General features: G+C 42.0%; 2 protein-coding genes across 2 annotated transcripts; both read right to left on the reverse strand.

Annotated features, from left to right (window-relative positions):
- Positions 1–6867: 6867 nt before the first annotated feature.
- Positions 6868–34124, reverse strand: EDEM1 (ER degradation enhancing alpha-mannosidase like protein 1). Its single transcript, XM_065933254.1, has 12 exons — positions 33454–34124; positions 28016–28088; positions 24793–24896; positions 23455–23626; positions 22238–22421; positions 20999–21173; positions 18933–19053; positions 18302–18472; positions 16183–16256; positions 15233–15329; positions 12929–13132; positions 6868–10635 (listed from the first exon to the last, which is right to left on the reverse strand). Exons 1-12 carry the CDS (start codon positions 33963–33965, stop codon positions 10546–10548), a joined length of 1977 nt encoding a protein of 658 aa, XP_065789326.1. The 5' UTR covers positions 33966–34124; the 3' UTR covers positions 6868–10545.
- A 7618-nt stretch (positions 34125–41742) lies between these two features.
- Positions 41743–96053, reverse strand: ARL8B (ADP ribosylation factor like GTPase 8B). The gene is made up of 7 exons (XM_065933255.1): positions 95728–96053; positions 58508–58588; positions 57107–57180; positions 56404–56497; positions 49759–49826; positions 49385–49455; positions 41743–44276 (listed from the first exon to the last, which is right to left on the reverse strand). The coding sequence occupies exons 1-7, from the start codon at positions 95848–95850 to the stop codon at positions 44227–44229; spliced, it is 561 nt and encodes a 186-aa protein (XP_065789327.1). The 5' UTR covers positions 95851–96053; the 3' UTR covers positions 41743–44226.
- Between the last annotated feature and the right edge of the window lie 48126 nt (positions 96054–144179).

Here is a 144179-nt window from a genome sequence, read left to right on the forward strand (position 1 = left end):
ACAAAAACCACTACAATATTGTAAAGTAATTAGCCTCCAACTAATAAAAATAAATGAAAAAAAAATTCAAAAAAAATAAAAAGAAAAAAAATATTCCTTTGTACCAATCGACTCCTTTTGATGAACGTTTGGGTTGTTTCCCATGTTTTCCATTTTAGCACACAAAGCTGCTGAGAACAGTCTCACTGTTGTTTAGTCATCAAGTCTTATCTGACTCTTTTGTGACCCCATGGACTATAGCCCACCAGGCTCCTCTGTCCATGGGGTTTCCCAGGAAAGATACTGCAGTGGGTTCCCATTTCTTTCTCTGGGGATCTTCCCGACCCAGGGATGGAACTCGCATCTCCTGCACTGGCAGGCAGGTTCTTCACCACTGAGCCAGCAGGGAAGCCCAAGAGTGCCATACATCGCCTGCTTCCCATAGGCAAGAGATCCTCCAGACTGGAAGTTGGGCACATGTTTTCTATAAATGGGAAGATAGAAAATATTTGGAACTTTACAAGCCAGACAGTCCCTGTCTCTCCCAGCTGCCCAACTCTGCCATTGTATCATAAAAGCACCCACGGCCAGATGTCAACAAATAACATGACTGTCTGCAAAACTTGAAACAGCAGCAGATGGCAGGCTGGATGTGGGCTATAGTCCCGTAGTCTGCTGACTTCTGCTAAGGACGGCCTGCTGAGGAGTGGAAACGTTGGGGCCATCCCATCGCACAGCTCCATGGCAACCAGAGAGCTCACTGCACATCCTGCTGGAGCCCAGGCTGCTGAGCCAAGGGTGTGGGCACCCACCCGACTCTGCCGCCTGAGGCCAACGCTTTTGCAAGTTTGCATTCCCACCAGCGGAGAAAGATGCCCCCTTCACTCACGTTCCCACCATCCTTGGTATCAGTCATTTTTGGTGAATTTACAGGTAATACGGTAGTTTGGGTTTGCATTTCACTAGTGAGTGGCTGAGTCCTAATTTCATGCACTTCTGACAGCCACCTTACTCCTCTGTAAACTGAAGATATGTCCTTTTTCCTTGGGCACTTGAGTGACAGAAGTCCTGTGCTGCTGTATCTCCCTCCGTCCCTGTGCCCAAACCAGGCTTACACATTGCAGAGGCAACGATGTCGATAATTCAAATGGCATCTTAGAAGTTTGAAGCTTTCCTACTGAGGAGAGACAGGTGACCAGGACTGGTGGTTGAGGAACTTCCGTGGTGGTTCAGTGGCTAAGACTCCCAGCTCCCAGTGCAGGGGGCTTGGGTTTGCTCTCTGGTCAGAGAACCAGATCCTGCATGCTGCAACTAAGACCTGGCACAGCCAAATAAATTAATTTAAAAAAAAATACTGGTGGTTGAGATTGAGGCCATTTGGTGGGGGGAAGGGACCAAGACAGATCATATTAGAACCCTGAACCCTACTACTGAAGAAGGCAGCATAAGCAGCTGTCTAAGTGGTTTCCAGGGGACCCTGGATCTTACAAAACTGGCCTGGCTGTGGGACATGGAAAGTTAGGGTATATGTGCAAGTGGAGAGAGTCCCTATTACCATGCCTCCTTCACCAAAGCTACAAGTTCTGGGTTGTTTGTCTGTATGTGGGTTCATCTGTTTATAAGTTCAATCACTGTATCATATATTATTTTAAAAGAATTTATAAGCTCATGTAAAAGACTATAGACCATTACTCAATATTTGTCAACTTACAGAAAGTCAATCTGAGAAACATCCTCCCAATGAATACACAATCATCCCTTGGTATCTGCAGGAGACTGGTTATACAAAACCTGAGGATGCTCAAGTCCCTTCTATAACTATTCATAATGAAGTTGTCCCTCCATATCCGTGGATGCAGAACACCAACTGGTATGATGTAGCTAGGGTTTAAGATCTTGGTGCCAAGACCACCCGCTGACCTTGGGCTGATGTTCCACCTCTCTGAAACTATTTCCTAATGTGAAGAATGGGAGCAATGACCGGCCTTCTCTCATTGGCTTAGTCTCAGTGTTAAACGAGATAATACATGGGAAAAGCCAGCTATGTTTCAGGGAAAAAGTAAAAGAGGTAAGGGCAGGCTGGTACTGTCTTAGTAGTTTTTTTTAAATGCAATCAGAAATATAGTGGAATATCCCTTAAATAAATCCATGTAAACTCTTCTGCCTCAGGACTTGTCTTCTATTGAAGTACACTTGGCTTGGTTTGATAGAGAGGCCAAGAGCCCAGCGATTTGCCCTCTTTGCTCTGGCTGCCAGGAAGTTGAGATTCCGTAACCAGAGAGTAGGGGGGATGTGTTAGGGTGTACTCACATGAATGTAAGCCACAAAATGTACACATTAAAGTGAAAGTGAAAGTCATTCAGTCATGTCTGACTCTTTGAGACCCCATGGACTATATAGTCCATGGAATTCTCCAGGCCAGGATCCTGGAGTGGGTAGCCACTCCCTTCTCTAGCGGATCTTCCCGACCCAGGAATCAAACTGGGGTCGTCTACATTGCAGGCGGATTCTTTAACACCTGAGCTACCAAGGAAGCCCCATGCACATTATTAATGTAAGTGTAAATACCAACAGTACTCAAAGAATATGTAACCAAAATATGTATGAATGAAAGAGATGAATCAGGTGACTTTAATTAAAACATTATTTTATGGATTTTGTTATTAGTTTTTAATAGTTGTGATTTGCTGTGATGTCTTTTCTCATCCTAAATACATATTTACCTTTAGATTCACTTTTATAATTTTATGTTCTTCTTCTTAAAGGGGTGCCTCTAGAACTTGAATTAACCCCTGCAAGACATGGAAAAGTTGACAGTGTCCTTCCTACTAGGAAGATTCTCCAAGGGACACAGCTGTAGGGAAAGCTCTCAAGCTGTGGTCCCTACATTGGCAGCATCAGTCTTACCTGGAAACTTGTCAGCAATGGAGATTCTCAGGTCTCACCCCAGGCCTAATGAATTCTACACTGAGGTGCAGCCCAGTGACCTGTGTTTTCACAGACACTCCAGGTTAACTGGAGGCACTCGGAAGCCTGCAACCCATTTACTCCAAGGGAATCAATTTCCAGTTCCTCAAGGTAAAAACACACATTTGTTCTTTTACCTAAAATGGATCAGCTTGAGACCTGACCTATTGTTATGCCCGATGTCCGAATCCCCGAGCGGGAAGAGAGAAGGCTTCCAAGGCAATGCAACTCGCAAAAAAAGGGAAGTTTATTACTGACTCGAGCCAGGGCCTTCTGCCTCACCCATCACAGTGGTGCAGGGTCAGAAAAGCCCTGAGCCCAAGCTGTTACACAAATTTATAAGATATGCATAATCAATTAGTAGCTGGCTTAAGCGGATTGGTTACATGTTTGCAAAGCAATTCTATTGGTACAGACTTTCTCGGGCTTTTTCAAACCTAGGCTTTCGCGGGCTTTCTCAAACCTGGGCGTTCGCGGGCTTTTCAGCTCTCCCTTTGTTTCTTACTGGGCGCATATTGATTGGCTGGCTCCAGGTTACCTGATGGGGGTAGGGAATCTTACCATTTCGGGGAAAGCTAAAACTTAGGTCCAGGCTGCCTGTCATGAAATTAACCCTGGCAGCCTCACACTATGATCTACCAACTCTCAACACCCACAGTTCCGTCTCCTACCTTATCAGAGGGCAGGCCTCTCACAAACCCAGAATCCACTACTCTGGATGCACAGCCATGTTATGTTTTTATTCTGGGGCATCAAAGGGTCCCTTTCTTGGGCTTCCCTGATAGCTCAGTTGGTAAAGAATCTGCCTGCGATGCAGGAGACCCTGGTTCGATTCCTAGGTCAGGAAGATCTGCTGGAGAAGGGATAGGCTACCCACTCCAGTATTCTTGGGCATTCCTGGTGGCTCAGCTGGCAAAGAATCTCCCTGCCATGCAGGAAACCTGGGTTCGATCCCAGATCCTCTGGAGAAGGGAAAGGCTACCCAACCCACTCCGGTATTCTGGCCTAGAGAATTCCATGAACTATATAGTCCATGGGGGTCACAAAAAGTTGGACATGACTGAGTGACTTTCACTTCCAAGGGTCCAGGTGAAATATTTTTCATGTAGCAACCTGCCTTTTCCCCTCCTCCTTGTTGGCAAACAATGCCTTGCTCCAGAGGTTGTCTCCATGCATTTCATTCCCGCAACAAACTAGAGCACAATCTCCTGCCAGCATTTCTCCACCTTAGAACCCGGAGGGGAGATGACTATTACTGGACATGCATTACCACATCTATTAGGACTGAAAAATGAAGTCAGACTTTTCCGGTGAGCAAATAAGCCACAGTGCCAATTAGCTTGAAAACAAGGATCGACTTAGCCAATTAGATTAAATGATGCATATATTTTCCTAAATTGGATGTGTTAAGCCTGCAGCTTCAAGGTTCTGATGCAAACATATTTAAGGGAGGTCATAAGATAAAGGCACTTATTCTTAAAAATGTATTATCAGAGGTATGTTGCATTGAATATTATTTCTAAATTTCCCAGCACTCCTGAGTATTTCAGGTTATACTAAGTGCCTCTAAATTGAAAAATAACAGATACAAAGAATAATCATTTGATAAATCTTGGAATACCTTTCTGAAATACATACCACAAAGTGCAAAAGTAAATGACTCTTAACAACTGAACAAAGCTTTTTGCAAGTCAGTGGTTTCCAATTCTCTGCTTACAACAAGATATCTATATCCACAGATATTTATATTTAATAGCTATAAAATTTCTTTGTATTCCTATCCACTTATTTCTGTGAAGGAGGTTACATCTATGAAAATAAGGAAAACGATGATAATTGATACTGAACTTCATCTCATTCTGTGGTGATGTTCCAGTGGTGTTCATCCAGATACATGCAATTCAACTAGAGAAGGGGAAAAAAAAAAAAATTGTTATGTAATCAAAGGAAATTTTTTCAACAAAATATTACCTTTTCAATAATTATCAAAACACATATTTATGCCATTCATGTAGTAATTGTAAAGCTAGCTCAATCCTGAAAAAAAAAGTTTTTTTGATACTTAAGAGCTTTATGATCACAGAAGATGTATTGAACCTTCTATTTAGCAAACTATATTTTGTGGCATACTTTGTATGCACAGAAAAACTTATAAATGACTGAAATATGTTCAATCAGCATAAAATTCTGTGGTGGAAAAGGAATAAAGAACATGTTTAAATGTACTTTTATTTATTTTCAAATATTTTGGCCACACAGCACAGCATGTGGGATCTTAGTTCCCTGACCAGGGATTGAACCTGCATCCCCTGCAGTAGAATGGTAGGCAACAAACTTCAATGGTCTTTAGATTTAAATAAATATATTTAAAAGAATAACTTTCAGTGTTGTTTTAAAACATCCCTAAAAAATCAGTTTACGGTGGCTCAGATAGGCTTTCCAAGGACAGAAGCCAGATCTTGGCTTCCATTTGGTCTTCTCGCTAAGCAGGTGTCAGGCTTTGCAAACAAGCGGGAAGTTTCCTTCAAGAATTTGACCAGCCTGCCGTGGAAGCTGCCCTTAGCCCTGCTCAACTCACAGCCGGGATTCCTCAGTGTTTCCCGTGATGCAAGAAACCCGAGCCTTGGAAAGGAGGGTACTTGAGGAAGACCAAGCTCTTCCAGGAGAGCATTTCTGTCATGTGGAGGCAGTACAGACCCAGAAGTGGCCACACCGCCTCCTCACACATCGCCTGCTCAGGCACAGAGGTTATTCTGAGCTGTGGGGAAAGACTCTCCAGAGGAAAATGAGGAAAACATACTCCTCCCCGGGATCCCTGTTTAAAGGCTGGAGGACTGATCCTTGGAACCAGGCCTGATTTGGACGATTATAATGAACATGCACACAGAGGCTGCCGCGCGCCAGGTGGCGCACCTTGCACGTAATAACCCACTCAGTCCACCCTATGCACATGGATTCTTCTTACCATCCCGTGTCAAGGATGGGAAAACTGAAACAAGATGGTATAACTTGCGTAACTTGGCACAAACCTCATCAGTGGTAGAGCTAGGACTTACCTCAAATGGTGTGGATCTGAGGTCCAAACCTCACCCTGATGCTCTGCAGGGGCATCCACATAGGATGCTCTAGTCCACTCACCCCGCGGCGGGCCGAGGACTCAGGCTCCCAGGGCTCAGCCTCTTGGAGAGTGAAGGCGGGGCCGAGGCGGGATCCACGGCTCTTCGGCTGTCCGCAGGTGTACTGGGCCGGCCTCGGCTTGTCAGGCAGACTAGCCCATGGGACTTCACAAACACCCAACCTGCCTTACAGGAGCATGCGTTCTGGTACCAGCAGGCACTTCCCATCTCGAGACTACCCTTCACCCTGTAGCAATTCATGATTTTTATAAAGGCCCATCGATATTGCCAGGACACAGAACTGGCACGGCAGGATCTCACAGGGGCCAAATCAGCAGCCTCCTTCTAGACACGGTCATGACTCGGGCAGCAGTAGGCACGGTGGCCACCCCTCCGAAAGCTTCCTGGCTCGTGATGCCTCTGGACTGTGAATCCCATCTTAACCTGTAAGAAGCTGGGAGAAAGGAACTGCTCTGCTTAAGATAACAGAGAGAACTGCTTCCAGGCTCTAGAGAGACTTGGATAAATGGCACCAAGAATTGCGAGTGAATCAGTGCCTGGGAGAAAGAGGCCAAGGTGAAGAGGGCAGGGACAGGACAAAGGTCATCAGAAGTGGCTCTGACCCACATGTGAAGGACGGGTAAATCACGGCGTGGCAGACAAACTGCAGTGGTATTACTCAGGGCTGAGCTGTAAAAAAACAACATAAAGTTTTTATTCATCCAGTTTTATGTTTCCCTTAAAGACTGTGCTCCATATAATGTGCGTATGTGAGTACATAAAACAGAAACAAAATGACAACTCAAAAAAAAAAAAAGAATTCTTTTAATAAAAATTACTCATAAAAATTCTAATAAATTTCCAAGAGCAAGATATTTCTTAGTACATTTATAAGAGAACATTTGGTCCTTTTACAAAAAGCTCCCTTTTAATTTAAATACATTTCTTATTTACAGGTTACACATAAAATATCATCTATAGTTGCAAAGCATATTGCACATTACAGACAGAAGCATTTGTGTATTTCAATAGGTTTTCCCAGAGTTTCCAACTCTAGATTTTTTTCCTTTTGTAAAAACAGATTTACCTTTCTTGGGCATAATAAATAAATACAGCTTGTGTTTTGCTATTTAAAACTAAAAATATCTTTCAAAATATTATTTCTCTGCCTCTCAGGAAGAGGGAAGGGGGTAATGAATCGGGAAGGTCCACAGGTACTCGACATTCTTGCCAGATTCACATCCAGATTCAAGTTGGGAACGCAACCCTGAGCCCTATAAAACCTGGAGACACAGCCCAGAGACCCCCCCTTCTCACTTTCACAAGAGTTCCTGCCCTGCAGGAACAGGCACTAGAGAAGGAGCTGGATGTCTGGGAATGCAAAAGAAAAGAAAGATCAAGATATTTTTTCCCCTAAAGTTCCTGCTCAGCCACTGAGGGGCTAGGGCAATCATCCAGCCCGACCTGTTAACCAGCATTAAATTTGAAATCAGCAAAAGAGAAAGACCTCTGGAAAAAAGGAATGTCTGATACTGCGTCTGTGAAATCCAAAGCAAAGGATGACAGTTTGCAATCATTCAATCAAGTGAGCTAAGAAAATGGCTGAGAGGTGTTTTTCTTTGGTGGGGGACACAGTGTGGAGGTGAGAGAGGAATTCAGCTGAGACCCTCAGACTGCACCACCGCACTTATCCAGCCAGGGAGTTAGAGACGAACTTCCATCTGCACAGACACCATCCTGGAGCATAAATACCTAGAAAATTACTGAAGTGTGTGCTCTTGCCCTATGACCCAGGACAGCCTCAGAACCAGGGGATGCAGAAGCTCTCAAGGACAGACTTGAACATAGAAACTGATTTTCACCCAGGCCAGGACAATCAGAGAGCTAGCAAACACTTCCTTCATCACCTCCTCCTCCTCCAGGAAACGGAATCCCTCAGTTACACCATCTCAACCCGCAAAGCCTGCCCTGGAACGATTTAAAACCCTGTGGGGGTAGATTTCAACTAAACCCACAAACGTAAGGTAACTTCCCATAAAGGTTTGGCAAAACCATTTTCATTGGGTCAACTAAAGAGGAGTCTTTAGACACTAGCTGCACATGGGAATGCAAGGATGGTTTGGACTGTTCCAAAGCACGGAATGTTTGGGATCAGGGTGTTCCCAGGGTAAGCCACAGAGCAAGGAACTTCCCCTGACACTCCTGTCTTCAGCCCTCCCCTCCCTAATCTCTTCCAACACAGAATAGAAAGAACAGCAAAATCCCTACAGGATATATCACAGTTGTCGACATTCTGATCTTCAAAAAGAAAGCAAGTTTTGAACGTGGCTCAGAGAACCTTCTCTTGTAACTAGCAAGAGATGGCATTCTGGCATCCAGTCACTGATAGCAATCTGAAAGCTTGGCAACCAGGGTGAGAATGAGCCCCTCACCCTCGGACTCACAACTGGTACAAGCCCAGGGCCTGGAAGCTGGGAGAGAACATGCCTCCCATCAACCTGTAGCCCTGAGGTGCTTCTGCAACACTCAGGCCCTGGCCCCTGGTCCAGAGCGGGAAGGGCGATGGGATGCCTGAGCCCACAGGAGGGGGTCTTGGGGGTGTGATCACACAACAGTGTGATCACAGAGGGCCCACTTTCTTCCCTGAGGTGCCCCATTCTCCCAAGAGGCTCACTGATAGTCCCACCTTGGTTTACCTGGAAAAAAGGTGCAGGGACACTTGTGTATGTGTATGTATTTAAAATGGGATATTTTGGTTTCAATGAAGCAATGAAAACATTGAAAAAATATAGGATATCCTCAAAGAAAATTTCCTATTCAGTAGATGAGACAGTGTTGATAAATAGAATGCTTCTAAAATGAAGAAAAAATGTAAAATAAGAAGCATTTGATGTGTTTTTTCCTTTAAAACAATTTGCACAGTAAATGTTAAAAAGACAGGCATTTATTACTGTGACATTTATTACTGAAAATCCCTTTTCTAGAAATCTCAAAGAACTGAATTATATATCCATTTTAAAAAACAGTAACACAAGTTTTCAAGAAGAATAAAACTCCTCTCTTTTGATAGGAAATGCAATGGCTTATGCAGCACTCTCTTCTAGTTTTAAAAAAACTAAAAATCATTTGAAGTGTGCCAGCAGTAATGGGGGCACCACACACGACCGGTGAAGTTGGAGGTTTTGAAGAGACTTCCTACCCTCTCTGCGGAGATTCATTTCAACCTCCGACGCTACAGGGAAGCCAAGCTCAGGGTTCAAGCCCACCTCTGCTTTCTCTGAGCGCTCTGCACAAGTTGAAAGAGACACAGGCCATTCTCGCTAAGGAAATAATGACAACAAAGAAAAGAGGCGCTTTAGCACGACTTCCTTTGTATATATGCTTGCTTAAAATAGCAGGCTGAAAGGCAAGGACGGGCCAAGAAGTTTTCCCAATCTGTCTACCTGATTCCCCATCCATCCCCCTTTCACTGTGGTCTCAGCAAGGAGCAATGTGAAACCAGCCTGCTAAAACCACAGCAGCAGCTGTGACACCCAGTGGCCCAAACAAAAACATAAGGCACTAATCGAAAGCCTGTATTACACAAAAACGGCTCAAGGACGCCAGGAAGTCATCTGGTCATTTCTTTCTCCCGGACTTGGCTAATTGGCACTAGACACAGGAAATGAAAACAAAACAATCCCAACCCAAACACGGTCAGAACTGAGAATCCTTGGTGAGTAGATACAAGACTCAGGTGATCATAGGTATTTTCTCTCCCTAAAAGGCACCTGGTTCTGAAAGTGGGGGAGATCCTCAGGTAAGCTCATGAGAAACAGAGACCACCGCCTGGAAGACCGACCTGCTAAGCTCTTATCCGGTGATGTGACAACCTAAGAGACTGCCTGTTAGAACTTGGCTCCCTTCGTGAGCAGGTAATCTTGTCACTGTGGCAATCACACAGGGGGCACAGATGCATAACGGGATTCTCCCCCACGTGACTGACAGTCATGGGTGGAGACCTGGGAGGGAGCCCAGTGATCCAGAGAGAGGGTAACAAAATACAATAAACAGGGTGGCCAGGGGAGCCACAGGACCTGCTGCACAGAAATTCATTCACCATCCTCCGGTGGAGAGGCAGTCAGGCTGCAGTCACACGAGCGCAGGCAGAGGGACTTGACTCGACAGACCCCGAAGTAGGAAGCTCTGAGGATCCAGCCAGAGACAGCCCGTCCATGGGGCACGTCGTAAGAGGCCAGCTTCTACGTACCTTTCCACTTCAAAGTATATCCTTAAGACAAACCGGGGATTTTATTGAACAGAAGAGAAACACTAAAGTGTGCGAGGATCTACCAGATGTGCGCGGGGAGCTGGAAAGAAATTCCTACACCATCGTGGATGGCCAGACTTCCGTCCTCCTCCACTTCGGATCGGGTCTTGGCCTGGCCCGGGATTCAGCTGTTTGGGGTCTGGTTTCAGATGAGACCACACGGAGGAGGGCAGATCAAATCAAGCCAACCATCTGGTCAATCTGTCGCATGTAGATGCTCTTTAGGGGCAGGGCGTATCGCCTCTCATCAGGAACCCGATTGCACTGGAAAGAAAATCAATGAGGTGCCATCTGAATGAGTTAAAACCCTGTGTGCTAATCCCTCAGAAGGGGTGACCAGATGACCTCCCCTGGGGTTTCTCATCCTGGCACTTATCTTTGGGCCTATCCTGGGTACTGCAGGATGGCCAACAGCATCCCTGGGCCTCTCCACCTATATGCCCCTCACCCCCAACCCCCAGCTGTGACAACCAACGTCCCCCGACACTGCCTGAAGTCCTTTGAGGAGCACAGGTACCTCCAGTTTAAGACCACTGATGTAAGTTACAGATGAAGATGTAGAGACCCAGGGAAACTAAAGACATGCACCCAGGGACTTCCCTGGAGGTTAGGACTCCACACTGTAGGGGGCACAGGTTCCATCCCTGCTCGGAAAACTAAGATCCCACATGCCACAAGGTGTGGCCAAAAAAATAGAGACATACACGCAAGCAAGTACAGATGGTCTGGACTAAAAGCTGTATCCCTTGGGTGTTTAATCGACCCAGAATTGCAAAAAGAAAAAAAACTTTGGCTATTCGAAAACTGTTGCTTTTCTGAATTTATATGCTTAAGAGTGCTAAGCTTTCTTCTCCTCTCTCTCAGAGGGGACCTAAGTTTAAAAACCAAACGTGTTCTGTGGAAGCAGTCTCCACACACATTCATGCCCCTCCTCAGAGAAACACATTCCTGCTGCTCTTACTAGAACTTGCTAGACCGGGGCCTCATCTCTGCAAGATAAGACTGACAGGTCCGTCAGCTGGTGCCCACCCTCCCTCCCAGCTCCTGCTTTTTGTAGGAGCTGTGCCTTCTGCCTGTCCCTCTGGAACCTCCCCCTCATCATTCCAGTAGCGACTGAGACGCACGCTCCCGAGTGAAGCCCTCCTTGTCTTGCCAGCAGGCTAATTTCTCCGTCTTCCATGTCCCTACAGCGCTTCACATGGCCTCCTACTGACGAGCACTCGGGGGAGCAGATCTCCGTCCACACCGGACGCTGAGCCCAAGCAGCACCAGGACCACAGGGACTGGCCCACATCCCCGGCGCTGGCACGATGGGATCTGGTCTGTGAGGGGAGCATCTCCTTCAGTCCGAGTCAGGGCTCCACCGTGCGCTCCGCCGTGTGACCGGACCCTTTCAGGGCCTCCCTGTTTCCATCTATGAAACGGACACACCGACTACCTACCCCTCCCCGGGCTGCTCTGAGAACTTCACATACTTAATTTCAGCACTTAGACTGGTGCTCAGCACATGTGAGCTCCATAAACGCTGAGATGGTTACTTTTCCTTCTGCCCTTCCCTTTCCTTCTCAGTTGTGTTTTATTCATTTAATCTACACTCCATGGCCTAATGGAAATTTCAAGGACTGTGCTCTGCTCTGGCCTGTCGATTTAGTTCAGAGACTGATAATAAAGACTTTCAATGAGACACGAAGGGAAAAACTACAGTCTGGGAGGAGAGGGCATGCCCTAACCCAGGTAGCCTGGGGGGAGGTGGCAGGACTCTGGGCAATGGAGGCTTCTCCTGAGGAGGGAGCTGGCGTACAATGCAGTGTGAGATCGTGAGGTTCGCTCTACCACCGGATGCAGAACCCACGGCCAGACCTTCCTGCTGGGCTCAAACCAACACAACTACCTTTGGCTAAGAGGAAGGACTCGAGCACTTGTTTCCAAACCCTCCCCATTGCTCCCGGGACAGTCCAGGCGTGCCCAGTTGAGACCCCCTTTAAATGGGGCCAGATGCATCTCGCACTTTTAAAATTCTTCGGCTACACCGTATGGCATGTGGGATCTTAGTTCCCTGACAGCTGATCAAGCATGCACCCCCTGCATTGGGAGAGCAGAGTCTTAACCACTGGACCTCCAGGGACATCCTGACCCGAGGGATGCTATGCACAGGCTCCCTGGCCCTCGGGCTCCTGGCAGGGCTGGCCCACGAGAAGCTCCAGCAGATGGGAAGCGCTGTGTTCCCTTTGCCAGCCCCTTTCCCACAGTCACAGAAGCCCACCCAGGGCAGCGGCTCCTGCCCAGGGGCCGCCCCTGGCACAGGCCTCTCTGCATCAGGGTTCCCGTGACCACCCTGCCCACTGGCCCCTCAGCCCGTAGCACTGACGGGCTGCTGGCCCCACGGTGTCCTTAACACCCGATGGCACCTACAGAAACGGCCCCTTGCTGAAACTCTTCTCAAATTATCCAAGCTGCGGGTCCAGGAATATTCTGTCAGGACCCCTGGATGACAACGTGATGAGGAGTGTTTTCTCTTCCTCCACAGACAAATCACCCCCCGGAGATAGCAACTTACGTTGGAGCTGGAGTTGATGACTTTCAGCTCCTGAGGTTTAGGCCTATGCCCAGACTTTCCCACTTGGTCCGGCCCTCCTTCTTCAGAGAAGAACTCCTTCCAGGGTGACTCCCGGAGATGTTCGTCCACAGATATAATGTGTCCCTCAGTTGTAAACATGTATCTGGTTCCAGATTTGTGTACTGGGTTCTCCTCATCAAAGAGCTAGTGGGGGAAAAAAAAAACAGATACAATTGTAGCATGTTTGGAACTAATTCATAGGGGTGAGTCCAGACTACTTACAGATAGGAACTTGCTAAGCTCTCAGACCAACCCAGGCTGTGAGGTGTGCATGCTAAGTGGCTTCAGCCAGTCTGACTCTTTGTGACCCTATGACTGGTGGCCTGCCCCACTCCTCTGTCCATGGGATTTTCCAGCCAAGAATACTGGCCTCCAGGAGATCTTCTTGACTCAGCGATCAAACCCGCGTCTCTTATGTCTCCTGCATTGGCAGGCAGATTCTTTATCACTAGAAGCACCTGGGAAGCCCGTGGGGCAGAATCAGCAGTTATGTTTAAGTTCAGATGTCTGAACCTCCCTGACCCCACCTAGACCTAGAGGTTAGAAAGCCCAGGGCTAAGACCCCGGTGACACTAGCCTGTACAGGCCCCGGATGGTGCTCCTCGCCCCACTCCCCTGAGAGTTCAAGCGCTGGGGTTCAGGAACTGGCCCCCACCTCAGCCCTAAACTGTAAAAACTCCAGAGGGAAGGAGGTACATGGCTTATTCTTCCCTGGACCCCCAGGGTCTGGCCCTGACACATTCCTGCACGGGCCCTGTGGGAGCAGGGCACCCAAGGCAGCCCCTTCCTTCAGCAGTGGACGTGGGGGTGAAGGGTGCAGCGAGGGCATCTAGAAAGAAGACCTACCTAGCAGAATAGGGACAGGCCAGAGTGGGAGAAGGCAGGTGTGCAAAAAATGACAAACAAGGCAAAATGTAGAAACAGATCTCTTCAAGATGGGAAAAATCCTTACAGGCATCTCAAGTATTTTACAAATGAGAAAAAAAACACTCAGCGGGGCTGGTCTGTGTGTACACAGCTCGAAGGAGAAGAACATGGTCAGTCCAGGTTCTCCACCTTCCCCCATGACCGGATCGAGTTCTTTCCCTTCAAACACCCTAGGGGTCTCCTTCATTCACTCACTCCAGGATTTGCTCCGTGAACATCCCAGGTGCCAAGGCTGTGGGACAGGATGTCTGGAAGAACCACCTGAGTCACTTGGCAGAATGACAGACTCCTGTGCCTGCTTCTGAAGCTTCCAACTCAACATGGCTCTAATCTTAACAGGGTGACTCCAATCCAGCTGCCTCCCAGGCTTGGAAACCACTGAACCAGATACAGCAAACCTATCACCACTGATGGCTATCTCCGGATCTTGGCCTAAACACCATGCTGTTTCCCACCAGGAAGTCCCGACCTCTGGAGCCTTGAGAGGAGAAAAGCAGCTTCATGCCCTGGTGCAAATGCCTCACACGTCCATGGCTGAGCAGTCGAGTGGAAAGAGCACTGGACAAGGTATCAGGGCCAGTGCTCAAGCCTCAGCTCTGCCACGTCAACATCCCCAGAACCCAAGGCAAGTGCCCTGACCTCCCTCCAGAGATGGCAGATCCCAAGGGGAAGAATGAACACCGACCAGATGATCCCAAAGGTTTCTTCCAGATCCAAAAGTTCAGTTTCTACCCAAACTGGTGAGCATGTGTGTCTGGATAGGGAGCTGGCCGGGCTGTGGGTCTCACAAGAACACACAAGTCAGGGAAATGAGATCTGAGACCCTGCTCTTTTCCTCAGAGAAGCCTTCCGACCCCCAGGCTCACAAGGGTCCTCTAGGAACTGCTGTCTGCACTCCACACACTGTGTGACGCTAGGTCTCTGTGTGTGTGTGTCCTCGGCAGTACTTCCTCCATGAGGCCAGGAACCACGGGGGACACAGCAACGTGCTTTTGTTCTGACATGGTGGCACCCCTGGGCCAGCGAGACGCCCAGCACAGAGCAGTGCCTGCCCGTGTATGACAGATGGAAGCAAAAGGCACGCTTGCTTGCTGCATAGCACAGGGCCATGCTCTGAGATGACCTACAGGCGTGGGATGGGGTGGGGAGGTGGGAGACTCCAGAGCGACGGGACATGTGCATACTTACGGCTCATTCATGCTGTCATACGGCAGAAACCAACACAACATTGTAAAGCAATTATCCACCCACTAAAAAAAAGGCACGCTTGCTTTCAGCAGAATGAAAAGCTCTGGGTGAATCTCACAGCACACGTACCAGATACAGGTATTTACAGGTCTCGCTGAGGAAGAAGCTCTCCATCCGGTCCTCCTTGGACTTGTCAATGACATGATGCAGCGTAGCATAGCCGCACCTAGGAGACAATCGTCCGGTCAGCCCCACAGTGCTCCCTCCCACCTGCTCGTTCATTTAAGAGGCAGAAGCAATCTATTAACAGAATAACCAAACGATCAAACACCACAGGGAATACAAAATAGGGTGAGTTTAAAGGCTACCTTTTTTTTTAGCCTCAACTGACTGTCTGCAAATTCATTAAAAAGTGGTCTGGCAGCCAAATCACCAGGTGAATGGTTGGGAAAGGGTTATGAGGGTGGTGGAGAATGTTTACCAAAAGCAAGACAAGACACCAAGAAAAATGCCTGGCAGCAAATTCTAAAGGACTGATTTACATTTCATGTCCCAATACTTGTAGACTGACTTCTCATTTGGATGGTCTAAAACAGTATTTTGTAAGAAAATATTTATATTACTACTAGGTTAAGAAAAGCGGGTCACAAAATTTAGTTTTTATACATATATACACACATTACAGACATACATAAATGTATAAAAAAGAGTGTAAGACTATACTTAAATGCTAATGGTAGTTATCTCTGCATATGGAGATCACAGTGATAATATTCTACCTCTATATTTTCTATACTCCCTAAACTTTTTAGTATATGTATTATTTGTATAATAGGGAATTAAGTTACTTAAAAAGAGCCCATAGAGTCTGCTGGAACTCTACAGGAATAAAGGTGAAAAAAATTTTAATTCACACTATAATGGGCAGGTTCTACTACACAAAAAGTAAGGAATCTCCCTGTAAAATTAACATTAAGAGTCTGTTCTAAAAAGTAAAACACAAAATAGAATATTATTACCCCAGAATGACTCAAAATAAAAGTGGTCAACAGGAGAAGGAAGGAACTTAGGAAACTAACTTGACTTTTGTGTACTTTTCCAGACTCTGCAGAATGTCCATTCCTACATGGAGGTAGAAGGGATTCTTGGTTGCCTAGAGAGAACATGAGAGAATGTGATCCAGGGGGCCTGGGAGACATGCCATCCATACACACTGCGCTGCCTGCAGGGCTTTCCCAAGGAGGCGCGGTCACTTTATCCTGCAGGGTCTTGAAGGTTAAAGGACTAAGGTGTGCTGTGAATTCTGGTCAAAGTGCACCTCCAACCTGCTTAACGCGAATGTGGGGGTGGGGACGGCAAGAAGGCTTGGTTCCAGGGCAGATCAATCCCCGCCTTTGGCTCTCCTGATCCCCATCACGACAGGCCCGCATCTAAGGACAAATCCAGTTTCTGTATTGCCTCAGAATTCTTCAGAAACGTCAGCCGCGAGCACAGGGAAACAGGACTTTGCCTCCATTCCACGCACAGTGCTGGGAAGAATTGCCTGGGGATAAGATTTCTGAAGCATCTGCAGGGGCCTCCACACTATGTTCTCTAATCGCTCCCACAACGCAGACCTGGGGCTGCTTTCTCTTCTGTCACAGGCTCATAGATGGTTTTGTGAGGGGAAGAAAAATTCTCTGGGAGGACAAGACTTTCCTCCCAAAACTAGTTTAAAAGTTGGGGATCATCTACAATCCATTCCCAGTGCCAACCCCGCAGCAGCAGCAGAAGCAAACGACCACAAAGTCACTGTCTCTGGATTAGGAGAATGCAGGGAGCAGCTTCAGAGGGCAAGGCGTAAAGCCGAAGATTTCTTTGGCTTCTAAGAAGTCAATGTGAGGAAGAAGCTGCAAGAGGAAAGACAGTGACAGAAGCCAAGAGCCTAAACCCAAGGGCAACAGACCTCAGCTTAAGGGGAGGCCTCAGATGGTGCCCTCATGCACCCTCGGAGTGTGAGTGGCCTGACTTGGCCCTGAGTTCAGGGAGGCAGAATCAGAGTCTGGCTTGTCCTGACAGGTTACCTACAGCTCACGAGGTCTCTCTACCTATGAGGTCAATTACCAGCTGCACAGGATTTCTCCCTCTTTTAGATGTAAATGGCAAGGGTTTGGTGTTTGTTTGTTTTTTTATAATTTTTGAAAAAATTAAATTTTGGAAAAAATTAAAAAATTAAATTTTTGAAAAAATCTAAACTACAACACTGGGAATTCTTCAGTGGTCCAGTGGTTAAGAATTCGCCTTACAATGCAGGGGACACGGGTCTGATCCTGGGTCAGAGAACTAAGATCCCACATGCCGTGGGGTAACTAAGTCCATGTGCCACAATCACTGAGCCTACACACTCGGGAGTCTGTGCTCTGCAACGAGAGAAGCCCACGCACAAAGAAGACCCAGTGCAGTCAAAATGAAAAAAAAAAATAAACTACAGCACTAATCCTGCTAGCAGAACTCATAAGATCTCCTTGCAAGGGCCTGCCCACTACACACGTCATTATATGGCTGCTGAACGCACAGAGGGCCAGCTTCTCAGAAAGTGAGCAGCTCTGGTGCTATATTTGCGAATGGCTGACAGCTCCCGGTGTGTATATATGCATGGCGTGCACAGAGATACAAATATCTGCCTTAAACTGTGGGGGAAAAGAGTCTTCACAGTTAAAGTGACATTTCCTCTGGCATTCAAGTAATTTCACAAAAGAGAAGACTATTTTTTTTTTAAGGATTAAACAAAAATAGGTATTCAGATGAACCCCAGGTGATTCCCTTTCCAGATAAGAAAGAGACTTTGTTCATCTGAATAATTTACACAGCCCAGGGTTCCACAGTACATGAGGACAGAAATGCGTCCCTCCAGGAGAGTTCTTTGGTCCAATATATTTGGAAAGCAGTGAGTGCCAAATCTGCCTCTTGATTGTTTTAAGGATGGGAGAAACAAGTCCTGGAGTGAAGCCATGAGCCAGCTTTGCAGAATGTGGGTCACACGTGTACGTGTACGTGACCGCAAGCGCTTTCCCTGTCCTGTGGAACCACAGCTGACGCTCCGTGCTCACCAGGCTCTGGGCTGGCGGTCACCCCAACAGTCACTGTGAAGGAACTGGTTCTCCACCTGACAGCAAGCACTCCCTGGGAACCGACTGCTCCGGGTCCTCCCAGCAGTACCTGGTAGAGGAGGTACGTGGACTCCACCAGCTCGGGCCTCAGTGGGTAGAAGAGCACGTCGGGGGCCTGCAGCTGCCAGTTGTACCTCTCGGGGAGGGCCCCGTAGCGCTTCCAGATGGCGTAGTAGAAGGCATGCAGGCAGATGGCGTCTTCCACGTCCCCTATCAGAACCTGCGGGAAAGACGCGGGTCCCCAGGCTAGGATGGGGCTCTCACAGTGGCAGGACAGGACACACGGGCCCTGGGCTCCCCCTCTACCCACTGGCTATCTGATCCACACACATAGCCGGACACAGACCCAACCAAAAAGCTGCCTGTGGGACAGACGCCACCCCCATCTGGCCAACAGCGCCATATCCCCGAAGACTGCAGAGGACAAGAGGCTAACTCCTCATGAGCAAAGCATCGACTGTTGAGAGATGGACCAGAAATCTCACACCCTTTACTTTTCAGGCATGGCTTTGCGCTGATTCAGAGGGGAGTAATTTTCAAAGAGAATAATGGACACACACTGTGCCGTGAACTGCCCAATCTGAAGGAGCCAGAGAACGTTTCGGAACCATAAAAAGAAAAGAGGGGACGGAGCCCTTTCCAATGACTTCTTTCACTGAGCAAACCCAACTGTGACATACCTGCAGCCCAGGGAAGAAGGCCTGCAGAGAGTCGATCCACGTGTTCATGAGCTGCCCGCTGAACATGTTCACGTTGACGTAGAGGGGCGGATCCCCTTCCCCCTCGTTACAGGCTTCCCGGCTGAGGAGCAAGCAGAACGGTCAGAGAGGGGAGAGACACGGCTCTAGCCCTGCTCCTCCGTCAGCCCCTGCAGCTTCACTTCGGTGGAATCAACATCAACCTCTGCTCCCAACACATTCTTTAAACCTTTGGAGACAGACCGCCTCTCCCTGTCAATACAGTACTCTAGCATGAGATGACACCTACTGTAAGACAAAAGTTCTGAAGCTGGCCATCGTAACACGTTGACTTGTCACTGCACTTTGCAGAAAGCACTTTGACATGCAGGTTTGAGTAACATTTCCATGTAATTTGGTATATTTCCCAGCCAATGCAAAAGCATTTCCGTACAGGGCTTCCCTCTTGGCTCAGTTGGTAAAGAATCTGCCTACAATGCAGGAGACCCCTATTCGATTCCTCAGGCGTGAAGATCCGCTGAAGAAGGGATTAGGCTACCCACTCCAGTATTCTTGAGATTCCCTTATGGCTCAGCTCGTAAAGAATCCGCCTGCGATGTGGGAGACCTGGGTTCAATCCCTGGGTTGGGAAGATCCCCTGGAGTAGGGAAAGGCTACCCACTCCAGTATTCTGGCCTGGAGAATTCCATGGATTGTATAGTCCATGGGGACGCAAAATCCGACACAACTGAGCAACTTTCACTTTCAATTTGGTATAAAGAGTGAGTCAGTTCTGACCTGAGTGGGGAATCCTAGTTCTTTCTGCACAAGAGTCTCATCTCTAATAGACTCCTGCACCACGGGGCCTGGGCCTGGAGGAGCATATCAGAGCAAGGAGCTCAGGGATTGCCACTCCATTTAGTAGATGCAGGGGCTTTAAAAAGCAAAAAGGACTGAACTCTGGCCAAACAGCCCATCACCTAAACACAGCACTCGCATGTTCGTACAACAGCTAGAGTGGAAATACGTCCAAGAAAATCCTACCAAGTAGGCAACTCAGTAGCTGTCACTTGCACTGGCCACTAACAGACGCCAAGTGCACAGGGGAAGAGCCAGGAAGAGAGAGGAGGCAGAGGGTAGAAGCTGCTGCAGCTTCAAATGGCACTTCTCGGCCATCCTGAACGCACAGCTGACAAGCAGCCAACAGTATTGTTTTTAACAAATACGTCATTTTGCTGTATAATAAAAACTAATGCAACACTGTAAACCAACTATACTCCAATAAAAATTAATTTTAAAAAATAAAGAATAATTACTAAGAAAACAAACACAGAGGGGAAAAAATGTGGTAACTGTCCTTGCTCTCATCAAGTATAACGACCGAACCTAACTTCTCTGGAAAGTGAACCAAAACAACCGTGCTACAAGACAGCTCTGTGTACAGTTAGAGCCGGAGAAAGCCAGGGACGTGTCACTCCTTGTGGCAGCCATCCCCCAAGGAGCCCCCAGCGACCCCTCTCACACCTCTGTGCTGCCCCTCACACACTGCATCCACCTTGGTGCGCGTGAACAAGAGTCCAGCAGACGTGCTGGCTGTCATTCCCAGATTAGGGCGTGAAAGCACAGGGTGGTTTCTGGTGGTTCTGTCTCTCTCAGATCTCTCATTCTGGGCCAGCCGGCTGCCATGAGCTGCCTGTGGAGAGGTCCATGTGGCAAGGAACTGAGGCCTCCGGCCACAGCCAGGGAGCAACTGAAGCCTGGGAGGGAGCCCTCCTGCCTGGCCCGAGCCGTGACATGGCTGCAGCCCCCACCAAGAGCTTGTGGGCGACCTCGTGAGAATTGGTGACAGAACACTCGCTGCTTAAGCCACAAGGTTTCAGAGTAATTTGTTACACAGCCGTAAAGAGCCAACATACCTCTTCAGCCCCAAATGACCAGCAAACAACTAGGAGGCAGTAAAATGAGGACAGAGACCAGAGACCGTGAATTACGTGGAAAAGAAAATGAATACTTCACGATACATTCTACCTGCTCAATGAAACAAGAAGAGAGACGGTGAGGAGACATACCCTCTTCTTAAGTAGTTCTGAATACTCTGATATGCAGCATTAAACATTTCTAGGTCTTCTTTTTCTCCAAAGAGAATGTAAGATTTCAAGAGGTATTCATAGAAGGAGTCCAGTCCGGCACCCAAGCCACTCTGCTTGCCCACCCAGTGGCCCGTCTGGATGTTCACAACGTTGCCTGTGAAAATACGTGGAGCTCGTCAGGACCCAGGCTGGGGGACAGGGGCCTCCTACCTCAGCCCCGTGGCCCCTGAGTACCTTCATCCCGCACAGGAAAGAGGAGGCAAGGTGCAAGGCCTCTTGCGTGATTTGACAAATGTAAGCAAGACTGAAAATATCTATATTAGAATTTTAAACTGCTGTGTACAGAAGTTTCATGTGACAGGCTGCAAGGACTTATGGAAAATTTTAAAGATGACAGTTTGGGGTGACACTGGGTGACAAATGGGGCAATTATTTTATTTCTCCTGTTGTTAATACAACAAATTTGTGAGAACCTAAGAAATAATCAAAAAACACTTTTAAATGTCAGTGCTTTCGCAATGACACTCTAGGCTCCAGGATCCCCAATCCAATTCCCTCCCAGTGGCAAGAAGAAAATATTTCTCAAAACAAGACAGTTATGAAGCAACAATCTATTTTAAGATAACATCTTGAGGTACTAAAATACTAATAATTATTGAAGATAAATAATGAAGTACATAGGGGCTCATGACCCTTTTTCCTACTTCAGTAGGAAATTGAATTTTTCAGTATGTTTGAAATAATTTCTTAATAACATCTTGACCAAAATTCTGGAGGAAAAAAAGAAAAATCTAATACTGGTTTAATCTGGCTTTCAACCTACTATCACATGGCGAGATTTCTTTAAAGGAGAAAGTCACTCTACCAGTTAACTCTAAATTCCTATATTTGGAACCTCGTACTGAAGCAACATCATTTGCCTCCGAGGCAGCTCTTTTTATAGCATTCCCATTAACAATTATTTTCAAGCGGAATATGCCAAGGGACTCGAATCAGAAGGGAGCCCGCAGATAGGAGAAGCATGACTCCATGCCATCAAACCTTCCAGCCTCCCTCTAAGAGAAAAGTCACATGCAAGAACACTGAGGGCCCCCTCTCTGAGTTGCCAATTTTCAGGTTCCCCGGCACAAGGAAAAAGGAGTGGCGAGGAGGGAGGGCCCCAAGGAGGAAAGGAAAGGGGGTGACGCTCTCGGCGCCAAGACCTGACAGGTCCCGCACCTAACAATCCCGTGTCGCTGCTCCGCAAGCTCCAAAGGGCTTTCACGGCGCGCCTGGCCACCCACTCAAACGTGGAATCCCCCAGCAGTCGGCTTAGGATCCCAAATTCCACCAGGAGGGAACCGGCACCGGCCGTGCACGTCTCATTATTGCTGTCTGGAGGAACGCCTGTCTTTAGATTCACCTGGGGATAGGAAGAGACAAAGGATTTGTGGCAAGAGTGAAGGAACTCAAGTGGCCAGGAGCCCAGTCGCAGCGACCACACTCCACGAGGGAACCAGGCTCACTGCAGGCAAGTCAGCCCCTGCCTCCCACTCTACATCCGAGACAAACACGGGGACGAGTTTAAGACACACACACACAAGATGATACCAACACCAGGGCCCTGTGTCATTCATAAGAGCCAGTTTGGGGGGAATCACAATAACGATATTCACTAATATGCCTCTTTTCAGCAGATGTCCAGGTTCTCTTCAAGGTTAGGCAGCACCAGGCTTTGGTACAGGGGACAAAGGCAAGCTGTAGAATCATGCAGAAATTTTAACTGAGCTGTTATGAAGCCAGTCCTGCTCAGTAAACATTAACAAATCTCGGGCTGGGAGAGAAAGGGCACCCAGCAAGAACGTGACAGCCTGTTCCATCATGGAGGCTCCTGAGGTCTGGCAGCTCTCCACTGGTTACCCAGAGGTTGACTCAATTCCCAGAGGAGTTCTGGGCTCAGCAAATCAGATGCCACAAAGATAGAATCTTCTTCCAGATCTTGCATTTAAATCAGCAGCTAACTTACTGGTCTGTACAGGCTTTATTTGAAAGATCCACGTGAAATGTTCAAAACAACATACACTGAACTCCTATGGTATACATGTGAAGGTGTCTGGGGAAATGGACCCAGGTCAGAAATGAAGACAAATTCCCCTCACTGTTTTGTTGTAGCACAGGATACAAACCCCACCTGTAAAAGGGGTTAAGAAGACTGAGAGGAGGAACGTAACTCCCTTAAGAGGAAGGATAAGTCAGATATGTCCTATGCCCAGCACACAATAGGTGTTCAGTAAATGCTGAGTGAGTTAAAACCTATGTCTATCATATTTAGGACTAAATTCTCTTAAGGACACGGATTTCCTCTCCCACATCAGCCCCACTCCTCCCCACAAATAAATTCATCAACAAAGAGTGTTCATTCAGGCAGGAAGTGAGTATGGAAACTGTCCACCTACCCGAGGGTAGGGGATCCCAGTCTTGGTGTTTTCAAAGGCAGGGAGGAGCCTTACGGCCAGGTCATGAGCCATGTGCAACAGCTCGTTGTCGTAATCCTTAATCGTCATGTCGCCAAAGGGCTGCTTGGAGTCGGTTATTATTCTGTGGGCAGAGAGAAGGCTCCCCAGGACCCTAAGGACAGGAAGAACAAAAGAATAAAAACCATGTTGGCTGTACAATCCGGTTCAGAATGACAGCAGCAAGCTCAAATCCTCTATGGACTTAGCACTGCCTGAATGAGAGGGGCTGAACTTACTGGCCCCCTGACATTCCTTCTGGCCCCGGACAGGGAACAATCAATTGCTAGCTAAGCACACTATTGAAAGGGAGAAGGCGATCCATCCATCTGAGTCCACTAAGAATAATCCACTTCTAGTGATAACCGTGTTTGGTCATCGTCATCATCTTATCACAAGGGAGCAGCCTCATCATATCACTTTTTAGTGCTAATAAACTACTCTTGGTTTCTCTCACTTGGGGGAGAAAAGAGAAAAGAGCAAGATAACAAATACCAAGTAACTTTTGTAGCTCTGGCTGCCAAACAACATGAAATTCTCCAACTTCTGGTGCAGAGGCAAGGAGGGGAAGAGGAAGAGGAGAGGAGAGAATGACCCACCGAGAGGCGGAGGCCACCAGCTTACATCCCCAGCCCTCAGGGGCCATGAGTTCACGTCCTCTCCAATGAGTTGAAGTGGACTGTGACATCTTTCAGAACTTTAAATAAATGCTACATCTGGAATGTTATGCAATGATACAATTTTCAAAGTTTCAGTGGACTAGGAAAGCCGGCACAGTCTATCAAACTAAAAAGGTGAGATATAAAACATGAGCCAATACATTAGAGTGAGAGATGGAGGAAGTTAAGTGGGTAGAGAGGAAAGGAGGGAGAGAGAAAGATACACAGGGAGCAAAGTGACCCACAAGGTCAGCAGTGGTTTTCTGCAGGTGGTAGGTGAGATGAGAAACTCTGATTTCTTCAGAAGTACACAGGGGTTTTCCTAGGACACAGTGAAGGGAATGAGACCAGACCTAAGGTAAAATCATGAAAAACTCTTTTAAAGGAACACCTATCTAAAATCCACATTAAAGTGTCTTTCTATTTAGCTCCAAATGGAATTACCTTGAAATGGCAATTGTTTCTGTTTGATCCATCCAAAAGAGATGAAAAAGGGACAGTGAGCCCGCGAGGTCTACATGGACTCCCTAGCTGGACCCCATGGCCTGTGCACTCTCAGAGTGATATTCCCCTCACTCACACACACAAGAGCGGCTTTCAGCCTGTTTGACGATCCTTTTACCTGATTGTGGCCTCGAAGACTTGGACGGTAGAATCTTTGTCAAAGGAAACTGTGTTGATCACTAACTTGACTGCTTTCTGGAACTCGGATGAATTTCCCATAATCTTTAAAAAGAGGAACACAAGCCATTATGATGGCATGAAATGACGCTGAGGTTACATGATCGCAGGAGCTGGGCCACATCATCTGAACATCTGTACGTGCTGTGGTTTTGCCACTCATGGGAGTAGAAACAGAAAACCCCAGTTATCTCTTAGAACACATTCTGGGACAGACGGCAAGCCCATTTTCACCAAACTCAAGAACCAGACGGCAAAACTTTGACAATAACTCCTCATAAAATCATTAGCAGCCCTCATCTCCCCTTCCCATCCTCCCTCAGCTTCACTCTGATCTTATTTAGCAAGGCAGGCATTACAGTTCCTGAAGTTCCTGAAATGAGTAAAAACCAATTCCAAAATTAAAGAAACAAAAAACATGATATTCCCTCTGTTCCTCAAATAATTCAACAGCTTGGGCGCTTGGCTCCCAGGAGGCTAAAACATCTGGGAAATTGACTCCTTGCTTGTTACCCAGATGTCTGAACACGTTGAGAAATAGTGGTATTATCTTTGGGAGGACAGCATAAGGCTAATGGCATTCAAAACCAACACAACATGCAAGTAACTAGCCCTACGTCCTCTGTAAAAAGTATTCTAGAATTATGATTCCTATTTTTGGGTGGGTGGAGATGGTATCACTCCAAGCTTCTCTCTCTTATGTGAAGTGCAAATTGAGCATAAAATATGATAAATTAACCTGAACTGAAATGTTTTCATGCTGTTCAAAATTTTATGACCATCCTGGGACTATAATGACAACATAAGGACACATCCAAAAGAAAAAGAAAGAAAAAACAAATGATGTCATTGAGACACTACTATTTCAAGTGTGTCTTATCTCCTAGGATTTATTGATCTAGTGCATCTTTTTTCTCTTTCTCCCCCTCACTGTTATTTTGCTGTTCCATGCAGAAAAAATACAGTTTCTTTTCTGGCTTTTAGTTTTGTTTTTCGTTTTTTAACAAGATTATGCAATCCTGCTGCAAGTTGCATCAAGTAGTCAAGGGACTGCTATTGTCTGAGTGTTTCCCAAATACACCTGTTACAGTTTGTTTAAAATGTTAGCAAAAGCAAAGGGAAACCTCAACAGAAGTAACATCTGAAGAAGAAGGTTACAGTGTACATCAAAGGCCGGGTATTTCTACCTTGAAAACCACAGAATGGGTCTGTTTCCCTGCAGGTGTTCACCAGCAGCCCAATCTGTTAGCAGCTGCAGATGCTGATATGAGCTCGGAGCACCAGCAAGACAGAGGAGGAAGGTTTCAGTGACATATTGTAATTTACCATTTTAGAAGCTACAGAACAGAGTAATGATGCTTTGAAATCGCTCACTCGGGCTTAAGAAAAGCTGGGTTGGACAGAAGCATTACACAGGCTTCTTTACAGCAGAACTTCTCACAGCCCTGAATAGGCTGCTGTGCACTGTGGCTTTCCAAGAGTGGGCAGACTGGGAGATTTCTCAAGTTCGTTTGGGAACAGAATTCCTTTGCGGGAGCACACCCTTGGAATCTGTGTTGGGAAATGTCAAGATTCGTCAAAATTCATTTTCTTAACACCTACTGGTACTCCCACCACGTATCGGACACCATGAGGTGTGGACAGAGCGCAGTGATGAACAGAGGCGAGGTCTCTGTACTTCACAAGCACGGCAGAGAGAGAAAAAGATACAATGGAACCAAAAGAGAGGGCTCAGGGAGAAAAGGCGGCCTTTCATAAGCTATATATATATGCATATGTCTTGGGATTTTTTTTTTAAAGCAATACTTGTAGGCTGAGTCAGCCTCTGGTATCTTCAATGAGTTAACTCTAATTAAGGTGAACATACTAGTCTGGGCGGCTTCCTGGGTGGGTTCAACGGTAAAGAATCTGCTTGCCAATGCAGGAGACGCCAGGTTTGACCCCTGGTTTGGGAAGATCCCCTGGAGAAGGAAATGGCAACCCACTCCAGTATTCTTGCCTGGAAAAATCTCACAGACAGAGGAGCCTGGCGGGCTACAGTCCACGGGGTGGCAAAGAGCTGGACACGACAGAGTGACTAAACAACGCCACCAGTCTGGGCCCATTCTGACGAGTGACGGTAGATACTGACAGGCAGCAGCCGTCACTTGAGAAGGAGAAATTAAAGTGAGAAGGGAAACTAAACTGCTGCGTAACTACAGCCTGGCAGCACGCAGCCCTGGACTTCCTGCAGACCGTGAGCCGAGGGGAACACACAAAGACCGCTCAAGCTTTCCCCAAGTTCTCGTAATTCTGCTGCTCGCCAAGACCTAGGACAGCTGTAATGCAAACTTGGCTAGCGTTACCAATTCTAACTCCCGACACTTTTAAACTCTTTTAAGGACAGTTAAAATGCAGGATTGGGAATCGGCTACAGTAAAAATTTTCTAATGGTAAAAGTATGCTGAAACAATGAAGAAGAGCCAAGAGGTAGTAAAACCAGGTGTATAAGGAAATTTTTTTACATTCTGCTGGAATACAGGCCCTCGCCGTGAAGCAGAGCATACGCACAGGGCAGCCTGGTGATAAGAACCGTGCATGGGGCCTGCCTGTTCTCCATGTGCAAATGTGTGCAGAGGTCTCCAGCTGAGGGAAACCGATAAGGGCTCAGAAGGTAAAGGCAGTCTCCAAGTTGGCAGCCCAAGTCTGGAGTTGGCAGTGTACACACGCAACTCAGAAAGCAAAGAACACAAGAGTGTTCACACAGACGGTCTCTTGCAGAGGCTGGGACAGGGCTTGGACCTGCTCTCAGGGAGTCAGGAGGTGTGGGTCCTTTCAGGGGATCTTATCCCCTGGAGATCTTGACTTTCACTTCAGAAATCTTAACTCCAGTAACTGTAAGCTGGTTCCTTTAAGGAATAAAATAGTGGGAAACTGGGACAAAAATAGGTTTCCCCAAAATAATCACACTGCCCTCTTCACATTTTTAGGGGGATCACATTTCCCCTCATTTTACCTTCAGTGTTTTTCTTGCTCTCCATGTTAAGTTCGTTAAAATAACAATGACTATGAATACATTCTGAGTATCACATTTCCTGCAATTCTCATCCCTGGGGGGAAGCAAAAGTATTAACTCCAAAATATCTTAATTAACTTCAAAAAAAATAATAAGACTGAACACTTACTGCAAGGGTATCCAATGCATCAACCAGAGTAAGGGAATAATTCCCTAGCACATCATTGATATTCAGATTTGAACTGAAAAAGAAATGAAATGAAAATTACACAAAGGTACTTTAAAAGAGGGGGAAAAAAAAAACAATAAAACTAAACACTCATCAGAAACTAAAATTGCTGGAAGCTTTTATTTATTCAGGGACTATTGTGGATGGATCAGTTGGGCAATGGTCCTTCTGCCACACAAGGGACAACCTCTACAGTGTCACAAGCGAGCAGAGATGCATGCATTTATACTATGGTATAAAAGAAGGGCATGAAACAGGAAGCAAGGAAATGGAAAACAAGTCGTTGCTCTGAGATCCAGTTTTATCGCCACAGATGATCTCTCTGTCTAGCTTCAAAAAGCTCTGATTTTGAAATCGTTAGGAATGAAAAAGGAGAGGCCCTGTCACATTAACTGTAACTAAAACTTAAATCCAGAAATCAGACACTGTGGCAGATTACACACACAAAGCAGCAAATAAATACCTCAACTACAGTCCCCATCTCACTCATCTGTCCTTTGGGTGGGGGAATAAATTAACTGCTTTCTACATTGTTTCACTAACATCTCACCCAAAGAACCCCACCCTTCCACCCCAGCTCCATCCATCTTGAGGAGGTTTAACAGGATGGAACTTTAACAGAAACAAAGGCAGGGCTTCTCGTAAGGAGAGCTGTGTGAATGCTTCTGCCACACACCTCCTGCCCCACAATCAACACCCATTCTGAAATCATCTTCAGATGCCAACTTCAGGACCGCAGCGAGGTTAACTGACAAGTTCTTTGTAACGCTAAAAAAGCAACCAACACAACAATAATTTATCTGGGAAAGGTGGGGATGGAAAAAGAGTGCAAGTCATAAAGTCAGTTTGACAAATTCTAGGGGGCTTAGTTATTCCCATCCCATCCCCGCAGACCCAGGAAGTACTAATAACTGCAGAAGCTTGAAAACATTTGGAACTGAGGAGAGAAATGAAAAAGATGTAAGTAAGGAGGGAAACAGGATGACTGTTAAAGGTTATGAGTATGAAAGACCACAGTGAAAAAGCCATAGTTTTGTTTTCAGCAACGGATGCACCGATATTATGACATCTTCCATCCAATCCCCAGACCACATTACCGACTCCTTGGGTGTCTCTAAAGGGTCCTGTCCCACACCCCTGGGGACAGCAAGCATCTCTGTGTTCCTGATGCTTGCTCTGCCTCTCAGAGGCCTCCTGTGTGCCTTAGCTGGGGCGAAGCAGGCCCCATGTGGCGCAGGTGCAAACAGCTCCAACACTTCACATCTTCTCTTACCTGAACGTTAGTTTTATGTTGCTTATGCCACTTAGCCTAAGGCAAAGAACATATATCTAAACTTTAGCTACATTTTATGCAGCAGGCTATCTAGAAGGGGCTGTCTAGGAACCCGGGCAAACCTGTGTCTCACAGCCATGAAGCCAGCACACCGCACGGCTGAAAAACTGCACCTGCTGCTTCCGTCTGTTGATTCTTTCTAAACACACGTACACAATCGTAAAAGGTCCTCTCAAGACACAAGCTGTGGGTTCAAATCTGCACTTCCAGGGCAGTGCCAGCCAGAAAGAGTATAGGAAGGATTAAAAGCTGGAGGAGAAGGGCAAAGGAGACAGAGAGATCCTCAATTCAGCCAACTCCAGATCATTCTGCTGGACTTAAATATTTACCTCCCTTGCTTTGCTGTTCAGAAACAAAGAGCTGGCTCCAAACACCCATCTCAGCAGAAAATGGGGCCCCTCATCACTTAGCCTCCAGGCTAGATGCTGGGTGAACCGTGTGTGACCACCTTCCCGAGCAATACCCTCTTCTGTGGCATTTGTCGCCCTCTCCACTGGCCCCGGCCCCTGGAAGGAGTGACTGGTCTGGAGCCCTGAACTCTGTCCCATGTTTTACTGTGTTTTTGCTTTTAGGACATAGCTAAAAGGGACTCAGGTTTAAATACTTCTCAACAGAACACCCTCACAGTCACTGACAAAGAACCGGTACAAGAGCTGTCACGGGAAAAACTGTATTTGTGATACTGGTACTTCCTTCTCTCCATTCAGTCAGACAAATCCACTCAAAAGATCTAAGGCGTTCATTAAAACACCTTTAAATTATTTTCTACCAGATCAGGGTTCGCTGGTGGTTCAGCTGGTAAAGAATCCGCCTGCAATGCAGGAGACCTGGGTTCGATCCCTGGGTTGGAAGATCCCCTGAAGAAGGGAAAGGCTACCCACTCCATTATTCTGGCCTGGAGAATTCCATGGACTGTATAGTCCATGGGGTCACAAAGAGTCAGACATGACTGAGTGACTTTCACTTTCTTTTCACCAGATCACTGATACACACTCTTTTCAAATGTGCCAAGAGAGAAAAATAGAAAAATGGAGAGGGGAAGGAAGGAAAAAATAAACATCACAAAAGCCTCTGGGCCTAACAGCACCAAACTCTCATGATTCCATTCAGGCCAGCCCACCGTGCAGTTAAGACTGTGGACCTGTTCTGTAGAGATCTTCTTGATCACCATCCAGCCTGGCCAGGAACTCAAACTTCTGGTACAGGAACGAGTACTCAAGAATTGGTAACAGGCTGGGCTCAAAAATGCTCGTCTTTCCACATAAGTGGCTGCCAAACCACGACGGCACCCCACTTAATTCATCACGTATGGCTCTTCATGACCCTCATCCCACTCTGAAGTTTTAAGGTTCTTCTCAACCCAGAACAGAGAAGATGGAGAGAACGTTGGCCTTTCATAGGAAATTTCTGGTAACGGTCACACAGAGTGTTCAAAATTAAAGGTATGTGTTAAAAAGAAAAAAAAATTCCCACATAAACTTAACCTGTTCAGAAAGCTACCTGGTGCTGGGTAGGCACAGAGGTAATATAACAAACAGTCCCTGTTTTCCAGGGATTTGATATTCTGGGGAGACAAGACAAAGGAACAGGAAGGTGAACTCACAACAGTATTCAACTGTCGTGTGATATTAAAATGTGGAACGGCAGCTTCAAGGAGAGGACCTAAAAGGAGAACTGAGTAGATCAAGGACAGTCATCTTCAAACAGTTCAACGACGTCATGGAAAAAAAGACTTGCGCCTGATTCTGAACAGGCCAGGATCTCAGGAAGGAAGAGCAATGTGGAGGAGCCATCCTAAACGAGAGGTGCCTAGGAACCAGTCCATGTGGGAACCAGTATAGGCTTGGTTTGATTTGCTTTCTTGTTTGAACTGCAATAGCGTTGGGCAGAAAGCAAAGAAGGGTCACATACCCAAGGTCTGAAATAACATTGTTGGTTCATGAGATTGCAAATTTTTAATATCCAGATTGACTTGAAGGAACCTGAATTTGGATCCTCCAACCCAAACTGGGGATGTGAGAGGAAGTGAGTTTGCATAGTGATCTGTAGCTGGACAGAAACAGTTGCTATTTTTAAACAGTGTTCCGGTTTTATTTATTTCATGTCAATACTCCTCACCCTATCTCCAGTCAAACAAGACAGGCAAGTTAAGCCTTAAGTAAATGTGACTACAAAGAAAAGACACATATGTTTAGCACTTGCATTTCGTTTCTGTACTTTTTACATATTATTCCAATAGTTATTTTATTTTTAACATGAATCATGAGAATTCACTTGACAACAATTATAAGAATACATCTGCTTAAAATAAATATCTGGAGTATATTTATTACTGGCCATTTATTTCAGAGGTATAAATGTGGCCTACTGCTTCCTCAAAGATACTAAAGTCTGAGAGTAGCTATGTTAAAGGAAAAGGAGAAAGAAAAATTAACTTTTCACTTTACAAGTGGCCAGGGTCTATTCAAGGCTGCCATAATCGCAGAGCTCTTTCATCTCCTCAAAGACATCAAGGCTGACTAGCCAAAGGGTTTATTATTAACCCATGGGCACAACTCTCCTCATACAGTATCCCTTCGGTATTTCTAACTCCGTTTTTCCAACAGTAACATATTCATCTGTCTCAAAGCGAGCTGACCCCAACTTATCCAGACTGTCACTGAACAGTCAAATCAAACCACTCATCAGCATATGTCATCAGGAAGCAAACAAAGTCAGTTAAGCAAAACAACTCAATTTCCCCCAATCTGGAAAAGCCCAGTAATATTTTTAAAATTTTTTAATTAAAAATTTTCTCCAAAAAAAAATGAGATAGAAAATACACTTCTGTGTATAAAGCCTGATACAGTGAAACATGAAAAAATAACTCATCAGTTTCCTACAATTCTAGAAAGGCCCGGTCCTTTTCAGTTAATCCAGGATGTGCCCATGGCTTCATGAAAAATCATTCTCTCCAAATGCAATTTAAGACAAGAATTTGTAGATAATCAAACCATTTTTAAAACTCTTCAATTCTCTTTAGTGTATGAGTTCCTTTTTAGGACCTAAGGACTGAACTTGGCTGCTTCTCATCAGGTGAAGGAAATCACAAGCCTCAAATGTCCAAAGGGACCAGCAGCTCAACTCCTCCAGTCCCACCCTAGGGGAGCGAGCCACAGAAAGACAGTCACCTATCCAGTCTAACAGGGTTAGTGTCAAGGCACACTGGTTCCCTCCAACTAGGAGTCCTCAGCTGGGAGTGCTGCCCTCTTGGACTCCGAGGTCAACAGCGGTGACCCTTGAGCTCAGCCTCTGCAAACACGGTTGACAGAAGGGGAGGGCTGGCAGATTTTTCCTCACAGCTCTGCCACCAGAGTGAGGGAGGTTACGGGACAGACCCTACAGGGCAAGGAAGGTCACCCCGAGTGTCAGGACCCTAAACCTGGACCACTCAACCTCTCTCTCCCCCTTCCACCTAACCATCCTCAGCCTAAGGAGCAGCCCCTGTCAATCAAGCAGAAAGAGTGTAGCCCTGTTCTGCCTCAAACTCACTGCATGGCTTTCAAAGTCCCTTCTCAGGATCAACTCCTGAATTTTCATATTTTTATACAGTTAAGTTGAAGTTGGCTAGAAGCCGGGAGGTAAGAGCTGGTCTTGAAGCTGCGTTTCAGTTTGATTTGACGCTCACCTGGAGAAAGGGTTGGAGATGGATGTTCAAGCGCCCCCTTCCACCCCCGGCCCCCAGCCCAAGCCACTCCTCGGCAGTGCCACTGTCCCTTCAGCTCTCTGGGCCTCAGTTTCCCCATCTGTAAAAGGGCTCAGCTGTCCAGTAACTCAGAGATTCCAGGAGAATCAAGAAGACAGCCACCGACCCATCCACGCACCCTCCTGGCCCAGGCCGACCTCAAAGCGGGTGAGCCGAGGCGCCGGGCGCTGCCCCCGGGACACTAAACACCCGGGCACCGCCGGGGGAACCCGGAGGACCTAAGAATGCACCCGCCCGGAGGACGGAAGGAAGCGCGTGCGGCGCGCGGTCCGGGGCGTCGGGCCGGCGCGGGCTACTCACGGGTCCCCGCGGTCGGGTCCTCGGCCGCGGCAGTGGATGGGGTTGAGCTCGTCCTGAGGAAAGGCGTGCGCCATGTAGTTGTCGTAGCCGAACACGAACATGCCCCGCGCCAGGTCGCGCATCTGGGCGCGCAGCTGCGGTGGGAAGGCGCTGCTGTAGCGCTTCTCATACTCGTCCCGGCCGCGGCCCCGGCCGCCCAGCACGTAGCCCCAGTGGGCCGGACCGCACACGCCCTGCCCGGGCCGCCGCGGAGCCCGCCGCCGCCTCCCCTCTGCCTCCCCGGGGGCCGGCGGCTGCAGCCACGACGGCCCCGACTGCCCCCCGGGCCGGTCCGCTGGCCCCGAGGCGGGAGACGCGGGGCCGTCGGGACCCCTCAGGCGCTGGAAGCCAAAGCTGAGCGGGAAGCGCTGGTAGAAGCCCATGCTGGGCCCCAGCCCGAAAACGAGCCACAGCACTCCGTGGAGGCCAAGCCGAAGGAGTACCAGCCCCAGGACGAGCGCTCGCCATTGCATGGTCGCGAGGGCGCCGCGGGCATTATTTTGAAACGCGGGGGGCCTTCCCCGCCGACCACCGCACCCCACGTCCGCCCCGCAGCTCCGCTCACTTCCCCTTTAAGGAACTCCCTCGTGACGCACCAGGAACTGGCCCATTGTCCCCCCACCCCTAGCACCTCGGGCCCGGCAGGCCAGTCCCGGCATTCGCCCGCCCAGTCGCCCGGATTGGCCCGGCCCCGCCCGGCCTCGCAGGGAGCGGCCCGGGACTCCCTACCGCGCGATAGGCCGCCCGGACGTCCTCAGAGCCGCGAGGCCCCGCCCCTCCCTTCGCCCCGCCCCCGGCCCGGCGTCCGGCCCCGCCCCCTGGGCAGTCGGAGTCGGACCGGCTGGCGTGGCGAGTAGGGGCCGCTCCGGCTCGGGACACGGCAACTTCCAGCCAATGGGAGCGCGGCACGGGAGCAGCCAGCTGCGGGACAAGGACGTGGCCACGGGCCCGCCGGGTTCCGTGTAGAGCCTGCTTCCCGCGGACCTGGGACGGAAGAAAACCACTCCAGCTCTAGGTTAGGGATGGTGACAGATAAAAGACGTAAGGAACGAGGAGGAAAAAGGACACTTCTGTAGGACAGGGCTTTTCATTTGTCTCTTAAATGGTAGGAGTGATGACCCTACCGTTTAGCTGAAGACTGCACAAAACGGTGTCCTGATTTCTTTTTGTTAATACATCCTACTTTGCACCTTTAACACTTTATTAAAACACGCTAACTTGTCAGAATCTCTCACGGAGATTGTAAAACCCATATTCCCAGCTCCTGTCCACCGAGTTCCAAAGGTCCCGAGAATGTATGTATGATTGCTCAAGCGCTCTTGAGCAATTCTTAGCAACCGGCAATCTCAGGAAATACTGAGGTAGGTTATATTGCCTTTGTCAAGTAAAGAATCTTTCTTAAAAGGATCAGGAGTCGGGGGGAAGAGTCAAGGCTGCCTATGCCACTACCAAATTATTTTTACGATATCTATTTGTGGCTCAGCTGGTAAAGAATCCGCCTGAAGTGCGGGAGACCTGGGTTCGATCCCTGGGTGGGGAGGATCCCCTGGAGAAGGGAAAGGCTACCCACTCCCGTATTCTGGCCTGGAGAAGTCCATAGACTGTATAGTCCACGGGGTCACAAAGAGTCAGACACGACTGACCGACTTTCACTTTTCACTTTTTCATTTAACCATGTCGCTTCTTGCCCCTCCCACTGCGACCATCTCTCCCTTACACTGTAGTAGTAACCTAACCTTCGGGGTGTGGGAAAGATTCCAGGTCAAATCCTTACCCTTCTGAATCTGCTTCCCATGGGCTTCTGTGGTGGATCAGCGGTAAAAAAGAGACTGCAATGCAGGAGATACAGGTTTGATCCCTGGGTGGGGAAGATACCCTGGAGAGTGCGGCGCGCGGTCCGGGGCGTCGGGCCGCGCGGTCTACAAACGGGTCCCCGCGGTCGTGAAAGGCAACCCTCTGCAGTATTCTTGCATGGAGAATCCCATGGACAGAGAAGCCTGGAGGGCTACAGTCCATGAGATCACAAAGAGTCGGACATTACTGAGCAACTACACCACCACCGGGAGAAGGCAATGGCAACCCACTCCAGTACTCTTGCCTGGAAAATCCCATGGGTGGAGGAGCCTGGTAGGCTACAGTCTATGGGGTTGCGAAGAGTTGGACACGACTGAGCGACTTCACTTTCACTTTTCACTTTCATGCATTGGAGAAGGAAATGGCAACCCGCTCCAGTGTTCTTGCCTGGACAATCCCAGGGACAGCAGAGCCTGGTTGGCTGCCGTCTATGGGGTCGCAGAGTCAGACAAAACTGAAGCAACTTAGCAGCAGCAGCAGCATACCACCACCACCATCTTTACATAATTAGTAAGGTAGCAAATGTCAGCTTCAAAGTGATGTCAACTTTCATGTGATAACAACAGTTTAAGGCCTTGTTTTTTTTTTTTTTCTTTTGTTTCCTGCACTGGAAATGTCTGCTAAGTTTGGCCCTCCATAAGTTTAAACCATGTGGCTGTTGTACCAGAGGTTCCTGAAAAGTTTGAGAAGCAAGGCCTGATGGTTAGCTCAAATCAGATTGGCCGAGGGACCAGGGGAGTGATTAAGAGGATGACAAAGCTGTCACGTGGCATACTCATCACATTCTCAGGGTCAGGGGATTTTTAGGAACACAGAGGAGGTATAATGGGGACTAAGAAGGAACCCGAAGAAACATCTGATTATAATACAAGGTAGCTGGCACATTAGTAAGGCCTTTTTTGTTGACGGAGTCTTATTCTTGTCCAAAATCCTGCCTGCCCAAGCGTTGAAAAGAATGTAAAAAGAGTTGGATCCTGGATCTTTCGCCTATAGATTCTTCTCTGTGAAAGGCACCTAGGGACTCTGCTGAAAGTCCAACTTCAGGTCTTGACCCTCTTTCAGGTCTGCCTCCTCCAGAACTTGCAAAGTAAATAAGAATATTAAGGACCATGTCGTATGTTTCCCAACTTATTTTATTGCAAATTTGAACTCATGGTCAACTACAGACCACATTGGTAATAACTCCTATCTTCACATTAGATACAAGTTCTAACAAAGACCAGGACCCCCCTGGTGGCACAGACAGTAAAGAATCTGCCTGCAATGCAGGAGACTCGGGTTCGATCTCTAGGTCAGGGAAGGTTCCCTGCTGAAACGAATGGCTACCTACTCCAGTATTCTTGCCCAGAGAACTCCATTCTTGCCTGGAAATTTTGGATGGGTTCATGGGGTCGCAAAGAATTGGGCACGACTGAGCAACTAACAAAAACAAATCTTTTTTCATAACCAGAGAAAAACCGTTTGAATTCTGAAAGATGCTTTTCATGGTCAAACTGACAACAGCTGCCAGTTGTATATGTTGAGCGAGTTTCAAAATAATTTCACGTGTTCTCATTTAATCTTTGCAGAAAACCTTGTAAGGTCTGTTCCATACGCCATAAAGGGAAATAGTCAGGTTGAGGGGGGAGGAGGGGGGTCAAGTTCTCCAAGCTAGTTGACTCCAGGCAGAAAGAATTATTGCCCTGGTTTCTTACACTTTAGTCCCAGAAACCTCACTGTAACTGGCTGGCCCTCAAAGAAAAACAGAAGAAATCGGTCCTTCCCTAGTGTCCTGCACAGCCTAAGATTTAGGGGTCAGACTCACAAAGTGTTTCCTTCTCCAATTAAACTGAACAGTAACAACAAAAACTTTGTGCTAGCCTTTTAGACTAGACTCCCCTCAAGGTAAATGTAGCTAAGACTGGAACAACACCCAGATTTAACAAGAAAACCCAATCTTAAAAATCAACTCCGTAAGTAACTTGTCTTGTGATAGCTTTTCCCATACATACCTAATCTCACAAAAGCATCAGGGGACTGATTAAGGGACACTGAATTAAATGCACTATGGGAAAAATGGGTCACACCAGAGATAACAGCTAAGAACCCAGACTCAGAAGTCCAACTGCCAGGTCTTCAGATCTTAGCACTGCCCTCTGAGCAACTTTGGGAAGTTATTTTCCAGGACCTGTCCTCTCATCTGTAAAATGAGGGTGGTAAGACAGTACTTACCACATACAGTTTTGAGAATTAGATTTATTGTATATAGTATACCTACAACAGTGTCACATACATGGTAAGCCCTATCATTGCTGTTGTTTAGTTGCCAAGTCACGTCAGAATCTTTTGTGACCCCACGGACTGTAGGCAGGCTCCTCTGTCCATGGAATTTCCCAGGCAAGAATACTGGAGTGGGTAGCCATTTCCTTCTCCAGGAGATCCTCCCAACCCAGGGATCAGACCTGTGTGTCCTGAGTGCAGGCGGATTCTTGACCAATGATCCACCTAGGCAGCTTGAGCTTTATTATTACGACACATGAACTCTGTGTTAAGACCTGCATCTAGTAGAAGTACCTGGAACATAAACAGCTGAGGTCTGCTGGATGAATTATATAAATAACCCCTATTATCAAAGCATTATTTTAGGAGGAAAAAAATATGTCCAAGGAAACCGAGTATAAAATAGGACAAGGGCTAAAACTCGCCATAGTCTAAGAAACAGTTGAAAAAGCTTTGAATCAAGTCTAATTCCAGCTCTATTTAACTCAACCTGGTCCAGCTTCCACACATCAGAATCCATTCAATCTCCATCCGACTTTGATAGTTGAAGATGACTGCTTACATCTATTTCAGTTCCTTCAGAGATATCCTCTACTTTAAACAGACATTAGTTTTGGGGACCAGTTTTATAAGGCTGCATGGGTGAATCAATGCACTAGCCTCTAAAACTGCAATGCCAGAAAAAAACCTCTGGCCTTTTGATGACCCTAAAGAGTAGTCCCAGAACTTCCTATGTAAAATATCAGGACTAAAAGAGTCTATCAAAAGGAAGGATTTTTCTACTCCAAGAAGTTACAAGTGATTACCCAAAACAATGTGAAAAAAAGAAGTGATGATGATGACTTTCAAAACTCTGACTACTGCTTCTTTCTGAAGCAATATATACTTGCTTTATAAAGGTGGGGGTAAGGGAGAATAAACAAACAATAAAGAGTGGGGGGGTGGGGGGATACCTGTAACCCCATGATTGACTTGGTAAAGATCCAACTCCATAATTCAGTAATACTGTTTCCTTAGCTAGGTAAGAAAAGCTAAATTTTCCATTTGTTTTAAAACTGGACAGTAGAGAACTAGTATTCGTACCTGTTTTAAGGGCATTAGTCCCAAAGTCTGTCAACACACTAGGTTGGAAAGACACAGGGGACAGAGACTAGTGGAAATAAAAACTAGTACATCCCCTGAGGGGGCAAAGTGGCAATTCCCAGAGTAACTGCAAAGGCATTTGCCCTTTGACCCAGTCATGTTTCTGTGAATTGCTGCACGTGGACATAATGATCCATTGGAGTAACGTTCATAAAAGCAAAAAGTTTATACTTCTGTTTTTTTCAATAAGAAAACACAATAAAAGATAAGAAATTGATATTAAGAGTGATGATAGTAGAAGAGTGGTAACTCAGTCATGGGTGAATAATGGAGCTTACATATGAAAAAAATCAAATTATTGGGAAAATAAATGGAATTTAGAAAAAACGTGCTGAGCTTCCTTGCCCACATGTTCTAACTGCTACACTGCTAAATCAAACACAGTAAGTTTCCAACAAAAATAATTTTCATCACCACCATTCATGCCACATGCCCAAGCCCTTAAGTTATTGATGCATCCAGAAAAAGTAGGAATGATACAGATTTTTAACTCTTAAGGGTGAGAACTAGCAATTTCATAAATTGGCTACTGGTAAGACGATTTCTTTTTCCTTAGTGGATTATACAAGTAGAAAAAGGAGTCATCTAATTCATGTATTGGGTAATAGTAGAAAAGATGGACTCACTTAAAACATAGAAACAAGATAGTACATTATGTAATACAGACTGTACAAAACTGAAGGCTGTAGATTATGTAAGAGCTGGTTGGAGACATACTATAATTAGCAATCTGTTGATGTTCTACTCCCCCAGCTCAAAAGGGAGCAAAAGTTTTGTTGGGGGAGTTCCCCCTCCCTTACTATTTTAAAGGAAGTATTTTCTAACTGCCCCAGGTTTCTCCAAGCTCTAGATAAATTCCAGCAGAACCCTAGCAACACAGGAGTTATCAAATATTAAAAATTCACTCTAAACGTGCACCCCCAAATTGGTAGTATATATATATGGTTTACATTTTTCCACATTGTATACCAGAATATATTTTTTTGCAGCCTGGGAGAAATGCTTGAAAATTTTTAATGGCTTTCAAAGCCCATGTGGCTACAGCATTTCCTTCAAACAAAATATGTTATTACGCCATTCTGTAAAATGTCTGTGATCTCTAGCCCTTAACTATGTTAAAATTAAAGTTACAAAATGTAAACATTTCTGTGGTTTTAAGATTAAGAGGAACACACAACACTAACATAATCACTGGATCACTAGGACCAGCGGGCATTTTCGTCTCTTTCCTGCCTTCTGTCTCACCACCATCCAGATCTCTAGGCTGCTAGAACCAGAGCTTGTTAGTGGGAGAAATGATATTAAGAAATCCTCTACTCTTCATAAGGGAAAACTGCAGAGCCAAAGGGGGTTCAGCAACTCACCAGTCACACAAAACAAAGAATTCATTCTCTTAAACACCCATCCAGCACATGGAACCAAGCTCAGGAAGCATTTTAAGGTGACAATTTTTTCCCACCACAATCCTTTGACGAATACAAGACCTGCAAGTCCCAGTAAAATGAGGTTAAGGTATCCCCTCCTTCCCAATTCCTTCCAGGAAATCTACATTACCTAAATCACCGGCTACCTTGGGATTTTAAAACAGAATTACCTTACGGAGAGAGCTTGTTAATGAAATGGAATAATGAATGACTTTGGCTGTTGTTCAGATTAAGGAACTTTCCATTGAGTCTGTCTAGTACCTCAATGACTCGTTTTCCTAAGAACATTCAAGAGGCAGCCATTACAAAAGTAACCTATTTTTTATTAATAGCTGAATTTTAAACAGAAATTGTATGGAAGATATTTACTAATCAACAGGAAGCACCTGCCATGGGTTGCATTATTTGTAGAACCGCAAACTGAAGGGAAATCAGGCAAGCCTAGTGTTTGCTTTAACTGTCTTCCTTTTCAAGTATCTTCACTGATGTACATGTTACTGAAGGTACAACCTTTAAAGTTTGGAACAAAATGAAAATATTTCACATACTGAACATAGTGGTTCCCCCAATGACACATTTCTAGAGAAAAGCATTCAGCCAATTGGGCTTTCCAGGTGGCGCTGGTGGTAAAGAACCCACCTGCCACTGCAGGTAGAGCTAATAGATGTGGGTTCGATCTCTGGATCCGGAAGATCCCCTGGAGGAGGGCAAGACAACCCACTGCAGTATTCTTGCGTGGAGAATCCCAGGGACAGAGGAGCCTGGTGGGCTACAGTCCATAGGATAGCACAGAGTCGGACACGACTGAGGCGACTTAGCACACATGCACACACATTCAGCCAACTGGATGTTACAGATATGGTTCCAACTACAGTAAAATTCATGCTCCAGTTCTCAATCCTCCAGTACCTGAAAAGGTTGAATGATAATACCAAAGCAACATTTCAATGTAACTGGATCCTACAGGAAAAGAATACACAAGGCAATTAGTTCCTTAGTCAAAAACAATAAACACAAAAGCAGACACAGTCCAATTCATCCAATTTACTTGACAGCATCAAAGGGACTAATTTTAGAAGTCTCAACTTTTGAAAGCAAATACAGACTTAGAACAGAGGGTAAAGTAAGCTAAATTTATATCCTCTCCCCACCCTGCTCCTAGAACACTCCTCCTTCAAAATACCACTTTAGTAGGAAGCTGCTGAGGACCAGATTGATAGCTTGACTATGGCTCCACCAATTCAACTGAAAACTTAAAGCTGATAGCCAGTTACTTCTATCCTAGAAACATAAAAACACACACGTCACTGACCAACACTGTATGGTTGTACAGAGTGACAGTGTAGATATGGAAGAAAAGCCAAGTTGAACTTCTCTGAAAAAAATACATAAAATCATTTCCCCAATAGCTTTGATGGAATAAATGCTCACGTTCACGGTGTGAAAGATAACACACTAAACAAAACAGATCAAATGTTTTACTTTAGAAGTGTGCCTCTTTGCGAAAACCACCATGTTTGATACTTTAATTAAATCTTTTCATTCTGGAACTGAAGTCAGTAAGGAGACATGTCTTGTAATTTCAGTTTATTAATAGTTTTGTTATGATTTTAAAAACTGGATTACAAAATGTTTAACTAGCTCTTGCCACTTATTTTCAAAAAGTCCTAAATTTGGTGTATTATGACAGTTTACAAGATCTTCTCGACTTAGGGACCAAACCTAAGTCTCCGCATTGGGAGTGGATTCTTTACCACTGAGCCACCAGGGAAGCCCAGTACAAGTGATACCATTGCCTCCATCCCACCCCACAAATCGCAGTGTCAGTCCTGTGAATACTTAAGTGCTTATTTCAATTTTAACTGGCCCCCAGACCCACTTCTTTGAGAGCTGAGCTGATTTCCTTCTAGCACATGGTCTATAGACTGTGTTCATGGTACCTTTCCAACCCCTTTCCAATGTGTCAGCACCTTCCATCATAATGCATATTTTAAGTTCAAACTGTCAATACAACCCTCAAAATGCAAGTTTATTGAATAAAGCTGAGAAGAGCAGTAAACAGACAAAAAAATGCATCCACCTAAATTAAAAAAATTCACGTATTTACAAAGTTCGGTAACTGTTAGGTTTCACATGCAGAAGTTAATGCACAGGAAAATGTTGGTAGTAGTGTCTGGATGTCTTGAAATGCTGGAAGCAATGAAGAGACACACAAACACATTACGGTTCGGCTGTAGGTCAATTAAACGAACCTATGCGGTCCCCGCAAAGTCATACATTCGAGTTCTGGTTCCTCCTTTTAGGCACAAGCAAGTTGCCACATTCTTGGTAATGGTTCACAGTGACCATTAATGGTGTTGAGATACAGTAGCAAGTTTACATATCCCTTTGTTTACAGAACCATCCATCCCATCAGGGAAGTATGCAACATGCATCAAAGAGTAAGAACAGAATTTTAAAAGCTGAGGTTCTACTCATAAAACGTGAGTGGAGGAAAGCAAGTAGTGTCTGTGCAACATGGTGCAGTGTTTTGTACAGAATATTTTTAAGGCCATGGCAGTCTGTAAAGGAAAACTGCTATCATTAAAAGAACTGATGGCTGACTGCACTCTGAGTGCTCAACATGTTTGGAAATGCACTGTCTACATGAGTGCTGCTTAACAAAAGAAACAAAATCACACACAATGTGAGGCAACACATAAGCAGGTGTACCACAGACTTTTAGCTACTACAGAGGGCTACGTAAGTAACGATTCACAAGTGATCCAGTTTTCATATGTCCCTTTATGTGTATGGAGATCACTAAGCTACAAAACATGTTCATGGAAGTCTGTACACATCTCTGTAGCACAGAAGCAAGCAACAGACAGCACTGGTTCCTCCGCTCTCTCTGTGATTATTCAACAACCTGCGGACTGGGCATGATGACATCAGAGAAAGCAGGCAGGTCTAGAGTTGTCACAATAGTCAGGATGTCCAAGGGCACCGGACAGAACAGTGCCAAAGCTTGTGTCGGTAAGAGAGAAAAATAAGACTTTCTATTTATCTCTAAGTATCTATTGTGCTGAAAGTCAACTTTATGACTGAATATAAAAAGTCAAGAGTTAGAGTGTCATGCAGCAACACTGGTTTAATAACTGGACAGAGAAAGAACAAACAGGTGTGTGAACAGTCTGACATTCTTAACACGTTTTATTATATTGGCTGGAATGCTCTAAATTCATGAAAGCTTTTGAGAAAATCTTCAGTTCCCAACCCCTTAAAAAAGTGTGTTGAACCAGGAGAAAAAAAAGGAGAAAAAATACAGAAGTAATGATCTGGACAGATACAAAACAGCATGCCTCAGTTCCTCCCGTACCCCCAACTGCTTTCTGGAGATGAAGAATTCTCACAGAGCAGAATGTGTTTAAAATTCATTGCCTAAGATCTTCCCAGTGTAAAGAACCAATAACAATATTGATCTGGTGCCTCTGCTCACTCTTTGCAGACCATTTTTAAAAATTCCTAAGGTGTAATTACACATTTCACATGCATTTGTGAGATATATAAACATTATGTTTCTACCCCACATGAGTCAAGCTAAAGGTTTGCTAAATACTGTGTGTGGCACTAGAAACATCATGCTGTATTAAGTCAGTATCAGTATTAAGCTACTGGACTCTATAATGAAATATCATAGATAGACATTTACTGAAAACGAATAGAAAAACCTGGCCCAGAAAGACCAGAACAGAAGTATGCAATTTTTCTTGATTTAAGATGGTCAAAAGTGTGTTTGTTTGTTTGTTTTTTTAAAAAAAAAAAAGCTCTACACACTGTTAAAGACAAGTATATAGGAAGTCTTTTTGTGTGTGTTGACTTTATCATGACAACTCTAGCTGATTCTTTATGAGGATTAGGGATATACATCTTCAGCAGTGCACATGAGAAATAAACTCTGAAAAAGGCAATTTCTTGGGTTTAGGAAGGACCGTATTCTGGGAAGTACTTCAGAGGAACGGACAATAATTCTAGGATTAGAGCCAGGAAGGACTGGAAGACTTCAGGAGATGCTTCAGCTTCTTCTAGATTTTGAATGTTGAATAAGCCACTGAAGTGTGATATCTAAAGATGGAGGGAAAAAAAGTGAAGATGTTAAGACATCAAAGTGAAGAAACTAGGTATCAGAGATATTTAAAATGCAGCTATTTCAAAGCATATGTCAGGCCTGCCCTCTTCTTTTCTGCCTCTCTACTACTATAATACATAGGGTATCTGTACCTGTACTACCATTCTTCATTACCTGACCTTTGAGAGGTTAATCTGGAAACTCGAGGAACTGAGCAGTCTCCAATTTGAAAGTTAAATTGTGTACAGAACAGCATGTGCCTTTCTTTATTCATTCAAAAGTTTAATGATTGCCTGTAAGATCAGGTATTGTATGTGAAGTACCAGAAATGCAAAGAGATGGGAGAACCCCTCTCTACTTTCAAAGGTCTTTAGCATATAATAGTTGGAAAATACGCAAATATCATTTGGATTTGGAGGATGGCCCTCACAGAATTCCAGGCACAAGAAAGTGCAAAAGAATAAACAAAGGCAGAAAACCGTGTAGAGCTCTAGATGGATGACAACTGGTAAGACGTAGTTGAAGCGCAGGGATGGGGAAGGGATGCCGCTCACTGCTAAGGCTAGAGCAGGGGTTCTCAAGCTCACCCTGACATTGGGCGCTGGATATTCTTTGCTAGGAAGGTGGAGGAGAGAGTCTTTCCTGTGTATAGTAGAATATTTTGCAACATCTATAACCCTGACCACAAGATGCCATTATTACCACCCCCCACCCTCAGCTGTGAAAACAAGTCATGTCTCCAGGGATCTCCAAACAGCCCCTGTGGAGCACAGCTGGCTTCAGTTGAGCACCACAGGCCTAGAGAGAGCCAGACACCCTTATGTGCCATTCTAAGAGGCTCAGAAGTTGGGACTTTATTCTCAAGTCAATAGGAAGTCATTGGAGAATTTTAAGCAGGGAAGCTATACTGTTTATGGTAAACTGTAAGTTCACTGTAGCAAGTTCAACAATGGCAACGGAGGAGGGCGCCTGGGAGGGCTGCCAGTACAGAGACTGATCATTCACAACGGGAACAGGAAGGGGACGAAGGCCTGAAGCAGACTCGGTGTTGTAAGAACAGAGGAATAAAATGGAAAGCATATTTAAAATACAGAACTAACAGGACTGACCAAATGCAGTGGGTGAGAAAGAATCTTTTCCCCTGAGTAAGTGTGTGTTTATCATGGAGCTGCTGACTAACCCAGTGGCTAAAGGAAGAACAGATTTGGGAAAGAAAAAGACTGAGAATTCGGCAGTGAGCACATGAGGTTTGAGGCACAGAAGGGTAACACGTGGAGACGTTCAGCAGGTACTTTCACCTGTACAGATCTGAGGAAGAAATGGAGATACCATTGTGGAGGTGGCAACTGAAGCTACAGTGCCTGAGAAGAGTCAGGAAAAGCACTTTTGACAGAAGGCAGCTAAATCAAAACACTGAATTACTATCCCTTGAGTTCTTTAAAATGTGTTACCCACATAAAGGATACGTGAGCATCTACTAGAAGCAGCGCTCTCTTCTCCAAGCCTGGAGAATGTTCAACCTCCCAATTTTCCAGCTAACATTCATTACAGAAACTGTAAGCCAAACACTGTATATAAAGAAGAACCTAGAGCTGAGATCTGAACAGACACAACCTGTTCAGAGTTGGGGAAACAATGTTAAGCGGGTAATTTGCACTTCAAGAGGAGGACAGCAGTGTGTAATTCAAGCAAAGCCACAATCACTGCAACTGAAAGGGGGGAAAGGGAAATGTGAAAGTGAAATGACTAGGTTTAAATATTTAAGAAGCACTCTGTAAAAACAAACAAAACCCTGAGGAGTCCGGTGGAGAGGGAGGTGGGAGGGGGGATCGGGATTGGGAATACGTGTAACTCTATGGCTGATTCATGTCAAAACCCACTGAAATGTTGTGAAGTGATTGGCCTCCAACTAATAAAATAATATTTAAAAAAAAAGAAAAGAAAAAATTTTTGAGATAAAAAAAAATTAAAAAAAATAAAAAAAAACTACGGACATTGGACTTACGTCGTACCCTAAAGACAGATGAATCCTTAAGACCAGACTAAAAGGCAAAAAGTAAGATATTCAGATGAAGGAGTAGTTACCTCTATGATAAAAAAGGCCACAGGTATCAACCATCTTCGAAAAGACCATCTTCCCTGAAATAATCTACGCTACACGTAGTCTGAGGACATATTACTAATGAAACTAAGGGACCTCATGTTCCCCATTAGAAACCTGCAAGTATGACATACAACCCAACCCATGTGCAATGAATACTTTGGGGAGCAATTTAGAAAATTGGTAAATTTGGTACTAAAATATATTACAAAAGCTGAAATTAAGGAGAGTACTCTGAGATTTTTTACTCAAAAAGCTTGACTTGGCTGTTGCACTTCTCGCTCCAAATAAACAGGCCTTACAAACTAATTTTGAATCTAGTTAACAGTGCGGGTCAGTTTCCTTAAGCTTGATAATAATATGAAATGAACTGTCAAGATTAGGCTTAAGAAGGTCTCACCAGTTCTCCTGCATTTCCTTCATAAATGAGCAAAGTTATCTGACTAGTTTGTCACAGCAGAAAATAAGGGTTTTTTTCCCTACTCCTTCCAACACTTTCCCCTCCCCCATGTCGGAAAACTCCACAGGAAATTTAAGGGAGTCATGGATTTACAGAATAGCACAATGAACTAAAAATCATGGTTAGTATAGAACAGCGTTTCTCAATCTTGCAACTACTGACATTTTAGGCTGAACAATTCTCAGCTCTGGCGGTGACAGAATGTTTAGGACCACCCTGGTCTCCACCCACCTGATGCCAGCATCGTTCTCCTCACTAAGACAAGTGAGCGAGTCTCCGGGGGGAAAATGCCAAGTGTCTCGGGGGGGAAAATAATCCCTCCGTGAAAACTTCTGCTGTGTAAGTAAATGCTCTCGTGGGGGCACAACTTAAAACTTAACAAGAGTTCCCCTCAACATAGGAAAAACATTTTAAATAAACTTGAAGTAACCCTAAGTGCTGGAATAGTCTGTTCTCAAATGAGCTAGATGATCCCAAACAAGTCACTTATTCTATCTAATTAACAGAGGAGAGTCTGTGTCCATCAGCAATGTAGGCTCAGACTGCTCTGGGTAGTCTTTAAAGGAAGCCCAGAACCAGTGAGAAAAACCATCAGTACTATAAGCTAATTAGAGCAGGTCTGAGGGGAAAAGGGCAGGAGCTGAGATACAGACTGGAAATGACTGGGGGAAAAAAGTTAAGTATGGTGAGAAACAATACATATTGAATAAAGGCTAAAGAAAAAGTGTCAAAAAACTCTTTAAACACACTGTTTTGGCACTACTGATTTATTACATTTTATTCTGATCTACTTTGTTAATTGGTGAAATGCCTATGGAAGAATGGTGAGCGAGAGAGAATTTGAAGATGGGGAAGGAGCCATGAGCCAAGAGAACAGGCAGTCTCTAAAAGCGGAAAAGGACCAAGTAATGGATTCTGCCCTCTACAGTCTCCAGAAGGAGCTCGCCTGTAATTTTAGTCCTAGACCTTAGCTCAGTGAGGTCAGTGACAGGCTTCTTCTGACTGACAGCAGCAAGAGAAAACGAATACACTCCTGTGATGTCCGCCACGAGTTAAACACTGCAATTCATTTTTTTACTCACTCCTGTAAGAGAGTTTTGAAGTTGCTGCCACCATCCTCATGTTACAGATGAGTACAACGCAGAAATCAGGGAGTTTCAGTGCTCTGTCCAAGGCCAGTGAGAAAGTAACAGGACCAGGTGCTCCACGCTGAGGCTGCCTTACTCCAAAGCCCACGCTATTTCTAGCCACTCTGCAGCCCTGATGGAGAGCCTCTTTTTCTAGAGTGACCCACTGAGAGAAACTTTTTCACCAGTAACCACCAACTGGGAGAAGTGAAGGAGCCATGGAAATCCCTTGGTTCCTACCCATCTGCTTCAAGGCACCCGTATCAAACTCTCCTTTCAGACTTCAGTGGAGTCTGTCATGCCAGACAAGACGGCTTAAGAAGCTTGTGTCACAAAGTTATCTTTTACTAGGGAGCATTTTTTATTGTACTGTTACTGGTCTTTTCACTTGAGCAGCTGTCTAACACTGAAAAGCCTTTCATCTTGTCAAATACTTCTCTTTCTTTTCTTTTTTTAACCTTCTGATCTTCTCTATGCCAATACACTTTAATTAAACAATCCCTCACCAAATTAACAGACCGAAGTTGAGTCAGACATATTTATTCTTTACGGATACCGTGCTGGATTGAATGGTGACCCCTAAAAATTCACATCCACCCGGAACCTCAGAATTTATTTGGAAATTGGGTCTTTGCAGACATAGGATGAAGTAATTCTGGATTAGGGTTGGCCCTAATCCAGTAACACGTGTCCTTGGTAAGAAGAGAAAACAGACACTCAGACATACACACAGAGGAGAAAGCCATGTTGAAGCAGAGAAAGAGGGTGGAGATACAAAGCTTCCACCAAGGAAGGTCAAAGACGGCCGGCAGCCACACGCCAGGGAAGGGCAGGGAGAGACCCTCCCCTAGAGCCATCAGAGAGAGCACGGCCCTGCTGACACAGACACCAAACTTCTACCCTCCTAAACCTGAGAGAATAAATTTCTGCTCTTTCTAAGCCACCCCGTTTGTGCTACTTTGCAGTCCTAGGAAATTAATACAGAACATTAAGTAGGTAAAGGGTTATTTTTGGCTTATACTTGCGAGTGCTAACAAACTGCAGTAATATACTGGTTTGAGAAATGAAAAATCCTTACAATGCCTGTAAACCAACCTCTGTTAAGTCTTATTTCAAGAACATCATTCTATTATAAAGCACAGTTAAGACACTAGCTCTGCAAAAATACAATAAGCTGATAGCACATAATTAATTTCATGTCTTTATTTCATTTACTTCTTTAAGTAGCATAGAGCAGATTCAGGATGCTGTATTTGTTGCTAAAAGGTATAATGCCTACTCTTTTTCCTGAGGCAAAAGCAATTGTACTTTATAGGAGAAATCAAGTAAACAGAAATAAAGGTAACAAACAGTAAAAAGAATGAGACATCCCTTCTATTGATATCAACTTCTCCCCAAATATCAGTTATTTCTTACCTATATTATCCTTTTCTTTGCAAGAAATTGAATAGCAGCAAATTTCTCTATCCTGAATAGCAGACAGATTCCTGTAAGAAGCAGAATTAGGAAAGTTTTAAGTCTGGGCTTTTAAAACAATTGCCATCTTATCAATCTAAGCTCAATTTTACTTGTTCTTTTAAATAATTATACTGAAGAAATGTTATTACTAATAAAATTTTATGGGTTTACTTCTCTAGTATGTCAAGTTTACCTACCCCAAAACAGGGCTATGATCATTACTAAATAATGGAGCAAAGCTAAACAAAACAGTGGGCAAAACAGTATATCTTATGGGCAAAACAGAACCAGTTTTTTTTAAAAAAAACCCATCATTCATTCTTAAGACATACATTTTTTCAATTAGCTGTTTCTCATCCAACGCATTAGGAAGATCTCTCTTGTTTCCAAGTACTAGCACCTTTAAAAAGAAAAGTCACTGAGTAAATTTTATGTAAGAAAACATCACAGAAGCATATTCACATGTGTACACAGTAAAATTAGGTTACCTCATGCCATAGTATTAAAAGCATATTTACATGACCAGTGGCCTATCTCATTTCACTCCATAATTCAAATAAGCATTTACTCTAACTTCGATTAATGCCATGCAGTTGTCTAATTCACTATGTGGCTACCAACTTCTGTTTAACACAGACGCGTGGCCAAGAGGAGCTACCCCTCGCCCAAGGTCAGGGGCGGCGACCAAGAGCACCAGGCTGCAACTGCGCAGAAGCAGTCGAGAGGAGCTACCCCACGCTGGAGGTCAGGGGCAGAGGTCGAGACAAGCTACCCCACGCCCGAGGTCAGGGGCAGAGGCCGAGACAAGCTACCCCACGCCCGAGGTCAGGGGCAGAGGCCGAGACAAGCTACCCCATGCCAGAGGTCAGGGGCGGCAGCCAAGAGGAGCAATCCCATGTCCAAGGAGCGGCGGCTGTGCAGGCGCAGGAGGGCCGAGAGGAGCTACTCCACGTTCAAGGTCAGGAGGGGCCGCCGTGAAGAGATACCCCTCATCCAAGGCAAGGAGCAGCAGCTTCGCTTTGCTGGAGCAGCCGTGAAGAGATACCCCACGTTCAAGGTAAGAGAAACCCAAGTAAGACGGTAGGTGTTGTGAGAGGGCATCAGAGGGCAGACACACTAAAACCATAATCACAGAAAACTAGCCAATCTGATCACAGGACCACAGTCCTGTCTAACTCAGTGAAATGAAGCCATGCCGTGTGGGGCCACCCAAGATGGACAGGTCGTTGTGGAGAGGTCTGACACAACATGGTCCACTGGAGAAGGGAATGGCAAACCACTTCAGTATTCTTGCCTTGAGAACCCCATAACAGTATAAAAAGGCAAAATGACAGGATACTGAAAGAGGAACTCCCCAGGTTGGAAGGTGCCCAATATGCTACTGGAGATCAGTGGAGAAATAACTCCAGAAAGAATGAAGGGATGGAGCCAAAGCAAAAACAATACCCAGTTGTGGATGGGACTAGTGATATAAGCAAGGTCCAATGCTATACATAGCAATATTGCATAGGAACCTGGAATGTTAGGTCCATGAATCAAGGCAAATTGGAACTGGTCAAACAGGAGATGGCAAGAGTGAACGTCAACATTCTAGGAGGAATCAGCAAACTAAAATGGACTGGAATGGGTGAATTTAACTCAGATGACCATTATATCTACTACTGTGGGCAGGAATCCCTTAGAAGAAATGGAGTAGCCATCATGGTCAACAAAAGAGTCCAAAATGCAGTACTTGGATGCAATCTCAAAAATGACAGAATGATCTCTATTCATTTCCAAGGCAAACCATTCAATATCACGGTAATCCAAGCCTATGCCCCAACCAGTAATGCTGAAGAAGCTGAAGTTGAATGGTTCTATGAAGACCTACAAGACCTTTTAGAACTAACATCCAAAAAAGATGTCCTTTTCATTATAGGGGACTGGGATGCAAAAGTAGCAAGTCAAGAAACACCTGGAGTAACAGGCAAATTTGGCCTTGGAGTACGGAATGAAGCAGGGCAAAGGCTAATAGAGTTTTTCCAAGAGAACACACTAGTCATAGCAAACACCCTCTTCCAACAACATGAGAAGACTCTACACCTGGACATCACCAGATGGGCAACACCGAAATCAGATTGATTATATTCTTTGCAGCCAAAGATGGAGAAGCTCTATAGAGTGAGCAAAAAACAAGACTGGAAGCTGACTGTGGCTCAGATCATGAACTCCTTATTGCCAAATTCAGACTTAAATTGAAGAAAGTAGGGAAAACCACTAGACCATTCAGGTAGGACCTAAATCAAATCCCTTATGACTATGCAGTAGAAGTGAGAAATAGATTTAAGGGACTAGATCTGATAGAGTGCCTGATGAACCATGGACGGAGGTTCGTGACATTGTGCAGGAGACAGGGATCAAGACCATCCCTGTGGAAAAGAAATGCAAAAAGGCAAAATGGCTCTCTGAGGAGGCCTTACAAATAGCTGTGAAAAGAAGAGAAGCAAAAAGCAAAGGAGAAAAGGAAAGATATACCCATTTGAATGCAGAGTTCCAAAGAATAGCCAGGAGAGATAAGAAAGCCTTCCTCAGTGATCAACGGAAAGAAATAAGAGGAAAACAGCAAAATGGGAAAGACTAGAGATCTCTTCAAGAAAATTAGAGATACCAAGGGAACATTTCATTCAAAGATGGTTTCGATAAAGGACAGAAATGGTATGGACCTAACAGAAGCAGAAGATATTAAGAAGAGGTGGCAAGAATACATAGAAGAACTATACAAAAAAGATCTTCACAACTCAGATAATCACGATGGTTTGATCACTCACCTAGAGCCAGACATCCTGGAATGTGAAGTCAAGTGGGCCTTAGAAAGCATCACTACGAACAAAGCTAGTGGAGGTGATGGAATTCCAGTTGAGCTATTTCAAATCCTGAAAGATGATGCTGTGAAAGTGCTGCACTCAATATTCCAGCAAATTTGGAAAACTCAGCAGTGGCCACAGGACTGGAAAAGGCCAGTTTTCATTCCAATCCCAAAGAAAAGCAATCTCAAAGAATGCTCAAACTACCGCACAATTGCACTCATCTCACACGCTAGTAAAGTAATGCTCAAAATTCTCCAAGCCAGGCTTCAGCAATACGTGAACCATGAAATTCCAGATGTTCAAGCAGTTTTAGAAAAGGTAGAGGAACCAGAGATCAAATTGCCAACATTCGCTGAATCGCTGAAAATGCAAGAGAGTTCCAGAAAAACATCTATTTCTGCTTTACTGACTATGCCAAAGCCTTTGACTGTGTGGATTACAATAAACTGTGGAAAATTCTGAAAGAGATGGGAATACCAGACCACCTGACCTCTTGAGAAACCTATATGCAGGTCAGGAAGCAACAGTTAGAACTGGACACGGAACAACAGACCGGTTCCAAATAGGAAAAGGAGTAAGTCACGGCTGTATATTGTCACCCTGCTTATTTAACTTCTATGCACAGTACATCATGAGAAACGCTGGGCTGGAAGAAGCACAAGCTGGAATCAAGATTGCTGGGAGAAATATCAATAACCTCAGATATGCAGATGACATCACCTTATGGCAGAAAGTGAAGAGGAACCAAAAGCCTCTTGATGAAAGTGAAAGAGGAGAGTGAAAAAGTTGGCTTAAAGCTCAACATTCAGAAAACTAAGATCATGGCATCTGTTCCCATCACTTCACGACTGAGTGACTGAACTGAACTGAACTGAAGTCTATGGTATGCATTCTGTTATTTCTTAACAAATCTTTACCAAAATGTGAATATGATCTTAACTGCCGAGGGTGGAGGCATGATTTTCAACCACTGTTATCTGTTAGGCATTAATCTAACAGTAAACATGTAAATAACACTTTAAAATTCTACATCCATCCTATAAAGTATCATGTATAAATATTAAGACAATGGGTAAGTTTGGGAATCAGGATAAATACAGTAGCCATCAACTCTGAGAACAAACGTGTCATGTGATTACTCAATGTGCTTTGAAAAAAGAGGAAAGTGGAGAGGGGCATCCCCAAACCATTCTGCCTTTCCCAGGTATCTCCTTTCTGCCTTACAAAAAGCAAAAACTATGAGTACACACAATGTATCTGATACCGTCCTTACTCTGAGTCAATGCTCTCCAAGAACTTGTATCTCTGACCAAGCCTGAGAGAGTGCACACCATGTCTACCTGGCCGGCTCATCAAACACGTGTCAAAGCTACATCTTTCACTTAATACAGGTCCCGCCCCCACCCTCAACTCCAGACACTGTGACTGATTCTACTCACAGGCCCTAGACTCATTCTCAGAAAGAGGAAAGAGCCAAGAATAGACCCACAGAATGCAAGGAGCACCACGAGCTCTCCAAAGAATGCTAAAATCAAAGGGGTCAGGGAGTCAAAAGCCAATCTCAGCACCCTTGGGCAGCCTGTCCGCCCTTCTCTCATTCCTACCCCTCTCGAAACTCTGGTGGCTCAGAAGGTAAAGAATCCATCTGCAATGCAAGTACCAGGTTCTGATCCCTATGTTGGGAAGACCTCCTGGAGAAGGGAATGGCAACCCACTCCAGTATTCTGGTCTGGAGAATCCTGTGGACAGAGGAGCCTCGCAGCTACAGTCCATGGGGTCACAAAGAGTCAGACACGACTGAGTGACTAACCCTTTCACTAGGTCTTACTAAGTCACCCAGGTTCTCAACCTGGATCTATGTGAGTTTAAATAAAAAAATACATCCTGGTCATTTGTGATCAGTTCTCAGTTTGGGGATTGCCTGGCATCTTAGTCCTCTTCCTACATTTAAGTAGTCTTTCAAAGAAAAAAACAAACAGAGAAATCTCCCACCTTATGACTCTGTCTCCCAATAAAGCTACTTGCTTCTGTAGATAATTTCTTTTCCAGCCTTCTTTTCTGCTAGAGAATGGACATACAATCTACAATCAACCAAAACTCTGAATGCAGAGCCAGTTTTACAAGAAAGCAGGAATACTGAACCCATTCTGCTATGGAAGGGGCATCAACTAAATGACCTTCCAACTGGAGCAATTGAGTCTGGTGTTCACAAACCGCATGGGCTCACCAGACTGACTATATGATGTCAATTTGGATGTGATCCTGGCAGCTGCTCAGCTTTCCCTTGTTCCAGTGTTTTCTCAACACAGTTATGGGCAGCCTTCTCAAGACTCTGTAAACTACTCAATATTGTTTCAATGAATTCCTCTCTACTTAAACAGCTTTCTATTGTTTGCTACTAAAAACTCTCATGGGGAACAAGATTTCTTTTATTTTTTTACTTATGGTATGCAATATTTTGGTCATCTGATGCGAACAGCTGACTCACTGGAAAAAGTCCCTGATGCTGGGAAAGACTGAGGGCAGAAGGAAAAGAGGGTGTCAGAGGATGAGATGGCTTGATGGCATCACCAATGCAATGGATATGAATTTGCGCAAACTTCAGGAGATGGTGAGGGACAGAGAGGCCTGGCATGCTGCAGTCCATGGGGTAACAAAAAGTCAGACATGACTAGGCGACTGAACAACAACACATGCAGAACTAGTTAATACAAAAGAAAAAGGACAGGCCTTGAAGTCAGAAATAAATAGATTCAAAACCTGGTTGTGCAATGCACTTAGTCGCCATGTGATCCTGCTCAAATAACAACTGTCACCAGGAGGGATCACACCATCACCCTCAGCACACTGTGATGATTACCTGAGATAACATACTTCAGGGATCTGACACTCACGACCTCGTCATGAGGGTAAAGTCGGGGCCTTTTCCAGCTTCTTTCACTCAACAAATGGCACCATCTTCCATCCAACCACATTAGCCAGGAACTAGGAATTGTCCTGTTTATCTTCCTTTCTCAGTCTGGTGGACGGTCTTCCTAAATAGCCTCCACATATATTTCCTTCTCACAACCTTGTCTATGACCACCCCAATCCATGGTACTCTATTCTGCCAAGAGAAGTTCAAAACTGTCTTGAATTTGAAAACTGTTTCAACAGCTTCCTAAAACTGTCCTCCTTATGCTAAGCTGCTTCAGTCGTGTCTGACTCTTTCCCACTTCATGGACTGTAGCCTGCCAAGCTCCTCTGTCCATGGGATTCTCCAGGCAAGAATACTGGAGTGGGTAGCCATGCCCTTCTCCAGGGAATCTTCTCAACCCAGGGATCGAACCCGCCTGTCTCCTACGTCTTCTGCACTGGCAGGTGGGTTCTTTACCACTAGCGCCACCTGGGAATAGTCCCCATGCAATCCATTTTTAAACTGAAATAACAATGATTTAGATAATAAGTCTGAGCATTTAAAATACTCAGTCCCACCCAGCACAGCCTCCTGAAGTACCCCTGCTGTCAGAGGCTCACAATGCTCTACCCGCCCACTCGGCTCAGCACTCTAGAGACACCAGCCTCCTCTCAAACCCTACTTCCTCCTACCTAAGAGCCTCTGCCTGCAATTCTCTTTCCCTCCAACTGTCACATCCCTCACATACCTACACATCCCTCACATCTCAGCTCAAGTAGCACTTCTTGGGGAATCTTTCCTTCTTCCCTCAAACTATACCAAATCTGCCCTGTAACTTACAACTCCATAAGCCCCTTGTATCTCTCCTTCATAGCACTTATCAGAGCTGCATTATTCAAGCCATTTTCATATCATCTACCTAGTTTCCTACTAAACCATAAGCTCCATGATGGCAGGAAGCATCTACTTCTATCTACTTCTCTTCACTACTATTTCCCCAGGACTAAGCGCTGCTTCTACTACATACAGTTCACTAACCAGCTTGTTAAGAAATGACTAAATAGCACACTGCCCAGCATGTGATGGATACTCAGTAAATATAAGCTGTCCAGACTTTAAAACAAATAAAGACACTCTACTGATTTCAAACATAATTAACAAAAATGCATAATTAAACTTTTAATAATATAACTACAAATATTATAATCATATAATGTGAAATTAACCACACTTACTGGAATTCCTTGTAACTGCGGTTTATCTAGAAGATTATGTAGTTCATTTCGAGAGGCTTCTATCTTTTCACGATCTGCAGCATCTATCATGTAACTTAAAAAAAAAAAGTGATCTCAAAATGCCTCCATCATATTCTTTGATGATCACAATGAACAAATTTTTAATTTTCTTAATTTATACTACTGAAACTGTTGATCAAAATTAAGTCCTAGATTTTAAAAGGCTGTCACCTCAAAATACTTTTTAATAGACTGTCCTACAAACTACTATATACAGAATCAGATAAGCTTCAAGGATATATTATGCAACACAGGAAATTATACCCATTATCTTTCAATAATCCATAATGGAATATAACCTGCAAAAATACTGAATCTCTATGCTGCACACCTAAAACTCATCCTGTTAATCAACTGAACACCAATAAAATAAGCAGAGAGACAGACTGTTCTTTAGGGGGTAAAACATGTATATCTATTAGCAACATAGAGAAAAAAACAAAACTCCCATTTGATGATTAATTTTTTAAAGTCTGATGTTAATGGGAAATTATACTAAGAAAATACCTAAAAAAGATTTTACTGCCAGAAATAAAAATTAAGCCTTTAAAAGTATGAAAAATGCCTTATTTCCTTGAAACCTAAACTGATTATAAGGGGGAATGGGGGACAGGGTGGTGGGGGTGGAAGGGAGGCAGCTTACACAATAGCATTGACTCCTCTGCAGTACCGTTCCCACATGCTCCGGAAGCGGGGTTGTCCTCCTATGTCCCAAATCTTCAAATCAAGACAGACAAATCTTAATAATAATATTTCAAATAACACAGTGAAGAAAAAAGCAGCAGATGGAAGGAAAAAAAGAAGCAGATATGCTCAGCTCCACAATGTTAGAGCCAAACTGCTTTGGAAAAATCCAAGCTCAAACAAGTTCTTGTCCTGGAAGTTCTTGGGGCCATTTCTGAACTTGAAGTTTGTATTTAACACATTTACATTAGATCTAATAGGTGCTGCCTGAGCAAAGATTTCATTTTGGGGCAATACTTTCTTTGCCTATTAACCAATAGATTTCCAATACTGAAAACTTATTTTTAAAAAAATAGTAACTCTTAGAATCTGCATGATCACACATCATCCACATTTGAAGTCCAAGAGAAAAAAAAAACTCTTCATTCAGAATCTATTAGTTTAATTGTCTGATCGGGTATATATATTAGAATGTAATCATTTTAAATTATTCTGTATATAACATAGAAAATATTCCTACCTAGGTGCTTTTCTTATATAAAGTTATTTTATCCATATGAAAGCCACCAACTACAGTTATTGCACTATTATGGCTACTCTGTAGGGCTATGTAAAGGTCTTAAGTCATGATGCTTATCTTCAAAAGGCTTCCAATTTAGCTACAGACAATGGACGCATGCAGAATGACATACACGAGACATTAGAAGCTTCATTAGAAAAGCTACAGAAAGAATTTAGCAAACAGCTTCTGGGAGCCACAAGAACTGGGTAAAATGGCCATAAGGGTTCAGGCTATCAAAGCAAAACTTCGCACATGAACAAAGGAGCTAAAAATAATAAAAATAAATTAAAAACCGGTCCAACCGTCCACAACGCAAACCTATCAAACTTATTCTAGAAACAAAATTATGTTAAACTAGTTAATTTTTACTGTTTTATAGTTTTAATTTTAGGGCTGAGTAGCAAAGAAAGGGAAAACTGGGTGACCGTATTTGCTACCATAAATACAATACTAAATTACTAATATTATAAACAGTCTCTTTCAACATAAATTATTCATGAAATATATGCAATATTACATTCCAAACACTCTGAAGATGGGATTTTTATTTCCGAGGAACATCTAAATCCCAAATATTACTTCTGTCAACCCATATGCAAAGTTTTTTATGGGACTTAACATTTCAACACTTAAACATTTTTATCTATTAGAGAAAGAAGGAAAAAAATTTACACTCGTTTGGAGCATGCCCAATTAAGAACTGCCAATACTCATGTAAAAACCAAAGAAACAAACAGAAAAATTCCTAATTTGTATGTGCTAACAATTTATATCAAGTATGGCAAGCAGCTGACGTACCTTTATTGTGACGTTACCTTTAGTTACTTTTCTCATGTTGAAGCCCACTGTAGGTATCATATCTTCACTGAACTGACCTGACTGAATGAAAGAAAACATTCGAAGTTAGATTAATTGTTACTTATTAAAACTGCAACAATGTATAACCTTTCACATCAACATTACTTCTGTACCCATATTAGCAAATAACTAATTTTTTAGTGATGGTAACCTTAAGAAAAATACTCCTGATAGCCATAGATTTTGAAGAGATGCATTTTTTTCATTCACAGACATTCTCCTTTTAAAGATATTTTTAAAACTAATGCAAATTTTATCTATTTTTAAGTTTAAGAAAAATACTGTACAACTACTTAAGAAATCTGTTATGTAAATTTCCTCCACCTATACATACATTTTTGTATACAGGGTAGAAGTAAATCAGAAGTAAATGGTTAAAGTTTTCTATTTGTACCACTGAAATTATATTGACAATACTGTTAAAATTCACTGTTGCTCTTCTGAGTCAGCTTTTTAATAATGCTTATAAAATGTTTTTTTCATAAAGATGATCCTTTTATGTAGGATTCTATTCTATTCTATTCCATTCTCTTTTTGGTTTATAACCTTGCTGTCAGAGACCAAAATTAAGTATCTTCTAATACTATTTATACTTTTAAATGTTTATCCATCTGGAATTTGATTACACAGTGTAACAAAGGTCCATTTTACAAATGGATCTATAAATCCACACTTTCCTGACTAGATTGATGTGAAATGGCAAATTTCACATAGCAGCAGCTCTATATCTGAGTTCTCAATTCTTTTCCATTAGGCTGGTTTTTTCCAATTGGAAATAAATTAGGATTACACAAATTACTGTAGCTTATCTATATATTATTCTAAATAGCAGATCAAGAATTTGGAATGTTTAGAAATGTGGTTGATCTCTCACATTTGAAATAAACTTTAGAAAGTAATTGTTTCTGTTACAATACTGGCTGCCTTTTGTCAACTCTTGACAGTGAACAAAGTCTCTCCACCCAAGCACGTATGTCTGTCCACTCAAACGTTCCTTATATCCTCCAGTGAAGTACACCTAATGAGTCACATTAATGCTGATTTTATATATTATGTATTTTGCGAAATGTTTCTCAAATGATCTGACTTGGGACCAAGAAATATATCAACACGGGGCTCATTAAACAAATGGGACTATTTTAAAGGCCCTAACATCGGCCAATTGTTAGCCACACATTCACTTCAAAATGTCTACAAGTACTGAGCACAATGAATTCCAATTTCACAAGCTAATTTCTTCTACATAACCCCAAAAGTGTTCTACTTCTTTTTCTTTTCCTCTACTGTTCAGTGGCGTTTGGGCTAATCTCAGAAAAAATGTTAACACAACCATAATCACTATTTTATTTATACCTGTCAAACAGTATAATTTTCAGAACTTTCACATATGTGATTTATATGTGAAGATTTAGTTGTGATATTAAAACTACATATATCAAAACTAGCCATAACAAAAGAATAAAAAAATGTAACCTGATTAAAACATGCACAGAGGTAACATCAAAGGCATGCTCTATAAAGCAAATAATAAGCTAACTTTATTAAACATTTCTGCTCTGCAAAAGACAATGTCAAGAGACTCAAAACAAGCCACAGAGTAGGGGGAAAATATTTGCAAAAGACATGTGATAAAAGACTATTACTGGAAATATAAAATGAACTGTTAAAACTCAACAATATGAAAACAATCCAATTAAAATATGAGCCAAAGATCTTACCAAAGGAGATATACAGATGGCAAAGAAGCACACGGAAAGACTCACCACATCATACGTCACCATGAAAATGCAATTCAGGACAATGAGATACCACTGCAAACCATTAGAGTGGCCCAAATCTGGTATTTTTTGATAACACCAAACGCTGATGAGGATGTGGAGTAAGAGGAACTCTCAGTCACTGCTGATAGGTTTGTAGAAAGGTGCAGCCACTTTGGCAGACAGCTGACAGTATTTTACAAATCCAAACACACTCTTACCATACCACCCAGCAATCACACTCCTTGGTATTTACCAAAAGGGCTTGAAAACTTAAGTCCACACAAAAAGCCACACATTAAATGATTACAGCATCATTATTTATAATTGCTAAAACCTAAAACAACCAAGGTGCCCTTCAGTAAGTGAACAGATAAGACCGGTACATCCAGACAATACAGTATTATTCAGTACTAAAAAGAAATGCAAGTCACAAAGGACATGGAGGAATCTTAAATGTATATTTAATGAAAGACCCCATGTGGCAAGACTACATACTGCATGATTCCAACAATATGATATTATGAAAAAAAGAAAACAGTAAATAAAAAGATCAGTGGTTGTCAGGGGTGGGAGAATGAAAACAACATGGCAGTTCCTCAAAACACTAAAAATAGAATTACCACATGATCCAGCAATTCCAGTTCTGAGTATATACCCAAAATAACTGAAAGTAGGAATTTGAGATATTTATACAACCGTGTTCACAGTATTATTGACAACAACCAAAATGTGGAAGCTACCTAGAGTCCATCTGATGATAAACAAAGTGTGGTCTACCCCTACAATGTAATACTATTCAGCCTTAAAACCTCATTCATGCTCCACCATGGAGGAACCGTGAGGACATTACGTTAAGTGAAACAAGCCAGGCACAAACAAAGATAAATACTTCATGATTCTATTTATATGAGAAACCTACAGCAGTTAAATTCATAAAGACAGAAAGTAGAATGGTAGTTGCCAAAGGCTAGAGCGGTGGAAACAGGGAGTTAATGCTTAGTGGGTATGGGATTTCAGGTTGGGTAGATTAAAGGTCCTATCGATGGAGAGTGGTGATGGCTACACAGAAATGTGAATGCACTTATTAGTACTGAATTATACACTTAATAGTTAAGAACAGGAAATATGGAACAGGAACAGTTATGGAACAGGAAATAAATTCCCCAAGTCACACTGCTCGACAATGGTTATTTTTCTTAAAGTTCACCACTGTGAATCATAATAGGCTATAATTAATTAATACCTAAGGAGAGGTCTGAGATAATGCCTCATTTATTTGGTATCATTAGGAAAAGAAGCTATACATAATGAGGCAGGCAGAAATCGTAGATGAAGTTTTTAGGTACCAAAACTTCTAAAACAGCTTGCACACAAAGCTTTCTAAAGTGCAGTACATACTTGTCTGACTTTTCACAATCCTTGGAATATGACTGAATATGTTCTTGGTGTTTCAGGGTCATTTTACAAATTGTAAAACAGGAAAACTAAACTCCATAATCCTCAAGGGCCCTTCTGGCAGTAAAATTTTATGATTATGATCATGATGTAGGGGCTGCAGTATACTCAGATGACCCTGAACTGTCTTAGTTGTTCATCTCTTTCTTCACTGCTACTTCTCGCTGCTGGCAGATGTTAACCATAGTTTTCCCTCATTCACCTGCCACTGATAATCTGCAAAGGCTGAAAATTAGGCAATCATATCTTTGGGTTTTTAATTCCAAATGTCCTGAGTACAGCACAATGTTCAAAAAACATTTGTTGGCTTTGATGAATGGATTTTGTGGAATAACAACTTTACAGAATTGGAAGCATTTTCTACTTCTTTCTTAGTGTCAAATCTTAATTGTCACTTTTCAAAGCTTGTGTTGAATGACTAAACCACTCAGTTGGCAATTGTGCTCTAAATAACAGAATTTATTTCTATGCTGTCAAAATGCCACTAAACTGAGACTAGCAATTTAGGAAACAAGTAGATGTTTGGAAAATACTACTTAATTGTGTATCACGCTCTTTATTTTAACAAATACTTAAATAGCATGAAGTACTGTTCTAAATACTCAGTAAATATTAATCAATATTAACTTACTTAATCCTAATAACAACCCTATGAAGTATGTAGCAATATCCTCATTTTTCAGATGAGAAAACCAAGGCAATGACAGGTTAAGCCATTTGCTCGAAGTCACATTATTTTTAAGATCTGTAAAGAGAGATAAAAATATGCTTTCATACCTGTCTTCCTAAATAGCATATCAAATATAAACTGACCTTCACTTAACACAAATTCAAGATCATGAGTGGCACTCACAGTGATTTTGTGACAGTGGATGAAACTGCAGCTGTTACGCACACCTAGAGTCACAAGGCTGTATCTCTGGAATTTGTTTGGTGGGACAAAATAAATTTGAAGCAAAATAAGACGGTAAAAAGAAAAATACCTTCAAGATCAAGGAATCTTATTACCAGTTACACACACAAGTCATCTTACCTTCAGGATTAAGCTATCTTACTAGAAGAAAAGGAAACTGGAAGACTATCTCCAAAGTCACTTACAGCTCTAGCATTTATGGTTTTATGTTTATTCATCAGTTCAATTCAGTTCAGTTAGTTGCTCGGTTTTATCCAACACTTTGCGACCCCATGGAATGCAGCACGCCAGACGGCCCTGACCATCACCAACTCCCACAGTTTGCTCAAACTCATGTCCATCAAGGTGGTGATGCCATCCAACCATCTGATCCTCTGTCGTCCCCTTCTTCTGCCTTCAATCTTTGCCAGCATCAGTCTTTTCCAATGAATCAGTTCTTTGCATCAGGTAGCCAAAGTACTGGAGCTTCAGCTTAAGCATCAGTCCCTCCAATGAATATTCAGGGTTGATAATCTTGAGGGTTAACTGGTTTGATCTCCTTGCAGTCCAAGGGACTCCAAAGAGTCTTCTCCAGCACCACAGTTCTAAAGTATCAATTTTTTGGCACTCAGCCTTCTTTATGGTCCAACTCTCACATCCATACACGACTACTGGAAAAATCATAACTTTGACTAGAAGGACCTCTGTCGGCAAAGTAATGTCTTTGCTTTTTATTTTATGCTTATTCACAGGCCCCTCATTTAAAATATACTGCTATATTTAAAGTGGATAGCCAACAAAGACCTATTGTACAGCACACGGATCTCTCCTCAGTGTTATGTACCAGCCTGGATTGGAGGGGTTTTGAAGGAGAATGGATACATGTACATAGTCCCTTCACTGTTCAACTGAAGCTACTACAACACTGTGAATCAGTTATAACCCAATACAAAATGTTCTTGGTGTTAAAAAAAAAAATTAAAATTGAATAAAATATAGTTAAGTGATGAATGCCATCAAGAGTAGGAAAAATGTGACTCCCCCTCCCCCAAATCATTAGTATACCAAAGGCTAAAAGCAGACCTTGTCCCATAAAGTTCTATCTGTGTCAACTCCAGTACACAGAGCTTACCTACATTTATTACTGCGGATCACAGGAGCAAGGCAAAATGAAAAAGGAACGGAAAGAGAAGAGCCAAGGTCACAGTTAACCCCAGGAAGGCAGAAAACCTGAAGGAGAGGACCTGTACTAGTGAAAGGACACTCCACTGACCACACTCAGTAAAAATGGGGAAGATGTTCATTCTTTGTAACCAGGTTACGGTAGAAATGCACCATGCAAGCACTGGCTGCTCATATACAATGGTATCTGACACGTGTGAGAACACAGTGAAATACCCATACATCTCAGTGCTGTGAAACAGATTCCAAATGCAACAGATTAGATTTTACAACTGCTCTCATAAATGAACAAAGGCAGAAATCACGCTATGAACAACACGGGAGAAGCTTCTCTTTGCTTGATCTGTTTCTCTTTAGTAGCAGTCCGATCCAATTCAATAAACTTTAAACACAAGTGGAAAAATACCTGCTTTGACAAATCTCTCACAGGTTTTTCTCTAAGAAACTTTTTATTTTTTAAGGTTTTAGTTATCAAGATACTTTGTAGACAGAATGAAAGAAGGAGCAAAAACAAGACTCAGATTGCATTTCTCCTCTCAGCGAGAAGAAATTACTTTCCCATGCTAAGCAGAGCTGTCTTCTCTCATTTTAAACGACATACACTATGACTCAAATCATTTAAATCGCCAAAATTTACACATTTGACAAGTGAGAGGATAAAGCAAATAAATATACAAGTAATTCACTTTTCTTTCCAAGAACGTTTAATTCAATCAGAAAACTATTACTAATACCCATTTTCCTAGTGTGTATCATTACTATGGTTCTTATATTTCACTAATAAGTGAAATTACTGCTAATATTACTCTTACGTTTCAAATTACAATAGTAAAAAAAAAAAAAAGGATGGCAACCTACTTTTGCTGGAATTATTTAAAATGAAAGGCAGATCTAGGAGAAAATTTTGATGAGGAAATAAGGTATTTCCATTCCTTAAATGGTCTTAAAGTACACCTCACAAACCACTTATCAGCTGCAGAGGGAAAAACAAGTAATTATACAATGAAGAAATCAAGACAAAATCTTGGCTTCATGTGGAATTCTCAAATGGACCTCATGTGCCCACAGAAGTATTACCATGAGAACACAACATCCCTCCGTGTATTTCAACTGAGAAGGCGTAAACTAAATCTAATCATGAAGAAACATCAGACTGACCCAAAACAGAGGAACAGTCTATTTAAAAGGCAGGTGGAGAGGAGGAGTTTCAAAGATGCCAATGTCATAAAAGATCAAAACTCTAAAACTTTAGACAGAAGATGCTAAAGAGACATGATGTCTAAATGCAGTACCTGACCCTAGACTGGATCCTCTATCGGGGAGCAAAAAACTATCAACAATATTAGGTCAACTGACAAAACAGGAATAGATAACACCTATGAGATATCAAGTTTTTTAAACATAATAAAGTTGGCAACTAAATTAGTCAGATAAGAGAATATTCCTAAACTCAGAAACTACAAATGTAAACGTTTAGAAACAACAGGCATGGCACACAGATCTTACTTATATAGGGTGAGAGAAACACAGTACACGAAAGATACAGCAAATGAGGTAAAATGTCTGACCTCAACAAAGGGTATATAAATGTTTTTTGGAGTGCTTTCATTCCTGCAAATTTTCTGTAAATTTGAAATTGTTTCCAAAGAAAGATTTCTTAAACAAGATAATCAAATACCATCTTCTTGTGTATCGTATCTAGGACACATCTAGAATTAAAAAAATTAATTTTCTACTATAATATTCGTGAAACTCATGAAGAGATTCAATCTTAAGAAATTATGACAACTAACTCAGGAACAAATCATTGCTAATCTAGTTTGGTCCTTCAATGTTCAAAAAGGATATTGACTTACAAATGTCTTCTAATAGAAAAATCCATATTTTATCATTTCTGTATAAAGGAAAAGCCTCTAGGCTTTGAAATTGGCATTTTAAAATCTACTATGATTTTCTATATCTTAATATTTATGTATAAGCTGGGAAGTGAATTAAACACAGTGTGCTCTCCCAAGTCTAAGTTCCTCTTAGTCTGGGTGAAAACTATCCCACTTAATACATACTCTACACTCTTCTTTCTCAGCACTTCATAGAGTAGTTTCCACTGTGAACACATATATCATATCTGAGACTCTCTTTTTTTAAAGGGCTAGAAAAGGTATAATCATTCACTACAGCAGTATTTCAAAGATCATATCATGTTCATTTTCTATGTTAGAAATCTTTGGATAATTTTCCTTAATTTCCAAAAAAACTGTAACTTGTTATCAGTTTTAAATGCAAACCCAGAATTACTTCCAACTACAGACATAATTCCTCCCCACAGGACATCAGTTTAAAAGACATATTTAAGCTTCGCTTGAGAGTTAAATCTTACTAACCAAAAAACAACATCTCTCAAAATCCCAGTGGGTTTCGACTTTAGTTTGTTTTAAGATGGAGGGATTCTCCTCAGTCCTTATCAAACAAAATTAAGTAGCACGCGAAATCTTCAAATTTCAGGTTTCTTAGAGGCATGGTCAATTAAGGCCTCTCATCTTCAAATGGCCCAAATTCTGAAAAACAGCTATCACTCCAAATAAACTAAATTCCTAAGTTATTTTTCTGAAGCAAATCAAGTAAGAAAAACCTTCAACAAAATCATAAATTTTTAATATTATCCTTCAAAAAGGGACAAAATTTGCACTAATAGTCAAAAAAGTTTCTAACTGTTCAAAAACAGTAGCCAAAAAGATAAAACGCATCCTCAGGATCTGGCATGGACAGGCGCCCTGTGTAGACTCTGCTCTAGAAGTCAGTATTTTCCATCTGCTCTGCCAACTCCACCTGACTGGCAGCGGCTTCCCCCTGGGCACAGTGAGAGCTGCGCTTCCGTCTCACCCACGCGGAGGAGGCACTTATGAACTCTGGTCTGGATGGTCTGATGGAGGCAGGCCAGTTCTAAAACTCTGCTGCAGAGATGAGCCAACCAGCAGCCACAGATAATGAACCTGGGTTGTACTGATGCACAAACACCTGTGACTGTTCACTCCCTTCTTTATGGTCCAATGGGAGTTTTGTTGCTGTGGTTTAGTTGCTCAGTTATGACCAATTCTTTGTGACCTTATGGACTGTAACCCACCAGGATTTTCTGTCCATGGGATTTCCCAGGCAAGAATACTGGAGTGGGCTGCCATGCCCTCCTGCAGGGGATCTTCCCAACTCCTGGATTAAACCCACGTCTCACGATTCCTGCATCGGCAGGCGGGTCCTTTCCACCAGCACTGCTAATACCAAGACAGCGCCTCTGCAGCAATCTCCTCTACAAAGACAACTCCTGAGGATTAAATGTCCTCAAACCCACAATTTTCTATCAGGAGCCTGAAAACCTTCATTCCTGCAAACCTCTATTTCCGAAGAAAATTCACTTTGAAAAGTCTCTAATTACTATTTCATATATCCATCACAATTTTCATCATAACTTGCATTAACAGCACATTAGTAATGGTTTTACACATCTACTGGATTGGCCAGAAAGTTCATTCAGGGTCTTGTCCCATCTTACGGAAAAAGTGAAAAGAACTTTTGTGCCAACACAGTATCTCCAAAGAACTGCTGAACAAATCTCAAACTGTTTGTAGAACAATTTGATAGTGAGCATCCTAGTCAACCACTGGGCAACCACATCACAGTGCAGCATTTTCACTCAGTCAGAAATTCTGATGATATAATAATAATGTGAAAAAAGGGCTCCCAAAGAAATCAGTGCCGGGGAGCTTCAGCACATATAGTATTTGCTAACTTGTCAAGTCATTAATGTCTGGATGTATTTCCCATGAACATCAAGAGTTCACTATACATCTGTAAAATACACTTGTATTTTTACATTAAAAAAAGATTATCCTACATAATCTTCACATGTGGGATCAAGCAGATTCTAAAGTCAGAAGCATGAGGGTAGGGGGGAATTTAGCATCAGTTCAGTTCACTTCAGTCACATCCAACTCTCTGCAACCCCATGGACTGCAGCACACAAAGGTTCCCTGTCCATCACCAATTCTGGAGCTTGCTAAACTCATATCCATCAAGTCAGTGATGCCATCCAACCATCTCATCCTCTGTTGTCCCCTTCTCCTTCTGCCTTCAATCCTCCCCAGTAGCAGGGTCTTTGACAATGAATCAGTTCTTTGAATCAGCTGGCCAAAGTATTGGAGCTTCAGCTTCAGCATCAGTCCTTCCAATGAATATTCAGGATTGATTTCCTTTAGGATTGACTGGTTTGATCTCCTTGCTGTCCAAGGGACTCTCAACATCTTCTCCAACACCACAGCTCAAAAGCATCAGTTCTCTGATGCTCAGCTTTTTTTATGGTCCAACTCTCACATCCATACATGACTACTGAAAAAACTATAGCTTTGACTAGATGAACCTTTGTCAGCAAAGTAATGTCTCTGTTTTTTAATATGCTGTCTAGGTTGGTCATAGCTTTTCTTCCAAGAAGCAAGTGTCTTTTAACTTCATGGCTGCAGTCACCATCTGAGGTGATTTTGGAACCCAAGAAACTAAAGTCTGTCACTGTTTCCATTGTTTACCCATCTATTTGCCATGAAGTGATGGGACCAGATGACATGATCTTCGTTTTTTTTGAAGCCAGCTTTTTCACTCTCCTGTTTCATTTTCAAGAGGCTCTTCAGTTCCTCTTTGCTTTCTGTCATAAGGGTGATGTCATCTGCATATCTGAGGTTATTGATATTTCTCCTGGCAATCTTGATTCCAGCCTGTGCTTCATCCAATCCAGCATTTCACATGATGTACTCTGCATATAAGTTACATAAGCAGGGTGACAATATACAGCCTTGATGTACTCCTTTCCCAATTTGGAAGCGGTCTGTTGTTCCATGTTCAGTTCTAACTGTTGCTTCCTGACCTGCATAAGGATGTCTCAGAGACAGGTAAGGTAGTCTGGTACTCCATCTCTTGAAGAATTTTCCACAGTTTGCTGTGATCCACACAGTCAAAGGCTTTGGCGTAGTCAGTGAAGCAGAAGTAGATGTTTTTTTTGGAACTCTCTTGCTTTTTTTATGATCCAACAGATGTTGGGAATTTGATCTCAAGTTCCTCTGCCTTTTCTAAATCCAGCTTGAACATTTGGAAGTTCTCAGTTCACGTACTATTGAAATCTAGCTTGGAGAATTCTGAGCATTATTTTGCTCGCGTGTGAGATGAGTGCAACTGTGCGGCAGTTCGAGCCTTCTTTGGGACTGGAGTAAAAACTGACCTTTTCCAATCCTGTGGCCACTGCTGAATTTTTCAAATTTGTTGGCATACTGAGTGCAGCAGTTTCACATCATCATCTTTTAGGATTTGAAATAGCTCAGCTGCAATTCCACATTTCAGGCCTTCATACTATCATACTGGTTAAGTCTCTAGACAATTTACCTACTTTTTTCATTTTTACCTTCCTTTTTAACAAATACCTTTTCATTAAGAAAGTGACAAGAAAAAAGAAATAGAAGGAAGCCAAATTGGAAAGTAAAATTGTCATTGCTTCATATAACATGATACTATATATAAAACAATCCTAGACACCACCAAAAAACTCATCAAGAATCCAGTAAAGGTGAAGGATACAAAGTTAATATACAGATATCTATTGTGTTTTTACACACTAACAATGAACTCTCAGAAAGAGAAAGCAAAAAAAAAAAAAAAAATCCCATTTACAACTGCATCAAAAAGAATAAAATATCTAGGAACAAGTGTGCCTAAGGAGGTAAGAGATATTTACACAGAAAACTATTAGACACTGATTAAAGAAATGGAATATTTGCTATCCACCTAAAACTATGACAACACTGTTAACTGTCTACACCCCAATACAAAATAAAAAGCTTAATTAAATTAAAAAAACTGAAGATGACACAAGATGGAAGATGACATACCGTGGTAGTGAATTGGAAGAGTAAATGTTAGAATAACTATGCTACCCAAGATTATCTACATATTCAATGCAATCTCTATCAAAATACCAATGACATTTTTCACAGAATTAGAACAAGTAATTCTAAAATCTATATGAAAACACAAAAGACCCCAAGGAGCCAAAACAATATTGAAATGAAGAACAAAGCTCGAGATGTCACACTACCCGATTTCAAGCTACTCCACAAAGCTACAGCAACCAAAACAGTATGGTGCTGGCACAAAACAGGCACATGTATCAATGGACAGAACAGCGAGCCCAGAAATGAAGCCACACTTGAAACTGGGTCTCCCTAAAACCAAGTTCCCTTACCAAGTTTATGATTACTCTTTCCAAAACCTTATTCCCTTTCCTGTGACCTCTGACCTCAATCCTATGCTAACTCAACACTAATCAACCAGAGTTGGATGACTAAAACTGCTACTGTTGATAACATCATCAATGTCCTAAAACTGCTACTACACATATCATCACTAACATATAAACTCAGATTGTTCTCCAGGCAAAATGAGCTAGCAGGCCCCCAAGCCATGGACCATTTGACCAAATAATCATAAACCAGACTCCCAAATCTACAATTAAGAAATGTCACAGAAATGTCACATGACAATGATTAATCCCAGCCTCTTTGTTCTTCCTCCTTTAGAAATCAGAAAATAAAACCTAACTCAACACTGAGTGGAGTGGGCCTGAGGCCTGCCTCCTACTCCCTTGCGTGGCGTCCTGTGACGCATCCCGACTGCTGTGAACTACCACTGTCAAGGGTCTGACTTTCTGCACTGTGGGTACAGGTGCCCTAAGCAAATAAGCAATTTCCTATATTTAAAGGTTTCTCTCCCTCTTTCGGGGAAGAATTGGGTACTCAGGCAACTAAAATGAGAGGCTTATTTTCCACTGTATGCCCTTCTATGTGTGCACGTATAGCCTGTTTCAAAAAAAGAAAAGTATAAAACAAAAATTTTTCCTTCAAATCCTGAAATAGACTTCCATGATTAAACTTAAAAGGAAGATTCCTAGAACCAACCAAAAGCTACGAAATCAATGAGTTATGTATGTTAACAAGAGTCCTAGTCTTAAGCAAAACACTGGTGGAAATCACAACAAATATGCAATCCACAAATGGTAAAATGAATTTTGAACTCTTTAAAACAAAATAAGAAAGACAAGTCTTTATTGATCTATTGAAGATCTATTACAGTAAGCCAGAATCAAAAGAATTTAAAAAAAAAAAGAGTATTTTGAATGTAATTAAAAAGGCCCATCGTAGAAAAGTAAAGCCAAATAACTGATTAACAATGATTTGAGAATAGTTTAAGTTACCCCAGAGGCTGTAGATTGACTGTAAGAAGTTTTGCTCGTTTTCTCAGGTAACGGATGTTTATGCTAGTCTTCTGGTTATGCCTGTGACTCTGGAGAGAATCATACCGGGTTATTACCCTGGTCTTACCACTTGCCTAGCTGTGGGTCCTTCTTGCATGTTCCTTACCTTTGCAATGTCCCTCTTTCTCCAAATGTAAAATGAAGATAACAAGTCTCTATCTCAAGTTAAATAAATTAAAATATATACACCGTTTAGAACAATGCCCGCTTCAGGCATTGGTTACAGGTACAGTGGAAGCATTGAATATTTGCTACCATCAACAAACATCACACAGGGTCCATGAAATGTGATGTTAGAAAGCAGTTCACAGTGTTCTGGTTAAGTTTAGGTAAACAGGCTCCACCCTGGCTCTTTGACTGAATGTAACTAAAAACCATGGCCTGAACACACGCAGCAGCTAACTGTGAACTCTGAAAGGAAGCGGAGCAGATAGATCAGACAAGGAAATCAGAACTCAAAACACAAGCAATCTGATGCTATTTCCTAGCTGCTTTTTCCCTCCCTCTCAATCTCCCAGAGCCTGGACCAAAGGCAGCCCCATTGCCAGAAAAGTGTAGCAAGCATGAACAGAAAAAGCTCAAGGAGGAGGCTCTGATTTGGGTACGAGGACCATGTATGGGAGCTTGTGCATGCGTGTGTGTGTTCCTGGGGGAGAGGGTGGATAACAGGGCAGAGAAAGTGGAAATCCTCTGGGTTTTTTCCTTTCTTCTGCCATAGTCCCCAGACAAGTCAAGTCTGGAAACCATGAGCACCTAAGAGCAGCTATGCCCAGGCAAGCACCTTGAGAGAAGGGAATCGTCTCTAACCAAAGGAACTGTGGTCCAAATAGCACTTGGGAGTGGGATGGACAGGGAGGCGGTGGGAGAAATAGAAGGAGAAATCCCTGTTGCGGTTTTTGAGCAGGGTCTTCATTCTCTCTTCTACCACTTAGTCCTTGAGAACAGATTCAGCTGAGGGAAGGGCATAACAAAGCAGCGAGACTGAACCCATCTATCCATCCATCCCCCTCCAACTTTCTGGCAGCAGGGGGTGGGGAGGGGTAGGGGGTGGGGGTGGGGATGGGGGTAGAGTCAGAGAGTATCAGAGATTCATAAAGGAAAGGACTAGGTAAATGGACCCCATAAGGTTGTATACAAACTCCTGAGCTCATCCGCAAACTGTGATATGTGAATCTGACCCTGAACAACTTATCAAAGGCCTTGAGAGTGAAACTACGAGGTAGACCACTAGCCAGATTTCCAGCTAACCCCTCAGCAGTGTACAGGCAGGAATGATCCCAAAAGTGCTACTGCAAACTGCACTGACATGAGAACCAAAGCCCAGAGAAGAAGGCAAATCAGAGCCTGTGGCCTGAGTCTAACAGGGTCAACTGCCTGCTAAAACAAAACAACAAAAAACATTCTCCAAAGAATTTTTTAAAAACCCAGAGTCTCATTTCTAAGTATCCAGAATAAGTAAATATGTGAAGAATTAAGAAAAATTTCAACAAGCAAGGGAAAAAGACAATGAACAGATGCCAACATCAACATGACCAACATATTGGAAATAACAATAGCTATCATAACTAGCTCCAAGAAGGGTACATACTCTTGAAATGAACGGAATAGAAAGTTTCAACAGGTAAACAAAAGCCATAAAATAGAACCAAATGGAAATCTTAGAAATGAAAAATACAATAACCAAAATTTTAAAAAACTACCTCACTGGATGGGCTAATAGAAGAATGGAGGTAAAAAGAGAAAAAACTCAAGGAAGTTGAAGATAGAACAAGAGAAATTGGCTGAACTAACAAAAGACTGGGGGAGGGGGGAGTCAACAGAGTCTCAAGGATCTTTAAAATAATATAAAAATCTCTTAACATTCATGTCACTGAAATCCCAGGATAAGAGAAAAAGAATGGTACCACACAAGATTTCAAATAGCCAAAATCATCTTGAGAAAAAAGAACAAAGCTAGACGCTTCTTGCTTCCTGATTCCTAACTCTGTTACAAACCTGCAGTAATCAAAACAGAATGGTATGCACATAAAAAACAAAGATCAATGGAACAGAATACAGAACTCAGAGATAAACCCATGCATGGTCAACACTAATTTACAACAAAGGAGCTAAGGATACACAATAAAAAAGACAGTCACTCCAATCAGTGGCACTGGGAAGACTGGACAACCATAAAACCAGACAGTGGTCCAGTCTCACTGACCAAAGAATGAAAGTGGACCGCCATCTCATACCATACTGAAAACATTAATTCAGAGTGGATTAAGGACTTTAACCTAAGACCTAAAACTGTAGCGCTCCTGGAAGACACAAGCAGTAAGCTCCCTGACAGGTCTTGCTGACATTTTTTTAAAAATTAACACGAAAAGCAACAAATGCAAAAATAAACAATTGTGAACTGTATCAAACTAAAAAGCTTTTGCAAAGCAAAAGAAACCATCAACAAAATGAAACAGCAATGTAGCAAACAGGAGAAAATATGTACATATCATGTAACCGGTAAGGGGTAACAGTCAAAATATAAGAACTCATACAACTCAACAGCTAGCAAAAAAGCAACTGGTTAAAAAACAGACAGAAGATCTGAAGACATTTTTCCAAAGACATACAGATAGCCAATGGGCAGATGAAGAAGTGCTCAGTATCATTAATCATCAAGGAAATACAAATCAAAATTACAATAAAAAAATCATCTCACACTTGTTAGAATGGCTATTATCAAAAAGACAACAAATAACAAGTGTTGGCAAGGATCTGGAGAAAAGGAACCTCTTGCTTTGGTGGTAATGTAAATTGGCACTATTGGCCACTTTGAAAAATGATATGGAGGTCCCTCAAAAAATTAAAAACAGAACTACCATATGACCCATTAGTTCCACTTCTGGGTACTTACCTGAAGAAAATGAAGACTTTAACTCAAGAAGATACATGCATCCCCATGTTCAGTGCAGCATTATTTACAAAAGCCAAGATATGGAAACAACCTAAGTATCAGTGACAAATGAAAAGATCTTTAAAATATGATACAGTTACATACACGTGTGCTGCGCACACACACACACACAAACAATGGAACATTATTCAGTCTTTAAAAAGAATGAGATCCTGCCATTTGGAACAACACAGGTGGACCTCAAGAGTAATGCTAAGTGAAAAAGTCAGACACAGACAAATACTAAGTGATCTCACTTATATGTGGAATCTAAAAACAAAACAGCAAAAATATAAGCTTATAGATAGAAAACAGACAAGTGGTTGCCAGAAATGGGTGAAAGGGTCAAAAGTTACAAAATTCCAATTATAAATTAAGTCATAAGGATACAATGTACAGCATGGTGACAAAAGTTAATAGTATTGTATTAAATATTTGAAAGTTGCCCAGAGTAAATTTTCAAAGTTCTCATCACAAGAAAAAAAGTTTCTTGGCAACTATGAAAGGTGATAGAGGTTAACTACACTTATTGTGGTTATCATTTTGCAAGGCATATGAATATTTAATCACTTTGCTTCAGATCACACAACTAACCATTGTATGCCAACAACACAATAAAGAAAAAGAGAAGAATGGCTGAAAATGTTCAAAATCTGGTGAAAGACAAACTTAGAGATTCAAGAAGTGCAACCAACCCAAAACAGGGTAAGCTCGAAGAAATCCATACCCAGATACATCATAACTGAACTGCTGAAATCAGACAGAAAAATCTTGAAAGTAGCCCCAGAGAGAAATGATGAAAATAGCAATTAGAACATTTATGAGTAACAGTTTGAATGATTATGAATTTCTCATCACAAGTAATAAAAGTTTATTCAAAAGTGCTGTAGGAGGGGGGAGAACTATCAACCTAGAACTCTATATTAAGTGAAAATGCCCTTCAGGAATGAAGATAACATTCTCAAAGGAAGGAAAACAAAAAGAATTTGCACCTGGCAGACATGCTCTAAAAGAAATACTAAAGGAAATTCTTCAGCTATAAAAGAAACTAACAGAGGAAACCTAAAGTTTAGTAATTAAAAGAAAGCAACAGAAATAGTAATATTTGGATAAATGTAATAAACTATTCACTTTCTCTTTACTATAAAATATTTGATAGTTGAAAGAAAAAATTATAACATTGGTATGATTCTCAACTTATATAGATACGATATGACACATACAAAGGGAAAAAAGTAAACAGATCTATACGGTTGTTAAGTGTCTACTTTCCACATGAAATTATAATTTTAAGTAAATTAGATAAAGCATATGTATGTTAATCCCAAGGATAACCACTAAAGGGGCTATACAAAGATAACAGTCAAAAACCTCAATAAATTAAAATTCTAAAAAAGTCCAAATGAACAGAAAACAGGGAAGAGGAAAAAGAATAAAAAACAGAGACAAATAAAACAAACAAAATGGTAGAACTAAATTCAAGCATACAAATAATGACAGTAAAAGCAGTCTAAACACACCAACTAAACAACAGATTGTCAGAATATTTATTTTTTAAGAAGATTCAACCATATGCTATCTTCAAGAAATCCATTTCAAATAAAATGAGAGGTAGGTTAAAAGAAAAAGGACAGAAAGAGTTTCACCATGCAACCATTAACCAAAAGAAAGCTGGAGTAAATATATTAATATCAAACAAAACAGACTTCAGAGCAAGAAAAATTACCAAGGATAAAGAGGAACACTAAGTAATGATAAAAGAATCAACTCACCAAGAGCATATAACATCCCCCCATGAGTATGCACCTAACAAAGCTTCAAAATACATAAATTTAAAACCTATATGCAAGACAGAAAAAGAGACACAGATGTACAGAACAGACTTTTGGACTCTATGGGAGAAGGCGAGGGTGAGATGATCTGAGAGAACAGCATCGAAACATGTATATTGTCAAGGGTGAAACAGATCACCAGCCCAGGTTGGATGCATGAGACAAGTGCTCGGGGCTGGTGCACTGGGAAGACCCAGAGGGATGGGATGGGGAGGTGGGAGGGGGGATCGGGATGGGGAACACATGTAAATCCATGGCTGACTCATGTCAATGTATGGCAAAAACCACTACAATAGTGTAAAGTAATTAGTCTCCAACTAATAAAAATAAATGGAAAAAAAAAAATAAAACTAATGAAACTAATGGAGAAATAAACCCACAATCAAAATGACTTTGGAATTACTCTCAAGTTAACTGAGAGAACAAACAGCAAGAAAACCACCAAGGACGCAGTTAAATAACCGACAACAAACAAGGTGTGACTGACATTTACAGAATACCCAAAAAGAGCACAATACACATTCTTTTTAAGTAAACATAGAACATTCAAGATAAACCAAATACTGGCCATCAAACGACACTGGGGAAATGTTAAAAGGTTCAAGTCATAGAAGCTATGTCCTCTGACTACAATAGAATTAAACTAGAAATAATTCATACAAAAGTATCAGGAAATAACCAAATATAGACTATGGGGCAAGGAGGAAGTCTCAAGGAAAATTACAAAATATTTTAAACTAAATAAAAAACATATCCAAATTTGTAGGATGCAGTTAAAGCAATGCTTAGAAGGAAGACTCAAATGTTTATATACTTCTCTATTAAGAAGAGTCTCAAATTAGCAATGTGAGAAATTAAAAAAAAGAACAAATATGTACAACACGATGACTATAGTTAACACTGCTGTATGGTATATTTGAAGGCTGTTAAGAGAGTAAAAGCCTAAGAGTTAATCATCACAAGAAAAAAACAATTTTCCCTCTTTTTTTTGTATCTAACTGAGATGATGGGTATTAACTAAACTTGTGATAATCATTTCACAATATATCAAAGTTAAGCCATTATGCTGTATACCTGAAATATACCCAGTGCTTACGTCAATTCTGTCTCAATGAAACTAGGAAGGCAGGGCGGGAGAGAAAAAAACACCCAAAACAAGGAGAAGGAAACAGTAAGAGCAGTAGTTAATAACACTGATCGGAAAATCCTCTGACGCAAATTAAAGGAACTAAGGGCTGCTTCTCTGAAGATAAATAAAACTGATGAACAATAAAAAAAAACTGATGACCAATGAAAAAAAGAGGAGATAAAAATTACAAACATCAACAACGGAGATATTACTAAACTCAGTAGATAGTAAAGGGATAATAAGGAAATACTATGAACTCTATGCACACAAATTCAACAACTCCAGTGAAATGGACCAATTCCTTAAAAGTCACAATCTACCAAAACTTACCCAGGAAGAAAAACTTTTTACCAGTCCTCTACTTACTAAAGAGAGCTTCCCTCGTGGCTCAGTGGTAAAGAACTCGCCTGCAAATGCAGGAGACACGGGGTTCAATCTCTGGGTAGGGATGATCCCCTGGAGAAGGCAATGGCAACCCACTCCAGTATCCTTGCTGGAGAATTCTGACAAAAGAGCCTGGCGGGCTACAGTCCACAGGGTCGCAAAACAGTCGGACATGACTTAGTGACTAAACAACAGCAGTGATTTATTAAAGAAATGGAATTATTAATTTTAAATCTTCTTAAAAAGAAATCTCTGGATTCAGACAGTTTCACTGGGGAACTCTACCAAAACAATACCAACTCTACAAAATCTCTTCCCTAAAAATAAAAGAGGTAGGAATATTTTCCAGCTCATTTTATAAGTTCAGCATTACCATGATACCAAAAAATAGTTTACAACATACACAAAGGTTGATACTCTGTCCGAAAATAAATATAAAATGTAAGACAGGAACAAGAAGGAAGAGGAATGGCCCACCAGGTATGATATGCTCACTGGTCTAGATGTCAAACTGTCAGTTCTGCTGAACCAAATGCTGGTGGAGGCGGGCGGGGAGCGGGAGCATGCCAAGCCCCTTGGCTTCTGGTGGTAACATCTCTGAAATTAATTCTAATTTTCAAAATACAGCAAATCACAGTTCCACATATAGAGCTGCTTCTCTGAGAGTGTCTTTTCTCTTCTGACTGTACCCATGCTTCAGTTTTAAGCAGTGTTAAAATCTGTTCCAACATTCACTACATAGAGAATTAAAGACAAGATTAATCTGTGTTGGAAATCAATCATGAGGTTTAGTTCCTAAGGCACCATGAGAGCATTATTTTTAAAACTGCACAAAAATAAATAAATAAATAAAACTGCCACACACACATGGTCCCCAAAGTGAAGAAAACAGCTAATCACATCCTGTATAGGAAGACGATGCCATGACCACCGCCACCTCTGACAGAACATGACTAGGAAGGCCACTGGGGGCCCCAAGACCTGTGTGGCAAACCGCCCTAATTTCTCTCAGACAAAACACCCGTGAGGAATTGAACTGACTCATTCAGAACCCCCAGGTCCAGTAATATCCATTAACTACTTTTGCTTCCTGTTCATCTCCATTTCTTTAAGGGAAGTTATACGGGTGTTGTTCTGAGCCATGTAACTGTTGACAACATTTAACACAATTTTCTGAGTCTGCCTCATTCTATTTCCAGGGAAACAAATTTCACTGTTCACTGAAACTGTAATAACCATTAGCGGCTTTTTAGATCTGCAATTAAACAAATGCCAATTACTGAGAAAGTACCAAGAAACTGTCTCCTAGTTTAGAATTTAACCCATGACTCTTACTGCTACTTGGAACCCTTAAATGTTAGAATGAAAAATTCTCTAAATATAACCAAGGATTACAGCATATCATGCCAGATGACAGCACATGCATGATCTCTTTATCAGTTTCCTTTTCCATCTGGAAGTATAAATGAAGCTACTGAAATCCTGCTCCACAGGTTTTTATTTCAAAAAACGGGCAGGACTCCTTTATCTTTTATTCTTCACAGCAGTAGTGGAGGCAAGAAAATATTTCTAAACACAATTGTGATGTCAGACTCTGAGAAAAGAAACTGTGAGACCTATCCTTAGGATACATTAAAACATGGATTTAAATTTACTAGCCCTTTTTGCCTACTTGTAGAATTTTCCAGCCTTGTGGATTTACAACCTTATCTCACCTACTAATAACATCATGTGGATTGCTTTGTCTTCCCCCACTGCATAATGTTTAGCAGCACTGTTTACCTTTTAAAAAATTAAAGTCAGTAATTCAGCCTCAATGTTTTAAACTAGAGTGTATCGATTCTTTTAGCTATCTGTTTACCTGCGTTATCAGTAGAGACATCTCTGATTCAACATTTATCAGTTTGGCAGTATAGTGGCATGGCTGCACAAAACGCCCTGGTCTGAATACATTCTCTCTCACTGGTTATTTTTCACCCTCTGGCTCTCTGGGTGTCCCCAAAGAAACAATACACACTGTGAAGTTATTCCATTAGCCCAGTCAGTATTATCAGGATTGCTTCGTCCTGAAATGCAGCTCTTAGACGGCGGCCAGGCATGAAACACTGAGTCACTGCACACTGCTCAGGCCCAACTGCGGCGCCTTCTGAGATGCTGACATCATGATTTTCTCGGTAGCCATCTACAACCCCGCTTACTACCATCCCGTGGGGAGTGTGGCAGGGAGCTGCAAGTGCAGAGAGGGACTGAAGTAACAGGACTATTCTCCAGTTACATGTGTTTACTGCATCAAGAACACATTAGTTATTAGCTAGGACACATGCTGTTGGCTTACCCCTATTAATAACAATAAAAATAACAACAGTGGCACAACATCTTTCATTTTACAGCAAAGGAAATCAGAAGTCAAGGTCTCAAAATCACATACTCAGCTAAATAGGGGCAAAACTGGTATCTGAACCCAGATCTAAATTTCAAAGCCATAATGTTACTCTCTATCCCAATATAATACTTCTGAGTGCGGCAACTACACTCCAGTTAAAAAAAAAAGCACTTTGGGCATTTGAGGTTTATTTGATAGACAAGGGTCATTATTTGTACAGAAGCTTGAAACCAATGTCAGGATGTTCAACAACAGCAGTAACAAAATACATACACACTTAATGGTCAACTGAGAGGTTGTAAACATCAATAGATACTATGTTAGTAATCTACTAGCATGTGCAATAAAATAGCGACTTAGAGCAATCAGAAGCTCTTCCACCAAGCCAAAATTAGTGACCACAAAGTTACAAACAGAAGACAAACCAAACAAACTAGTAAATTTTTCAAAGGGTTACTCCAAACATCCTAGCACATCTATAGTGGATTATGGCAAAGGATAGTCTGTTATTTTCTCTCTCACAATAATGGAAAATTGACATCAACATTCAGAAACTGGTCCTCTGAGGCCACTACACCTCTACCCTAAAGCTCAGGCGTCACTGAAACAGGATTCCTACTCAGGGCTCACGTAAGGAGTGAGGGGTTTCCATTTCACCTACCATTTAACTGGAGCACATGCCCCTGTCCGAATCCCCAAATGTCACATCAACCACAGTGATAATTACCAACCGCGGAGCACTCTATGCCAGGGACTGTGCTGATTATCTTACCTCATGCCATGAGTGTACGGGATACCTAGGGTCACTCCCAAATTGCCAATGAGCAAACCGAAGCTTTGAGGGGGTCACAGAACTTGGGCAGAGCAAGAATTCAAATTTAGGCAGGTCTGATCCAACATATTTAAACATGACCCAACACTGCTTCACTCTGTTAAGTCAATAATTACGAAGTACCTACTAAGTCAGGCCCAGAGCTACACAGAGGGGCCAAAATAATAATAAAAAGGAAGCTTACAGTCTGGAAGTGGGCACAGAGGAACAGATAGCGGGCACAAAGACAGTCCTGAACAAAGTACTCTGAGAACAGAGCGAGAGACAATTACCTCCCCGGGAGAAGAGCTGGGCAGGCACTCGCAAACGTGGGCCCTAAGCAACACATAAGCCAGAGTCGTCTAAGGGAAAGGAACGCTGGGAGATCAAGACTGTACTGTAGTCCAACAGAGAAAGGTGCAGGCCGAAAAAGAACGGGTGGCTCATTCTCCTTCATTACCAGAGTCTAACGTGTACCCCAAAGGCCTGATGCCTCCACCCTTCCCCCATATCCACGTTGCTGATTTTCACTGGCAAATTTAAGACCCCCTCCGAAGTCTCACAAAAGCACAACACAACACTAAGATTCAGAAATGCTCTTAGGAACAATAAAACAGGGACTAGTAACGCAGACTTAAAGCATACGGCAACAAACAGCCAAAGCAAGCTAATACTGCAAATGGACCACCACAAGATCCATGTAATTTCCAAACTAGTCTCAGCTGCAGGACTTGGAAGAGCAGTACTTATCAGGTGGCAAAGCAAGCCCAAAGGATTTGTCTGTAAACATGGATTCATCACAGCTCACAGTTTTTATGGAACAGAACATTCAACCTGAGAGCTGAATTCCAGCTCTATCTAAAACCTGTGTCATTACACCTTTCTTTACCCTATATAATTAATATCCACTCAACAAATGAGCCAATAAAAAAGTACAGCACCTTGTGTGTGAAAGCACTTCTTAAAAGTTTCCTTAACTAAATAAATGAAAAGATTTTTATTGAATGCACTGTGTAATGGAGATAAAGGAAAAGGATGATCAAGAAATAGTAGGATGTTTAGGAACATTCTTCATGTTAACTACCGTTGAAAACGACATGGTGGTGTTGGCACAGCCATTTCCTCTCTTGTTTTATGGTAATGTCCACATGTTCCAAAATGAACTGGTGTCCGCGAACACTGCAAGCACCATAAATCCACGACAGACCACACCAAGTGAGTTTCTAAGTAGACATCAAACAGCCTGAGATATGAGAACTGAGGATCACATTCTGTCTTTGCAACTACACAGTAAAACAACAGAGAGAAAAAACAATATTCTGAGCCTAATATTATCCACAAGCTTACTAACACCTAAAAAAAAATCCCAACTTAAATCACAAAAGATCAGATACCCTTTATATGTTTGTTGTTGTTGTTGAGTTGCCCGGTCATGTCCAACTCTTTGCAACCCCATGGACTGCAGCACACCAGGCTTCCCTTTCCTTCACCATCACCCAGAGCTTGCTCAAACTCATGTCCGTTGAATTAGAGATGCCATCGAACCATTGCATTCTCAGTCGTCCCCTTCTCTTTCTGCCTTCAACCTTTCCCAGCATCAGGGTCTTTTCCAATGAGTTGGCTTTTCACATCAGGTGGCCAAAGTATTGGAGCTTCAGTTTTAGCATCAGTCCTTCTAATATATATTTGGGCTTCCCTGGTGGCTCAGAGGGTAAAGTATCTGCCCGCAATGCGGGAGACCTGGGTTTGATCCCTGGGTCGGGAAGATCCCCTGGAGAAGGACATGGCAACCCACTCCAGTATTCCTGCCTGGAGAATCCCATGGATGGAGGAGCCTGGTGGGTTATATATATAGTCCATGGGGTCACAGAGAGTCGGACACGATATATTCAGAGTTGATCCCCTTTAGAATGGACTGGTTGGATCTCCTTGCAGTCCAAAGGACTCTCAAGAGTCTTCTCCAACACCACAGTTCAAAAGCACCAATTCTTCAACGTTCAGCCTTCTTTAGGTTCAAATCTCACATCCACTTCTCTGGTGGCTCAGACGGTAAAAGCGTCTGCCTGCAATGCGGGAGACTCGGGTTCAATCCCTGGATTGGGAAGATCCCCTGACAAAGGAAAGGGCAACCCACTCCAGTACTCTTGTCTGGAAAATTCCATGGATGGAGGAACCTGGTAGACAACAGTCCATGGGGTCGCAAAGAGTCTGACACGACTGAGAGACTTCACTTTCACTTCTCCCTTTCTCACATCCACACATGACCACTGGAAAAAGCATAGCTTTGACTAGACAAAGCTTTGTCAGCAAAGTGATGTCTCTGCTTTTTAATAAGCTGTCTAGGTTGGTCATAGCTTTTCTTCCAAGGAGCAAGCATCTTTTAATTTCATAGCTGCAGTCACCATCTGCAGTGATTTTGGAGCCCCCAAAAATAAAGTCTGTCACTGTTTCCACTGTTTCCCCATCTATTTGCCATGAAGAGACGGGATCGGATGCCATGATCTTAGTTTTCTGAATGCTGAGTTTTAAACCAGCTTCATCACTTTCCTCTTTCACCTTCAAGAGTCTCTTTAGTGCCTCTTCACTTTCTGCCATAAGGGTGGTGCTGTCTGCATATCTGAGGTTAGTGATACTTCTTCCTGGCAATCTTGATTCCAGCTTGTGCTTCATCCAGCCCGGCAGGTTGAAAGCACACAAATAACACATACCGACTTTTCTCTCCAGAAGAAAGACACTAAACCAGATATGTTCCAGGGATAGAAATATCCCCTTCAAATTAAGCAGCAAAAGCTTCCAAGACTATAAAAGAGTCTGAGTCACTGAATTCAGCTGTCTAAAGGACCTGTTATGGACAGCCTGCACTCTGGGCAGAGATTAACATCCCTAAGCACCAAAAATAAGTCAAGATAGTCCAACTGCAATTCAAAGAAGTGGAGATACCCTGCTTGGTCCTTGTGTACAAAACATTGACAAGACATGGAATGAAATTTCAATTTTCAGTTTTAGTTCCACTGTACTTAAACATGGCACTAATTCCCAAACTTCATTCCCTTTGTATCATTAATTATATAATACATTTTATACTCAACGCATCCCCTTCTCTTCACCATACCTTCTCTTCTCTACCCCATATGGGCTACTTGTTCATCACACAATCACATTTCCCACCATTCATTTAAATCCTTAAAAAGGTCTTTGACTACGAATTTCCCCTTGCTCGACCCATCTGATTCAACTGCTTAACTGTACTCACTCCACTTTCACAATAACGCTCACTACTTTCCCTGACTCCCTATCCCCATTTCATTATCTCTCATCTAGATCCTTGTAATAAGCTGATAACTTTTTGATGGTCTCTACACTGCCACTAACTTAATCCCTTGGAAACACAGTTCTTCATTCCCTTGAACAAAAATCTTCAATGCCTCCCCATCCTACAGATTCAAATTTAGTCAAGGCTTTTTGTGAACTAGTTCCGCCTATTTTTCCAGTCTTTTGTTTCTTTCCTTCATGAAGGCAGACTATAGTCCTATGGGGTCGCAAAGAATCAGACACAACTGAGCATGCACTCACACAGGTCACAATTAATCTGACAAAAGTTTTTGCCCTCAAATATGTCTCTGCTTCTCCTTTGCTTCTCCTACTGTTCCTTCACGGCACCGGAAGCTCCAGAAGGGAAGCGAATGTGTCTGTTTTGTTCTTCATTATACACATGCTGCCTAGAACAATGCCTCAAATAACTACTGAATGAATGAAAACTACTCTAATCAAGGCTTAGCTTGTCAGCCATTCTCAGCATGGTCCCACCAAAAGCCAGCAAACTGCCTTTCTAGAACTCCTCTGATGTCTTCCATGAGGGTAGGGAGATTTCCAGAGCATTATGAGAAAATTTTACGATAGTTAATATTTCTAAACTATACAGGACTACTACGAGGCACACATTCTACTATAAATAACCTTGTCTGGTACATTTATAAATCATCTCTTACCACAATGCCTTGCACACAGTTTGAGTGTAACAGAACAGACACACTAGTTTACTGTTAAATTCATTCATTCACTCAACATTTAGAAAGCTTATTATGTGCCAGGCACTGTTCTTAGCATTGGGATGCAGCATTGAAAAAAGGAAAAAGACCCTATGTAACTTATATTCAGAAAACAGATGAAGGCAAAAAGCAAGACAACTTCTGATGGTGGTATAAGTGTGGCGAAAATTATGATGTAGGTGATATGATCAATCCTGACTGGGGAAGATGTCCATCCTTGGATTGAGAGGGGAAGAGATCAAGAGTTCTGTCTTGAACTGACTGAACTTGAGTCGCCTTTCACCACGACAGAAGGTAAATCAAACAGACTAAACTACACGAGACCACTCAGTCTGTATAGCATGATCCCATCACTGCTGTCAAGAAAGCATGTAGTGGGCATTACGCTAAGTGAATTAAGTCACACAGAGGAAGACACAGATATGGCGTCTCAAACAAACAGCAAAACAAGCCAAACTTGTAGACACAGAACAGATGGGATTGGGAACAGACTAAAGGAGATCAAAAGATACAAACTTCTAATTACAAAATACACAGTAAGCCATGAGGTGCCATGTACAGAAATGTAACAACAGTTAAGAATACTGTACTACACATGTGTACATGTTCCTTACATATATATAAGTAAAAATATATACCTATATATTAGACTACATCAAAATTTAAAACTCACTCATGTCAAAATACAACAAAATTAAAATAAATAAGTACATTTATGATATTAAAAAAAAAAGAATACTGTACTGTATATTTGCAGTTGCTGAGAGTGAATCATCACAAGAAAAAAAACTAACGATGTAAGGCTAGTGATCTTAGTGATGTGAACTGGATTTGCTGTGGTAATTATTCCATATATGTACACAGAATCATTGTTACACACCGAAAATTCATGTTACATGTCAACTATGTCAATTTTTTAAAGTATACATTTGTACATACAAAGGGATGGGGGAAATTGTGATGGATATCCAGCTTAATATTAACAGTAATTAAACCTTAATGGTATTATTATTATTTCCTATTTGTATCAGCACTATTTAAACAATATGGATTTGGGGTACTTTGTTAAAAACAAACATTCTAAGGTTTCTTGGTTTTTCAAATTTTTGATTGGAGATCAACTGTTTTACAATGTTGAATTGTTTCTGTTGTCTAACAATGTGAATCAGCTATAAGTACACATAAATCCCCTCCTTCTTGAGTTTCCCTCCCACTCCTCCCCATTGTTTAAAGGTTTTTAATTCAGCCATTGAATAAACAAACAAGATCAAAATAAGGAAACCAACAGCTAGTGGAGTGAAATAGGTAGATTTTGGAAGGGGCAAAAAAGTGAATTTCCTCCACTCAATTTCCTTCTATTCAGAAATGACCAAATCTATACATTTGTTAAACCACTCTCCAGACAAAATGACCTTTCAAGAAAAACATAAAGAAAAAGTAGGCCTGGTGATAAGTGTCTAAACCAGACCTTAAGGCACATTGAGAGAGGAAACTCTGCCAAAAGCCCTTTCTGGCCCAGTCTGCATGCAGTCTACACAGCCCACTTCTCATCTAGGGGAGCAGGCCAACACAGATACAGAACTGTCTGCTGGGACTTGCAAATTTACAGCTGTCAACAGTGATTTAAACCCATCTGAGGTGAAAAGACAGCCCTCAGATTGGGAGAAAATAATAGCAAATGAGGAAACAGACAAAGGATTAATCTCAAAAATATACAAGCAACTCCTGAAGCTCAATTCCAGAAAAGTAAGTGACCCAATCAAAAAATGGGCCAAAGAACTAAACAGACATTTCTCCAAAGAAGACATACAGATGGCTAAAAAACACATGAAAAGATGCTCAACATCACTCATTATCAGAGAAATGCAAATCAAAACCACAGTGAGGTACCATTACATGCCAGTCAGGATGGCTGCTATCCAAAAGTCTACAAGCAATAAATGCTGGAGAGGGTGTGGAGAAAAGGGAACCCTCTTACACTGCTGGTGGGAATGCAAACTAGTACAGCCACTATGAAGAACAGTGTGGAGATTCCTTAAAAAACTGGAAATAGAACTGCCATATGACCCAGCAATCCCACTCCTGGGCATACACACTGAGGAATCCAGATCTGAAAGAGACACGTGCACCCCAATGTTCATCGCAGCACTGTTTATAATAGCCAGGACATGGAAGCAACCTAGATGCCCATCAGCAGACGAATGGATAAGGAAGCTGTGGTACATATACACCATGGAATATTACTCAGCCGTTAAAAAGAATTCATTTGAATCAGTTCTAATGAGATGGATGAAACTGGAGCCCATTATACAGAGTGAGGTGAGCCAGAAAGATAAAGAACATTACAGTATACTAACACATATATACGGAATTTAGAAAGATGGTAACGATGGCCCTATATGCAGGGCAGAAGAAGAGACGCAGATGTACAGAACAGACTTTTGAACTCTGTGGGAGAAGGTGAGGGTGGAATGTTTCGAAAGAACAGCATGTATATTATCTGTGGTGAAACAGACCACCAGCCCAGGTGGAATGCATGAGTCAAGTGCTCGGGCCTGGTGGGCTGGGAAGACCCAGAGGAATCGGGTGGAGAGGGAGGTGGGATGGGGGACCGGGATGGGGAATACGTGTAACTCTATGGCTGATTCATGTCAATGTATGACAAAACCCACTGAAAAATAAAAAATAATAAAATAAAATAAAATAAACCCATCTGACCCTTAAATCCTGGCTTAAAAATTAAAACAAACACATGCAAGAAACAATACTATGGTCTTGTCCAAAATTAAAATAGTCTTCTGTGCATACACTTGCACAGGACACCTATATTCTAGAGGGCAGGCACGACTCAAAAGGGCCACTCTCTTCTTCCTGTTAGGGTCCATCTACCTTCCTACCTTTTACATCTCAATTTTCCTTTTGGGAAGAGGCTGAGATCTTATAATTATCTTACATTGGAGCCTTATGCCTTTATTTTATTCTCGGGTTTCTGAGTAAAAGGTCCAATTCCAGATACAAGAAAATACCACTGCACTCTCAAATAATAAGGTTCTCAGTGCTTATTCACTCTTTATAAGCATCAAAATTGAAGACGAGAAGTTAAATGAGTTGGCCACAGTCCTGCTATTAGTCAGTGGTAGCACAAACAGAAGAACAACTCATATTTCCAATTTCCAGTTTAAACTGTTGTCACAACAAAAACTGCAATTACATACACACACACACACATATACACACACAGAATTATACATGTAGATCCATCAGAAATTACTAGCCTATTCAGGAGGCTAAAACATTTTCCTACCAGCCCACTTCAGCTATCAAAAAGATTCAACATGATAAAATATAACATGTTCAAGATTTTTCAAACAATTAAACAAAAGCTTACTTCCTAAACAAAAGCTACAGTTAAATATAATCAAGAGAAATCTAAACAGTAATTTAACATAAAGCTGATGATTACACCCAACATTACTCCGACACACAGCAGTCCCCGTCTTTTTTAGCTCCATTTATTGAGCGCTCTCTATGCACAAGGCACAGCGCTAAGCACAAGGTCAGCGCTTCACAAACACTCATCTAATTCTGAAAGCCACTCCAGGCAGCAGTTCTCTGACTATCTACTTTTTACAGAGGAGGAAAAAATGAAACACAGATGCTAACAAAAGTGATGTAGAGCTAAGTCAGTATTCAAATCGAAATCTGTCAAGACTCCAGAACTCTCATTCCTGACTATGCTACACTTCACACGCTGAAATATGCATATGGGTTCATAAAGACATTTGTTCTTAATTTTGTATTTTAAATGCAATATTTGTCCACTGGTAAATACATTTGAGTACCTAGCATGTGCCGGGCACTATTTAAGGCACTTTCATACTTGAGAGAACAAATAAGGAGAATTTCTAAGGGGATCACATTATATAAACAGTAACCTAGCAGCTAAAACATGCTTTATTCTGATCACTGTTCAAAGTGTTTTACAAGTATTAGCCCACAGTAACTCTAAGAAATAACTATTATTCCCATTTTACAAATAAAGAAGCAGATACTAAATGGTTGAATAACTTACCAAAAATAACACAAGAGTCATAACCTCCCTGCCATTTTAACTCAAGTAGCCACTTAATTTAAACATACTCTAAATAAACTCAACTATACCACATTCATATGCCAACAAATTTAGGCTCAAAATATAGTCTTACAGTAATACTATTCTGGCAGATGCTTAACTAGCTCCTATCAAGTAAATTGGTACAAAGGACATTTTTAGAATCAGTTTGCCAATCATCATTCAATTTTTCCTTTTTAACAACAATTACTATTCTAACCCCAGTCTAGGAGAAAAGGCCTCAATTTTCAAGATAGGTATCACTACTTAGATACCTGAATCCTAAAATTATTTTGCCAGTATTACAATTTTTTATAATTATGTTGTTCATGGAGATCATTTCTAAATGAACCCTAAAGCTTTATTATTATTTTAATTTTTTTTAAGTTCCTGTCAGGATATGAAATAAGAATGTTACTCTACTAGATAAAACTGGGCAAACTATGAAATCAGATCCAAATAGCAGATCCAATGTCTAATTTAAGAAACAGTGTAACCTTAAAAAAAAAAAATAGCACAATATATAAGACCTGTGGTTTTGACTTTGAAGAAAGAAATGAACTCATATTACTCCATTACAGATTTCAATTTTGATTTGTCCCATCTCAGAAAAACTAAAATCCTTAAATTATCGTTTGATTTTGACCTATTCAGCAAACAGGTTCATACTTTTTCCTTTGTTTTTTTCATACAAGAGCTCAAAACACATGAATCAACTTTTATAAGTATAAATGATACTCAAGTTATAAGTTTAAAATTTTCATATACTATAGTTTCAAAAAGTGATCTACCTAGCAAACTTCTTTAGACTCTGGTTTAGAAAAAAAATACTTCTAACACCCCTCCCTTCCAAAAGCAGCATCCCACTATAACAGGTCAAGATTAGGTAACGACTGCATGGAAATGCATCATAATTCTGGAATACAAACTCCTAATGCAATCCACCAGTAAGTTTAAAACTAAAGTGTGATAGCTAAAGGGGATGAGCTGTATTTTTATGAGTTGCCTAAAAGTTCAATTAAAAAAAGAAAATTGAAAAAGGAATTATGTTTTCTACAGCCTTAGTCTTAGCAGTTGCTGAAGCATAAATGGTACTTCTTAAAATGTTAAAACAGAGCAATTATTTGATAGGATAGTTTAAAAATACTGCTCATTAACTTTACAACAAAACTAAGTATGCCCTAAAAACACCATAGCACAGAGTGCTTAAATGAAGTCCAAGTTTACATAGTATATAAAATCTGTTCAGAAGACCTTCTCAGTAGGAGTGCATACTTTCTGGAAAACAATTTTGGCCATTTGACAAGAAATATGTTCATGCCCTTGATTCAGTGATGCCAACTCTGGAACCCATTCCCAGAAAATGCAGATCAAATTGATGTACAACAGCAAAATCTTGGAAACCACTCAAATGTCCAATAATGAGGAAATAATCAAACACATTATGGTATGTGCACAAGATACGCTATAGCAGAACAAATTATGAAGGCATTAACGATGGTTTTAGAACAGAAGAACGCGTACATGATAATTAAAACAAACCAGGATACAAACATTATAAATAGTATCTCAAAACTTAAAAAAAAAGTGTCTGGATATATACATTTTTTTTTTTAAGATGAGAAGGAAATACTTTGATATGCTGACAGTAGTTAACCGTAGATGGTGGGGATAACAAGTGGTTTCTATGTTACAGTATTCTTTCCAAATTTCTAATGACTTTGCGATAGTTTGATAATTAGAAAAAAATCTTCTAAAAATAGTAAGCAGCTATTATTTTATAGTACAATGAATTTTGTATCCATGTTCAGTGACATTCTTTATCTTAAAAGAAACTTAACATTTGAGAAACTCAGTAAGTGCTTTTAAGTTGGGAAATATCCTCTAAGGTAGTAATTTAAAATGCCTTAATGCACTCTTAACAGCTTCTTAACAAGAACATTTTGCTCTGGGATTCTAAGCCTGTACTGGAAAAAATAATGAGTGAGGGGAAGAGGATAAAGAAGTTTCAAGAAAAGCTCCTTAGCAAGTTGCTTCCTGTTCCACAATTCCGAACCTCTATCTGAAGGCAACCCGGAAGGCCAGCTCCTATAGTCATGGTTCGAATTTGCTAAACTTTACAGGTGAATATAAAAACTATTTTTGGCATTTTTACCCCAGAGTAATTCAATAAGAAACACTCTGATCACAGAATTATTTCTCCTTTTTGAAGACATTAAACATAGGTCAGCTTCGCTGGTGGCTGAGTGGTAAAAAATCCGCTTGCGAATGTAAAAGATGCAGATTTGATTCCTGGGTCGGGAAGATCCTTTGGAGAAGGAAATGGCAAACCTCTCCAGCATTCTTGCCTGGAAAATCCCATGGACAGAGGAGCCTGGCAGGCTACAGTCCATGGAGTTGCAGAGTCTGACAGGACTTGGCAACTAAACATTAACAACAAACATCGTTCAATAACCCAACGACGCCTGTTAGCCAGTTATTTAAATGTCCAAACATAATAATATTCCACTGTTCCTGTGTGCCTACTTGCCCCTTATTCATGGGCAGATCATTCTTTCCCCTAATTCATGTCTTCAAATACATACACACACACACACACACACACACACACACACACACACACACACACACACACACACACACACACACACACACAGTGTATGTGTGTGTACGTGCATGTGTAGTCCTCAAATGGTAGTCAATACGCTTAACATGCTGGATTTAAAATGCTATTCATATTCATAAGAGGAGTATGCTTACATTCAAAACAGGTACTTAAGGAATTAAGATCTCCCAATTCACAGCTCTATGATTCTAATCTCAGGTAGATCTACAGAGGGAGGTAAGGAGAAAATGCACTGGCCCTGGGTTCTAATTTTATGTCTGCTACTAATTAGCCTCAGGAATTTCACTTAACCTTTCTGGATTTCTTGGCTACATCTATAAAATGAGAATAAAAGGAGACCACTTAATTTTTTTAAATAAACTTAAAAAAATTATTCTAGGTCCAAATTTCTACAATCTTTCCAAGTATCTCCTTTTCATATTTCTCAGGAGTAGTAAACTTTCCCTTTGATTAACCTTTGAGCTATCAACACTTCACAAAAATGTAGAGAAATTTTTATAATACTACTACTTTCAAAAATACACAATGTCTACAAAACTTTTGGTAAATCCTATCAAACATTTCTTCGTACTATCCTATAACCCATCTAAGAGTCTCAGTTAAGAGTAAAGGTTACTCAACATAAATTACACATGCAAGACACATGATTTATTATGCAATAACTGCCGTAATACTTAGCAATGGACACTATTTCATTTTCTAGCATTAATCATAAAATTAAAGACTTGGAGGTGTTTTTTTAAAGGTTCAAAACAGAAAACACGATATATATTAAATGTCTCTAAAATCACATTACATGAAGTATCACTTGGGGTTTGAAACCATAAGAATATGAAGTTGAGGACTAAGACTCTCTGTAAGCAAACTGCCTCATTTCAAAGTAGACCAAATACTACATATAAGTAATTCAGCTTCACAAACCTCTACAGTAAGTTAAATAACATCTCTCAGTTTTCTTAACTTTTAAGGCAGTAAATATAGCCACATTTTAATGTGATGTTCACAAAAAGCTGATTTTTACCTAAGAAAACCAGTTTCACCTGAAGTTTTTCATATCTGGAAAATTACTTTGAATTTGAGAAATAAATGGTCATCTTTCTAAAGTGACACATAGTGTTCAACACGTCTGAATCTCTGAATCTACAAATCAAACATTTTATATAAAGAATAATGCAGTTGATTTTTTAAAAATAAAGCTAAATTTACTATCTTAGACATAGTGTTTCTATCTAAAACTCTGTAAATTCACTATAGATTACTAACTTTTTCCTAACCTTTGATATATAAGAACCACAGGTTAGGTTAAAGCCTGTGGTTTATAAAACAGGCATAAAATTTACTGAGGTCTCTTTTTTCCAGGCTTCCCTGGTGGCTCAGCAGTAAGGAATCCACTTGCAAACACAAGAGACGTGAGTTTAATCTCTGGGTCAGGAAGATCCCCTGGAGAAGGAGATGGCAATCCACTCCAGTATTCTTGCCTGGGAAACCCCAGTGACAGAGGAGCCTGGTGGGCATCCATGGGGTTGCAAAAGAGTCAGACAGGACTTAGTAACTGACAACTTTTTTCCAGCATCTTAAAGGCCACAGGCAATCACAGTCATGATTTTTTTCTTAAGAGAGTCTACTCCTACATTACGGCCTCTCCTGGTGGCTCAGATGGTAAAGAATCAGTCTGCAATGTGGGAGACCAGGGTTTGATCCCTGGGTTGGGAAGATCCCCTGGAGAAGGGAATGGCTACCACTCCAGTATTCTTGCCTGGAGAATTCCATGGAAAGAGGAACCTGGCAGGCTACAGCCCATGGGATCACGAAGAGTCAGGCACAACTGAGTGACTAACACTGCATCTGCAACCCACATTACATCATTCAGACAGAAGAGTCTAGGTGATTCCCGGGCAGTCCAGTGGTTAGGATGCAGAGCTCTCACTGCCAAGGGTCAGGGTTCAATCCCTGGTCAGGGACCTAAGATCCTCCAAGCTGCACAGCTTGCCCAAAATGAAACAAAAATAAGAGTCTAACATTAAAATAATAGTTCACTTTGAGTTCAACAGCTTTCCAGATGTTAACAGATCGGGGGAGAGGGAGGACACGCTGCAATTACTTGTCGTGATCTATGAATCCACTACAGCACTCCACATTTGAATACCTACACAAATGCAAAGGAATGACCCCTGCTAATTCCCTTCTAAATATTTTTCAAAATACCGTTTCTGCATTAAATGGCTGTATCCACTACAAATAATACAGCACTTACCACTTATCTAGCCCCTTCTATGGGCAGGCATGATGCTAATCACTTATCTGTCATTTCACGCACTCACAGCAACTCTGTAAGAAACCTATTATTAACTCCTCTTAATAGACAGGAAAGCAAGGACTGAAATAGGATACAAGGCTGCTAAGTGGCAGAGCCAGATTGCAAATCCAGGGTTGTTTGATTTCAAAGTTCATGCTTATTATGTCAAGCTAAACCATCTACTAAAAACACAAGCATGAAAATCAAGTTTATGGTTTCAGAAGTTCCTCGAGATTTAATAAAATCTTTCTAGGTTTACCAATCATAACTACTTCCTGTAACAAATACAATTGATTGTAGTAATAAACCTACAAAACACTGTAATTAAGTCTTCTCAAAGAGAGGATTTAGGAAGAGACACCAATTCTTATCCCAAAACAGTATCAGAAAATTTACAGTTAAATGAGCTCAGCTTGTCTTTTCCACATCATATAAGACTTCAAATATGGATATTTAGCCAAAGCCTGAAGTTTTTTCTTACTAATTTTAGTGGTATTAGATATCCATTCCACTCTTCTAGTCCTGTTGAAAAGACTCAAGCCTCTGGCCCAATAACATTACAAGAGCCAAACAAGTAGGCAAGTTTTCCTTATGCTTATATGCAATATTCCTCAAAGGAAGCTTGATGTCTGCTCATCTCTACTTCTCCTTCCTGTTGCTCTATCACTGCAAAGACTAAGAGTCACAAGTTACACAAGTTGTGTTCTCCAACAAGACAGGCGTGTTTGAATCATTCCAGTAACCAAACCAGTTGGACAGCTGGTCGCCTATAAAATAAGGATTTCACCCATCATCTAAACGGTGGAGAAACTGCTACCATCTCTCTTTGGAGTAGCTCGAAAGTTCATCCCTGACAGCTCAAGTCCCTATCAGCTAAGACTGAGTCACAGCAACTCCTGGGCTCTAAATGAAGACTGACGAGAATCGTTCACTCTTATTCCTTCCCCTGCCAACCAAACGAGCAAAATTTAATTATCCTCCTTCCCTCAATCACCGATGAATAAACACCACATTGTATATAGGTTCCCAGGGCAATTTCTTTCCCTCCCAGATACTCATTCCCTGGGCGTGGAATGAGCTATGTTTCTACCCAGTCGCTTCCTTTCTCTTTATGTTAAAAAAAACCATTACAGAAGACCAACACCTCTTTTCCAACTTTATGCTGACTGCAAATCTTATCCCCTAGACGACGACAATTAGCTCTAGAAATAGAGACCCCACCCACTCACCTTCTTCGCTTAATAAAAGCTGTGCACTTGTAAGTCAACTATACTTCAAATAAACAAACTAATTAAAAAAATAAAAGCAGTGCACTATTATGGGCTGGCTGGAAATGCCTGTCTTTAGCTTCACCGGCGAACGCAGCACAATCCACTCGGTCCCTCGGGGGACGAGCGAGAAAGCCAATTAACTGCCCCAAGACAAGCTGCCCCAAGAATTCAGGGATGAACCCACGCTGGTCCCCTGCTTTCCTCACAATGGAGCTCTCCGTCCCGAGTGGCTAGTTGAGACAATCTCAATTATTTTAGGCTTCCTCACGGGACACACGAACTCGCCAAATCCCACCCTTCGGGAAAGTGACAAGCTGGTTAACCCCTCCGCGGCCCGCAAAGATCAAACCCGAAGGAAATCCCAGTCCCCCCAAGGGCCTTAAAAATGTGACAAGTCCAATTACATCCTTTCCAAACCCCGGCCGCGACGAGGACACGGTGCTTGGAAGAAGACGACCAAATGGAAATAACTCTTCAATTGCCGACCTCACCGATACACCTGAGCCACCAACACGCGATAAAGTCCCGGTCCTGACGCTCGGGGAGGCGCCCGGCACAGCCGCCCCCTCCCCCGACACGCACACCCCCAAGAGCCCGGCCGCGCTGAGGGGACCTCCCCCACCACCACCAGCCCGGCCTTCGAGCGACGCCGGGCCGGACTCGCGGGCTGCGGCGCCCCGGGAGGGCAAGCGGGAGGGCGCTCACCGCGATGACATTGACGAAGGTGGTCTTGCCCGAGTACTGCAGCCCCACGAGCGTCAGCTCCATCTCCTCCTTCCAGAAGAGCGAGCGGAACCAGTCCAGCAGACGGGAGATGAGCGCCAGCATGATGGCGGCCGGGAGGGAGGACAGACGGACGGGCGAGCGGGCGGGCGGCGGCGGCGGCGGCGACCTCCACACGAGCGGGCCTCGGCCCGGACCCCCCCCCAACGGCTCCTTGGGGCCCCGGCGCGATACAGGCGGACACTGGCGGGCGGCGGCGGCCGGAGCCAGGAAGCCAAGCGGGTCATATGACTCGCCCTACCCCCCACGCTCGTCCCCGCGCCGCCGCCGGCGCCCACGGCAAGAGCGGCAAGACCCATCCGGCCAGACGCGCCCGCCGCCTGCAGCGCCACCTGGTGGAGCCTCTGCGCAGCACCGTGCACCACCGTGCCGCCCTTGGGCTTCTTTCCTACTCTACTCCTTGGCTCATTCCTGTTGATTCATTCATCATTCATTTTCTCTACAATTGTTTACTGACTGTCGGCTCTGTGCAGAAAGACTTCAAAACTCTGGAGGTTTCATCATGAAAATCCCTGTCCTATGTAACAAAAGATGGAAGCCACACGTGTTTATCAGTAGGGAAGTGATTAAACTCTATCACATTCCTAAAACTGAATACTGTGTTTTTTAAAAAATGAGAAAGTTTTCTGTAAACTGATATGGAATGGTGTCTAGGAAGTATTTTCAAGGTAAATAAACCAAGGTGCCAACTATGCATTAAATTATGTTTTCGGTATAATATGGGAAAACAAGAATACATATGTACATATATACAAACACATAATATAGTTGCATAAAGAAATACTAGAAGATGAATAAAAATAGTTTTCTATTGGGGTGCTGTAAACTCGATGGTCAAAGGCAGAAATGGGAATGAGGCTTCTCTGAATATCTTTTTATATCATTTTCACTTAAGCCATGTAAATAAGTTGCCTGTTCAAAAGTTTAATTTAATTAAAATGTACATTAAAACGTCTGCAAGGTTTTCAGATTTTAGAAAACCCTCCCCTGAGGAGCTTCCCCTTCCACGAAGGGAGAAACAGGGAGTGGCCCCTGTTCTAGTCAGACTACGCCTCTCAGAGGAGGTGGCCCTGCATGTGAAGACCTGGAGGGCATGAGGAGAGCCAGGCGCTCATCTAGAGGACGCACATTCCAGACAGAAGGAACAGCAAAGACTCTGAAGGGGAAAGGTGTTTGGAATGCTCTAGGAACAGTCAGTACGGTCAGCTCAGATTAATAAAACAGGGAGTGGGGAGTGGTATGGATGGAGGCAGAGGCTGGGAGCAGAAGGAAGGCATGGTGGCTCTAGTTCGATCTCAGTGTGATACGGAACTAGGAAGGTAAACCAATTTATATTTTTAAAAATTTGCTCTGGCAGCTCTATGCAGCAATGATGGTAGGAAGGCATTATGGATTGAATTGTGTCCCCGCAAAAGATATGTTGGAGTCCTGACCTTCCAGTACCTCAGAATGTGATCTTTGCAAACAGGGACCAAAGCAGATATAATCAGTTAAGATGGTCTTAGCAGACTACAGTAGGGCCTTAATCCAAAATGACTGGTGTCCTTATAAGAAGAGGAGAAGATATACGGGCAAAGAAGGGTAGGAAACCACAGACAACAGAGGCAGAGACTGAGGTGTTGCAGCTGCAAGCCAGGGACCACCAAGAAATGGCCAACAAACCACCACTTTCCCATTTAATAGAAGAGTCACTTCTTACTTCCTGATTCTAGTTTCACGTTCAAAGAAAAAAAAAATTTATATCGGGACTTCCCTGATGGTCCCATGGTTAGGACTTGGCATTTCCACTGCTGCGACCCAGGCTCAGTCCATGGTGGGGAACTGAGATCCCGCAAGCTGTGCAGTGGGAGCAAAAACAAAAGAAAACAAACAAAAAAAAAAAAAACTAAAACTTTATAAATTATGTTTTGTCATAAAAGCACAGTATGATGGTTGTACAACAATCAACAAGTACAGAGGTATAATAAGAAAAAGGTAATCTGTCTCTGGGCGTCCTCACTTCCTCATTTCTGATGCAACACATTTGAAGAATTTACTTTTTATTGATCAAATAAACATTTATGGGCTTCCTTGGTGGCTCAGGCAGTAAAGAATCCGCCTGCAATGGTGGAGACCTGGATTCGATCCCTAGGTTGGGAAGATTCTTTGGAGGAGGGCATGGCAACCTACTCTCGTATTCTGGCCTGGAGAATCCCATGGACAGAGGAGACTGGTGGACTATAGTCCATGGGGTGCAAAGATTTGGACATGACTGAGTGACTAAGCACCTGGCACCAGCAAACATTTATACACATATATGGGGTAGAGAATTTTCTCTTAAGCACAAAAATGGGAACATGTTGTAGGTATTATTCTGAGCTTCCTTTGTTCACCTACAGTTAAATACATTTCATGAAAAATAAAACCATAAATAGTCAAATATTCAAAACATCATTTCCTAATTAGTTTAATACGGTTTACTATTAGCTATTCTTGAAGCTATGTACATGTATCCACAGAATGGAAATACCATATAATGGAGAACATTTCTTTTCAAAACTCTGGGTTCATTGATGTCTCATTGGAGATTAACCACTGGCGATATTTGCACCACTGAAATTGGCAAACACTACAAATTAGGCTCCTCCCTTCCCCAGTGAGCCAGTTATTAGACATTTATTGGCACACCGCTGATAGTAAGCACATAATTCATAGCATTAAAATGAGAATGAAATAAAATAATTGCAGATTAGATTAAGTAAGGTAATGAAAGGCAAGATGATATACTTACCGTATATAGCGTTTATAGTATAGAAGGAAACTTGTGATACGACCTCATCCACCTATCAGCAGTGTGAACTGTGCAAGTTGCTTAACCTCTCTGTGCCTCTGTTCACTGTAAAGTGAGATCATTGTTACCAGCCTCCAAGGGTTATTGTGAGGAGCAAATGAATGAGTCCATATGAAGCTCTTAATATAGCTCCTGGCACAGCATTCACGTTCACTAAATGCTAGTTATTATTCCTGGGGCATAGAGATGCTGGACATCTAGTTAACAATATAGGGACTCATTTTCTCATCTGAAAAATAAGGGGCAAAGACACCACCCTTATCTGATATTTTAACCAATATCGTGTACAAAGTCCTATGTGTATACTCTTAGAATTAAATTTTAAAAATGGGAATGCCAGATCATGTGCTCAGATACATTCCCAGGCCACATGTAAAGGTCAGGAATCCCAATGACCGGAGAATGTGGATAAAGAGAACTAGGCAAGTCAGAATGACCCATGCGCTTGCTATATGACTATTGTATAAGAAAAGGAAAATTCTGTGGCATCAGAGCTAGAGGCATCCTTGAAGAACACTCTGGTTTTAGCTATCAGAAAAAGAATTTGAAAAAGAAGATACATGTATAGGTACAAGTAATCACTTTGCTGTATCCCTGAAACTAACACAACATCATTAATCCACTCTACTCCGATATAAAATAAAAAGTTAAAAATGAAAACAGAATGAATCGTTCTTGCCAGGTGGGTGAGAAGTTGATTCTTTGGCCACTGAACAAAGTTTGCACTGTGTCAATCTCAAAAATAAATAACCAAGAAGAAAAGAAAAAGGCAACAAAAGAAAACTGAGACACAGAGGAGGAAATATCAGAGCTAGGGACATGATTTTAAGTTGTAATCACCCTAAGATAAAGGATCATTTTGATCTAAACCAATAAAGTCATTCTGAGAAAATGAGTGGTTAATATCTCATCTCTTAGCTGTTTTGTCAGCCTCACATTTGTCTAATAGGATAATGGTTTTGGACAAAGAAGAAGATGGGTGTGACACATCCCATATGTTCCCACTGGCCTGACTCTCAGCCTCACAGCATCTTAAAATGACAACACCTGAGCCTTCTCCGCAGGACATGGCTGCATCTTGGCCGAGTCAGTCAAGGAGCCAGAATCTTTTCTTAGCCATGGATGTCAGCCCAGGTTATGGAGAGAGTCCTTCGAAATTGACAAGGGGAAGAATGTCAGCTTTGTCTTTTAAAAGGAGGGTAGGCCTTAGGAACAGGAAGCAAGAACCAGTTAGGAGTTCTATTTATTTATGTTTATTTATTTGGCTGCATCAGGTCTTAGATGGATCACGCAGGATCTTTCATTGCAGCATATGGACTCTCTAGTTGTGGCACATGGGCCAAGCAATTGTGGCCCAAGGGCTTAGTTGCTTCCTAGCATGCGGGATCTTAGTTCCCCCCACCGGGGTCTGAACCGGAGTGCCCTGCATTGGCAGGCAAATTCTTAACCACTGAAGCACCAAGGAAGTCCCAGGGAGTTCTCTTTAGAAGGAACACTCTTCATTATTCTAAAACTGAGCTAGTCAACCCCACTGTAAGAAAAGTCAATCATTAGAGAATTTCAAGGCTACTCAACACAGCCTGGGTGATGAAAAGAGCATTCTGATGACAGGAAAAAGCCTTAAATAAAATGTTCTTCTTCTGGCGAAAACTAAATGGTGACCTTGGGCAAGTCATGTCCCCTCTCTGGGCTTTAGTTTCCACTACCTATGAAAGGTACAAAGGGAGGTAAGGAAATGAAATAAAATGCAACAAAGTAGGGAAAAAAATAGAAAAATAAAAGACTATAGGTACAAGATAGAAGCATTCAGTTCAGTTCAGTCACTCAGTCGTGTCCAACTCTGCGACCTCATGAATCGCAGCATGCCAGGCCTCCCTGTTTCAAATGGATCCCTCCTTCATCCAGGTCACCACTGCTTTTTGGTGGAGTTGATTACTGATCATTGTTATGGTTTCGGGGATAGAAGTCTAACCAGATAAGAAAGGGGAGGGGTCCTGGAGAAGGAGAACCAGCAAGGCTTTCTTGATGTTCAGTTCAGTCCAGTCGCTCAGTCATGTCCCACACTTTCAACCCCATAGACTGCAGCACGCCAGGCTTCCCTGTCCATCACCAACTCCTGGAGCTCGCTCAAACTCATGTCCATCATGTCAGTGATGCCATCTCATCCTCTGTCATCCCCTTCTTCTCCTGCCTTCAATCTTTCCCAGCATCAGGGTCTTTGCCAATGAGTCAGCTCATTTGCATCAGGTGGCCAAAGTATTGGAGCTTCAGCTTCAGCATCAGTCCTTCCAATGAATATTCAGGACTGAATTCCTATAGGATTGACTGGTTTGATCTCCTTGCTGTCCAAGGGACTCTCAAGAGGCTTCTCCAACACCATAGTTCAGAAGCATCAATTCTTCGCCACTCAGCTTTCTTTATGGTCCAGCTCTCACATCTATACGTGACCACTGGAAAAACCATAGCTTTGACTAGACGGACTTTGTGAGCAAAGTAATGTCTCTGCTTTTTAGTATGCTGTTTAGGTTGGTCATAACTTTTCTTCCAAGGAGCAAGTGTCTTTTAACTTCATGGCTGCAGTCACCCTCTGCAGTGATTTTGGAGCCCAAAAAAATAAAGTCATCGCAGTTTCCATTGTTTCCCCATCTATTTGTCATGAAGTGATGGGACCCTATGCCATGATCTTCGTTTTTGAATGCTAAGTTTTAAACCAGCTTTATCACTCTCCTCTTTCACTTTCGTCAAAAGGTTCTTTAGTTCCTCTTCACTTTCTGCCATAAGGGTGGTGTCATCTGCATATCTGAGGTTAGTGATATTTCTCCCAGCAATCTTGATTCAAACTTGTGCTTCATCCAGCCTGGCATTTCACATGATGTACACTTCCTGTAAGTTAAATAAGCAGGGTGACAATACACAGCCTTGATGTACTCCTTTCCCAATTTTGAACCAGTCTGTTTTCTTTCTTGTGGCAAGAGAAGCCATTCTTTGGCCTAAGTCATTTTGTGATCTAAGCCTGGCCAAAATGTTTGTTTTTGAGCAAGTCTCAGTAATGAATGATCTTAAGGAAACAAGGGAAGGCAGGAACAAGGGAAAAGCAGTCAAGAAACAATAGTTCAGGGACAAAACAGAGTCCAGTTCCTCTTCAAGAGCTATACATGACAATCTGACACAAATCTCTGAGTTCTGCAGGAATTAAGGTCCCCACAAGCTGAGACCCCAGACTGGTGGGAACCTAAGGAATGATGATGTTGATCTTTTCTGACTCCTGAGACTTTAATCAACCAAAATGTGGACCCTGGCAACCTTTGCCCCAATTCTAGGCTGAATTCTCTTCTGCTCAAGCCCTTTAATGAATATGCACACCCTGTCCAAGCCCCTTCATGAATATGCATGTACTCAACTGAAGTTTTGCTGTTCAAAGAGGCACCGCTTTGGGAAAGATCCCGGTATTCTAACTTGCTGCAAGTAAAAAACCTCTTTTCTCTGGCTCTTTGGCTTAGTTGTGTCTTTGGGCTCAACACTCACCAAGAGGCAAACCCAGTTGTAAGGTAAGAAAAGCACACATTCAAGAGGAGTGGGTTTGCATCCCAGTTTTCTCCCTTCTGACTTTTGGCAAATTACTGCACCTCTCTGAGCCTAAATGGAAATCATATCTACCTGTCAGGGCTGTTGGACTTCCTCGATGGCTCAGCAGAAAAGAATCCTCTGCCAATGCAGGAGAGAAAATTTCGACTCCTGGGTTGGGAAGATCCCTTGGAGGGGGAAATGGCAACCCACTCCAGTATTCTTGCCTGGTGAATTCCACCGGCAGAGGAGCCCGGCAGGCTACAGTCCATGGGGTCGCAAAAGGGCTGGACACAACTTACAGACTAAACAACAACTTAGGGTTGTCACAAGAGTCGAATGAAGCAATGCAACCTTGCCTCTCAGCACAGAGCTCTGCGCACAGAAGGTGCTCCTTAAATGCCGCTGTTGGTGCTTCTCACGTCTGAGATCCCAATGCCTAACATGGAGGCTCCCCGTTGTGTGTTCCTGTGACAGGCATGCTACCCAGCAAGAGACCAACACACCCCCTCCTAAGGCTTCCCATTCTGCAGTCACATGCCCTGGGGGTCCTGTCTGTCTGCAGGGGCATGTTGGAAGCACTTAGGATACATCCTGTGGTTTCAGTGTCGAAGCCAGAGCTTCTCAGCCTCAGCACTGTGGGCATCTGGGGACCACAGAATTCCAGCTGTGGCCACCTGTTAGAATCTCTAAAAGTATCCCTGGCCTCCATCTCCTAGGCACTGGTAGCACACCTTTATCCCAAATAGGACAATCAGAAATAGCTCCAGACATCTCTTAGGGACAAGACTGCCCCCAGCTGAAAAACCACTGGATTCAGCATTACTTTTTTGTGTTTGTTTTTTCCTAATTCCCACTGTTCTGTCTTCCAAATCCAACCTAGGGCAATGGTATATTGAGAGGTGGGAGCTGCAGCAGTGGCACCCAGGTAGGAAGACTATTTTATCACCAACCTCGCTCAATACTGCAGCACAGAAATACTAACTTAAAAACGGCTTAATTGCTGTTGATTTGCTATTGGGTTTGTCTTCTCTCCAGACAGCTAGCCCCTTTATGGTGACACCCAGCACCCCCTTGCTACTATGCCATTGCTCTGCGCAGTTAGGGTTAGGCTTCTCCCCCTACATCCGTTATTCTTACACCATCAAAATAACCTGCACGTACTTCAGGTTCAGTAACGAATATATGGAGTTTTAAGAAAACTGAAAAAACAAATTATTTTAGGCAAAATTTCTCCTGCCGCCTAGTTTGAGCTGCAGATTGGACCTTTGGGAAGGGGACAGAGGATAAGACTGGCTGCTTCTATTTCCTGGTGTTTTCATCTCCCAAGGCTGCTATAAAGAAGGATAGCAGACTGGGAGTTTAGACAACAGAGGTACTTTGTTTTCCAGTCTGATGGGGAGAAGTCTCCGATCGAGTTGTCCCAGGATTGTTCCTCTGAGAGCTGTAAGGGAGCATGTCCAGGCCTCTCCCGCAGGAGAGGTAGATTGCTGGTGGATTCTGGTAGGTTGCTGGCACCCCCTGGCGTTGCCTGGCTTCTACAGGCATCACCCCATCTCTGCCTTCATCCTCATATGGCATCTTCCCTGGGTGCATGCCTGACTCTGTGTCCAAATTCCCTCCTTTTATAAGGACACCAGTCATAGAGGTCCACCTTAATAACCTCACCTTAACTTGATTACCTCATTTCCAAATAAGGTTACAGCCTGAGGCATTGGAGGTTAGACCTGCCGAAGGGGCTACCTCCCATCAGTAGGATGAACATGAAATTTCTCATCCAAATGGGACCCTTTTGAGAGTGAAAGGGGGTGCTGTTAATAATTATGCCAGAACTTGGAAAGTAAATCAGAACCACCCTGGTCAACCTGGGGTCTGTGGTCACCCTACCCATGAAGCACAGACCCAGTGGAGGTAGGGAGCCAGGCGTGGGGGTCAGAAAGTTCTGACTTGACTGACACGGCCATGGCGGATTCCGGCCTTCTCCGGGCGTGGGGGTGTTTCAGGATGATGGTAACCCTCGTGGTACACTGGAAGTACCTTATTTGCAGTTCACTGGATTCAGGCAAATGCATCTCTGTGTTAGCAGGTGCCTTAAGGATTCCTTCCTTTAGAATCAGAGCACTCAGGAGCCTTATCTTTTTTTGCTGAGATCTCCTCACTCCACCAGGAGGTCTCCACGGACAAGACCTAAGGCAGTTCCAGCTCAGTTCTCTCCACTGGGGATTCACATCCGCTCCGCTGGGAACACTAACTGTACTTTGCCTTCACAGACTTTGGGGGTAAGATCACCCCCAGTGTGGTAACATATTTTCCTCTTCAGTCAGAACAGCTAGCCAACCCAGGGCCACATGTTTTAGATTTCCCAGGTGGCCTCTCTAAATGGTCCCTTTAAAGCCCGTTTCCCTCAGTTTTAAATTAAGAGAGTTAGCCTCACATGCCTCCTCCCTGGCTGTAAGGTTGGGAGAAGACTCAACTCATCAACAGCTCTCTCCCTGAATACTTTTTCCTTCATTTTCCCTCTCTGGGTCCCTTTCCTACCCTCAGTAGGGGTGAAGAGTTCAGCGCCTCCAAGCCATCCCTTTTTGCAGTCCTGCAGGGCGATCTCACACGTATCTCATTGATAAGTGACATGAATTTTGTTTTTGGTGCTTCAGCCAAAAGCGGAACCAAACGGTTTCATCGAAACCATCTTTTACCCTATTATTATTAGGACTGAGGCCCTCTGTCTGGGAAGGTGGGTTTGGCCTCACTTGGCATTCCCAGTCCCTGGTTTCAGGTCTGACACCTGATGGGTGGTTTAGTCCCAAAGTCGTGTCTGACTCTTTGTGACCCCGTGGACTGTAGCCCGCCAGGCTCCTCTGTCCATGGGATTTTCCAGGCATGAATACTGGAGTGGCTTGCCATTTCCTTCTCCAGGGGATCTTCCCAATCCGGGGATCGAACCGGGGTCTCTGGCAGTGCAGGCGGATTCTTTGCCGATTGAGCTACCAGGCAAGATCCAATCTTCTCTGAGACCTAGCAGGGGAAACTGTAAATGCTTGCCAGTGAATGAAGTAATGGCCAGTTTCCAGTCCTCTGCACATTGGGCTCTCTCTCCTTTGACAACGTTCCCGTTCGGTCGTATTAAACCCCTAAAACAACCTGTGATAATGGAATAGACAGGCGTAGAAAAGGGAGATGTAAGTGAACCTCCGTCCAGCTTTGGAAAGGATGCCCTTGGTCCCCGCAGGCGGGGTGCGCGCAGGAAGCCGGGCGGCGGAGCGGAGGGCCCCCACCGCGAGGCTCCCCGCGGCCTCCGAGCCGCGCCGCTGCCTTTGAGCCCCAGCTGGCGGCTGCCGGGCGCACTGCAGGGCTCCCTCTGGCAGCTAGAGACGATCACGGCTCCCCAGCGCCGCGGGATCGTCTGGGATGCTCCGGGAGAGTTTCATCGGCTGTCAAGCCAAGTTCAGAGGCGGCCTGGAAGCTTTCAGAACAGACGCGTTAGTCCAAAGCACCCCCGGCGTTGACCAGACTCAGGCAGGTGGCCTGCCCTGCGGATGTACTGGGGGAAGACTGATTCTAGGCAGCCAAGGAAAACTTTGTTAATGACGTGGAGTTCCACATACTGCTCTGCGCCAAAAATATGCTGTGGAACAGAAACACTTGAATAGACCTTTCAGATTTTTTTTTAAGGGTTCATTATTATTGTACGGGATGTTTGTGAGGGAAGATGAAAGCGCTTGGGGAAATAAATTTTGACATGAGCGGTACTTTTTATAAAATAATTTATATTATATATAATGTAAATTATATAGAACTTCCCTGGTAGCTCAGTTGGTAAAAAATCGTCTGCAATGCAGGAGACCCCGGTTTCATTCCTGAGTCCAGAAGGTCCCCTGGAGAAGGAATAGGCTACCCACTCCAGTATTCTGGCCTGGAGAATTCCATGGACAGAGGAGCCTGGCGGGTTGCAGTCCATGGGGTCGCAAAGAGTTGGGCACGACTGAGCCACTAACACACACACACACACACACACACAAGCATAAATTAGAAGTAGCCTTTGATTGGTCTGTGAATCACCTTTGCCTCCTTGGACCCTCAGGTTCACTCCCTCTCAGCAGTGGTAATCGCTCTTGGCAGTTCGGTGAGTTTCACCGACTCAATGGACATGAGTTTGAGTAAATTCCCGGAGTTGGCGATAGGCAGGGAGTCCAGGAGTGCTGCAGTCCACGTGGTCGGAAAGAGGCAGACACGACTGAGCGACTGAACAGAACTGAGTTCTCTTTAGTAATAGTAGTGACGGTAAAAATAATAATGGCAAAAAAGGATCAAGGACTCACTTATGCGTCAGGCACTGTGTTAAATGCTTTATATAGACTGCTTCATTAATCAGTGTGACCTTTCTGTGTGATGGATACTGTTACTACACCTGCTTTACAGATGTAAAAACCAAGGCATAGGGAAGGTGGGTAATTTGCGTTCAGTTTGGGCAACTTTCTGCTGATTTTTCTCATGTGTTTATGAAGATATGTGAGTGCATGTGTATGTGTTTATGTACAATTTCTGTTAATGAAATTAAGTATAATATGCTTTTGTGAAATCTGCCTTTTTTCACTAAACACATTAGAGGCACCTTTAAACCAGAAGTAGCCTTATAATTTGGCTACTTTCACAAAACATATTATACTTAAAACCTATAAGTAACCTTGTAATTTGGCTTCATTTCACTGAACAAGATAATGTCTCTAAGCCTCAGTTTCCATGTTTTCACCAACATGACCGTTCACTTATGGATGTGAAATACCCGCCTGGTACATAGTCAGTACTCAAGAAATTACTGTTCTGCCCGTAGTCCGAGTCCCCGGTCGGGAAAGAAGTCTCCTCGAAACAATGCAACTCGCAATAGGGGAATTTATTACTGACTCGAGCCAGGGCCTCCCGCCCTCACCAGGTGTGTGAGGACGAAAAGCCCCGAGCCCCAGTTCTCTCGGGTATTTATTAGGTCAAAACAAGCAGCAGGTAGTTGGTGCAATCGGATTGGTTACACAGTGGGTAGTTGGTGCAAGCGAATTGGTTACACAGTTGCAAGGTAATTTTTGTTGGCCCAACAGTGGGGCTTTCAGCTTTCCCCTGATAGGTTCCTTTTTTTCTGGCTAGGCATATGTTGATTGGCTGGCTCCAGGTAACCAGATAATTATGTTACCCCGGGAAACCAGGCCTACTCCTAATCTAGGCTGCCTGCCATGGCGTTAGCCATGACAGCCTCACAATTACAACTGTTAATATCCTGATTAGCATTCCTAGTTAATGGTCAGGTGTACCACTATTAGAGAAGAGTGTGTGTGTGTGTGTGTTTATTTGTTTTCATTTAATGCAATCATCCTAATGCAACTAAAATCTATTGAATTGAAAGGGCTTGCCAGTTCTATCTGGGTATTTTGCTTTGAGGACTTGATTTTGTGGGCTCAGTAAGAGGAGGGAATTAATAGATAGCTGCTAATTAATGTTTAAGCTACTTTCTAATGAGGCTCGGAAAAGCAGATGGAAAATGCAAAACAGGTGAAATGCAAAGAAGAAATCTGACAACAGGAGATCGAGTCCAAAGCCTTTCACCTCAAGGACTTCCTTCATGGTTCAGTGGTTAAGATTCCATGCTTACAATGCAGAGGGCCCAGGCTTGATCCCTGGTCAGGGAACTATATTCCACATGCCTTAACTAAAAGATCTCATGTGGTGAAACTCAGATCCAGAGAAGCCAAGTAATAAAATTATTAAAATTAAAGAAAAAAAAACCTGTCACCTCATCCCCAAACAGAAACAGACCCATAGACATAGAAAACGAACTTATGGTTACCAAAGAGGGAAGGGGAGAAGGATGAATTAGGAGGTCAGGATTCACACACACTACTGTATATAAAATAGATAACCAACAAAGACCTGTTGTATAGCGTGGGGAACGATACTCAGTATTTTGTGATAAGCTATAAGGGAAAATAATCTGAAAAAGAATATGTGTGTGTGTGTGTGTGTATATAAAACTTTGCTGCATACCTGAAACTAACAACATTGTCAGTCAACTATACTTTAGTTTAAAAAATAATTTAAAATAAATAAAAATTTAAAAGTCTGTAAACCTATAGCTGACTCATGTTGATGTTTGACAGAAAACAACGAAATCCTGTAAAGCAATTATCCTTCAACTAAAAAATAAATTAATTAAAAAAATGGTCTTTCGTCTCATCCAACAATCCCTCTGGCCTCTGAGTCTAGATCTGCCCAGAGCCCGTCACTGAGTGAGCCTTTACTGAGAGCCTCACTCACAGAGCTCAAGTACAAATCTGGAATAATGAGGACATCCCTATTTTGTTTTTGTTTTTATCAAGTCTTTAGGGTACCGCAGGATTTCCCAGGTGGCCAGGTGGTAAAGAATCCAATGCAGGAGATGCAAGAGAAACGGGTTTGATCCCTGGATTGGGAAGATCCCCTGGAGAAGGAAATGACAACCCACTCCAGTATTCTTGCCTGGGAAATCCCATGGACAGAGAAGCATGATGGGCTACAGTCCATGGGGTCACAAAGAGTCAGACACGCCTGAGCAATTGAGCACGCATATAGAGTACTACTCTATATGGTAAATTGAAATTGGCCTCAAAAGCAGAGGTTGCAAGTCGAAGCCATGGATGTTTAAGTTCTAATAGAGGATCCCACAGTCACAGTGGTAGGGATTCTAAATTCTCATGTTTCCATGTAGAAAATAGATTTGTTATCTGCTGCTTATTTCTTCTTACCTTTGCTGAAACAAAACGACAAACTGAGTACCCTTTGAAATTGCAGTGTCATTCAAAAAACATTTGATGGGCACCTATTATGTGCCAGGCACTGTCCTAGACCCTAGGCAATGGGATCTCAGTGAACAAAACAGAAAAAAGAAAACCCTCTTGGAATGTTTGCTCTGCTGGTCTGAACTTCCAATGGGCCATGAAAGCCACAGGCTGATGATCTGCTTTCAGTAACCTTTCTGTGACATACATGGTAATTTAATAAAAACAATAATTCCTTATGCTTCTTTAACCTGTATGAATTGCTTCCTGACCCTGGGGTTTGCAGTGACTCTTTGTCTTTATTTTTTAAATAGAATTAGGAGCTGTTCACAGGCCTATATATCAAGTTTAGAAGGGAGTCTGGTATCTGTCTGTTGGGGGTGCTCTCTTGGCCTTGGCATGCAAGATTCTAGAGGGGACGTTAGAATCCGAGAATGGGGTCTGCTCAACTTCCAGCAGGAAGCATCCTCACTCCAGAGTTGACCAGAGCTGCAAATGTTCCAAGCTATCACTTGATGTCATTGTCAGAAATTCATCACCCACTACAAATGTGACCCAGAATAATGAACCGTCTGGGTAGCATGGCACCAGCCCATCAGAAGACAAGCCAGCTGCAGTACCAGGGCAGGTGCTGGGACCCCCATCAATCCTGAATTTAACCTTTGTTCGTTAGATCATCGATACTGGAGGTGAGGGGGGCAGCCAGGGCAGAGTTGTCAGGATCGAGAGGACACTGGAGGGCAGGGGATTGAAGCGGTGGCTACGGGAACCACCATTACAAAAGTATTTCAATATGTCAACCACCCATACAGTCCCTGGCCCCACTGACGGCCTGTCTGTCAAGTGGGGCTGGTGACAGCGGGAGTGGATTTTTGCTTGCCCCATGTCATGCCCTAGACAGCACTTCCTTGAAGAAATGTAGATTATGTGTGTTCCTTTCCGTGACCCAAGGAGCTGTTCACTGCACTCTACAATATTTGAACGCAGTTCTTACAGACATCCTCCCATGAGATTACCTTTCCTCAAAGGGGCTACCTCTGTGAGGGCTCTGCAATCTGGTGGAAATGACATCACTAGCTTCCTTCTTATTCCAGAAGGGAACTTCTCAGAGAATCATTTGAACTTTTGGTCAACCCAATAAAATGCTAACTTCACTGTCTTTTCTAGGTAATGATATTGGTCCCACCTTTTCTAAGAATGACCACCACCAAACCCTTGACACACAGGTTGTGCACATATCCCTCCCCCCAAACACACACACATCCTTGAAGAAAGCTACCTGTATTTTGTGCTTAGATACTCAGCATGTCTGACTCTTTGTGAATCCGTGGACTATAGCTCACCAGCCTCCTGTGTCCGTGGAATTTTCAGGCAAGAATACTGGAGTGGTTGCCATTTCCTTCTCCAGAGGATTCAACCCAGGGATTGAATCCATGTATAAGTTCTCAAACTTCAGTGTGCAGAAGGAATATCCCAGGAAGCTGAACATGCAGACTTCCTGGGCTCCATCCTTCTCCCCACTCCTCCCAGAGTCTAGTTAATCAGGCATCCAGTGATACACAGATTTTTGTATTTTAAACACAATACTTCCCATAAAATAGCTCTGAGGCAGACAATCACATGGAAACAAAACCCACTTTGGTCCTCAACAAGGACTTAGTCTCCACTTCGTGTTTTGCAAAGCAACATCAGGTGTGTTGCCCTCTCCCAAGCCCTAAGGCTCAACCTAGAAGTAAATGCTAAACTCTAACTTTGGTGCTCACACTCACCCTATTAGTCTATTTGCTGTAACTTGTCCACGGCAAACATGCCCAGAGATTCCTCTGGAGATTGGAGGGTTTGCCATTTTTTTTGTTTGTTTGTTTGTTTGTTTGGCTGTGCACTGCAACATGGAGGGTCTTAGTTCTCTGACTAGAAATGGAATTCATGCCCTGCAAGGGGATGAAAGTACAGAGTCTTAAACCCTGGACCACCAGGGAAGTCCCAAGATGGGGTGTTATTGTTGAGATAGCATGGTCCCTTTCTCCAGCCAAGCAATCTCTCTATCTCCAGTTGCTTCTTTGATCAATGAGGCACAGGAGGCAGCCCAAGTCAAGCACCCATCTTTATGTTTGTTCATTTAGAATATATATTTCCCACAAAGATTGGACAGCTCTTCACCATGCAGAGTGGAATGAAGAATGTCATGCCCCACACAACCTTTGAGAGTGGAGTTTCTCATGTTCAGAGAGTTTGGGCGCCGTTTCTGATCCAATGAGACATGGCCTGAGATGTGAGTTCATTTCTCAGATTGCATGACAACTCTTGGAAGAAAGCCACTCATAGGAATATTTTCCTCAGAGGAAATAACGGCAAGCAGGTTCTTGAAGGTATGTGGAAAACTCTCAACTTCTCCATGTGTTCTGGTCTTGGGGTTCTCCGTGGGTTCTGCCTGGGGGCATGTGGTATACATACACAGTGGAATATTATTCAGCCTTTAAAAAGAAAAAAAATTATGCTCTATGTGACAACACAGTGGGCCTGGAGGATATTATACCAAGTGAAAGAGCCAGTCACAGAAAGACAAGTATTGCATGATTACACTTCTGTGAGGTTTATAAAACAGTCAAATTCTTAAAATCCATGACTGAAACAGCAGTTACCAAGGGCCAGGAGGAGGGAGACATGGGGAGGCATAAAGTTTCAGTTAGGCAAGAAGGATTAGTTAAGTAAGAAGAGATCTGTGCTACAACATTGTTCCAACAGTCAATAACTGCACACTTAAAATTTGTTAAGAGGATAGATCATGTGCTATGTTCTTACCAAAATAAAGGAGGCTTTTCATACCATAACTTTGCTTTCCATCATGTTGAACATTCACTTCTCCAGAACTTAAAAATTCATTGTGTGTGACTGACCAAAATTTTTTCTTTGTCAGATTATTTCCACTCAGAATTTTTGTTCCATTTTGAAAATGTGTTTGTGTGTGTGTGTGCATTACTTTTTCAAGGCTTCTGGTCAACTGAGGACAGAATTTAGCCTCCCAAGGCCTGCTGAGAAGATAAAGGAGTTATTTTTTTATATGCTACTGAAACCATAACTATGAAGAAAATCAAAGTAGAAGAACCAGAACCAGAGCTAAAATTTGGGGAGGGAGGTATTCTAAAAGATAGAAGCAAAATGGAATTTGGTGAAGGGAGAAAATAGGAGAAAGCAGACAAATAAAGAGTAATCCTTCCCAAGGACAAGAGAAGCTTGAAGGTGGGAATCCATAGGGTAGAGCAGCTGGGAGGCCATCATGGGGTGAAGAGCAGTGTTGTGGTCATCTATCGTTGGGCTGCAAATAGTGAAAAACTTAAAACAATAACAACAATTATTTTGCTTATAAATCTGCAATTGAGGCAGACAGAATTCAGTGGAGACAGCTGTGTCTGCTCCTCCCAGCACTGGAGCAGTTCAATTGCTGGGCCTGGACCACAGGGTCTGCTTGCTATCTCTGCGTGGTGTCTACAGATGTGGCGGCTTCTAGGCAGCTCAGCTTCTTACATGGAAGCTCAGGGCTCCAAAGGACATGTCTTAAGAAAGATCCAGGCAGATACTGAACTCACCCTGTGGCTTAGCTCTGGAAGTCCTATAGCATCACATCCACTGCAGACAGACCATCTCCAACTCAAGAGAAAGAATATACACTTCGCTTCTTAATGGAACAGTGTCAGCATCACATTTTAAGAAGTATATATGAGATGGAATATTTTTACGTACTTATCTTTGGAAAACATACTGCCACAAATTGTGTTTAGACTAAGTATACCAGATGATTAAGGAAAACAAAAAACAGTGAAGAGAAGGATTAAGAGGAGCAAACACAACTGACCCAAGAAGGAAGAAAAAAAAAAAATTCAGCGAACACAGATTTAATTTTTAAATAAGAACTAATTAAGACCATCAAAATTATTTGAGAATATTTTACATCCATAAAATAATATAGGCTGATATGAGAAAGACATAAGCAGAATAAAAGAATCTGACCAAAATGAATTATTGAATGGACAGACTGAATAATAGAACAGATAAAGTGAGGCCCAAGACAGCAACCTAGAAGTTAATCTTGAAAAAAATCCCCTACAATGTAGGGCAAAACAAAGAGGTGGAAAATCTATTTTTTTAAAGATTGTATCTACTCAAAGGAGTTAAAAACTTATGTCTACACAATAGCTTCCATACAGATGTATATAGGAGCTTTATTCACAGTTGCCAAAACTTAGAAGCAACCAAGATGTCCTTCAGTAAGTGAATGGGTAAATAGACTGTGATAAATCAAGACAATGGATTATTGTTCAACACTAAAAATAAATGAGCTGTCAAGCCATGAAAAGACATGGAGGAAACTTAAATGCATATTCCTAAGTGAAAAAAAGGCAATCTGAAAAGGTTACATACTGTGTGATTTCAACCATATGACATCCTGCAGAGAGCAAAACTGTGGAGACAGTAAAAAGATCAGTGGTCACCAGGGGTTGAGGGAAGGGAGAGAGGGATGAATAGACAGAGCACAGAGGATTTTTAGAGCAGTGAAAACAACTCTGTGTGATGTTGTAATGATGGATACATATCTTTATGCATTTGTTCAAACCCACAGAATATATAACACCAGGAGTGAACAATAACGTAAACTGTGGACTGTGGGTGATTATGATGTGTCAGTGTACGGTCACTCTGGTTTTTGCTTTTAAAGTATCATTCTGGTTAGTGATGTTGATAACGGAGGAGGTTATGTAAAAGATTAAACAGTTAAAGAACATAGAAGATAAGTCCACTAGGTCACAACTGTTGTGTACTAGGACTATCAGAAAGAGATGCAGTCACAACAAAGAGGAGAAAGTGACCTCCCTAAAGAGAGGAAAATGTCAAGATAAAAAAAGATGGCACCATCTGAGAATCTAAAAAGTCCCTGAGTGCTAAATGGAATAAATAAAAAGTTCATGAATAGAAACACACAATTGAAACTTCAGATTTCTAAGATAAAAGGAAAAAATCCTTCAAGAAATACTTATATTCTTTGCACCAGGACTGTTTATCTACAAAGCAGAGACCCATTACTGTCAATGAACTTCTCAGCAAACATGATTAGAAAAGTCAGTGACATCATGTTTTCTAGTTTTGAATGGATTTTTTTTTTTTGATCCTAGATTTCTATTCACAGCCAACATGAATCACATATTCATACATGCTAGGATACATATACTCTCAATTGAAAAATAAAATTCTAAAGGAAATATTTAACTACAATGAGATACTACTATACATACACCAGAAAGGCTAAAATTAAAAAAAAAAGAAAAACAACTCTCAAGTATTGGTGCACATGTGGAGCAACTAGGAACACATACACTGTTGGTGAGAGTATAAAATGCTGCCACCACTATGGCAAAACAATTTGGCACCTTTCTATAAAGTTCTCTATAAACCCAGCAAAAGGCATTCTTAGGTGTATAAATGAGAGAAATAGAAGCATAAGCGCATGTCAAGATTTACACACAACTGCTCATAGTAGCTTTTTTCATAATAGCCGATATTAAGGAAAAATCCAAATGCCCATCAACAAAAGAATGGAAAAAAAAAGATTTTTGGTATATTCATGAAATGAAATTCATCTGTATAAAAGAACTAACTACAGATACCCACAACAACATGGATAAATCTCAAAGACATTATGTTGAGCCAAAGAAATCAGTCACAAAGGACTCCAAAGGTCTAGTTCCATTTAAGTTCATTCTAGAAGAGGTCAAAATAAACTATGGTGCTAGAAGTCAGAATAGGGGTTACCTTGGAAGAGAGGGAATAACTAACTAAAGAAGAGCATAAGAGAACTTTCCAGAGTAAATGAATGTTGTTTGTCCTGAGATTTGTACACTTAAGATTTGGGCATTTTCCTCCACATGAACTATGCCTCCATAAAGGTATCTACAAAGGAAAAAAAATCAAGAGATAAAATTCACCAGTTTTAATGATTGGGTGTAAAAAGAGGGAGAGATGGGAGGGCTGATACACAAATACGATTCTCAGGAATCTTCAATGCTATCAGCTGAGCCTGAGAATAAAGAGTCATGAACAAAAGTGTCAGAGCTGGAGTTCTCAGCCAATAGCACATGATGACAGGATGGACTTTGTTGTAAGTAACTCCATACCATCAATAGCTACCAAAGTGGCAAATAGTCTGTTTTATATTTTTAAATCAGTACGTGAGGATTTTCGATGATAGCCATAAGGAGGGCATTCTAACAAACTCATATTCCACTCTCTGATGGAAAATTACAGGGTAAAAGTTCATCCAGCAAAATAGGAATGTGCATCACCTACAGTTTATCTATGCCACAGTGACCTCCTGGAGAAATGAAAAGCACTCACGTGCGTACAGGACACGTTCATGATTATCCTGCAATAAAATAAACAGAAGTCCAGAACAACATAGTAGTTTAAAAGGAGACAAAATGAGGAAAAGAAAAAACTCAAGCAAGAACATAGAGTAAGACAAAAAAGCAGCAATGTGGTTAAGTATGATCCAGAAGAAGAGAGGAAAGTTCAAAAGCAAGGAAGGGAGGTACCCCTGAACACTGATGATCAAGGCATCGTCCGCCAGGTAGCTGAAGTTTAAGGACACGAGATTATGTTTTCTTCTCTATGGACTCAATCAGATTAATTTAGCTCCTTGGGCTTCCCTGCTGACTCAGATGGTAAAGAACCTGACTGCAATGCGGGAGGCCTGGGTTCTATCCCTGGGTTAGGAAGATCCCCCGGAGGAGGGCATGATAACCCACTCCAGTATCCTTGCCTGGAGAATCCCCCCCGGACACGAGAAGCCTGGCAGGCTACAGTCCACGGGGTCACAAAGAGCCGGACTTGACTGAACAACTAAGCACAGCCCAGCTAGTGATCACTTAATGAAAATATTATAATAGTTGAATTAAACTTGAAATTTAGACTCAATCTTGAGATGGATAAGAAAAGAATTATCATCTTGCCAGGAAAAAAGAAGAAAAAAATTTGAAAGCGTGTGGAGGTGAGAGTTCGATGGAGATGTTTGTGAGCTGACTTCCATTTCTGTCACTAGGGAGTGTCAATAGACAAATGTCTACATTTCAAAAATAAACTGATGTTTGATAATATTATTGTAGGTCATGAAGATCACCATTATAAAAATTAAAGATAACACCTAGAGGGGGAAGGAAGAGTTGTGGGTATAAAGGTAGTAGAGAAAATGCACTGAGTTCTTCATAACTCATGGCCTGAAGACAACGGATACTATCTATAGTCGATAAAATAAGACAGGAATATGCAATAGTATTTGAAATAAATATTAACTACCTGTGAAAAAAAGTGAAAGTGTTAGTCACTCAGTCGGGTCCAACTCTGTGACCCTTTAGTCTGTAGCCCACCAGGCTCCCCTGTCCATGGGATTTTCCAGGCAAGCATACTGGAGTGGGTTGCCATGCCCTCCTCCAGGGGATCTTCCTGACGTAGGGATCAAACCCACATCTCCTGTGTCTCCTGCATTCGCAGGAGGGTTTTTTACCCACTGAGCCATCAGGTAAGTCCCTAACTACCTGTACAACTTAAAAATAATTAAAAATCATCATCTCTGAGAGTGAGTGATGGATTCAAGACAAGAATGGAAGTTTTAAAATGTTAACTTTTTCTTTCCTTTGGATAGCTAAAATTAGCACCATGGTGGAGCAGATATTAAATTTTTTTTTTCTTTGAACCTATTTGCAGGGCAGCAATGAAGGTGCAGACATAGAGAACAGACTTATGGACAAGGGAGGAAGAAGTGGGTGAGATGAATGGAGAGAGTAGAACGGAAGTACATACACCACCATAGGTGAAGTAGATAGCTAATATAATTTTGCTGGATGACTCAGGGGACGTATTTGCTTTTATTTTTTTGTTTGTTTAGGGTGGCTCTGGTGGGAGAAGCAAAAGCCTCCCCAACTTCCTCCCCAAGCTTTCGCTTGGTATCTTCCATGCCTGCCCTCTTCTGCATTAGCTTTGCGGGAATTTTTGGTCAGAAGTCAAGCCACCAAGGTTCCCATATGACGATTCCTGAGATCACATATGGAAACTAGCCACTGGAGGGGTGAGAAGCTGCTGAAGCAAATCTGAAGGCTGGCTGCCTCACTGTGCTACGTTGAACATTTCTTGGGGACACCAGGTAAGGCCAGAATGACACCAACTTGCTCACTATCATTCTAAGGGATTAGTTAAAAAATTTTATAGCTAATAGAAAGTAAATGACAACAAAGGGATTAACATAAACAAGAAACCTGACCCCTCTCACTCACTCCCCTTCACAGTCACACACAGGCCTCCTGTGTCCATGGAGGAGCTTCCTCTCAAGCAAGGGTCTCAACTCGGAGAGGTAAAGAGGTGCATCTGGAAATGCATGGGCCGTGTTTTGACTGTTAAAGAGCTGAGTCACAAGTCAAGGATGCTAAAGATGGTACAATGTGCAGGGCCCTTCACCAGAAACTGCCCCACCCGACTCGGCGATGGTAACCATTCAGTAACAGCCCACTAGGGTGACACTCTGACCTCTCTGCCCACCTCCTTCCCTGCCCTGGGGGAGCAGTGACTTCTCCTAACTGGTGGCTCTGGGAGAAGGAATGAGGAGGGTAGCTCAGGCCATGGTGAGATCAGGCCTGGGCACGTGCCAGCCTGAAAAGGGTGTGCGGGGCAGCCTACACTTCACTGGGCAGTGAACTGCTCAACAGGCTCTGGTCTCATGGGAAGACCTGGAGTCCTTGCGTATCACAGCCTGGCTGGGAAAATCTGTTAGTTCCAGTGGAGTGTTAGCAAGCCCTTTGGGACACAGATCTAAAGCCATGGTCGACAATCACTTCGGTCAATAATAGAGACAACAGATTTATCTCCATTTGTCTCTCTGCTATGTCTTATTTTCCAACTGTTTGGAACAGGGGAAGGAATCAAGGAATGTTAAGGTTAAAAATCAAGGTTAAAAAACATGTTTGAGAGACTTAAAATAGTGCAGGATGTAAATGTTCATAGTCTAGTTTTTTAGTGATCGTAAATGTTAAAATATCCATCATTTGGAATGATTTATTTACACCGTATGAATCTCAGGATATTTAAATGGTGTTTTTATTTTTAACATGGCACCTAGCCTGGGTTTCCCTGGTGACTCCGAGGTAAAGAATCCACCTGCCAGTGCAGGGGATTCCGGCTCGATCCCTGGTCTGGGAAGATCCCAAATGCCCCGGGGCAACTAAGCTCGTGCACCACAACTATCGAGTCTGCGCTCTACAGCCTAGGACCCACAGCTACTGAAGCCCATGCACCCTGAAGCCCATGCTCTGCAACAAGAGAAGACGTTGCGATAAGCCGGCACACCACAACTACAAAGTAACCCTGCTTACCGCAACTAGAGAAAGCCCATGCTCAGCAACCAAGACTCAGCACCGTCAAAAATAAATAAATAAATAAACATTTTTTAAAAATAAAATTGCACCTAGTCTAACTCTAAACATACTTGCTGCTGCTGCTAAGTCGCTTCAGTTGTGTCTGACTCTGCACGACCCCATAGACGGCAGCCCACCAGGCTCCACAGTCCCCGGGATACTCCAGGCAAGAACACTGGAGCGGACTGCCATTTCCTTCTCCAATATACTTGAGGCTGCTTAAAAAAAAAAATATGTACAATTGTGCAAGATTTTCTTTCTTGCTTTAAGATACAGAGTATGGAAAATCAAGGCCCAATAACAAGATAAAGCCTGCTCTATGGTCTTGTCCAATTTTTAAAAGTAGGCAGCAAATTAGGTACTAAACTTTCATGTGGCCAAAGCAGAAAGAAAAACAGTTTTGATACTGATTTTGATCACTGAATATAAGATTTAAATATATTTTGATTGATTTTACACATACACGCACCCTAGTCAGTGTACCCGTTGTTCTGGAAAAAATCAGAATTTCTAACATTGATGCCTGAGCATTGATTTCTTCAGAAGTCTTCATAAAGGGCGTATTGGCTGATGTGATGGCTATTCCTCCAACAGCACCTCTAAAGCAAATATAGTAGTGAATTACTTTCAGCTGTTTCTTATTATTTTCTTCAACACAAGCCATAAGCATGATGCCAAAGCATAATTTAATAAAATATCTCCTTCAGAGACCAAGACAATCCAAGAAAATCACCCTCTAATAGTCTGGCTCAATGCCCAAACTTACAAGGATAGATTGTCTCACCACTTATAAACATCTTTGAATAGCAGCTATTATCTTGTATATATGATAAATGTTCAAATTCTATACTGCCAATACTCTATCATCCACTCTAGGACATAAATCGTTCCAAATCTTGGACATTTTTTAATTAAAAAGGACTGGGAAAACTAAATGCTTTTTGGCTTTGGATTACACTGCTTGGGTATTTTTTTCAATAGTAACGAATTTACTTCCTCTAGAATCTTTTTCTTGGTTGTCTATATCCTCTGATCAACATGTGAACTCACTCACGGAGTACAAGATGGGAGAATTTTTATACACTAAGGCAAGACAATAAGTCATTACAACTTCCACTTAGATTTAGGTTTAAAAAAAGAAAGAAAAGGAAGGAAAAGAAAGGGAGAGAAGGGAGAGGAGAAATGGAGGGAGGGAGGAAGGAAGGAAGGAAGAAATAAATCTTTTCCTTCACTCAGCATCCAAATGACCGGAGGCACTCTGAGAGAGTTCCACAATGATTACTGATTATAAATGCACTCTTTTTGGGTTTTTCTGCTGGGTTGGAGACCTCTTCTCTATCACTTCAAAAGCCTCTGACATGGCCAACATTGTAGCTCTCTCTCCCAACTCCTTGGGCTCCTCCTCTGCATAATCCAGAAAACAAAAAGGGTGTGTGTGCCCAGAAAGCCACTCTTCATCAATGCAGGAGAGGAGCTGATGGTTAAAGTTTTCTGTTTTGTCCCGAGGGCACACAGCTGTGAAATGAACCCCATAATGCTCCCCACAAGGTTGCAGTGAGTTGAAGCACCAACCTGCCTTACTCAGGGCAGTCGGAGAGACAGCCTGGCAAGACATTCTTGTACCTGTTTCCCTACTGTTTCACTCCCTTTTCCTGCATCACTGTTCTCTGGGACCACATTCCCAAGTAAACTAGCTGCAAATAAGACTTTGTACCAGGCTCTACTTTGGGGAGAACCTGGCTAAGACATCTGTCTCTAGCATATTTTATTGTGTTCCCACTTATATGGATTTACAGATTTTTCTCCCTTAATTTTAATAAAATTAACCTTCACATAACATAAATATTTTTAATAGAATCATGCAGCAAATCTACTGATGGAAGACAAACTGAGAATATAAGTACAAGATGATAAGAAACAGAGAAGGTGATCCTTTTCTTACACTCCAGATGAATACATCAGCTACAGAGGAGAAGAAATATTTTTAGTGTTACTACTAAATTAAATACTTTTATCTTTGTTTCATTCTATTAAAATTCCATTTTAGGTATATGTTTTATGAGGTATTTGTGTGAGTGGAGTAACCTATATATAATTTATAAATAAATAAATGTACATACATATATTGGGAGCATGTGCTCAAAGTTTTCTGCTGATAAAGTAGGAAATGAAAAAAAGTTTGGAGAGTGCTGGTCTAAATAAATTCAAATGAGTTGGCCCTTCTATTTCTCTTATCAACCCTGGCTGAGGATGAGAAGATGTAAACAGAACTGAGTTGTCTAGAAAAATTGCCCTCATAATCCACACTGCTGATCAGAACAAATTCACTGATAGACAAATAATTTCTTTTTAAAAAATTTTCTCTTTTTTTTAAATAAAATTTTTACTTTTCAAGAGTAGTTTTAACTCCACAGCAAAACTAAGAGAAAGGTACAGAGGTTCCCCATATGCCCTCTGTCCCCACACTTGCATGATCTCCCAATTTATCAGCATCTCCCCCCTCCAGAGTGGTGCACTTGTCCCAAAAGATGAACTGACACAGACACATAATCACCCAAATAGACTTTAGGTTCACTTTTCATGTCACACATTTTTTGGGTTAGGACAAATGTACAATAATAAACGTCCATCATGATAGCCTCATAAGAGTATTCATTGCTCTAAAAACCTTCTGTGGTACGATTTTCTCTTATTTTTCATATCTTGGAAAAGGTGTTTTTTTTTTTTTAATTTAAACTCAAACACATGCAACATTCCTCTATACTAATCCCTTTAAAAAAAAAAAAAGAAAAAGAAAAAAGATGTACTGTACTTGAAATTTCTTCATTGATTTTATTCGGAATAAGTACTATGCTCCAAATAATGATCAGTCTCAGTCAGTTCAGTCGCTCAGACTCTTTGCAACCCCATGAACTGCAGCACGCCAGGCCTCCCTGTCCATCACCAACTCCTGGAGCTCACCCAAACTCATGTCCATTGAGTTGGTGATGCCATCCAACCATCTCAACCTCTGTCATCCCCATCTTCTCCCACCCTCAATCTTTCCCAGCATCAGGGTCTTTTCCAATGAGTCAGCTCTTCACATCAGGTGGCCAAAGTATTGGAATTTCAGCTTCAACATCAGTCCTTCCAATGAACACACAGGACTGATCTCCTTTAGGATGGACTGGTTGGATCTCCTTGCAGTCCAAGGAACTCTCAAGAGTCTTCTCCAACACCACAGTTCAAAAGCATCAATTCTTCAGCACTCAGCAGAGAAAGCTAGTCCAACTCTCACATCCATACATGACCACTGGAAAAACCATAGTCTTGATGAAAATTTGTTGGCAAAGTAATGTCTCTGCTTTTTAATATGCTGTCTAGGTTGGTCATAACTTTCTTTCCAAGGAGCAAGCATTTTCTAATTTCATGGCTGCAGTCACCATCTTCAGCGATTTTGGAGCCCAAAAAAATAAAGTCAGCCACCGTTTCCACTGTTTCCCCATCTATTTGCCATGAAGTGATGGGACCAGATGCCATGATCTTAGTTTTCTGAATGTTGAGTTTTAAGCCAACTTTTTCACTCTCCTCTTTCATTTTCATCAAGAGGCTCTTTAGTTCCTCTTCGCTTTCTGCCATAATGGTGGTGTCATCTGCATTTCTGAGGTTATTGATATTTCTCCTGGCAATCTTGATTCCAGCTTGTGCTTCATCCAGCCCAGCGTTTTTCATGATGTACTCTGCATATAAGAATAGACAATAACAATATGGACACAGTTAGTAGTTTATTCATTGATTCTACATTCACTGAAGATTAACTACGTGCTCCATGAATAGAACAACTGTGATCGTAAGGGCCTCCCCACTGTTGGGAGAGGAGGCAACTAGATAGATTCATAAAATACAGTGTAATGGGTGCTATTACAAACTACTGTATAGCTTTTCATGTCTGCATACACACACAAACACCTACGTACACACCAACGTGTATATATGTATATAACATATACTATGTTAGAAAGATATAATTATAATACTTATATATTAGTAATATATAACACTAATGCAATGTATAATAAATAATATATATTATTATAGTATATAGTATATACTATAATATATTGTAATAATTATATAATTATTAATGCAATTATATATCATGATTATTATATTATATTAATTATATATAATATGTATTATATAAATATATATTTATAAACTATAAATATATATTAATATTATATATTTATAAATATTATATTTATTTATTTATTTATATTTAATATATAAATATTATTACACCAGTTATTAAATATTAAATATTAATATTATATTAAATATTATGTGTTTATATTTATAAATATATTATATATAAAATTATCTAATAGTGTATATTAAATTATATGTAATGTTATAATATATCATATAATATTATATACTATATTATATAATAAATAAATAATATTACAATAATATCTATAATATATATATTTTATATATATATTTAATATATATGTATATTATATATCTAATAGTGTATATTACATTATATGTAATTATATTATACATATAATATACTATAATATCATAGTATTATACTATAATACTATAATTATTATAAATAAATACTATAAATATATATTAATTATATATTAAAATATATTAAATTATATATAATATAAATATATATATAAATTATATATATTATAAAATATTTATAAAATTATAAAATATTATAAAATATATATAAATTATATATAATATTATATATAATATATATATTTATATATATAAATATATAAATTTAAATATATTAAATATATATATTTAATTTATAATATATTGTATTATATATATTATATTATATACATTATGTATGTGTATATGTGTATATATACATATATATGTTACATATATAACATATATACATATATATTAAATATATATATTTAATTTATAATATATTATATATATTATATTATATATTATATATGTTATATATGCATATATAGTTATATAATATGTAACACAATGGAATATAATATATTAATATACATAATATATAATTATATAATATATATAACACAATATTATATGTTATATATAATATACAATATACAATATATAATATATAATATTATATATAATTAATATATAAATCAATATAATATATATTATATTATGTATATAATATATGTATATATGTATATGTATATAATACCTATAATAATATATATTATGGTAATTATAAGATTATTATAATATATTATAGTATATTATATATACTATAGTGATATATAATACATAGTATATTATATATTATATCATATTATATAATATATAATTATATAGTATATTATATATAAGATATATATCATACTATATAATATACTATATATTATACATATTATGCTATATAATATACTAACATATAATATATACACTATATAATATATACACTATAGTAATATATTATATATTATTATAATACTATAATAATATATTATTATATATTACTAATATATTACTATAGTGTATAATTATATACTATAATATATATTATATAATCACAGATTTAAATACAAGCTTATATTTACGAAGCTTTATTTGTGCCACTAGGAGTAAGAGTACTTCCTCCCTGCCATAAGCATGTATTAAACATTTCCTGAGCACATCATCTAAACCCAAATAACTATGCTCTAAGTCATGTAAGGAAATTAAATATTCATATATTTATAATTGCATTTGTATGACATTCAAGAACAGCGAAAATCTTTGGATTAGAAATAAGAATAGTTGTCATTTTTGACATAATTTTGACTGGTATAGAGCTCAGGGGGAAATTCTTTCATACTGAAATTCTTTCTAAAATATCTTGATTTAGGCAATTGTTTTTGTTTAGTTGCTCAATGATGTCCTACTGTGCAACACCATGGACTGTAGCCCACCAGGCTCCTCTGTCCATGGCATTCTCCAGGCAGAAATACTGGAGTGGGTTACCATTTCTTCTCCAGGGGATCTTCCTGACCCAAGGACTGAACCCACACCTCCTGCATTGGCAGCTGGATGCTTTCCCACGGAGCCATCAGGGAAGCCCAGTATCCTGGCCTGGAGAAGTCCATGGACTGTACGGGGTCACAGAGAGTTGAACACGACCCAGCGACTTTCACGTCACTTTACTCCCACTTGGCAGTAAGGTTCTGTTGAACTCTTGTTCTGTCACATGGCAAGAAATAAAATCTCAGCTCCTGGTTTTCTCAGTTATTTCAGGTTTAGGCTTAGTCCTGCTTCCCAGATGGGGAGATGCTTTGGGTGGTACGGTGAGGAAGTGACCAGGCTGGCCACATCCAGGGGATCTACCTCGTCTCACCAGAATTCCACCCTGGACGGCCTGGTGATGTAATCCTGCATACTGGCATTCACCGCTCAGCCCCGGCTCCAGTGTCCACCGCACATTAGCACCACACTGAAAGAGGCAGACGTGTTTTAGCTTGGCAGGAGCTAAATGCGCTTATCATTTAAAATAGACCATAGATTTTTTATGATTTTTTTCTTTTTTTAAAAATTTTAATTGGAGGCTAATTACTTTACAATATTGTGGTGGGTTTTGCCATACAGTCACATGAATCTGCCATGGGTGTACATGTGTTCCCCATCCTGAACCCCCCTCCCACCTCCCTCCCCATCCCATCCCTCTGGGTCATCCCAGTGCACCAGCCCTGAGCATTCTGCCTCATGAATCGAACCTGGACTGGCAATCTATAAAACAGACAATAGATATTTTAAAATAACTTTAGGGAAATGCTAGGTCCTACAAAACCTCTAACCAAGTGTTCACCAATGTGGGACACTTGCTGGATCTAAGTCCTCAGTTGCTGTTTGACCACCTTCCTTCTGCCACTAATCTTCCTTTGGTTGCCCAAAGATTCCCTTCCTCCAAAACTAACTACCAAGAGAGTTGGAATACAATAAAATCAAAAGCTAGATTAGCACATCATAAAGGGCTTCATTTTCCATATAACAATCAAAAGAAGGAGTGGGGCGAGGCAGATGTGGGGAGATACGACAGAGGGTAACAATGGCAATAACAATAAAAGCTATGTTTATTATACACTAGCTGCTCTCTGGAGAATCCCCACGGACAGAGAAGCCTGGCAGCCTACAGTACATAGGATCCCAAGAGCTGGACATGACGGAAGCGACTTAGCACAGCGCTGTGCCAAGACTATTTTTAATCATGGGAAAGTTTCTTACTTTTGGTACTGTTTCATATAATTTTTTTCTTTAATGGGAAACAACAGCAAATGGGGAAGGAAATATTCTACTTCTCTTACTAGCAATCAACCCTGTGCTGCTTAGTTCAAAGCAGGACTTCCTCCTTGGTCGTGAAGTTCTCATACATTAGCTCCACAAATCCTCATAACAACTCAGGGAGGCAGCCCCACCATCACCTCCATTTGAAAGACGAGTGCATAGAGTCTTACGTGAGACAGATACGTGGCTCTTGTTGAAGCCACCATTGTTTTGGGTCTCTGCACTGCACTCAAATCTCCTACAGTCTGGGACAGTCATTGGCTGTCTTGTTTTTGCTGCCCAGGTCTATCTCCTCCTCTAGGGCCATCATTCTTATTACGGCATTGTTAGTGTACACACCAAAAGCCATACAATAGTCATGGAAAGGGTATATACAGCTAGGAATTTAACTAACTGATTTTTTTTCTTTACAGCACAGCAAAATTGAGGAGAAGGTACAAATTTCCCATATACCCACTGTCCCCACTCTTACAACCTCCCCTATGAACAACATCCCACCCACCAGACTGTTACATTTGTTACTTTTGATGAAGCTACATTAATTGCCACATCATAATCACCCAAAAGTCATAGTTTATGAACTGCTTGTGAATTGTTTGTGTTGTTCATTCTATAGGTTTGAACAAATGTATAGGGACACATAGACTTCCCTAGGGGCTCAGTGGTAACAAATCTGCCTGCCAATGTAGGAGATGCAGTTTTGATCCCTGGGTAGGGAAGATTCCCTGGAGAAGGAGATGGCAACCCACTCCAGAATTCTTGCCTGGGAAATACCATGGACAGAGGAGACTGGTGGGATGCAGCCCATAGGGTCACAAAGAGTTGGACGTGACTTAGCAACTAAACAGCAACAACATAATAACACATATCCATTATTATAATATCATGCACAGTATTGTCACTATCCTAAAAATCCTCTGCGCTCTTGCTTTTTCAACCATCCCCCTGCCCCTAACCCCTGACCATCACTGATCTTTTCACTGTCTCCATAGATTTGCTCTTTCCAAAATGTCATATAGCTGGAATAACCAGCTGGTACTTTTAAAGAGACTTTGAGCAGCTACTTATGGAGGTGGCCAGGGTTCAAGGAAGTAACAGGGATGCCAAGGTACCCAGGGACTAGCAACTTGAGAAGCCATTACCACCTGCAGGCTTGAAGGTGCTACGAGGACTTCCCTGGTGATCCACTGGTTAAGAATCTGCCTGCCAATGCAGGGGACATGGGTTCAACCCTGGTCTGGAAGATCCTGTATGCCACAGGGCAACTAAACCTATTCACCACATCGGCTGAATCCCAAGCACACACTAGAGCCTGTGCTCTGCAACTAGAGAAAGCCTGCATGTAGCAACGAAGACCCAACACAATCAAAAAAGGAAAAATGATGTTACCAGAACTTGGTTCAGAGTTAGCACCATGCAGAGGGGCTGTTTGAGGGAGGTTGAAGTCACAAGGGGATACAGATGCAGCCCTAATCAGGTCAAGTCATGAAAAAGCAGGAGGAATAAATATCCAGACCTTTCTCCCTCTTCCACCTTCAAACTCCCAGCTGGTGCCTCCTACTGGCCAACTAGAAGTCAGGGGGCAAGAGGACTTGGGTGACAAACATGGTTCATAGGGATCAGCTTTCCGGGGTTCAGAGCGGAGTCTAGAAATGTGGAGAAAAGATCTAGGGGCAAATGGAGAATTACCCACCCAATGAACATCCTGAATTCACTATCTGTTAAGCCTTAAACAGTCTGTTCACCATGAAAATTTTAATTCACTTTGTGAGTACAACTGGCAAAGAGGGAGCGTATTTCTATAAAGAAACCATGTCCATTTTTAGATATTTTCTAACATGTAGATGCTTTAGACTCAATTTTATTTTTGAAGTGGACAATTTTTACATTGAAAGCACAAGCTGGTGAATCTGTTCTCTCCTGCAGTGAATCTAGAGTTAAGTGTGCCTTGGTTTGAAGACAAACTGCTGTCCTTCAGACTCTTCAGCCAGTTCTCATATTTTCTTCTAAATGAACCAAATGAAATTAGCAAAAAACAAGGATTGAGGAACTATGCAACAAATGCCTTTTTTTTTTTTTTTTGCTTGTTTGCTTTTTTTTCCTCTTTTTGACCAGAAGTGATAACCAAGGAGTAGAAACGGGGAAATTTTCTGTCACAGGACATATCTGTTATATTGTTGGACCACAGGCTCTTAACCATGAAAAAAAACCTTAAAAATCATCTAGTCTTGTGTTTTTAAGCTCTTTTACTTAGGAGGCCCCTTGTTCACATGCCTATGTGAAAATCCGTTCTGTGAAAGAATTTTAATAATAGTTCATAGGGCCTATTACTGTGCTTTGCACTTTGCCAGAATTATCTCATTTCATCCTGTCTAAAACCTTAAAAGTTAGGTTTGTTTTTTTTCCCTTATCTTCCAGTTGAAAAAGGGAGACACAGAGGATCAGAGAGATGGCAGAGGTCATGTTGCCAGCGGTTGTGGCATGTGATATTCAAAGTCAGGGCTCCTGACTCCATGGCCTGTGTCTCTACTGTCAGATAGAAGCTTTAGTTAAAGCAGAGTGTGGATCTCATTGCCTCATTCCCCCCTTAACCCTGACTTTACCCTTGGTCACCTGGTGCATTGTTCAAAAAATACCCATCCAAGCCTAATGCTTGATAACTTAATCTGTTAGACTATCATTGACATCACTCTATGGAAAAACAGTCCTAGGCTTCTCAAATACGACCTCACTCATTTTCTCTCCTCTGCAAAGTACTTGGATGTAATTCCCCTGTCATCAGTATGCACATGCAATTTCATCTTTGGCTTCTTTTAACCTAAATCTATTTTCTATAAAAATTCTCATGTATAAATTCAGACATTGGAGCAACCAAGTTTAACAGCTGTTTATCATTTTTATAGAATACTTCTTAACACAACTTCCTACTCTGTATTCCATGGAAGCCTGGTTCCTGGTGATATTAATAGGTGTCTGCAATAAAAAGTGTTTTTTTAAACCAGCATTCATGTTTATATTACATGTAAAATGTATATATATGTTCATGATACATTTGGGAAAAGGTACGTACGCCCTTCTCACAATGTCTCTCTGCACCTGCCTATCACATACAGATTAGAAAACCAAAGGTGATAAAAAGTCATGCAAGACAGCGATAGACATGACCAGGTTTAGCCACCTGATTTAACCATAGAATCCTGTTGTATTCTATTGATCCCCTATGTATTATCCCCTATGGAGCAGATCCACTGCTCTACAGACCAAGCAGATAGGAACCTACTCTAAACCAGGTAAGCTTGATCCTTTATCAGTGAGTGTGGGGCCGTTTCTTCAAAGATGAGGAAGCGGACATTCGAGTCACCCAGTTGGCTGGCAACACCAGTTATGATCATAGCTCAGGTCCCCGGATAACTTTTACAGAAATCCTTTTAATAAAATTGACTGTTATATATAGGGACATATTCTGATATTTCCCAGCTGGTGAAGGGCATGTCAGCACAATGCCCGTCCCTATGGTCACCTAAGGTCACCTGGTAACCTGGTGGCCCCAAGCAACTGAATGAGCTGCAGAGGATGGCGCAGCTTTGCCTCCAAATCCCAAGGTGCTCTGCTGGGAGGCACCGATAGGAGGCGCACCAGGGGCTCAGAACAGCATCCCTCTGCCAAGCAGGCATGCAAGCACTGCCCAGTCAGCAGTCTGATTCCACAGTAGTCTTCTGGGGTTCTAGACCCTGAAGAAAATCGATGGCTTTTGGGGTTACACAGTCAGAGGGTTACAAATGAAGGTGACACAGAGCCTCAGCCAATGCTTGCTAAGGGCAAAAGAAATGTGTGGTGGGTGAAGGAATATGGCGGTTATAAACATCAGCTGAGATCACAGACCAGCCACAGAAACCAGGACTATAGTTAATAGTTGTGAGTGTTCTTCCTTTTTTGACATGAATATATGGTTTTATATACAAACCAGTTTTTCCCCTCTTTCATTGCTCTAGCCGTTAACATAAGATGCATTAACAGTGAAAGTGTTAGTCAATCAGTTGGGTCCAACTCTTTGGGACCCCATGGACTGGAGCCCCCTCAGGCTCCTCTGTCCGTGGAATTCTTCAGGCAAGGAGAATACTGGAATGGGTGGCCTTTTCTTCTCCAGGGACTCTTCCTGACCCAGGGATAGAACCCGGGTCTCCTGCATTGCAGGCAGATTCTTTACCGTCTGAGCTATAGGAGTTAATCCCATATTTTGTTATTTAAATTACAGGATATCCAAAGGACATTGACTCACCTAGAAAAGAAACCACCCAAAAATGGACTGTGGAGGATTTAGCATCTTTCTGGATGTATGAGACAAATTGTATTATGTTTCTCATTGTTTAAGCTGCTACCTATCGAAGAAACACTGGGTATGAGATGGGAAAGAGATGAAAAGGAGTCTAATTCAGCTACCATTCATATGAACTTAGAAATAATACTGCCTTTGTCCATGCAACATGATTCAGCATCCTTGAAAAGTAAGTGTGCCAATAAGTTTCAAGGAAATTGATGCCTTTGCCCTGGAGGATTAATAACCAAGAGTCACCTGGTAGGGACAGGGGTGGGGGACTCACATTCTCTCAGGCTTCTTAGAACTTACAAGCAGCAGAGACTTGTTGTTGATACCAGGAGATGGTGGGGGAGGTTCTGTGCAGAAATGATTTCTGGTGCCAGGTGACTCATTTTTAAGCAACTTCCACATTTTGGCAGATGGTGATAATGCCAGCGCTTAACGATAGAGCTGAGCAAATCAGGACGGCATGTTTCCACACTTCTCAGATGCTTATTTCTAAACAGTATGTTAAAACCACATCTCTGGGTACCTCTCTCTGCAGTGAGTCATGGAGCCTAAGTGAGGCTGCTGCCTCTGGAGTCCATGCTGGCAATGAAATCCTACAGTGGACCACACTGAACAGACTACAGAGAAGATCCAGACACAGATGCTGAAAACCTCAGGCCATAGAGAACATTTACTACAGACATTTTCTGTCTTGGCCATTTCTCACATGAATAGTGCGCTATTGAAAGGACTTTCACCCTCATCAAATTCTCATGTATTTCAGGCAAATAACATCATGTAACCATAGAACTTATGGGATGGAAGGAATTTATGGTCATTGAGATCAGGGCAGAAATAATTCTTTGCTGAATATTTTGTGCTCCCTGTCCCATGCTGCAGAGTTGAGCTGAAACATGTCTGCCCAGGGAACCAACATATTTCCTAAGGCCCCTTCATTCGTGCAAAGACATGTGACTAGTGTTGGCCAATAGAAAGTGAGCGGAAGTAACGTGTCATTTCTGTCCAAAACAGTTAAGAAGAATAGGCTATGTTATTTCCTCTCCTCTCTCCTTCATCCTGGATACAGAGGTGCTTAAGCCTTTAAGGGATGGCTAAGCCATGAGATAAGACATGCCCGGGTCACTTAGAGAGTATCATACTGAGTGAAGTAAGTCAGACAGAGAAGTATCACATGGCATCCCTTATATGTGGAATCTAAAAAGAAATGATACAAATGAGCTTACTTACGAAACAGACTCGCAGACATATAAAATGAACTTATGGTTTTTGGGGGGAAGGGATAGTTAGGGAGTTTGGGATGGCCATGTATACACTGCTATATTTAAAATGGAAAACCAAGGAGGACCTGTTGTATAGCATATGGAACGCTGCCCAGTGTTATGTGGCAGTCTGAATGAGAGGAGGGGGCCTGGGGGAAAATGGATACACATACACGTATGGCTGAGTCCTTTCTCTGTTCAGCTGACGCTACCACAACATTGTTAATTGACTATAATGAAGTCACTTAGCTGTGTCCGACTCTTTGCGACCCTGTGGACTGTAGCCAACCAGGCTCCTCCGTCCATGGGATTTTCCAGGCAAGAATACTGGAGTGGGTTGCCATTTGCTTCTCCAGGGGATCTTCCCAACCCAAGGATTGAACCCGAGTCTCCCGCATTCCGGGCAGACGCTTTAACCTCTGAGCCACCGGATCGGCTTTACCCCAGTACAAAATAAAAAGTTCAAAAGAAAAAGAAAAAAGAGAGAAACATGCTTGGGTCCCTGAATCACCACATGGATGAAAGCCACCAGAAACAATCTTCATCAGATTGTTACGAAAGTAGCAAATACATTTTTACTGTTAAGCCACTGAAATTGGTGGCTTAATAGCTACTGTAGCTAGCATTTCCCTAATTAACATAGAGACCGACTTCCATCTTCCTCTCTCCATTTGATGTTTTAATTCTCTTTAAAACTCCTCTCAGGGATATTAGTAGGAATAACCAGGAGCAGTTGGTGTGATGGCTAAGAATATGGACACTGGTGTCAGGCAGACTAGGCCTTGAATTTAATTTTGTTAATATTTTGGTTGTTGTTCTCAGGTATGCAACAATGTTTATTCATTTTTCTACATACTTCATGATTTCATTTATTTAAAAATCTAGAGCAAGCAAAAATATATTATCATCAGAACCAGAAATATACAGCTGCAAACCTATTTTTTAAATTCCATTTTCAATACTAAACTAGCTACGTGTTCTTGGCCAAGCCAATTAATTTCTCTGAGACTTGGTTTCCTCATCTGTAAAATGGGCATAATAGTAGTACTTAGGTCATAATGTTGTTGAGAGAAGTCAAGGAGCTCAATCACATAGTTCAGTTCAGTTGCTCAGTTGTGTCTGACTCTTTGCTACCCCATGGACTGTAGCATGCCAGGCCTTCCTGTCCATCACCAACTCCTGGAGTTTACTCAAACTTATGTCCACTGAGTCGGTGATGCCATCCAACCATCTCGTCCTCTGTCATTCCCTGTCATCCCCTTCTCCTTCAGCCTTCAATCTTTCCCAGCGTCAGGATCTTTTCAAATGAGTCAGTTCTTCACATCAGGTGGCCAAAGTATTGGAATTTCAGCTTCAGCATCACTCCTTCCAATGAATATCCAGGACTGATGTCCTTTAGGATGGACTGGTTGGATCTCCAGGGGACTCTCAGGAGTCTTCTCTAACACCACAGTTCAAAAGCATCGATTCTTCGGTGCTCAGCTTTCTTTATAGTCCAACTCTCACATCTATTCATAACTACTAGGAAAACCAAAACTTTGACTAGACAGAACTTTGTTGGCAAAGTAATATCTTTACTTTTTAATAAGCTGTCTAGGTTGGTCATAAGTTTTCTTCCAAGGAGAAAGCATCTTTTAACTTCATGGCTGCAGTCACTATCTGCAGTGATTTTGGAGCCCCCAAAAATAAAGTCTCTCACTGTTTCCCCATTTATTTGCTATGAAGTAATGGGACAGGATGCCATGATCTTAGTTTTCTGAATGTTGAGTTTTAAACCAACTTTTTCACTCTCCTCTTTCACTTTCATCAAGAGGCTCTTTAGTTCTTCTCCATTTACTGCCATAAGGGTGGTGTCATCTGCATATCTGAGGTTATTGATATTTCTCCTGGCAATCATGATTTCAGCTTGTGCTTCATCCAGTCCAGCATTTCTCATGATGTGCTCTGCATATACGTTAAATAACCAGGGTGACAGTATACAGCCTTGATGTACTCCTTTCCTGATTTGGAACCAATCTGTTGTTCCATGTCCAGTTCTAACTGTTGCTTCTTGACCTGCATACATAAGGTACTAAGTATTCAAGGAATGAAGGATTTTGTTCTTACTGGCATTATACAGGTGATCATATAATACACGCTGGTGATCATATTAAATAGATTGATAGGCAGGTTTTTGTTGTATTGTCACTTTCCAGAGGGTCAGAGGAACTGAGGCATAGAAACAGCTTCCCTGTTTAGATGTCAGGACCTTAGAAAACTGGGTGGGGTGGTGGAATAGCAGCATAGGTCCTAGGAGACTGGGGTACCAGGAACCCAGAAGGAATTAGCATCAAAGTCTCTGGGCATGAACACATCTTAACAACACTCAAGGGACCTCAGCAGAGATGAGATAGGAGCTATTGTTTCCACGATGCACAGGTGAGGTCACGTGAGACATGAGAGGATGGAGGGCTCCCAAGGGAGGTCCATCTCTGACGGAGCCTCAGGAAATGGAGCCCTCCTCCATGGTCTCTAAGAAAATCTCAGAGATGTTCTCAGGCAACTTGGAGAAGCGGAAGCTCCAGCACCAGGGGAAGGCTTAGGAGGAATGCAGCTGGGAACTTGGGAGGGAGATGGAGAAGAGCAAGGGATGACAGGGCAATTGAGAAGCCTATGCTCCCAGAAAAACCAGCACTTTCCTCCTTTGGTTCCTACAATTGCTCCACTGACTGCACTCGGGGCTGGGGGACCTTCTCCCTTTGTTCTTCTAGAAGAAGTGCAGAGTCCACACAGACTTCATGCTGACCCCTCTGTCACCTGCTGCCCCAGGGCAGTCCTCCTTTGGCCTCAGGAGTCTGAAGGGAGACTCGCCCTTCCTTCCTCTGCCCAGATCTAAGGGCTGGAAAACAAAGGCAGATGTTTGACCCCAAACCACGCCAGAGATAGACGAGAACAGCCTGATCCCTGCTGTCGGATGCCTCCCACCAAGCTACTAAAGAGCCTTCACGACACTGGATCCACCAGCTACTTCTGAGGCCCTCTGTGAGAGAACCAGGGACAGAAAAGGAAAAGCAGAAACCGAGACGCCCATCTAATATCCCAGTGTCTGCCCTGAGTGACACCACTTTTTTGCCTGGCTGCCCTTTGGTCATGCATTTGTATTGCTGCTGCAGTTTTCAAGTATTTGGGATCTGAACAGATGAGGGAAGGGTTTCTACCACGGGAGGGAGAATCAAGAAAATGTCAAATATAAGGCCTTTTCCAGATTCCTCTCTTTATGCCAAAATAAAGTACCAGTATTCACCACAGCAAGCAAGAAAGGAGGGAGGGGGGAGGGGAGTTGGAGGGAGGGGAGGAAAGAGAAGGAGCTCTTCAAGTTAAGAGTGAATCATCTTGTGTTTACCTTGAACTCTGGTTTTCAGCATTCCCCATACTCATGACCTGGAAGAAAATGAGGTCATGCATTAGTGCATAATTGACCTGTCCCCCACAAACACACACCTGAAGGAACCCATTCCAGCTTTGGATGATGAGATTGAACGTTTTCTTTTATACTGAGACAAAATCTAGCTGCCTCTGTTTCTCATCTCTGGTTCTCTCTCCTGTCTTGCGTCCATGTGGAATACATCTAATTGTTCATATATGAAAGTCTTTCCATGAGAGAGCGGAGGGAGAGGGTAAAGTTCTTAAAGATTAATTCTCCATAGGTGGCTTTCTCTTTTGCAGCAATGAAAGGCAACATCTTTCATGGCTGGTGCTTCGTTTTGAGGGATGCTAAAGTACTCAGGTTCGATCCCTGGGTCAGGAAGATCCTCTGGAGAAGGAAATGGCAACCCACTCCAGTACTCTTGCCTGGAAAATCTCATGAATGGAGGAGCCCGGTAGGCTACAGTCCATGGGGTCGCAAAGAGTCGGACACGACTGAGTGACTTCACTTCAAAGGACTCTAAATCCCGAATTTTCTTTCCAAACTCTAGTCTCAACCTAATGCTTTTACTGTTACCTCTTCTGCCTCAGGGTCCCCTAATGCGGAGCAGAGGCTACAGACAACATGACTCAGGATAGGTAAGTCTGGTGATCAGAGCATGAGGTGTGATTCAGTTTGTCTTGGGAAGCAGAAAGAGAGCCCCAAAATGCTGGAGATGTTATATCCAGTCCACGCAGGCCACAGCCACCCTTTTTCCACCATCATCAAGGCCTCATGGGTGAGACAGGAACAGGAAACCTCCCTCCCCAGCAACACCTCCCTCCACCAATCCTGTCTCAATGCTCAACCCAGCGTTCCCTAATCTCTTCACCTCTACTGAATTCTCCTTAGAGAAAACTTACTTTTCTCCTTTTCTCAGCCTTCTACCCCAATCTTCCCAAGATGACAGATGTTGCTTGCCCACATGACACCCTTTTACCTTTCTCTTGGTAAAAGCTTCTGAGTTTCCTCTGATGAGCTACCCTCCTTGGTCCACATGGTTTACTGAACACTGACCACATACAACTCATCATCACAGAGACGAATGGAAGATTAAGACCTGACCGAGTAGAGTCATGGGGACTGGCCCGGGGATGAAAATGGAAAGAGGGTCTGCACCGTGGATTTTGTTAGAACTACTGGAACGGATGTGCTGTGGTTGCTAAGCTAATAGGACCTAAACCTGTAGCTGCAGACAGTCATCATCACCTGCTTTTAGAGGAAAGCCTACCCAACATGAAGCCAATACTAGGGGGTGAGGGGCCAAGAAGTGAAGATAGACAGGCTTTGGCTTATGGCTGTTTGAGTTTGTTTCTTGCATCCAAAATTACTCAGAATTCTTTTTTTTTTTTTGACACTGTTGCTTTTTTTCTCTTTCTTTTTTATTTTTTAAATTATGAAAGCATGATAACACATTTACAGGAGAATTGGAAAAGGCTGAACAAGGTTACATATAGTTTCCGCTATATATTATAGCTATTTTTTAAGTAGATAAATTAAGATTTTTAGTCGGAGTTGCAAAATCAAACTCTCAAAAATTAATAGAATGAATAAACAGAGTAGAAGGCTATAGTAGACCTGAAAAGCAGATGAACCAATTCAAGTATATCCATAATAATGATGTATACACTTTTCACACAACAGTAGGATAAAAATTCTATGCAAATTTCCATAGACTAAACTGGGAGACACTGAAATATATCCAGGGACATAAAACAAGGTGCAAAAGTTTCAGGGTCTAAATGTATTGAAGTCATACAAAGTCTTGTCCTCTTATCACTATATGTTATGTTAGAAATTATGTTAGAAATCAATATCAAAAGATATTTGAAAATAACCTACATATTTTCAAGTGCTATGTGACATCTACCAAGAGAGATCTTTGACTTAGCCACTGAAAGCCTCAATAAAGTTAAAAGACTGAAAAAACACAGGGTGATAGCAGAAAAGAAAGCATTTAAATGAGAAATTAGTATCAAATGAGAAATTAATATTAAAGATACTTTTAAAAATCTCATGTATCTGGAAATTGAATGTCCACTTTTAAATGATGGGTCATAATAAGAAGTCATAAATTAGAAAATATTTGTAACAAAATAAAAATGGAAAGAGAATTTACCAGAATTTGTTGCATGCAGCTGAATCTGCTCAATGCACTTAAATACAATCTGGAGGCTTGAATAAGGTATGAAAATAAATACTGGACACTAGCATAAAACTTTGTGAAATTTGAAAATCTGTACTTTAGTTAATAATATTGTATCACATATTAATTTCCTGGTTTTTTAAAACAACATAGTGTTTCTTTATATTCTCAGAATTGGACTAGAAGTTTCAAACCTCTTCAATGTTTTAAAATCATTAAGATAATAAATTTTCTAGACTTTTAGGAGTAATGCTAGATGCCAAAATACATGGAACTGTATCAAAGTTTTGCAAAATTACTCAGAATTCTGGGTAACACTTGACCCCCATAATTCTCAAACTTTTTGGTCTCAGGACATCTTTGCACTTTAAAGAGCTTTTGTTTGTGTGAATTATTTTTATAGATATTTATCATATTAGAAATTAAAATTAAAAAATTTTGCAGTGTCACTTACAAAACTAACAACAAATTCATTAGGTGTTAATACAAATAACATTTTTATGAAAAATAAATTTATTTTCCCAAAACAATATACTTAGTGAGAAGTATTCCCCTGTGTTACATTTTTTCAACTTTCTCGCAATGTCTGGTTTAATAGAACATAGCTGAATTCTCATGTATGTTTCTTCATCATGACATTGCCATATGTTGTTTTGGTCCAAGTACATGAAGAAAACCTGGCCTCACAGAGAAATGTATTGTTTAAAAAGACAGAGAGATTTTAGTAGACTTTTTTAGAGTTGCGGGTATTCTTTTTTGGCATTTTCCCCAAAACTTGACAAGTGGTAGTTTCTTAAAGATTTGTTACAATGTGGAATGTGAAACTATAAAAGGAGCTTTTCACATTCTATGCAATATATATTCATGAGAGAATGAGGGTGATAAAAGGCAAAGTAATATCTTAGATTTAAGAGGAAAATAGTTTTGACCTTGTAGACCTCCTGAAAGGTGGTCTTTATAAAGGCGGGGGGGGGGGGGTCCCTGGACCACACTTTGAGAACTATTGATCCACCCCAAACCTCATCAACTCTGACTGTGTGTGTTTTTCTTTTCTTTTCTCTTCCTGGAGTATAGTTGCTTTACAATGTTGTGTCAGTTTCTGCTTTTACAGAAAAGTGAATCAGGTATATGTATACATCTATCCCCTCGTTTTTGAATTTCCTTCCCATTTAGATCACCACAGAGCACTAAGTGGGGTTCCCTGTGCTATATAGTTGAGTTTCATTATCCCTTGCTGCTTAATAGATTCTCCTATCTATTTTATACATAGTAGTGTATATAAGTCAATCTCAACCTCCAATCCATCCAACCTTATTTTTCTAATTTAAACTTTTTTTTTTTTAAGTGGGTTATGCCTCATGGATTGCAGATCTCAGTTCCCTGTTCAGTTCAGTTCAGTTCAGTTGCTCACTTGTGTCTGACTCTTTGCAACCCCATGGACTGCAGCACGCCAGGCTTCCCTGTTCATCACCAGCCCTCAGAGTTTACTCAAACTCATGTCCACTGAATCAGTGATGCCATCCAACCATCTTGTCGTCCCCTTCTCCTCCCGCCTTCAATCCTTCCCAGCATCAGGGTCTTTTCAAATGAGTCAGTTCTTCACATCAGGTGGCCAAAGTATTCGCATTTCAGCTTCAGCATCAGTCCTTTCAATGAATATTCAGGACTGATGTCCTTTAGGATGGACTGGTTCCATCTTCTTGCAGTCCAAGGGACTCCCAAGAGTCTTCTCTAACACCACAGTTCAAAAGCATCGATTCTTCAGCGTGCAGCTTTCTTTATAGTCCAGCTCTCACATCCATACATGACTCCTGGAAAAACCATACTTTGTTGGCAAAGTAATGTTTCTGCTTTTTAATATGCTGTCTAGGTTGGTCATAACTTTCCTTCCAATGAGCAAGAGTCTTTTAATTTCATGGTTGCAGTCATCATCTGCAGTGACTTTGGAGCCCAAAAAAATAAAGTCTGTCACTATTTCCACTGTTTCCCCATCTCTTTTCCATGAATTGATGGGACCACATGCCATGATTTTAGTTTTCTGAATGTTGAGTTTTAAACCAACTTTTTCAGTCTCCTCTTTCACTTTCATCAAGAGACTCTTTAGTTCTTCTTCATTTTCTGCCATAAGGGTAGTGTCATCTGCATATCTGAGGTTATTGATGTTTCCCCCGGAAATCTTGATTCCAGTTTGTGCCTCATCCAGCCCAACGTTTCTCATGATATACTCTGCATATAAGTTAAATAAGCAGGGTGACAATATACAGCCTAGACATATTCCTTTCCCAGTTTTTAACCAATCTGTTGTTCCATGGCCATTCTAACTGTTGCTTCTTGACCTGCATACAGATTTCTCAGGAGGCAAATAAGCTGGTCTGGTATTCCCATCTCTTTCAGAATTTTCCAGTTTGTTGTCGTCCCCATAGTCAAAGGTTTTAGCATAGTCAATAAAACAGAAGTAGATGTTTTTCTGGAACTCTCTTGCCTTTTTCGATGATCCAGTGGATGTTGGCTATTTGATCTCTGGTTCCTCTGCCTTTTCTAAATCCAGCATGAACATCTGGAAGTTCACGGTTCACGTAATGTTGAAGCCTGGCTTGGAGAATTTTGAGCATTACTTTACTAGTGTGTGAGATGAGTAGAATTGTGAGGTAGTTTGAGCATTCTTTGGCATTGCCTTTCTTAGGGATTGGAATAAAAACTGACCTTTTCCTGTCCTGTGGCCACTGCTGAGTTTTCCAAATTTGCTGGCATATTGAGTGCAGCACTTTCAACAGCATCTTCTTTTAGGATTTGAAATAGCTCAACTGGAATTCCATCACCTCCACTAGCTTTGTTCTTAGTGATGCTTCCTAAGGCCCACTTGACTTCACATTCCAGGATGTCTGGCTCTAGGTGAGTGATCACACTATCATGATTATCTGGGTCATGAAGATCTTTTTTGTATAGTTCTTCTGTGTATTTTTGCCACCTCTTCTTAATATCTTCTGCTTCTGTTAGGTCCATACCATTTCTGTCATTTATTGAGTCCCTCTTTGCATGAAATGTTCCTTTGGTATGTCTAATTTTCTTGAAGAAATCTCTAGTCTTCCGCATTCTATTGTTTTCCTCTATTTCTTTACACTGATCACTGAGGAAGGCCTTCTTATCTCTCCTTGCTATTCTTTGGAACTCTGCATTCAAATGTATATATCTTTCCTTTTCTCTTTTGCCTTTCACTTCTCTTCTTTTCACAGCTATTTGTAAGTCTTCCTCAGACAACCATTTGGCCTTTTTGCATTTCTTTTCCTTGGGAATGGCCTCGATCCCTGCCTCCTGTATAATGTCAGGAATCTCCATCCATAGTTCTTCAGGCACTCTGTCTATCAGATCTAGTCCCTTGAATCTATTTCTCACTTCCACTGTATAATCTTAAGGGATTTGATTTAGGTCATACCTGAATGGTCTAGTGGTTTTCCCTACTTTCTTCAATTTAAATCTGAATTTGGCAATGAGGAGTTCATGATCTGAGCCACAGTCAGCTTCCAGTCTTGTTTTTGCTGACTATATAGAACTTCTCCATCATTGGCTGCAAAGAATGTAATCAATCTGATTTCAGTATTGACCATCTGGTGATGTCCATGGTCAGCTCATTGACCAGGGATTAAACTCAGGCTTTAACAGTGAGAGCACAAAGTCCTACCCACTGGAGCACCAGGGAAGTACCTAACTTAAATATGTGATCTGAAGAAGAGGGAACTGATTTGGCTCATTCTGTTACCCTTCAAGAAGAAATTTCACATCAGTTATTCAGCTAATAGTGCTGAGTCTCCCTTGGTTCTGGGCACCATGGTGGAGCTGGGAGTACAGTGGTGAGCAGTGGACTCTACCCTCAAGTTTCTGGCAGCCAAGTGTGGCTTACAGACGTTAATCCTAATATTAGCTTACAAACTGGGGTCCTTACATGAAGGAAACAATAAAATGTTAGGGAGTGGTAAGGGATTGGTTCCTTAAAGAAGCAACTCTTAGGAGATAAAGGGATAAGGAGGCATTCTATGAAGGCATATGGAGGAGGGAATGCCTCATGCTCTAAACAGAGGCCATGGCACGTGAGATATCTTAGCCAAGGAGAACAGGCAGGAAGTCAGCCTCCCCAGAAAGCGAAGGTAGAGACCATGGTGTGGAACAGTCTGGAGAGGTATATGGGAGTCATCTGTTAGACCCCGTGCTTGCAAAGTGCCATCTCATTGGCTGCTGGCCCACCTACAAAAGACTGCCTTTGGGTCTGACACCTAGTCCAAGCAGCTGGATCCAAGGTACAAAGGCATGAGGTGGCCAACACATAAAGGACCCCTGGGAAGGAACTGAGAGTACTGCAAGTACTTCTGGAGGAGCCATGATCTCCTCTAAATACAAATTCTGGGGGCTTCCCTGGAGGTCCAGTGGTTAAGAATCCTCGCAACCACTGCAGGGGGCATAGCGTCAATCCCTGGTAGAGAAACTAAGATCCCACATGCCGTAAGGCCAAAAATATAAATAAATATAATATTTTCCCCCTTTTTCTTTGCAGGCAAGCTATGACAAACCTAGACAGTGTGTTAAAAAGTAAAGACATCACTTTGCTGGCAAAAGTCTGTATGTCTATCCAATAGTCGTGTACAGTTGTGAGAGCTGGACCACAAAGAAAGAAGCCTTGAAGATTTGCATTTGCTGGTCATCTATGCTTGATTTTCATTAGGAACACTGTCACAGATGGGACTCCCAAGAGGGAGATTCTGGGATGAAGACTGGTAGCAGCATGACTATTAGGTCTTGGAGACCAGACTTGTGAAAGGGAAGAGACAGAAGCAGGGTTGGACGGAGGGAAAAGCTGACCCATAAGGTGGGCTTAGAGGTCTCAGTTAATCTCATGGGCAGCTCTGAAGTTGTGCTGGCCCTCCAAAATTGTCTTGCTTTGCATCAAGAGGGTCAGCTTTAAACCCTCACATTTCCTAGTCACTGAATGTGCATTGCCTCCCCATGACCTTGGAAAGAGTATGACCAGGCAAGGCAGTTTTCTTCAGTTAAGATGATCCCCAAAGCTGGATGACAACAGATGGCTGTCTTTCAGCATCATTCCTACCTCCTGGAGCAGAAGGAGGATCTGAGTGGTGCATCCCAGCACAGCCAGCCCTCAACAAGAATCACAGTGATATTTGTGAGGACAGCAGTGGTGGAACTTAGCTAGACTGAGTTCCAGTGCTGGCTTTTTATAAACAAAACCCACATAAAAACTTGCAGTTGATGAGCTGGGTGCACACTTCCTGTCAACACACATAAAAACTTGTAGTTGATGAATTGGGTGCATACCTCCTGTCCCCTCAACCTTATCTCATAACTGTTCTCCCTCACCCACCTAATTCCTTAATGCAGGTCTGATTAAGGAATGAAGATAGGTTTTGTGAGCATAGAAGCTGTGTTGTTCAGCTTTGTCTATTCAGAGCCTAGAACACAGTAGGCCTAAAAATATTTGCTGAAAATAGTGAATGCCTGAGGACTAGGCAGAGTGCATACACTGGTTTGCCAAGGCTGTTGTAACTAACTACCACGAACAGGGTGGCTTAAACTATAGAAATATATTTTTTCACAGTTGTAAAGGCTACAAGTCTGTCAGCAGGGTTGGTTTCTTCTAAAACATCTCTTGTTGGTTTGCTGATGACTGCCTCCTTGCTCCGTCTTCACGTGGTCTTTCCTCAGTGCATGTGTGTGTCCAAATTTCTTCATCTTAACAGGACATCAGTCTTATTGGATGAGGGCCCACCCTAATAACCTCATTTTACCTTTATCACCTCTTTAAAGACCCTGTCTCCAAATAAAGTCACATTCTGAATTGCTGGGGGTTAGGGATTCAGCATACAAATTTGGGGGGAAATGATGTAACCCATAACAAACATAACAGCCCATAACAATTGTGGAGACACAGAAAGGTTACACTGTGAGTTTTTTCTCAGAAGCATCACTGTATCACCCTAAAGAAGAGGTAGCCTAAAACCACCCACCATGCTTTTAGTCTCTACCACACACCAGGCATTGTGCTGATTTCTCCTTGTCTGTTGAGGCAGGTAGCATTATGCCCATTTTACTGACAAGAAGACGGAGGCTCTGAGACCTTAATGAGTTACTCCAGGTCACCCAGTGGCCAAGGGGAGAAGCTAGTACTTGAACCCAGATCTCCTGACTCTAAGCCCACACAGTTAACCATTTCTAGAAAGTGTCACTTGTTTATCTTCACAGCTTCCTCACCACATGATTTAAAATGTGAACATCCCGCATCGACAAGAGCCATAATTAGTTTAATTACATGGTATTCTGTGAAGTTCTCTCTAAGTCACCTGTAGCCCTCTCCAAGGAGAAGGAAACCATCTGGGAAAATAACAGAAACCCAGATGTTGCTTGCATTCAGGGTAAAGAAGCCTGAGTAAACATTTCTTTTTGCTCTCAGCACTGTAAAGTCTAATGCCATAGTCCCCTCCCTGAAACTTCAAACCAAAATCAGAACTTACTTCATTCTCTGTTTCATTAGCTTGGCATAAGTCCATCTTAAGGTTAACCAATTGAAGACTCTGAGAAAACTGCAACCAATTACCCTGAAAAATATGCTAAGCCTGAACAGATTTATTCAACGTTGCTTAGTGGGTGGCTTCACAGGATGGAGGCCAAGATTTATCATCTGCTTGGCTTTGCCTCTGATTATTCATTGACTGGGATGACTCTCTTACCATAAGCTGATATAGTCTCCCATCTCAGAGAGAGGGTGAAAAAAATACAAAACACCACATTGACTGATTCATTCCAAACAGATTTTTTTTAAGAGAGACAGACCTGTGGTGCTAATGAATATTCCCTGTTTTTCCTTTTGAATTCACAGCAGGAGATTAATGAAAAATTTAGCAATGGGTGTGCAGGTGGAATGTTCCTCAGATTCCAGTGGGTGTATATCCAAACACACATTATAACTGCCTGTGTTATAAGCCATGCATCTTGCTAGAAGTTCTCTCAAATTATTTCCTTTAACTTGCATAAGATCCCATAGATATGTGTTATCATCCCCCTTGCACAGGTGAAGAAATTAAGCCTTTAAAATTGTGTTATTCAAGGGACTTCTTCGGCAGTCAGGTGGTTAACACTCTGTGTCCAATGCAGGGGACATCAGTTTGATTCCTGGTCAGGGAACTAATATCTCACATGCCTTGTGGTATAGCCAAAAAAATCCAAACAAAGAACTCTGTTATTCAATACAGCA

The sequence above is a fragment of the Muntiacus reevesi genome, chromosome 4, assembly GCF_963930625.1.
Source record: "Muntiacus reevesi chromosome 4, mMunRee1.1, whole genome shotgun sequence".
In the NCBI taxonomy this organism is placed as follows: domain Eukaryota; kingdom Metazoa; phylum Chordata; class Mammalia; order Artiodactyla; family Cervidae; genus Muntiacus; species Muntiacus reevesi.

Bases quoted from the DNA above. Each gene is read 5' to 3' on its own strand.
- EDEM1 (XM_065933254.1), bottom strand. From the start codon at position 33,965: ATGCAATGGCGAGCGCTCGTCCTGGGGCTGGTACTCCTTCGGCTTGGC. The intron at 13,133-15,232 runs GTACGTGTGCTG...TTCCCCCACTAG, and splicing joins CCTGTAAATACCTGTATCTG to CTCTTTGATGAGGAGAACCC. The intron at 10,636-12,928 runs GTAAGTTGCTAT...TTTTCTTTCCAG, and splicing joins TCATCAACTCCAGCTCCAAC to TGCAATCGGGTTCCTGATGA.
- ARL8B (XM_065933255.1), bottom strand. From the start codon at position 95,850: ATGCTGGCGCTCATCTCCCGTCTGCTGGACTGGTTCCGCTCGCTCTTC. The intron at 57,181-58,507 runs GTACGTCAGCTG...CTTGATTTGAAG, and splicing joins AAGGTAACGTCACAATAAAG to ATTTGGGACATAGGAGGACA. The intron at 44,277-49,384 runs GTAAGAAATAAC...CTCCATCTTTAG, and splicing joins CAAAGAAAAGGATAATATAG to ATATCACACTTCAGTGGCTT.